The following is a 144,179-nucleotide window of genomic DNA, read 5'->3' as shown; positions in this document are numbered from 1 at the left end:
AAGCACTCAAGGTCTTTGTTCATTCCCCAGTCCAAGAGCAGCAAGGGCAGTTCTACTGCAGTGGTAGAGGCCTTTCTATTTGTCTCTGGGGGCTCCACCTCAGAGAAACACAGAGCTGCTGCCAATGGGAAGGTTCAGTCAGCAGTGGGGTGGCTGTGCTGTGGACAGAGCTGGGGTCATGCCTGGTGAAGGATAGTGGGTGGGGGCTCACAGGGAAGAGACACGAAGCTCCTCTCTGTATGGTAGCTGTGGCATATTGGAGGTGCCAGCAAAGTGGCCAGGCCCTTTGTTCCTTCCCCAGCCTGGGAGCAGTATGAATGGTACCTCTGCAGCTGCAATGGCAGAATGGCTGTGGGTAGACTCTGGGTTTTTCTCTCCAGAGAAGGCAGAGCTGCCATTGAAGTGTGCAGGCTGGGGTAGGGCAGTTGTGCTGGAGGCCCAGGTTGACAGGCCCTGCACAGTGAGGAGTCACAGGGGCAGGGACCCTTGTGGAAAACAGTCCGACTGCATTTTGTAAGGCATTTGTGCTGTCCTGGAGGCTGGTGAAAGTCCATAAATTCTTCACTCCCTCCCAAGCCTGAGGGCATTGGGGTGGTGTTGGGGGTTGGGAAGAGAGGGGCAAAAATGGTGGTCCTGTCTTTTACCTCTGGGAACTCTGTCCCTGGGAAATGCAAAGCTGATACTGCCCTCAGAGTTCAGCAAAGGATGTGATGTCTGTGCTGGGGTACAAGGTTGGGAGGTGCTACACAGTGAGGATTAGCAGGGGTAGGAATTCAGCAATCACTGATTTTCAACTACTGTGACTGAGCCTTCAAATATAACTATTAACATATTTAGATTTAGGTTTATCATTTTCTTATGTGTTTTCTGTTTCCTATTTATTTGGTTTCTCTCTACTCTCTTCCCTATGCTTCTTTCATATTATTTGAACATTTTAAAATATTCTACTTTATCTACTTTATTTTTAAACTATCTCATCCTATCATTTTGTCATTGTTTCCCTAGGGATTACAAATATAAATACTTAATTCTTTTATTTAGAATCAGTATTTTACCACTTCAAACATAATGTTCAAACCTTACACTTCGATTTAAGTTTCTTTTATGTTGTAGTTTCTTATATATTGCATATACATCCACTGGAACCGTATTAGACAATGTTACAATTTTTACTTTCAATAGTCAAATATATTTATTAAAACAGGTGATAGACTAGATTTGGCTCGTTGGCTATCATTTGTCAATCCCTTTTCTATAAACTGAATTGTTATAGAGGAAAAAAGGTACAGAATAACAAATTATAAAATATAAGAACATTAATGGCTACTATAGGAGTACCAAAGATGAATTATCTAACCTAGCACAATAGTGATACTTAAAAAAGTCTTCCTGGAAGAAGTTGTATCTCAGATATGTCGTGAAGTGAAAGTGAAATTGGATGAGGAATGATTAGAGAGAAAAGGGAGGCATTAAGAGGGGATTTTCTTAGGAGAAAATAACATACAGAGATATGTGTAGAGAATTACACATAGAGTTATGATGTTTTCTGAAGTTTAAAGGAGAAGGCCCAGAGTAAGTTTTCTGAAGCATGTGTGGTGCTCAAGGAATTGATGAGGTGAGAAAAGTAGATCAATACAGATCCAGTGAAAGTTCTTAGAGAATTAATGTGTTCAGATTTTCATTTTATGTAAGTAGCTCTGGTGGACAGAGGATTTAAAGAAATTCTGGAAGCCATGGCATTATTAGGAGGCTATCCAGAAGAGGAGCAATATCCAGAAATTGGACAGAAGTGAAAGGCAAAGAGGGTGGGGGAATAAAATACAAGAAACATTTAAAAGCCAAAATCAATGGGATATAATGATTGATTAGATGAACGTATTGTATTTGAAAATGAGGGAAAGATAAAAGTCAGAAAGCACTCCCTGATTCACAGCTTGATAGTACTACTAAATGATATCAAGAATATTGGTAGGAAAAAGCAATTTAAGGGAGAAGATATAAGTTTAAACAAGTTGCATTTCAGGCAGCTGTGGGAGATACGGATGAAGTTGTTCTGGCTACAGTTAAATATCTGTAACCAAAGGTAGGAAAAGGAACATGAATGTACACAAGAGGGAGCAGTTTCCAGAGGGAATACCATACCATGTTATTTTCAAAGACTGGAGGAATGAAGCTGAGGATTGATATAGGCATAGGTAATTTATAGTTGACAGAAGGGAAGCTAGTTGATGCAAATCACCCTTGGTGGCCTCAATGTTTTGATGAAATAAAAGACAGGATCATACTTTAAGAGAGATACAAGGGCTGAGTACTGGGCTTGAAGAGAGTGATAAAGGCCTGCAGAATTCTCACAAAAATGGGAAAGTGAACTGATCACAAAGAAACATGAGGCTTATAAGTAGTTTCAACTCATGAAATTATAAAGGCTCTGATTTTCACAGTGAAATGAATTTTTCCAATGCTGCTGGTCACTTAGAAGGGCAAGACAGAAGATTGCAGAATTGAGCCAAGGTTATGGGCTTTCTAAGCAGGTATGGCACTCAGATGAGGTGGAAGATGAGAAGAATGTCAGAAAGGAATGTACTACACTTCCAGAGCACTTTTATTTTTTTCTTCTACTGATGCTTAGATTTTTTCCTGCTTTGTTTACAATAACAAAGGGTTTTATGCTGTGACTTAGCACAATCCTCCAGATACTTCTGTCTTCCTTTGTGGTTCTGAGGCAAAGCACAGCCGTGCTATCGTCTGATTGATTGATAAATAAATAAATAAATATTCAGTTTAAACTTCTTTAAATCACTTTAATGTCATCTGCTTGAAAATTGCCATGATATCACAACAAATATATAGTGACAAGGAAGATGAGTAGTGCCCTCTAGAGTTGGGAAACAAAAAATTTGCACAACAGTAAGCAGCAGCCTTGGCTAAACAAATAACATGGTCTTACATTTGGTAAACAAAACAAAATATAAAGGAAGATTGAACTACTGATTCAACACACTGTCTTAATTTATTAACTATGGTTAATAATTTCCATGCCCATGCCTCCAATTCTTTATCTAGAAGATCAGCATCTCTGGAATAAACAGATGAAACGTTTTCTGTTCATTATACTTCACTTTGGGTTAAATCTTGCTTCCAGATGCTACAGGAACTCTTTCTACATACCTAGCATGTTTTATTCTGAATAAACTGTTCTTTTTTTTCCCCATTTATTTATTTTATTGCATTTTAGGTTTTGAGGTACATGAGAAGAACATGCAAGATTGTTGCAAAGGTACACACGTGGCAGTGTGATTTGCTGCCTTCCTCCCCATCACCTACATCTGGCATCTCTCCACTTGCTAACTCTCCTCTACTCCCCACCCCCCACCATCCCTCCCCTATTTCCCCCCAACTGAACCCAGTGCGTAGTGCTCCTCTCCCTGTGTCCATGTGTTCTCATTGTTCAACACCCGCCTGTGAGTGAGAACATGCGGTGTTTGATCTTCTGCTCTTCTGTCAGTTTGCTGAGAATGATGGTTTCCAGGTTCATCCATGTCCCTACAAAGGACACAAACTCATCATTTTTGACAGCTGCATAATATTCCATGGTGTATATGTGCCACATTTTCCCTATCCAGTCTAACGTCGATGGGCATTTGGGTTGGTTCCAGGTCTTTGCTATTGTAAACAGTGCGGCAATGAACATTCGTGTGCACGTGTCCTTATAGTAGAACTATTTGTAATCCTTTGGATATATACCCAGTAATGGGGTTGCTGGGTTAAATGAAATTTCTATTTCTAGGTCCTTGAGGAATCGTCACACTGTCTTCCACAATGGTTGAACTAATTTACACTCCCAACAACAGTGCAAAAGTGTTCCTATTTCTCCACATCCTCTCCAGCATCTGTTGTCTCCAGATTTTTTAATGATCACCATTCTAACTGGCGTGAGATGGTATCTCAATGTAGTTTTGATTTGCATTTCTCTGATGACCAGTGATGATGAGCATTTTTTCATATGTTTGTTGGCCTCATGTATGTCTTCTTTTGTAAAGTGTCTGTTCATATCCTTTGCCCACTTTTGAATGGGCTTGTTAGTGTTTTTCTTGTTAATCTGTTTTAGTTCTTTGTAAATTATGGATATCAGCCCTTTGTCAGATGGGTAAACTGCAAAAATCTTTTCCCATTCTGTTGGTTGCCGATTCACTCTAATGATTGTTTCTTTTGCTGTGCAGAAGCCGTGCAGTTTGATTAGGTCCCATTTGTGTATTTTGACTTTTGTTTCCAATGCTTTTGGTGTTTTGGTCATGAAGTCCTTGCCTACACCTATGTCCTGAATGGTTTTGCCTAGATTTTCTTCTAGCGTTTTTATGCTGTTAGGTCTTACGTTTAATTTTTAATCCCTCTGGAGTTAATTTTAGTGTAAGGTATCAGGGAGGGGTCCAGTTTCTGCTTTCTGCACATGGCTAGCCAGCTTTCCCAACACCATTTATTGAACAGGGAATCCTTTCCCCAGTGCTTGTTTTTGTCTGGTTTGTCAAAGATCAGATGGTTATAGATATGTTGTGTTGCCTCCAAGACCTCTGTTCTGTTCCATTGGTCTATATCTCTGTTTTGGTACCAGTACCATGCTGTTTTGATTACTGTAGCCTTGTAGTATAGTTTGAAGTCCGGTAGTGTGATGCCCCCCGCTTTGTTCTTTTACCTTAGAATTGACTTGGCTATGCGGGCTCTCTTTTGGTTCCATATGAAGTTTAAGGTGATTTTTTCCAGTTCTGCGAAGATGGTCATTGGTAGCTTGATGGGGATAGCATTGAATGTGTAAATTACTTTGGGCAGTATGGCCATTTTCACGATATTGATTCTTCCTAACCATGAACATGGAATGTTTCTCCATCTGTTTGTGTCCTCTCTTATTTTGTTGAGCAGTGGCTTGTAGTTCTCCTTGAAGAGGTCCTTTACGTTCCTTGTTAGTTGTATTCCTAGGTATTTTATTCTCTTTGGGGCAATTGTGAATGGAATTTTGTTCTTGATTTGGCTCTCTTTAAGTCTGTTATTGGTGTATAGGAATGCATGTGATTTTTGCACATTGATTTTGTATCCTGAGACTTTCCTGAACTTGCTTATCAGTTTCAGGAGATTTTGGGCTGAGACGATGGAGTCTTCTAGATATACAATCATGTCATCTGCAAATAGAGACAATTTGACTTCCTCCTTTCCTATTTGAATGCCCTTTGTTTCTTTTTCTTGCCTGATTGCTCTGGCTAGAACTTCTAATACTATATTGAATAGCAGTGGTGAGAGAGGGCATCCTTGTCTGGTGCCACATTTCAAGGGGAATGCTTCCAGTTTTTGCCCATTCAGTATGATATTGGCTGTTGGTTTGTCATAAATAGCTTTTATTATTTTGAGATACATTCCATCGATACCTAGCTTATTGAGGGTTTCTAGCATAAAGGGCTGTTGAATTTTGTCAAAGGCCTTCTCTGCATCAGTTGAGATAATCATGTGGTTTTTGTCTTTTGTTCTGTTTATGTGGTGAATTACATTTATAGACTTGCGTATGTTGAACCAGCCTTGCATCCCCGGGATGAAGCCTACTTTATCATGGTGGATAAGCTTTTTGATGTGCTGTTGCAATAGGCTTGTCAGTATTTTATTGAAGATTTTTGCATCTATGTTCATCATGGATATTGGCCTGAAGTTTTATTTTCTTGTTGAGTCTCTGTCGGGTTTTGGAATCAGGATGATGTTGATCTCGTAAAATGATTTGGGAAGAATTCCCTCTTTTTGTATTGTTTGGAATAGTTTCAGAAGGAATGGTACCAGCTCCTCTTTGTATGTCTGGTAGAATTCGGCTGTGAACCCGTCTGGACCTGGGCTTTTTTTGGGTGGTAAGCTCTTAATTGTTGCCTCAACTTCAGACTTTGTTATGGGTCTGTTCAGGGTTTTGGCTGCTTCCTGGTTTAGGCTTGGGAGGAGGCAAGAGTCCAGGAATTTATCCATTTCTTCCAGGTTTACTTTTTTATGTGCATAGAGTTGTTTGTAATAATCTCTGATGATGGTTTGAATTTCTGTGGAATCTGTGGTGATATCCCCTTTATCGTTTTTTATTGCATCAATTTGGTTATTCTCTCTTTTCTTTTTTATTAATCTGGCTAGTGGTCTGTCTATTTTGTTGATCTTTTCAAAAAAACCAGCTCCTGGATTTATTGATTTTTTTGAAGGGTTTTTTGCATCTCTATCTCCTTCAGTTCTGCTCTGATCTTAGCTATTTCTTGTCTTCTGCTAGACTTTGAGTTTTTTTTATCTTGTTCCTGTAGCTCTTTCAGTTTTGACGATAGGGTGTCAATTTTTGATCTCTCCTTGCTTCTCATGTGGGCACTTACTGCTATATATTTTCCTCTAGAGACTGCTTTAAATGTGTCCCAGAGATTCTGGTATGTTGTGTCTTCATTCTCGTTGGTTTCGAAGAACATCTTTATTTCTGCCTTCATTTCATTGTTTATCCAGTCAACATTCAAGAGCAAGTTGTTCAGTTTCCATGAAGCTGTGCAGTTCTGGGTTAGTTTTTGAATTCTGAGTTCTAACTTGATTGCACTGTGATCTGAGAGACTGTTTGTTATGATTTCCGTTCTTTTGCATTTGCTGAGGAGTGATTTACTCCCAATTATGTGGTCAATTTTAGAGTAAGTGTGATGTGGTGCTGAGAAGAATGTATATTCTGTGGATTTGGGGTGGAGAGTTCTGTAAATGTCTGTTTGGTTTGCTTGATCCAGGTCTGAGTTCAAGTCCTGGATATCCTTGTTAATTTTCTGTCTGGTTGATCTGTCTAATATTGACAATGGGGTCTTAAAGTCTCCCACTATAATTGTGTGGGAGTCTAAGTCTCTTTGTAAGTCATTAATAGCTTGCCTTATGTATCTGGGTGCTCCTGTGTTGGGTGCATATATATTTAGGATAGTTAGCTCTTCTTGTTGCGTTGATCCTTTTACCATTATGTAATGTCCTTCTTTGACTCTTTTGATCTTTGTTGCTTTAAGGTCTCATTTATCAGAGATGAGAATTGCAACTCCTGCTTTTTTTTGCTCTCCATTTGCTTGGTAAATCTTCCTCCATCCCTTTATTTTGAGCCTTTGTGTATCCTTGCATGTGAGAAGGGTTTCCTGGATACAGCACACTGATGGGTTTTGTCTTTTTATCCAATTTGCCAGTCTGTGTCTTTTCATTGTGGCATTTAGTCCATTTATATTTAGGGTTAGTATTGTTATGTGTGAATTCAATGCTGTCATTTTGATGCTAGCTGGCTGTTTTGCCCATTAGTTGATGCAGATTCTTCATTGTGTTGATTCCCTTTACCATTTGGCATGTTTTTGGAGTGGCTGGTACTGGTTGTTCCTTTATATGTGTAGAGCCTCTTTCAGGAGCTCTTGTAGAGCTGGCCCGGTGGTGACGAAATCTCTGAGTACTTTCATGTTCCCAAAGGATTTTATTTTTCCTTCACTTTTAAAGCTTAGTTTGGCTGGATAGGATATTCTGGGTTGAAAGTTCTTTTTTTTAAGGATGTTGAATATTGGCCCCGACTCTCTTCTGGTTTGTACGGTTTCTGCTGAGAGATCTGCTGTGAGTCTGATGGGCTTCCCTTTGTGGGTAACCCGACCTTTCTCTCTGGCTGCCCTTAGTATTTTCTCCTTCATTTCAGCCCTGGTGAATCTGACAATTATGTGCCTTGGGGTTGCTTTTCTTGACAAATATCTTCATGGTGTTCGCTGTATTTCCTGGACTTGAATGTTTGCCTGGCTTGCTAGGTTGGGGAAGTTTTCCTGGATAATATCCTGAAGAGTATTTTCCAGCTTGGATTCATTCTCTTCGTCGCATTCAGGTATTCCTATCAAACGTAGATTAGGTCTTTTCACATAGTCCCACATTTCTTGAAGACTTTGTTCATTCCTGTTTACCCTTTTTTCTCCATTCTTGCCTTCCCATTTTATTTCACTGAGGTGATCTTCGACCTCTGATATCCTCTCCTCTGCTTGGTCAATTCGGCTGTTGATACTTGTGCATGCTTCACGAAGTTCTCGTGTTGCATTTTTCAGCTCCATCAATTCATTTATATTCCTTTCTATTTTGTCCATTCTCATTAGCATTTCGTCAAATCTTTTTTCAAGGTTCTTAGTTTCTTTGCATTGGGTTAGAACATGTTCTTTTAGTTCACAGAAGTTTCTTACTACCCACCTTCTGAAGTCTGATTCTGTCATTTCGTCACACTCGTTCTCCATCCAACCTTGTTCCCTTGCTGGTGAGGAGTTGTGATCCCTTGTAGGAGGAGAGGTGTTCTGGTTTCAAGTGTTTTCATCCTTTTGGCACTGGTTTCTTCCCATCTGTATGAATTTATCCACCTGTCGACTTTGTAGTTGCTCGCTTTCTGTTTGGGTCTCTGAGTGGACGTTCTGTTTGTTGATGATGAGGTTATTTCTGTTTCTTGGTTTTCCTTCTAACAGTCTGGCCCCTCTGCTGCAGGTCTGATGAGGTCCACTCCAGGCCCTGCTTGCCTGGGGTTCACCTGCAGCAGCTGCTGAACATTAAGGGTTGTTGCCAGTTTTCTTCTGCTATCTTTGTCCCAGAAGGAAACCCGCCTAGTGTCAATCTGATCTCTCCTTTATGAGGTGGCTCTTTGGATATATAGGGGTCAGGGAGCTGCTTGAGGAGACAGTGTCTTCTTTATAGGAGCTCAAATGCTGAGCTGTGAGCTCCGTTGTTCATTCGGAGCTGCTGGGCAGGTACGTTTAGGTCTGCTGCAGCAGAATTCATAAACTGCTTTTTGTTCCCAGGTGCTCTGTCCCAGAGATTTAGGGCTTTATGAGTTTTGGTTATGCTGCTGCCTTCTCTTTTTTTTTTTTTTTTTTCTTTCAGAGCTGCCCTGCCCAGCCAGGAGGCAGCCTAGTCACTGTCTGCTTGTAGAGGTTTTGCTGAGCTGCTGTGGGCTCCGCCCAGCTGCCGAGTGAACTTCCCTGCAGTCCTGTTTATATGGGTGTAGTTAGAACTGCCTTGGCAATGGTGGCCCGCCTCTGTTAAGGCTGAGTCTCTCTGTAGTGGCGGGTTGCCTTGGCAATGGCGGGCTGCCTCAGCAATGGCAGGTTGCCTTGGCAACGCAGGCTGCCTCGGTAATGGCGAACACCCCTCCCCCACAGGGCTGGACCGTCCCAGGTTCAGCTGCGCTTGCTGTGAAACTCTCAATTCAGAGTTTCACAAAAGAATGCTGTTCTTTTGTGGGGGTGGGACCAGCAGAGCCTGATCTCTGGCTCCCTGCCTCAGAGCCTTTTTTTTTTTTTTTTTAAGTTGGTGTTCCAGTCGCCTGTTGAAGAGGTGCCACGGTGTGTTTTCTCCCGTGCAACAACTCACTGTGCTGGCTTAAACAGTGGCACTGAGATTCGTGGAAATTTTTTTTCCCTGGAATCTACTGTCCTGCCTCCCTGCTCAGTCCCTTTTTTAAACAGATGAATGGGCAACTTCCTGTGGCTCCAATCACCAGCCAACAGGGCACCCGGACTGGTGTATTTTGTACAGAGAACCGCTGCTCCGGGGCGCTGACAAAGCACCCGCGAGGGGCAAAGCAGCGGCGCCGGCCGGCACAGCTGCGCTGGCCGAAACAGCCATGCTGGCGGCCTGTGGAGCTCCTCCGCCTAGGAATTGCCTAGTCTGTGGGCAATAAAAATGTGGCGTCCACTCACCCTCTGCGCTTTCACTGGGAGCTGCAGTCCTGAGCTGTTCCTAAACAGCCATCTTGATTTGATCCCCCTGAGTAAACTGTTCTTAAACACAAACTATCAAACTGACAAATCAGATATGCCATCCCCCGCCACCCCCAATTTTTTTCTTCTCTTTATGCTTTAGAACATAAATTCATTTTGGCTTTCCGGGAAGGCACTGGATCTACAATTGTTTACCTGGAGTTATTGTAATAGATGTGTGGATTTTTAGAGTTGTTGGATCTGGATTCAAATTCTTGTTGTTGTTCTTGAGTACCTGCCTCTCAATTTAGATGTTTTAGCCCACCTTCCTTTTCTGTCTGTCTCTCTCTCTCTCTCTCTCTCTGTGTATGTGTGTGTGTGTGTGTGTAATCACACAAAATACAACTTAAAACTTGTCATTATCAAGATGAAAATTAAATGATGCAATTTTTTTGCTCCTTTTTACAAATGAGGAAATCAAGGTTTAAAGAAGTTAAATATGCAGTATAATCATGGTCTATAATAACAAGTGACATGTTTACATTAGGAAAATGTTAGTATCATGTTCTTTTGAAAGCAAAGACTTAGAGCTGATTCACAGATACTATTAAAAATATTAAAGAAAATAAGAAATCATGATGCCCTTAAAAAATAAAAGACATACTATTCAGCTCCAAATAATAGAACTAGAAAAAACACTGGTTGAAATTTAAATAATTTGAGATCAATATAAAGAAAAAGTTTCTAACATTTACATCAGACCAAATATAAAATGCAGAGTGAGAGCTAATAATTCTTTGGTCATTTTATTGGAAATTCTACAGAGTTCCTGATAAGAGATTAAGTTTAGTCAGTTTAATTTTGAGGACTGTGCCACTCTATTCTAACTTTTCTTAAGAGTCTATTCAGTATATCTCAAAAGTTAGTCAGCTTTAGAGTGAAAATAATAATGCTCTTCTGCAATTTATATTTTAATAATAAATTACATTTATTTCTTTCTGACTCTCTTAAAGGACTTAATTTTTATTGTGTTGTTACTGAAAACAAAGTAATTTAAGAAATATTGCCATTAGTTTTGGATTTTTTATAACCAAAAAGAGTGTAAATAGTATCTTTTGAAGAGGTTTATTTATTGAGTTGATTTCTCCTAAAGACAGATATTTTCACATAATTGATTGTCTCTCAATGTAATTTGATTTAAAGCTGTTTGTACAAAAAAATTGTAAAAACCCAAATTAATCTATTTAACCTCTTGAGTCAGGTCAATAGAATTGGAATGGGTAAGTTTGGCATATTACCTGCACTTTGGGAATTTCTGTTTCGGTATATACCCTGACCCTCTCTGATTAGGAAAGTTTATTCTTATGCTAATCTCTGTGTGTGTGTGTGTGTGTGTGTGTGTGTGTGTGTGTGCATACATCTACACTTAGAAGAGATAATGTGTGTGTGTGTGTGTCTGTGTGTGTGTGTGTGTGTGTACGCATGCATCTACACTTAGAAGAAATAATAGTCAAGCAAGAAGCCAGGGCCCGTGCCCAGACTTTAGTCAGTCCCGTTCCACATTTAGTTGCTCTGAGCTGACTTAAATCCATCTTCTTTTTCTTCTGGGCAGTGTCTCTGCAGAGGTACAGTAGCTATGAGTCCTTAGCCTCATCTGTTATAAAACTGCTCTATTATGAAAGGCCTAGAGCCAAACACCTTATTTCTTTTCCCCAGAGTCGTCACAGATGGAGGTTAGGATTTCTATTTCACAATGCAAAAGAGCTTGCTGTTGGACTTACAGTCTCTGCTTCTCCACTCAGTGAAGCAAATTCAAAATCTAACGTCCCCTGCTGCTGACCTTGTTTTAGGGGCTATGTTTTTCAACCTGGCTGTGTAATGTTTGTGGTTGTGCACTGTTTGTGGCTGTGCTTTAACTCACTGCAGGACAAGACCCTTACATGCATGGGACAGATGCTGCAGCTTGGCTGTGTTGAGTAGTAAAAGAGAAAGGAATCCTCAGAGATGTTGTAAGAGACTTGTAGCTGCCAATGTGAGGTTTTGCACAATACTGTTCACCATTCTAGACTTTTTTAATGTATTCTACAGGAATGGCCATTAGCAATCTATAATCTACCTTCTTCCTTTATAATGAGGACTGTGAGGTTCAGTATATTAGTAATTTGTCTAAATTTATACTGCAATTGAAAGAGGTAAACCCAAAACTTAGATATTATCCCAGAGCCCTTTTACATCCTCAGGTTGTATTTTCTTAAATTTACTTATCTCTAATTATCACTTGTTTTATTGTAAATTTGTGCTTCTTTCAAATCCAAGTGTTTTCAAGTATTATTCCTAAGAAATCTGCATCAGTCTTTTGGTATACCTGTTAAAAATGCAGATTCCTGGACTCTGCTCCAGGACTATCATTTCCATGTCTCTGGGATTGGAGAAATTTGTGTTTTCAACTCCAGGTGATTCCTACGAAAAATAGTGTGTGTGTGTTTTTGACATTTTGTTTTGAGACGATCTTAGACTTCCCACAAATTATAAAGACATTACAGAGAGTTCTTATGAGCATTTCATTTGGCTTCTCATATGTAATGTTAACATTTTACCTAACCGTATAACAAAGATCAAAACCAAGAAATTAACACTGGAACAAATGTATTGACTAACTCTAGACTGCATTTACATTTCATCATTTTTTTTTAGCTATTTTTGTCCCCTCTTCCAGGACCTAGCTTTGTGGTCCCACATTGTCTTTAGTTGTATGCATGCCAAGTTTTAACATAATAGTCCCATGCTTCATATGACAGAGGCAGTATCCTGGCTTTGAAAGGAGTTAGAGAGTTTATTCAGGTAATGATGTGCCTAAAACTCAAGTCACAGTTACAGGACTGTTAAATAATGCTGCAAACGCTGAATTGGCCAGTCTCAGAATTCGAGGAGAGATATAAAAATTATTCAATCTTGGGAGGCCGAGGCGGGTGGATCACGAGGTCAAGAGATCGAGGCCATCCTGGTCAACATGGTGAAACCCCATCTCTACTAAAAAAAACTACAAAAAATTAGCTGGGCATGGTGGCACGTGCCTGTAATCCCAGTTATTCAGGAGGCTGAGGCAGGAGAATTGCCTGAACCCAGGAGGCGGAGGTTGCGGTGAGCCGAGATCGCGCCATTGCACTCCAGCCTGGGTAACAAGAGCGAAACTCCGTCTCAAAAAAAAAAAAAAAATTATTCAATCTTGTGTTCTTATTTCATTGATGAGGACTTACAGCCCACAGAAGTAACATGAGCAAGTTGGTAGAAAGACTGGAACTGAGTACATATCACTAGGCTGCAAAGTTCCTTGTAGTTTATTTAAATATCTGCCTCTGATTATATTTCTTTTAACTCAAAGCAAGGATCATGAAAAGTTTAAAAACCTCATATCTATGGCCTTATAGATTCTTTCAGCTATCCAGTGAGGGGAACATGAAAAGTCTCATTTCCTCTACTTTGAGATTAAGAAAACAAGTTCAGAGCAGGAAACTGACTTACCCAAGGTCCCATGGCCAGGATACAGTTGAGCCATGTCCATATCTCCATGACCTGACTCCTGAGTTGGTGCTATTTTGCCATACATCACACTCCTCTGGCCCAGAATTCATGTACTCTGTACTGAAATAGATATTTTGTGTATTCAAATGGAACATTTGGAGGAATGAGTATTTATATACAAATTCAAATAGGGCACCCAAATGGGGAAACATTGTGAACCTGGCATATTTAGCAATAATAAATGGGAGATGTGATTGTAGGAGGAGAACTGACATGAATCAGTGTGAAATTTTGCACTTGACAGATAGAACTAGATAACCCCAAGGTGTTTCTTTTTTCTTTTTAAATTTAATTCAAGCATCGTAGTCCTTGTCTGTCCTGAGAATGAAATGGGTTGCTTTTATGAATTTTTCTACTGCTGGTAGTTTGGCATATTTCTGGAAAAATATTTGGTTTTGGGAGAATGAGTATAATTTAGGACTCTGACATAAACACACCTACCAACAAAATTGTAGACAGAAAAAAGAGAGTTTATGTTTTGCCACTAAAACTTGTTATGTGCCCATAAGCAAATAGCTATTTTTGGATGCTATTTCTAAAATGAAGTTAGAATTGGTGACTTCTTGGGCAGAGCCATAGCTGGGATAGATCATGGTGGATAACCCAGGGGAGGGTAAGGATGGGTTGAATAATGTCTGGATCATTAGTTGATGGGGGCAGTATTCACATAAAAAGTACCACCTTTTTCCTATATTGTTTGTGATTTCCAAGGTCTTGGTTTAACACTGTTTCCTGTGATATCTTTTTGTCATCCTTAACAAAAGCCATGGCTGTACCTGTCTTTATTTTTATTTATTGCTTTAAAGATATAACTAGTTGTAAAAAGTTTCTGTTGTTCTTATTCCAGACGTGTCTGTCTCCTGAATACCTATACTTTCTAAGTTTACAGGACTGAATTATCTCTCAGTAGGTAGAATAAAGAAATTTTGTGTTCTTCGAGGGCCTTGGATGACAAAGATTTGCAGAGTGGGCAGCCTCTTGGGCAGAGCCATATGAAATACTCCACTGTTGTATCTAGAGGCCTAGTGTGGGAGACAACCTTGGCAAATTGGGGATTAATGAAATATAGCTTTAGTGTCTGGCACCTAACTTAGTGTTTATGTACTCTACTACCACCTACTACTATCCCTATTTCCCCAGCCCCTAAATAACAAGCATGGCCTTAGTGGGTTGCCCTGCCAATAGGATTTGCTTTCTAATAGGGGACTTTTACAGATAGAATTTCTGAAAGTGTCTGGGATTGTGAAAGACATTGTTAGCTGACCAGGACATACCCTAAATCCAACCATAAGGGGATTTTTTTCTTTTAATTCTTTAAGGTTAGCCCCAGAAGTTATATTAGAAAGTTCACTTACATGTGAAATACATGACAAACCAAAGTGGCCCTTGCCCTACTGAATCACCCTCCATCTTTTAAAACCAGAACCATAGTTACAGATAGTGGTAGTTTCAGACTTTCTTAATTGGAGAGTCTTATATGAGCTAGAAACCTTTTCTTGAAGTTGACATATTGGTTTAATATATTGCTTATTTGGTATGGCTTGAATGTGGAGTTGCTTTGCCAAGGATGGAGACAACCCTAGACGTTACTTTCTCTGATTTTTCTTTAAATTAATGAGGACACCAAGTTCAAAAATGGGAAATTAATTGCCCAAGGTCACAGCATAAATCAGGAGAAGGGTTGTGTTTGAAAACCAAATCTAGGATCCTCAGGAAAGCAAACTCTTCCCTATAAAGCCATTAATGAAATGCAAAGCCTCAATTGGAGAGAATGTCTGCTCTCTTAGATGAGTACCCTTTTCCCAAGGCTAACTCAATACTGAGTGCATTTCAGCCATATTGATTTTACAGAACACCATTGTAATTCTCCAAGGCGTGAGAGAGGTTTTTATTTATTTGTTTTGAAGTTTCTAGCCAACAGTATTTTACAGGTATTTTGAAGAAAAGGATGTCTTTTATTTAGATTCACAAGTATTTTGTGAGTCAGAAGAAAAAGAAAGGCAATAGAGAAAAATTATTCTGTAAAATTACAGAATTTTAAGATGTTATATAAAAGGCAAGTTTAGTAGAACTAGTGCACCAATGAAGACTAACAAAGCAGTCAAGGCTTATATTTATAAACAGGCTCTCAAGCCAACATATGAGACAAACATCAACTTTAGTTACAACTATTCTCGAAAATATTCTAAGCAGGTGACATAATACGTCAGAAATTCAACAGGGCCAGTTTATCCTCCAGTGACAAAACAGATATCTATTTCTTTGAATGAATACAGTTAAAATATTTTCAGGGCTGTGTAATATAGAAAAAAGTACAGTGTATCACTAAACACAAATCACATACAGCCCTGTCAGATGTTCATTCCATGAAGCATAGATAAGAACTAGACCTGCTAAGTCTCCCACCTCACACTTGCTACTGGACATGAGTGTAATTGAGGGGAATAGTATATGGAACTGCTTATACTATTTAAATCATGCTCTCATGCTCTCTTAGTTTCTCTTCTTGTTAATGCTCTCCCTCAATCCCTAACCCCCAGAATGGTTCAAATAGAATTTGCCTATATGGATGTAAGATATCAAACTATAGACTCACCTGTGACTCAAGTCTTTGACTCTGGTTCCAGCCTAACATTTATTGACACTTCATTCCTTCTCTCTCTTCTCCTCTCTTTCCTCCACACACATTTAGTTTGTGCCTATCTGTGCCAAAGACTATAAAAATATTGGAATAAACGAGATAGAATCTTAACCATGTGGAGTTCATAGACTTAGGGAGAAAAATTCAAAGCAAATAATTTGCTGGTTTATTTATTAAATTGAAAAGGCAATAGAAGTTCAGTGTCCTATGAGATCATGTAACAGAATCACCCAATCATATCAAGCTCAAGTTCAGAGAAGCAGAACTCATGCTACTCATTAGCTATGGGGCCATCAGCATATCGCTTACCAACTCAACTTCCATTTTCTCAACAACTAAATTAGTAGGTTGTTAATGAGAATTCAACTAAATAGGGTTGGTGGGAGTACCTGGTAACCTATTGGTAACCTATTGATTGTAACACAAATTATTTGCGGTATTTTTGACCATTCAGTTTCCACATTTGCACTGGGCTGTACTGGAAATATCAGAGAAGTAGAAGATACAGACCTGTCTTTCTGTGCTTGGGAGGTCAGATTCATCCAGGGGAATAGTGAAGAGATGGTACTGTAATACAAGAAATACATGAAACACAAGTTCAAAGAAAAGAGGAACCTATTAATATGGATGGGAACGTAGGGTAGTCTTCAAATAGTTTGCGGAATTCTGTGGGTTTATCTACAGGGAAGGATGAATAACTTGTGTTCCAGGAGGGGACATGGAATGTGGTATGCATAAGTGTAAGGGTGCCATCATACTGGACTAACCTATCATGAACAAACCTCAACGGTAAGCCGCAGTGGAGCTAGAATGTCTGTGCTTCCGTGTTACTGATATTTTTTCCCATACCTTTCAAAGAACAAAATGTGCAGCTTTCAATTATAGACCATTAAACGTGTTGTATTACCATAATGTCTCTATTAATAAATGCACATGAGAATGTTGTCTTTTTTGAGCTCTCACTGTTTTGAAGCTACAAGAAATAAACATACAGCTGCTTTGTGGAATGGCCATGCCCATATTTGAAGACAGTTTCCAAGTGCCCTTTTCTGATGCCTCAAGTTTGTTTACTCTTATGAGTTACCTTACTTTTCTATAATTCTGCAATTCCAAAAGCAGGAGAATTATTTTTGAGATTTTTATGCGTTGTGTAGACCATGAAATTGTTGTTAATGTAAAAGTGTTCCTCCTTTTTGATCACTAGATTTCTCTACTCTAAGGCATATTTTTTTGGTTACTAAAATGGAGCATCTGTGCATCATAAGCATCTGTGAAGATGTCAAAGTTCATTTTTAGCTATTAATATTTCTCACAGTACACATTTTCTGGGCTACACAATAGAACAAGTAATTATATGCTGTCTTGCATTGTATTCTACAAGACTGTTGTCTGTTTCTTTAGGTCCAAAGATACTTTGGAGAAAAATCTTGTGTGGCCTTTGTATCTCCTACTTAAAATGTCTAGCCAAGCTAAGTATAACATTTCTTTTAGTTAATTTTTTGACATTTTGATGGACACTGTGCTATGTTTCTTAAGCTCAAAGTAAATATCTGAAAGAATCACTGAGGTTGTTGATGAATGGGGCTCAGACTACATAATCTTGGATATCTTCCTATTAGGCCAAAGAAAATGGTGTTTATTTTTCATAATGTACCTTGTAAAGCTGCTCTGGAATCAAATAGTCTGGGTTTGAAGATAGTTTTCTTGTTCCACCACTTAATAACTGTGATATTGCATCTTTCAAAATGTGGACAATAATGGTAACTACCTCATAAAGTTCTGAGGATTAAATGAAGCAATGCATATAAAGTAATTTGCAGTCTTTGAATATTCCTTATACTCATTAAATGTTAATTCTCTTTAACTTCAAAAATCTCATATGGAGTGGCTTTATTTTTTAATACTAAATTATTAGTTTTTTTTTTCCAACCCATTATTGTCAGAAGTAATCAATCCATAAAGGCCCATTTCAAGTATTTTCCCCCTGGAGATCTTTACAGTGGAGGATAAGACCTCAGTGGTCTTGATTATAACCTGACCAACTCATTCCAGAGCATTGCATGGAAATCACAGCTGGCCCTCAATGCTATGGCAGACACTAACAAGTGACAAGAACTGCCCAGGAATTTCATGCCTTTGAGCAGTTTTCGTCTTACCAATTGAAGATTACCTGCTTACTTGTTTATTGCTGGGTGAGTGAAAAGCTCGCTGACTAATTCTTTACTTGAATTCCAACTTCGAATCCATCTTTGTTATATCTGGACGTTAACCATCTATCACTTGGATCATGGGCCAAAATTATTTCCTTTACAGACTTGCCACATGAAAATCTTTTGACTAATCAGCTTAGAAAAATGTTATCTTTTATCTTTTTACAAAGAACCAGAAATATTTGATTGAAATAGCTCTTGAGTCAGCAACTGGGCAGGAAATGAGAAAATGGTTTCTATCCTTAAGAGGTTTCCTTTGATAGCAGCTGTATTTGCTTGGGAAGTTGGTGGTGGTTTGCTCACTAAGGGTTATTACAGGCATACAGCCACAAAGATGTTTTAACCAAGGGCACTGCTGTGTTTTCACAACATGGGTCCTCTACCTCAAAATTTATCCTGAATCTTGCCTCTCCTCTCCATCTTTAAAATCACCTCATCCAGGCTTCTGGGTCTCTTGCCTTTGTGTACTGCAGTAGGTTCTAACCTGCTTTCCCCCAAACAATTCATTCATCACACAGCAGCCAGATTGACTCATGAAAAAATAATAAAAATAGCAATAATGATGGCTATCCCTTGTATAGCATTAACACTGTAATGGGCTCTGCTTTTTTTGTTTTGTTTGAAACAGGTTTATTGAGAAATAATTCACATATTGTAACAGTCACTGTACTAAAGTGTATAATACAGTGGACTTTAGTGAGAGAGCTGTGGAACAGACACCATTAGCTAATTTTAGAATATGTTCATCAACCCATAAAGAAATCCCATACTCATTAGCAGTTCTTTTTCCTACCTCTCAGTCCCTGGTAATCACAATCTTCTCTCTTTACAGATTTGCCTAGATTTTGCTGGATATAGAATGATATTCTTTTTTTGTTTTCTTTTAGCACTTTGAAAATGTCACACCACTGCCTTCTGTTCTTCATGGTTTCTGATAAGTGTGCTCTTAATCTTTTTGAAGACCTCATTGTATGTAAAGCCTGCATTTTTTCTCTTGCAGTCTTCCAGATTCTCCCTCTCTCTTTTATAATTTTCAATTGCTTAAAATATGTGTTTGGATGTAGAAATCTTTGAGTTTATCCTACCTGGAGTTCACTGATATTCTTAGATGTGTTAGATTAGTGTTTCTTTTCAAATTTGGGAAATTTTTGTCTATTATTTCCTAAAATATTCTTTCTACTCCTTTCTCCCTGGGTATATACCAAAGTGAAATGAAAACATATATCCACACAAAAACTTTCACACAAATGTTCATAGCAGCATTATTTATAATAGTAAAAAAAAAAATGAAAACACAAATATCCAACAACTGGTGAATAAATGAAGTATGGTATATTTATATATGTGTAATTCTGCCATAAGAAAGAATGAAGTACTGATATCTGCAATAACATGGATAAACCTTGAAAACATTCTGCTAAGTGAATGAAATCAGACATAAGGACCACATTTAGAATTAATTTATATGGAATGAAGTCCAATGTATTCTTTAACTTTCATCAGCAAGTATTTCTTTTTGTCGTCATTGTTGACATGTTCTAATATGAAACATTGGCAAGTATTTCTATTCTAAAGATACTTATCAAAGAGAAAACATATTTATCATATACTAAGTATTTAGCATGTGACTGACAGCAGTCGCATGAAGAAATGTCAGTCACATGTATCCAAAACATGTAAAATGCACAGGTAGCAAGCCCATCAAGGAAATTAATGGTAATGAGCCTACTCCTGATAAAGGGCATATAAAATAATCCAGTGGAGTAAGGGATTGGTAGTTGAGCAAGGTTAAAATACTAATTCAATCCCTTGTAAAATCAGTGATCTTAGGTTTTAAACTTCTGTCTGATGTACTTTGTTCATTTTTTAAATGGATATAATTATTCAGTGTTGAAAAATAGGAAAATTGAGTGAGAGAACTCATATACTATTCCTAGCATGTACCAGGTTCTAAGTGCAAGTTCACATAGGAAATCGAATGCTGAGAGACACAACTTTAGAGCAGGTGCTCTCAGAAATGGCTTGCTGAAGGAGCCTAAAATCTAGATAAATAATTATTATTGCAAAAATATATGTAAAACTTCAAATGAATGACAAAGGGGATATGTAATATTGTAAAAGTGGTGGTGTTGATATAATTTAGAGTGAGACCAAGATTTGAATGCTGTAGGTATACCACTTAATAACTATGAAACCATAACCAATTTTTATTTATTTTTTATATCTGCGGAAAAGAAGATTAAGCTGCTTCTCTCTCGAACTAATGGGAGTGACAGACATGAGAACACTTGAAAAGGCCTGATCCCAGACAAATGTCAGTTCATTACAGGGATTTGTTGGGGGTAAAACTAGTATTTCAGATTCAAATAAACTGGAAAGAGTTATAGAGATGATAGGGCTTATGTAAATTTTGAACAAGAGTTGAACACTTGGGTTTTGGCAAGCACATGGCATTCAATTTCCAGCAGCTTGTTATAGCCCCCACAGTACCTACTTTTTACCTGACCATGGTAGTTGCACTCTCAGTGGTTGCTGTCTGGTTATAGGTTGATTCCAGGTAGAGGAAGAATGAGATAAGGCGTGGAGGCAGGAGTCTCTGATGTCATTGTTTGGATCAGAGGTCTCCAAAGAGTAAGACCCATACAACAAGAGGCAACACTAGGGGTGAGAGAGAGGGAATATTAAAATGAATATTTACATGTATCTTAATATTAATTTGCATTTTTAACTTTTTTCAAATTTATTTAAAAAATTGACAGATAAAATGGTATTTATTGTGCACAACATGTTATTTTTAAATATAAATACATAATGGAATGGTTAAATTTACCTAATATACGTATTACTTCACACTTATGATGAGAATACTGAATCCTCTCTTAACATCTTTCAAGAAGACAATATGTTATAATTAATGATAATCATCATGCTGTAAAATAGGTCTTTCCAACATATTTTTCCTATCTAACTTTAAATTTGTATCCCTTAAGCCAGCATCTCTTCAACCTACCCATCCCCAATTGTCCCAGCCTCTGGAAACTGCCATTTTACTCTCTATACCTATGAGATAAACTTTTTTAGATTCCACATATGAGTGAAATCATGTGGTATTTGTCTTTCTGTACCTGGGTTATTTCACTTAATGGATTTCCTCCGGGTTCATCCATTGCTGCACATAGCAGGATTTCCTTCTTTTCATGGATGAATGGATTCCATTGTACATATACCACATTTTCTATATCCATTCATCCATCAGTGGACACTTAGGCTGATTCCATATCTTGGCTATTGTGAATAGTGCTGCAATGAGTACAGGAATACAGAGAGGTCTTCAACTTACCGATTTTATTTCCTTTGCATATGTATCTAGAAGTGGAATTACTGGATTATATGGTGGTTATGTTTTTAATGTTTTAAGGAACCTCCATACTGTGTTCCATAATAGCTGTACTAATTTACATTCCCACCCCAAATGTATACAAGAGTTCTCTTTCTCCACATCCTCACCAACATTTGTTATGGTTGGTCTTTGTGATAATAACCATTCTAAAAGGAGTGATGTGGTATCTCACTGGGTATTCGATTTGTATTTCCCTGAGTAGCAAGGTTGAGCAAGTTTTATATAATTTAGTTATTTGTATGTCTTTTGTGAAATGTTTATTCAGGACTTTTGCCCATTTTTAATTGGGTTACTTAGATATTTTGTTTGTTTTTGCTATTAAGTTCTTTATGCGTTTTGAATAGTAACTCCTTATCAGATAGTAGTTGGCAAATATTTTGTCCTATTCTCTAAGTTGTTGCTTTACTTTCTTGGTTGTTTCCTTTATTGTGCAGAGGCCTTTTAGTTTGATGTAATCCCATTTGTGCATTTTTACTTTGATTGCCTGTGCTTTTGAGTCACATCTAAAAAATAATTGCCTAAATCAGTGTCATGCAGCTTTCCCTCCTGTGTTTTCTTCTAGGAGTTTTATAGTTTCAGGCCTCATGTTTAAGTACTTAATCCATTTTGAGTTGATTTTTGTATATATTGTGAGATCAGGGTCAAGTTTCATTTTTCTGTATGTAGCTATTCTGTTTTCCCAGCACCATGTATTGAAGAGATTCTTCTTTCCCCATTATGTGTTCTTGATACTTTTGTTGAAAATCAGTTGGCTGTAGATGCATGAAGTTTTTTTTTTTTTTTTTTTTTTTTTTTTCTTTTTTCTTTTCTGGTGACAGATTCTTGCTCTGTTGCCCAGGTTGGAGTGCAGTGATGTGATCTTGACTCACTGGAGCCTCAAGCAATTCTCCTGTCTCAGTATCCCAAGTAGCTGGGACTACAGGCACACACCACCATGCCCAGCTAAGTTTTGTATTTTTAGTAGAGATGGGGTTTCACCATGTTGGCCAGGCTTGTCTTGAACTTCTGGCCTCGGGCGATCCAACCACCTTGGCCTCCCAAAGTGCTGTGATTACAGTTTTGAGCCACCACACCCAGCCTAGATGCATGAATTTATATCTGGGTTCTGTATTCTGTTACATCGGCCTGTATGTCTGTTTTTATGCTATGTTTGTTTCTGTGATTTTTATGTGTGTCCATTTCCATGATATTTTTATGTGTGCCTGTTCCCATGATATTTAGGTTACTATAGCTTGGCAGTATATTTTGGTTGTATGATGCTTTTAGTTTTATTATTTTTCTTCAAGGTTTCTTTGGCTATTTGGAGTCTTTTCTGGTTCCATATGAATTTTAGGGTTGTTTTTTCTATTTCTATGTAGACTGTATGTGCTTTGGCGTGATCACAGGAATTGGAGAAATCATAACTTTTTTTGTGTTAACTAAATTATTTTTTATCAACTAAACGACCCTGGCATACCTCAATTATACCGCAATTCTCCAAACACCTGTTGGAGACGCCTGGTGCTAAGACAATTTATCACCTTATTCCCTGCCAGGGCTCTGTCATAACTCTTTCACTGTCCTTAAGTGATTCTGTTTCAAAAATGTAATTTCATTGGGTGACAAACGCTCTTTGTGGTGGAACACATTCCATTCATGTGGCCCTGGCTGCCCGAAGGGAATGGATTTTTCTCTGTGGAATTACCTTGGAAATCACTGAAGCATCTGTGAAGGCTTTCTTGCCAAGTAATGCTTCTTTATTTTCTTCTCCTACAAGGGAAGGGGAGAATGGAGATGTGGCTGGGCAATCTCTCCCCAGTGAGAATTCTTTGCATTTTAAATAAAAAGAATCCCACAAGTCATTCAATCTATTAACTCATGTGAAAATGGTTATATGGCCCACATCAGCCTTTCACTGAAGACATAGTCTTGATTTTATACTCAGAAGATAGATAGTAGCAGATTTGGACAGCAGGAATATATGTTATTGACTTTAAGGAAAGTGATTTTAAAAAGAAAAAGAAATGGTGTGCTTTACAAATTAGATTATTAGGATGAAACATTGCTCCTAGGCAAATGTTGTGTTTTTTTTTTTTTAAGTGTAAATGAACTTCCACTATTATTCACTCTGAATCCTCCCAGCCTCCATTATGTGAAATCAAATGGGCTTTTACACTGAGAAGCTGTTCAACTCACAGCAGGCTATTCCCTCCCAAAACACTGACAGTTGTCCTGCTTCAGAATTCTCTCAGGCTTCCTGTCAAAGAGGAGGCCTGTTCAGTGTGGTGCAATCAGGGTCAGCTCAGTAGGATGCTACATCCACACCTGTGAAAGAGCAACATAAGCATCTTGGTAGTTAGCAAGGGTATTGCAGGACCTCCATTTGAGTAAACTACTGAGCAGAGGGTGAAAAGGTCTGCAAGGAGAATGCTTTAATGAAAAAGAAATAGCTTAAAAGTGATTATTTCTGGGACCATGGCTTCAGAGAACTGGGAAGTGATGCAAATGATAAGCTGTGGGTGGACCTAACAGAGCGGTAGAAATGAAGAGAAAGGGCAGCATGGTGAAGAAGAAAGAACAGTGATTGCAAATCTGCGAGCTGAGTGCTAGCTTAGGTTCTGCTTTTGCCACCTGTGACACCTTGTGCAAATCATTCTACTTTTTACTCTTTGGGCTTATACCCACATATGGGCGTCTTGGATTACCTTACTTTCACTTCTTTTAGCTGTAATGCTCTGTTGATTAGCAAAGCCCATGCATTTCAATTTCAATCTGGCTGTTTTTAATGATGCCCAGGATCTTTGATTTTAGGTTTTCATAAGCTGCCTGGTATTTATATAAAGTTTTCTCTCTGTGAAAGAGCTTTAATACAACTCAGCACCTATGTGTATAATCTGTGGTCTATGAAACAGATACATGTAAGGTAGACAGGAGAGTTGTTATCTGAGACCTGGATGTTCATGAATGTGAACAGTGCTTCAAGGCAAGGGATTGAGAAAAAGGAACTGCCTTAGGAGAAGGAAGTGAATAATTAATGTTTGACATTGAGGAGTATCCTTTAACCCCTCTGAAATGCACATTGGTGGTGATGCTTCCCCTGTCTGAAAGCACAGGGCACAGCCAGGATATCATTTTAGGTTCTTGGAAATACTAAATTCTGCATGGTTGAATGCAGGTACTGCCAGTTGCTGTGGAGGATTTAAGTCTGGATGCCTCTTGCTTTCACTGAAGCCATCCCCACAATTTCCTTCTCAGCCTGCCCACAGAGGCAGCAGAATACAGTGATTGAGTCTAACACTTTGAGTTTGAATCTCAACTTGTGTCACCTGCCATCTTTTTCACTTTGACAGTTACTGCACTTCTCGGGGCCTCATTTTGCATACCTCTAGAATAGGAAGAACAATAATAGTTCATTTATAGGGTTTTGTGAGGCTAAACTGAAATAAAACATATACACTGTTTATCTCAGGACCTGGTTCATATTAAGAATGTAGTTAAAAAAAAACAGTTGTTATTCTCATATATTTCACAGCCAACCTAAGTCAACATTTTCAATTAGAGCACTTTTTTTTTTATTACTTTGACCCATAGAAATGTATTCAGTCTCAAATGATAGCAAGTAATATTTTTATAGCCTAATTTAGTTCTTGCCCACACACTGTCTTGAATAGTCCCTAATGGCAAAAATCTTTCCAATCATATAATAAGCTTCCTACCAAAATGGGAGGGGCCCGAGACAAATTTTCTTGGTCAAAGTGAATCAGGTAATAAATGGCTTATTTCTTATTTTCTATCTTCAAGGCCAATTCTGTTCCTTACTATTTCTCAGAACACACCTGGATTGCCTAAAACAAAGCCTTGCTGATTTTTCTCACAGGCGATACTAAGAAAAGAGCACTGCTCTAGGAGCTAGTAATCCAGCCTTGAGGGCTCTCACTACCAGACTGCTAGACTAACTTACTCTGGAAATATGGGCTCGGGACTTTCCCTCTCTGAGCCTCAGCTTCCCCAGCTTTAAAATAAATTGTAGTTACAATTGAAAAGAGCTTAGGTGCTGGGACCAGACAGAACTGGCCTCATTCTGGTGCTGTCACCAATTGCGTAGCACTGGGCAAGCTATTTAGCCTCTCTAAAGCTCAGTTTTTTTTTTTTTTTTTTTTTTTTTTTATATAATTTTAATTAATGGGGCTATGAGAAATTTTGTCACATCTATATAATGTCTAGTGATCATGTCAGGGTATTCAGAGTGTCCATCACTCAGTTACAATGCATTTCTGTTAAATATAGTTAACCTACTGTGCTATCAAACATTGAATTCCTTTCTTCTATCTTACTGTATGTTTGTACACTAGAACCCACTTCTTTTCATCCTCCCTGCTTGTCCCCTACTTACCCTTCCTTGCCTCTGGTATCTATTTTTTTCACTCTAACTCAGGGCGTTCGAAGTTTTCAGCTGTCACATACAAATGTGAACACATGATATTTGTCTTCCTGTTCCTGGCTTATTTCACTCAAGATAATGTCCTCCAGTTCCAATCTACTTTGCTGCAAATGACATGATTTTATTCCTTTTGTGGCTGAATAGCATTCCATTGTGTGTATATATCTATACTACTTATATAACACTTTTAAATCCATTTATCCATTGATGGACACAGGTTGATTCCTTATCTTTGCTATTGTGAATAGTGATGAAATATGCATGCAAGTGCAGGTATCCATTTGATATATTGATTTCCTTTGGGTAGATACCCATTGGTGGGATTACGAGATCAAATGGTAATTCTAAGCTTTTTGAGAAATCTCCTTACTGTTTTTCCAGTGGTTGTACTAGCTTAGACTCTCACCAACAGTGTATAAAAGTTGCCATTTCTCCACATCCTTGCCAACATCTGTTATTTTTTGTTATTTTAATAATAGCTATTTGGCCAGGGTAAGATGATATCTTAATTTTGATTTGTATTTCTCTAATGAGTAATGATGTTGAACATTTTTTCATATATCTGTTGGCTGTTTGTATGTCTTCTTTTGAGAACTATTTGCCCGCTTTTTAATGGGATTATTTATTATCCTTTTGAGTTGTTTAAGTTCCTTTTATGTTCTGGATACTAGTCCTGTCAGATTAGTAGTTTGCAAATATTTTCTCCCATTCAATAGTTGTGTCTTCACTTCATTATTTTCTTTGCTGTGCAGAAGATTTCTTAGTTTAATTAAGTCCCATTTGTCTTATTTTTATTGCTTGCTCTTTTGAGGCCTTAGTTATGAATTCTTTGCCTAGATCAATGTCTAGAAAAGTTTTCTCTAGATTTTATTCTTTTTTTTTTTAATAGTTTCAGGTTTTCTTTTTAAGTTTTAGTTCATTTTGAGTTGATTTTTTAATGTGGTAGGAGATAGACATCTAGTTTCATTCTGCATGTGCCTATCCAATTTTTCCAGCACTATTTGTAGAAGAGAATATACTTTCCCCAATGTAAATTCTTGTTGGCTTTGTCAAAGATTTATTGGCCATCAATATATGGCTTTACTTCTGGGTTCTTTATTCTGTTCTATTGGCCTATGGGTCTACTTTTATATCAATATCACGCTGTTCTGATACTGTAGCCTTGTTATATATTTTGAAGTCAGGTAATGTGATGCCTACAGCTTTGTTACTTTTTACTGAGGATTACTTTGGCTATTCAGGCTCTTTTTTAATTTTGCCTGAATTTTAGAATTTTTTTTTCTAATTCTGTGAAGAATTACATTGATATTTGAATAGGAATAGGAGTTGCATTGAGTCTATATATTGCTTTGGAGAGTATGGTCCTTTTAATAATATTCTTTCTATCCATGAGTATTAGATGTTTTTCCATTTCTTTGTGTCATCTTTAATTTCTTTCAGCAATGATTTATAGTTTTCTTTGTAGACCTATTGCCCCTCGTTGGTTAAATACATTCCTAGGTTTTATTGTTGTTGCTGTAGGTTTTATAAATGAGATTGCTTTCCTGATTTGGTTCTCAGCTTGATTGTTACTGGTGCATAGAAATGTTTCTGATTTTTGTATGTTGATTTTGTTTCTTCAAACTTTGCTGAATTCATTTATCAAACCTAAAAGCTTTTGGTGGAGTCTTTAGTTTTTTCTAGATATGAGATCATATTATCAGCAGAGACAGACAATTTAACTTCTGCTTTTCCAATTTGGATGCTTTTTATTTCTTTCTCTTGACTGACTGCTCTGGGTAGGACTTTCAGTACCATGCTGAATAGGAGTGGTGAAAGTGGGCATTCTTGTCTTGTTCCAGTTCTTAGAGGAAAGGCTTTCAACTTTTCCTCATTCAGTATGACATTTAGCTGTGGGTTTGTCATAGATGGCCTTTGTTATTCTGTTCCTTCTATCTAGTTTGTAGAGAGTTTTCATTATAAAAGGATGTTTAATTTGATCAAACTCTTTTTCTTTGTCTGTTGACGTGATCATATGGTCATATGACTTTTGCCCTTCATTCTGTTGATGTGATGCATTACGCTAGCTGATCTGCATTTGTGGAACCATTCTTGCATCTCTTGCATGTATCCTACTTGATTGTGATCTATTATCTTTTTCATGTGCTGTCAAATTTGGTTCGATAGTATTTTTTGAGGATTTTTGCATGCATGTTCATCTGGGAGCTCAGTTTCTTGAGGCAAGATAAAGATATTGATGTACCCCAAGAAGAATTGTAAGGGTTGAATGTTATAGTGTGTATAAATCAGCTGGCACAATGCAAGAACAATGTTTGTGTTTTGCTGCTGCTGTTGTTTTTACTAACAGTACTATCTATCACCACCACCACTACCACTATCATTATCACCTCTATTAGTTTTCATAGCATAGTGGGATTAAAAAATACAAGATATGGAGTCAGACTATTTGCATTTTTAAAATCAAGTCAATTTCTCACTAACTGTATCACACTAGGCAAGTTACTTGGCCCTTCTGAGGCTTAGCTTACATGTGTATGTGTAGAATAAGGGTTGCAGCAATGCCTACTTTACAAGGTTGATGTGAGGATTAAGTGAGGTATTACTGTTAAGTGTTTTGTACATTCCCTAGCATGCTGATAAAAATATTTAATAATAAATATTTCAAATATTAGCTGAGAAAAATATTTAATAATAATAATGATAGTAACGGCTCAGCTATAACTTCTGTAATTTTCTAGTTATAAGCTAAAGCTTTGGGAAAAATGGGAACTTCTGCTGTGGAACTTGGTAAAGCCATCTGTGAGTAGGTGTAAAGTAAATATCCTCTGATGTCTCCTGCCAGACAATTGTCTAGAGCCATTGCAATGGTCTTTGAGAGAAAACAAATGGAACATAGCAGGCTTTTGGCCTTCCTCCTCAGGACCTATGTCTTGGCTCTGACTTCTGCTGACCAGCTGGCCAAATAAAGTCCAGCTGACTTTCTCCCCACCCTATTCCTCACAATAGCAAATGGAGGGGAAAATACAAGAAGATGTTCTGGAAGAGGTATGATGAAGCCTGAGACCCTATTGTCAATAAGGAAATTGCAACACTGATGAAAACATTCTGGAGGGAATAAGAGAAACTGAGAAGTAATGACCAGTAGGAATAAGTATTCTTTGTAGAAGTACTTCCCATTAGTTAAAATAGACTTCAGGTTAAATGTGGCTCTCCTCACAGAATCTTATATTCAGGCAGGTGTATAGCTCAGTGGTAGAGCATTTGACTGCAGAATCCTATTAGCAACAGAAGGAGAACCCAGGGTTTCTCAGTGGGTCAAAGGACTTATACTGAGTGGTAAACCAAAAGCCACTGTCTTTACAAGCTATGTAACAAACTTTAAAGTCAGATGTACCTGGGTTCAAATCCTGTTTCTGCCATTAATGAGGTGTCTGATTTGGAACAACATATTTCCACCCTCCATGTGTTACTTTTCTCATTTATAAATGGATATGCTAATTGTTTCCACCTCGTTGTTGATAAAGAATGTAAGATAATGATGGGAAAGCCCTTAGCCTAATGTATGGTACGTGGTAATCATTCAGCAAATGTTAGCTGAATGAATAGTAAAAGGTAAGATTAATATTTATCTTAACTATTAATAAAGGTAAGATTATATTGAAATCTTGTCTCTGTAACTTCAGGGATAAAAAAGACCCCTTTATCTTTCTTGAATATCAGTATGCAACAAGAAACCCAGACACAAATCAGCAGTGTCTCCAAAGGCCTCTATATAAGGTTACTGTTTCAATCAGTAGCTGAGGAGATGGCGATGGAAGATCCCACCTGTTCTTTGTGTTTTCAAAGATTAGAGACATGCCAAAGACATTCTATTCTTCTTTGATGATATATTAGTTTTTCTAAATCAGTCTTTTAATTCTGCACAGTGCTTTGGGAATAACGAATTTACCAGACTTAGAAAAAGGACATTGAAATAGGAGGAGTCTTTGTGGTTCTGTGACACCAAGATGCCATGTGACCTGTGGCTGGTGATGCACAGTCTTAGGTGTTCATTTTCCCCACTGGCAAGACAAAGGCCCTTCATTAGATGAATCAGAAGGTCTCTGAGAGATTCAAGTGTGTGATTCTAAACTCCACTACTTTTCATTTATTTTGAATTTACATGACCAGAGCTTTACAATGAATGTGGAAAAAAGATCACTTTTGAAGTATTGGGTTTAATCATAAGCCAAAGTTGCTGAGCATTTACCAAATGCCAGATGCTGTTTCAGTCCCAGGGGGTATAATGCTAAACAAAATAGGCAAAACATCATGCTCTCAGTAAACTGACACCCTAGTTGATTTGATGTATGTGTTCACCTTTTCTTTGATATTCCTGATGTCATTCATGGGAAGTTGAATGGTGAATTTCCAGGGAGCCATAGGGATAAACAAAGCATTTTTTTTACACTTAAGTAAATAATAGAATGTCAATATTTAGGGGTGCTTGGTTGTTCTTCCTTTGGAGTGGCCTTTCTAATGCACATCTGGATTTCATGAACATTCATGAATATGGTACTAATATTTCAGGTGAGGATTGAATTTGATAGAAAATTTGGGTCAGTGACATAGCTTTGTTGTTTAATAGTGTATAACCTTGGTCAAATCACTTTAATTTTCCTTACTTGTGGTTTTAGATCATTGATATTTACCACAGGACTTGGATAAAGTAAATTCAGACATAAAAATGTTGTCCTGCTTTTTCATAAAGATCATATATGTTATTGGATGTGAAAGCATTTTTAAATAGTTTTATTCATCTTATCACTAAGCAAAGTGAAAATGTTGTGGGTAGCCACTCTTCCTACCTGTTCAAGTTATGTAATACTGACTAATAAAGTACTTGAAAAGTGAGTGTTATAAAACAACCATTTGTTAAGATCACAAATTCTGTGGGTGAAAAATTCCAATATCGCCCTTCAGGGATGGTTTGTCTTTAGCTTCTTGATGTCTGGGGACTTGAATGGAAGACTTGAAGACTGGGAGCTGAAGTTGTCTGTAGGTTTGTTCACTCACACATCTGTTGGTTGATGCTGGCTCTCAGCCTAAGTTTCTTTCCATGTGGGCTTCTTTGCATGGACTAGCGTGGGTTGCTTCCTGGATTGCTGCTCAATCCAGAGCAAACATTTCAAATAAAAAGAGCAGGTAGAAGTTGTATCCTTTTTTCTTTTTGGTTTGGATGCCTCTCTTATCTAAAAAATTTTTGATTTTTCTTCAGCTTTTAAGTTTGCAGGTTTTTTACATAGCGTGCTGTGGTGGTTTGCTGCATAGATCAACCCATCACCTAGGTATTGAGCCCAGGAATAGAGAAGCTGGATTTTTGTTTAAGACATAGCCTCAAAAGTCACAAAACATCACTGTCAATGTGCTTTGTTGGTCAGCGCAGCCATAAGAGAGAAAAGGTGCATGGGGAGGAGAAACGACTATCATTTGATGGGAACAAGCAAGACAATAGAAGAGCATGTGGGATTTGAAATATTGCTATAACTAGTTTTGAAAAATATAATCTGCCACAATCAGCCCTTTGGCCACAATAATTCACATTCTTCCTGCACACATGTAAAATATACTAAGCTCTCCATCTATACTTGTCTATCAAAGTCCCATCCCATTATAGTATCAGGCTCAAGTTTGGGGTCTAGAATCTCATAATCTAAAACAAGTACAGGGATGAAAAATGTTCCATAGATATAGCATCTCAATATAGCTTCTCATGTACAGTTTCTCTTAGCCTATAAACTATGGAAACAATTGTCTTCCTCACATCCACCCAACATACTATGGTAGAACTGGCATAGGATGACCACTAAAGACAGTCTCATTAAAAAAAATTAGTAGACATAAGGCACGCTGCAATCACCAGTGCGTAAGAATTTTGAAATCCAAATAGGCATTATTATTATTATTATTATTTTTGCTGGTTCTTTGACTGGTTCTCAGAACAACTGCTTGAGAATGATTCTCAGAGGCTCTTAGCTGTGTTTTCTGAGGCATTCTTCCATTTCCTGAAGAAATAGCTGGCAGTGTTTTCCTTTGTATATGAGACAATATAAAGGAATATAATATTTATCATGTAAATGTTATAGATTTTCTATTGATTTATTGAGGTTAACTCCACTAGATAAAAGCTACCAACCACAAATATTATTGAAATAAGTTCTTACCTACCTTAGGCTTATTGTAAGTCTGCATGGGAACAATGCCCTTAAGATTTTTAGAAATCCCACGTTTAAATAAAGAGGGTCTTTGAGACATATCCTCAAGACCTTTGAATGGGCTTTTGTATGTTTGAGACACCACCTTAAGTCTTTTTGAGATCTCAACAAAAGGTTTTAAAGTCATACGCTTGATTTTATCTGTAGCTCATGGTTTCCAGACAGTATCCAAGACTTGATCTCTACACCAAAGCCATTTATTAATTTTAGCATAATTTACCATCTGGAAAACCTGGGAATGAAAAAGTGTTATTTTCAAACCCAGAAAGTCCTGGCTCCTTTACATTCTTTTTATTAGCATTTTTCTATTTTCTTACATTTAACATAGAATGCTCTAACAGCCTACAGTACATGTGGCACCTTCAATAAATACTCTAACTGGAAATCTCTGTGGCTCAATTATCTAGACCAGTCAATACATTTTCTAGCTTCCATGTTATCACAGGTAATAGTGTTTCTAAACTTTCTGCCAGTATATCACAAGTGTATTCTTTCTTTTGGTTTCCAGTAACACTTTTATTTCTTTAGTTCCACCCTTAGAATCTTCTTAAAGCCCATCAAAATTTCATTGACAGACTTGTTGAGATTAGGTTTTCACCAACACTCTCCTCAATGTCTTTCTAGTCTCTATTAATCTTCAAATCCCAAAGTTGCTCCCTGTGGTTTTTAGGTAGTTTTGCTATGACAGCACCTTATTTCCAGGCATAAAATATGTTTCATTTATTTAATGCTATGTAACCAATTACCTTGAAATTTAGGATAATAAAACCTGTTTATTATGTTCATGGATTCTCTGAATCATGAATTTAAACAGGGAATAGAGGATGGCTTGTCTCTTCATGATGTGTGGGGCCCCAGCTAGAAGATTCATTCTGAGGAATGGAATCATCTGAAGGCTTGTTGACTCTCACAGATGCTGGTAGATAAAGGTTGTTGACTGGAAATTAAATTACACCGGACATGAGCTTCTCTGTGTGATCCTTTTGTGTAGGTGAATGTGGGCCTTTGCACAGCATAAGTGTTGTCTTCTCAGTAAGCAACCCAAAGAGAAGGAGCCAGGCGGAAGATGTATTCCTTTTGAAACCCAGTCCCAGAAGTCATACAGCATTATTTCATTCTACTCTACTGGCTGGAAAAGTCACAAACCTTTCCAGGTTCCAGGGGAGAGGAAATAGGTGACAACTCTTGATAGGGAGTTGCAGGGTTCTGGAGGGATGTGTGGAATTGAAAACATGCTGCAACCATCTTTGGAGGTTACAGTCTGCAACACTGCCTTTTACTAATGTCATTCAAACATTTTTAAGCATTAAACTGATATGTGCATATGGCAGAAATAAAAAGACCAAAAGATATTATGTAACATGAAAATAAAAGGCCCTCAGTTTTTTCCTAATCACAAGTATGCACTCTTAACTATTAGTGATTAAATCTAACCATTACTAACTTTATTGTATAGTCTGTCAAAAATGCTCTATGCATATACCAACATATACTTATTTCTATTATATTCTATTGAGTCTCTAAGTTCTAAAACCTTTTCTTATTTATCCATATTGCTAGGGTTATAAATCACAGGCTACTCTTGGAGTTTTTCTCTTGAAAGTTTTTATGAGTCTTTTTCTTCAAATCTGCCATGTGTATGGGTTGACTAAGTTAAAATATATCTGTATCTCCAACCACACACTGATGGCAGGAAGTAGAGAAGAGATTGACTGTTTCCTGGGATGGCAGAGTGGCCATTTAGGAAGAGTATATTGTCTCTTGATAAACATGAGTGAGTTTTGTTTTGTTCTCTCGTGTTTAATGTTTTTAAGAGTTTGGTAGGGCAGATAAAAACCTCACATGAGGATTTTTACTTAAGTATGATCATCTCAGGACACTTCAAGACTTAATGATTAGGGGATGGAGGGGAAATGTGTTTCAGGTTTCTGATAGATGCTATGTAGTGGAAAGAACTCTTAAGATTTTAGAGACTTTGTTTGGTCTTGGATCTTCCTTTTGAGAAGCTTTGTGACCTTGAACAAGTCTCCTTTCCTTTAAGCACTTAATTCTTTTGTGATATAAAGAGGTTGGACTTAAACTCTTCTACTAAAAGCATGGTCCATAAAACAGCAGCGTCCACATCACGTGGAAGCCTGTTGAAATCTAGAATTTCTCTGCAGAACTACTACATCTGATTCTACCTTTTAAAGTCTTCAGGTGGTTCACATTAAAGTTGGAAAAGCACTGAACTAAAGAATCTGTAAGGTCCCTTTCTATTCTAATTTTGTAGGACTGAAAGAACTTAAAGGAGAAGGGTAAGAAGGAAACACAGCAACAGTGATATTGGTAATTCATTCCTTCTGAAAAAGTCAAAGATTTTCTTTCTTTCTAATTGAAAACTAGGGTGGCAAAAATGCTGAATGATACAAGGTTGCCTGTTGTATTTCATGATCTTGTAGCCCTGTTGTAGTTTCTAGCCAGAGGCTTTTCTGCTTCACTTGCTGTTCTCATTAGTTAGCTTCTCAAGGTAGCTTTCAAGAATTCTGTTAGAAACAAGCTAGGGAAAGTAAAGTGACCTACCAACGATCATGCTTTAAGGTAGTGCGGAAAATACTAGTCATAATAGATGACAACAGTATTCCAGAGAAAGCCTCAAAAGATGTAAAAGATTTAGTTAAATAAAGCCTAGAACTGTAAGTGGTGTTTCAGGTGATTTAACACGTGGTAGAATAAATAAAAGAAAGGGAGATACTTTATTCCTCTTATAAAAACATTTTCTCCTTCCTCATTGCAGCCCAGTATGTGGACATACTAGGAGCCTATTATGGTGAATTTATTCATTCTTTGATCTTTTCAATAAATATTTATTGGGCACCTGTTAGGTGTCACACCTTGTACTGTAAAAAAAAAAAAAAAAAAAAAAACCAAAAAACAGAAACTTTATTCTTTTATTTTTAATAGTTAAGATATGATTCACATACTACTATATGATTCACATATGTAAAATATGTGAGCTTAATCATTTTCATTGTATTTGTCAACATGAGTAATCATCACCAGAGTCAATTTTAGGACACTTTCATCATCTGAAAAAGAAGTTCTATTCCATTTAGCCATCACTCTCCTGTCTCCCTTTGCCCCAGCCCTGAGCAATTACTGACTACTTTCCGTCTACAGAGATTTCTCTATTCTGGACATCATATATAAATGGAATTATGTGATATGTGGTCTTTTGTGACTGGCTTCTTTTCACTTGGCATAATATATTCAGGCTCATTCATGTTGCATGTATCATACTTCATTCCTTTCATAGACAAATAGTTTCTTTTAAATAGATGCACTGCATTTTTCTTATCCATTTATCAGTTCATGAACATTTGGGCTCTTTTCACCTTTGGTTATTATAAATAATGCTCTGATAAATATTCACATGCAAGTTTTTGTGTGGACATATATTTTCATTTCTCTTTGGTGTGTACCTAGGAGTGAAACTGCCAGGTCATACAATAATTCTATGTTTTATCACTAAACAAACAACTATCAGACTGTTTTCCAAAGCAGCAGCATGAAACTTCACTCCTAGCAAACTTAAAGAAATGGAGTTGAATTGGAGGTGGTAGTATGTGAGATATTTGACAACATGTAATCTGTCTCTCATCACCCCATCCATTTCATTTTTCCCACTTCCATCTGTATATATTTCTTAAAATATCCTTATATTTCCCTGCTGAAGGACCTACCATAGAAACTCACTGACTGGTAGCTTCATGCCCTCAAGGATGCCCTCAAGGATGTGATACTCAAGGTTCTCTATATTATGATGTAAGTAGAGCAGTTTAAACATTGTTAGCCTTATGTTCTTGAATATATAATTCATTTATTTCCACCTGAATTTCCTTTTCTCTTAAATAGATTGCCATAAAATATTGAAGTGCAGAATCTTTAATAGAGTTTCTGACATATTACAGGTAACCCATGGTAATGATTGATATCAATAAAAAATAAATGTTGTATTTCTATCTAGCTGCAAACATTTGGAAGATAAAATGTAAATATACCATTTACAATAGCATAAACAGACCATATATATTTAACAAATTTTAATTATGGATACATAATAGTTATACATATTTTTGGGTTACATGTGATATTTTGATACAAGCATACAATGTATAATGATTAAATTAGGGTAGCCATAACCTCAAGCATTTATCATTTCTTTGTGTTAGGAACATTTCAATTCCACCCTTTCAGTTATTTTGAAATATACCATAAATTGCTGTTAACTATAGTTGCCCTATTGTACCACTGAATACTAGATCTTATTCCTTCTAACTGTATTTTTGTACCCATTAACCATTCTATCTTTATGCCCCGCCCCCCGCACTGCCCAAAGAGATATAGAAACTCTCTACTAAACATTCTAACATATTCCTCAGAGATTTAAAGAAGACCTAAGTTTCTGAAGATAACATGTTAATGAAGTGGCAGATTTGATATTGTTTGATTAGACCTAATTATGCACTAAATGAAATTTGCATTTTTTGTTGAAATAGACTTTATTCTACAATTTATATGAAAATACAAGAAATATAGAATTTCCAAAGCCATCTTGAAAAAGAACAAATTCAATTGAGTTATATTACTTGATATGAAGACCTGCAGCAAGCCATAATAATCAAGAGGCAGTATTGTTTCAGCATAAGGATATACAAGCTGGCCAATGGGACAAAGCAGAGCTCAGAAATAAATCCATACATGTATAGTCAGTTAATTTCAACGAAAGCTCAAAGGCACTTCAATGGAAAGTCTTTGAACAAACAGTGCTGGGATAAATGGATAAACATGGAAATATAATGAATATTAGCCACAATTCACAATATTCACAAAATTAATGTAGATAAATTATAAACCCAATTATAAAAGCTAAAGTTGTAAAGATTTTGTGAAGAAAAAAACACAGAAGGCTATTATGATCTTAGGTTAGGCAAAATTTTATAGAGATGAAATAATAAACACTGCAAAAAAACAATAAATTGGATTTCACCAAAATAAAACAAATTCTCTGCTTATCAAAAGAAAATTAAAAGTTTAGCTACAATGTGGGAAAAATATTTGCATGTATATTCTATTATTAACTTGACCCAGAATAAGAACAAATGATTCATAAAAAGATACTGTTTTTATTTTGTTATTATTATTTTTTACAACTGAAAGAAAGTTTTGGACATTTCAAAAAAAAACGGTGAATTGCACATGAAAACTTGCCTCATATCATTAGTCATCAGAGAAATGTAAACTAAAATAAAAATAAAATATTGCACCACTTTGTTGCAGCAATAACAGATGTTGCTGAGGATGTGGAGTAAGTGGACCTCCCAGATTTTATTCAGGGGAAGTAGGTAATAGAACAGCCAGTTTGGAAAACGCCTTGATAATTTTCATGAAGTTAACCACATACCTCTGCCATGACTCAGAAATTCCATCCCTAAGTATTTACCTACGAGAAATGAAAATGTTCCTACAAGACTGGAGCATGTTTATAGCAGCTTTACTGATAGCCAAAGGCTTTACTAACAATATCCAATGTCAAGAGCACAATGGGTACGTAAATTGTGGTATATTCATATAATGGAATATTCCTCAGCTACATCAAAGTAACAAATTACTAATAACATGGAACCATATGAATGGATTTTTTTAAAAAAATGATACTGCACAAACTAGCAAGAAACGAATGAGAAAGCACTATATGATGTCCTAAGATGTGAAGGTCTAGTGCATGGTGATAGAAATCAGAACCATTGTTGTTGCCTGTGGTGAGTGAATTGACTAGAAGGGGACATGAGGTAATTTTCTAGGTGATAAAAACATTCCTCATTTTGATAGTAGTGTTGTTTACATAGATGTATATAGTTGCTAAACTCATTGTACACTGAAGATCTATGCATTTAACTTTTTGTAAATTTTGCTTGAAATAAAAAAATCTAAATTCATCCTGGGAAATTTATTAGCTTGTATACTTGACAATTGATTTACTTGCCTGCATATTGGGGTCTTTATTTCTTTAATGGATTTTACTGGATTTAAAGAGAAATATAAAGTGTTTAGTTATTTCTGGCACATTATAGGTATAGAAGGTATAGCATACTTCCAACTTGCCAAATATTTGCTGTAATCAAATAAGAATCTTGATGACTTTTGCACATTTTCATTTCATTACTTCCTCTTTGCATTTGTTTCTGGACATCTTGTAGCTTGAACCTATGAAGCTAACCATTAAAAATTAAGAGTTGCTTATGCTATCGCATGCTACTACAATCTTAAATTCTTTTATTTCTTTCAGCTTTTGTTCTTCATATTGCTTCTTATGCCTAGCTGTATGTTAGAATCAGCTGGTGACATTTTTAAAGTACACTGTTGTGTTCTCATGGCAGAGATATTCATCTAATTGATCTGGTGTGAGGAGCAGCCATTAGTATTTTTTAAAAGCTGTGCATGCATTTCAATCTGGAGTCAGAGTTAAAAACCACTGGACCAGGTGATGTTTAATGATCTTTTCAGCTCAAATGGCAAATCTGCAAGCTAAAAATATTCAACTGAAGTGTTTGGTTAAGCTACATTTTAAAACTGTTGTTGTATTGATGCTGTTGAATTACAAAGTGCTTAAGCAGAGCACAGAGGTTCCAACTAAACGCCAACACTATCCTTTCTATTGCTTCATATCCATCCCTTGTACTTATTTACTTTATTTTGAAGGCATTCAATTATCATGTCTGTGATTTTTGGTTCTAAATACATTCAATTCAGCAGCACCTATAAGGAAAGAGATCCCCCCTACCCCTTTTTAACCATTGTGATTTATTGTCATATTCTGTGAATGAAAGTTCGGATCTTAGTCATCTGGAAAGACATACAGAACTGTGAAACTAAATTTTGAATACAATCTCTCATCCTGCTTTGTTCAGTTGCAGTAAGTTGGCTACAAAATTGCCCTACACAGCTATTGTATCTACTGCTGTATCAGCAAAGTATAAGGGATCTGATATAAAACCTTCTGAAAATGCAGACAGTTTTCTTTTTTAAAGTCTGGGAGTTAAGAAACAGATGAAAGAACAACTTCACTCTTTTCTTTCCATATATAATAAGATACTCAACTGGAGTCAGGGTGGTGAGGTCACTAACTGCATTACAAATAGCCGGATCAGGTAGGCTAAATCTTATGAGAATAATAACTTTGTAGAATTCATAAAGATAGAAAAGAAGGGGATACAGGGATTGGTCCTGAAACCTCTTTCAGTTCAAAGGAGCTGGACTAATGCATTGTTTCCATGATAAATGATTTGCTATTGTCCAGTCTTCCAAATGGCTGGCAGTATAATCTATAGCCCAAAAGTCTGTATGTATTGGAAATTTTTTGTTCCTTTGTAGGGAAAAATTTAAAAAGTAAATCCCATGACAATTGAAGTAGATGATATCTCACCTTAGCCACCTTGATCCATCCAGACATGTGACATACTTCCCTCCTTAATTTTTATCAAAATTTCTATGGCATTTTATACAAAAACCTAACCCAAGTTACTTCTTAAGACTTAGCAAATAAGCACATGGAATCTTCCACAATAGTGCCTAATAAAGAAGAAAAGATAACTTAGACAGTATATGACTGAGTTGGTTAAATGCATGATTTTTGAAAGTTCCTTATGACCACCTAACATTAGGCATGTTGTGGGGAGATTTATATACTTGCCTCTTTTTGAATAGTTCTGATATTTATCACTGCTTCACAAGCATTGATTTTCATTTTTGGACAAGTTTTAGAACTTTCTACTATCAGTTGTATACTGTTCTCCAAACCCACACACACAAAAATGTCTTATTCTTCTTCAATGTGACAATTTTAAATGTTAGGTAAAACACAACTGTTTTTAATTTTCTTTTGTTGGAATAAATATTCTCAGGTTCTTCAGTCGTCTACCACATGCCATTTTTTTTTTTTTTTTTTGCCCCATCATCATGCTGGTCACCCTTCAAGTTCTAATTCCCCAAAAGACCTCCTGAAGTTCTTTTTTGGAATTTAGGACTGTCTTTCATTGTGTGATTTGACAGCCAAATGTGTGGAGAGAGATTTCTATCTACTTGTTTCTGGACAAAACTTTTATTACCCCCTTATACCCTGCTTGAAGCAGAGCAAGGAAAAAATAAATAAATGCCTGTTGTATTTAACACAGTCTTAAATTGTATTAGCATCCCCCCACCCCCACTTTGGCAGCCTCATTTTTCCTTTTCAGTTAACTCAATCTCCACAGCTGGTTAATTCTGTCACTTGAGTGTATAATTCAAATGAAGCCAGGCTGAGGGCCAAGCCCTTTCATGGACACAGTCCACAGCCCTTTTCCCTGCCAGTCACCTGCCCACAGACCCTTGGTCATGAGAGAGACTGACAAACACTTTGTTCTTCCCATTCCCTAAATGGCAAATTTTAAGCCAGAGAAAAAATAAGCTGGGTATTAGAGCTTGGGGTAATTGTTCCGGATCTTCTCAGAATGGCTCGGTGACTTTTCATAAGTTCTCTAGCAGGACTGCTAGAAGATGTTGTAAAAATTAAATTGATATAGAGCACTCTTCTTACCGCATCCATTGTTCAGTATGAAGCATCATATTCTTTTTGGAAGGTGCACACATTATTTTGTTAGTGGTCTGATAGCGCAGCTAAATATATTGAGCTTTGTTCAAGTGGTGAAATTTCAACTGTCCTTTTATTTTCTTCTCTATTGAATTCTGAGTATGGAAAATCACTTTCTTTACTGTCACAATTTCTGAACATTTATTTAAATCCCCACTGTATCATAAGCACATCAAGGAGCTTTATTGTATCCACAGTGGAGGTAAAAGAGAGTATGTCTGGAATATAAAAAATCCCTTAGGATGTCTCTTATTAATAGTATCACCCTACCCTATGGTTAAGGTCCATAGAAAATAACAGCCCAATAAAGGACTACAGATGCCACAGATCCCGTAAGAATAAAAGTTTGGGGCCTAGTGACGTGGCTCATGCCTGTAATCCCAGCACTTTGGGAGGCTGAGGTGGGCAGATCACCTGAGGTTGGGAGTTTGAGACCAGCCTTGCCAACATGATCAAACCCGGTCTCTACTAAAAATATAGAAGTTAGCTGGGTATGGTGGTCCACACCTGTAATCCTAGCTATTTTGGAGGCTGAGACAGGAGAATCACCTGAGCCCAGGAGGTGGCGTTTGCAGTGAGCCGACATCATGCCCTTGCATTCCAGCCTGGGCAACAGAGAGAGACTCCATCTCAAAAAACAAAAAGAATAAAAGTTTAGATCACTCTAGCAAATAAAAAAACAGTGAAGTACTTGCTAAAGACAAAGAAAATATAAAATAATAGAACAAGGTAATTTTTTTTTTTTTGAGACAGAGTCTCACTTTGTAACCTAGGCTGGAGTGCAGTGGCACAATCTCGGCTCACTGCAACCTTGCATCCTGGGTTCAAGCAGTTCTCCTGCCTTAGCTCCCAAGTAGCTGGGATTACAGGTGCCTGCTACCACACCTGGCTAATTTTTGTATTTTTAGTACAGACGGGGTTTCACTACGTTGGCCAGGCCGGTCTCAAACTCTTGAGCTCAGATGATCTGCCAGCCTCAGCCTCCCAAAGTGCTTGGGATTACAAGCAGAAAAAGGTAATTATTAATACCAACTATGATCATATGACCAGTTGCAGAAATGAAGACTATAATTGTTATATTTGCTCATTTTGTTAAAAATGTTTGTGTTTATATATACCTGTATTAAGCAAATATCTTTCTTATTCCCATGAAATGTAACATAAAATTTATTGACAATGTTAGCACTTAAGTGTTAGTCTTATGTAATAATATTTAAGTATTTGTGCATTTTTGCTTGTATAAAGAATAATTATGTTAGGCAGAATTATGACCTTATAATTAAGTATAATTTAAAAATATATACGGGTGCCAAGTTGACAAATAGTTGACTTTGTGATGGTTAATATGGGGTGTCAACTTGGCTGTATTGAGGGATGCCTAGATGACTAGTGAAGTCCTGTTTCTGGGTGTGGCTGTGAGTGTGTTGCCAGAGGAGGTTGACATTTGAGTCTGCAGACTTAAGAGAGGAAGACCCTCCCTCAATGCGGGTAGGCACCATCCAGTCATCTGCCAGCACGGCCAGAACAAAGCAGGGGGAAGAAGGGGCATAAGCAGCTTGCTGAGTCTTCGGGCTCTCTCTCTCTTTCCTTTGTAAAAGGAAAATAAATCTTGGAATCTCAAAATCATTAAGCCAAAGGGAAAAGTCAAGCTGGGGATTGCTGAGGGCAAATCTGCCTCCCGTTCTATTCCTAAAAAAAATAACTACTAAGATGAAAAGCTACGTACCTCCCTGACAAGGAATTTCCTTGTGGACAAGGGACAGACAGAACTCAAAGTCATCCGTCTGCTCACTGAGATAAATGCATATCTATCTGATCAGAAATGCAAAAGAATGCAACAGTTTGTCTCGTATCTACTCTATGACCTGGACGCCCCCTCCCTGCTTCAAGTTGTCCCACCTTTCTGGACTTAAAAATGTGCATCTTACACTTACTGACTGATGTCTTATGTCTCCCTAAAATGTGTAAAACCAAGCTGTGCCTGACCATCTTGGGCATATGTCATCAGGGCCTCCTGAGGCTGTGTCAGGGGTGCACAGTCCTTAAAAGAAACTTCCTAAATTGACTGAGACCTATCTCAGATATTTGAAGTTCATACCTTGCTGGATGCCTTGCTTCGTCTCCTACTGCCCTTGGACATTAGGATCCAGGCTCTTTGGCCTTAGGATTCCACAACTTGAACCAGTGGTCCCCTGGGGGACTCTCGGGCTTTCAGCCTTAGACTGAGGGCTGCACTGTCAGCTTTCCTGATTTTGAGGAGTTTTTGTCTTGAACTAAACCATATTACCAGCTTCTCTCTTTCCTCAGTTTGCAGAGGGCCTATTGTGAGACTTGTCTGTAATCATGGGAGTCAATTCTCCCTTTTAAATGTCTACACACACACACACACACACACACACACACACACACACACACATACACACACACACATGCCCCTTATTGATTCTGTCCCTCTGGAGATCTCAAGCAGAGTGGAGTTAGAAAAACAAAAACATTTCAGTTGTGAAATTCTAAACTAGAGGATAATGACCTAAAACCTGACGATGCTGAACCACTCAGGGTTATGGTAAGATGTTCTCAAACGTGAGTCCAAAATCCATTACAATGTTGCCAAGGTAATGAAGCTGTCTTTGATTCCTTCACTTCTCGCCTGTGGTATTTGGGCAAGCTCACATATATATTTAGTAGTTGCTCATCCTCTGGAACTCGGGTCAGTGTTGCAAATACTCTCAACGCATGTCTTCATTCACCTTCTTACCTGTGGCCCACTTCAGCCATCGACTATAGCAGTCCTTCTTGTGAAGCCCAAACATAGCCCAAAGTACTTTTCCATAGAGGACCACAGAAAGTCACTACTAGTCTGTGGCTAGCATAAGAATAAAATCTCATTTTAGCATAATATTTAGAGCTAGACCATCGGGGTTCAAAATCCACTTCCTCAAATAAGATTTAATTTCTCAGTGTCTCAGTTTCCTCATATGCAAGATGAAAATAATACCTACTTCATAGAGTTCTCAGGATTAAATGAGAGAATGCAAAAATCTTAGAACAGTGTCTATACATAATTAGTTCTTACTATATGGTAGTTTGCAAGTCAATCTAATTGCCCCTTTCTTTATGTAGTGCTACCTTCAGCTATGTAATTAAAAGCTTCTTTAATATGATAGCTGGATATAAGCCTTAGCAGTGATATACTTCATAGTAAGAGCTGTTCAAGTGTGTGTCTGTATGGCTGTGTCCAGGTTGATACCTATGTGCATTTAGGGAAATAAATCTAGAAGGACTGCAATATATGTTTTTATATCTTGCTCTTTCATTTAGCATTTGAATGGGGTCATTTGGTAAACATGAACACTGAAATATCCTTTCCAAAATGGGAACCAATCTGGATAATGATAATACTTAGCCATTAACCTGAAATTCTTCCATTTGTAATTCTATTTACAGAATTTCAGAAAAAAACTACCAATAGCTTTAGGAAGCAGGAGTCGGTCATGCTCTTTCTGTTGGCATTTGGTCAGGTCTTTCTGATTCACTATTTCTTGGTGACACAGCCTTTGTCTCTGTGTCTGTCTTTAAAGTATTTGTGGGCTCTTGTTTTAGACAGCTTTGCTGAGATGCCATTGTTACTCTTGTTGATATCAGAAAATATGCAGAGGTGAAAGAGTGTGAGTGTGTTGCATGATTTATGGGCACATATTTATGTGTAGGTGTGGATACATGAGTTGTATATATCGAGTTAAGGAAAGTGAGCTTATTGTGTGTATATGGGACGTATGGGTGAAGGAAATGTATAGCTATGTATCTCCGTGTATATAAGTTTGCATGTGTGCACCCGTGACAGCATAAAGAACCTCTCTTCAAGTTGATATATATTTTTTTAAACTTGGCCTGTTCAAGGTTATCCTGTGGTTTCTTTTTCCCTTTGCCACCTCCTTTTTCTACTCCTTCTCAGTCAGTTTTCTTTTCTCATCTCCACAAGTTCACTCCTTATATTGTGCTAAGACTCAACAGTTTACACCTTACCATCTTTCTCCTAGAGCTAAAGCACCATGTATTTACCCACCGAGGTTTCACAGAATGACTCCACCTAGTTTCTCAGTGGTTCCATGTAAGATTGCTCATGTTCACCCAAAACATGTATCACTTCTGGCTTTCTTGGGTCAAATATGCCTGAAACCTTGACTTTCAACTCTTCTCTGCTGCTCCTTTGCAGAGCATTTGTTGTCTCCCCGCTCCGGCTAAACAGGGCAGATATAATTATTCCCTTTTTAATGGTAAGGGTTTAGAGGGCTATGAAAGGGCGAGAATTAGACTGTGGGGTTCTTCTATAGAAGGTTGGTAGGGAAGAACTCTGCAGATCAGACATGTGGAAGGGGCTTATCAATAAAATACTCCCAGAATATCCTTTTACATTCTAGCCTTTTTCTAACCCCCAATATTGTTGAATTATTACCCAGTACAGGCCTTAGTAGTGATCTGTCATTTGATTGACTATTATTACAGGGCATGAGTGAGATGTGTATCTCTTTTTTAATTTTTAATTTTTTGTGGTACATGATAGGTGTATATATTTACGAGACATTTTGATACAGGCATGCAGTGTGTAATAATTGCATCAGAGTATTTGGGGTATCCACCCCCTCAAGCATTTATCCTTTGTGTTATAAACATTCCAATTATGCTCTTTTAGTTATTTTCAAATATACAATTATTATTAACTATAGTCATTCTGTTGTGCCATTAAATACTAGATCTTATCCATTCTATTTTTTGTACCCATTAACCATCTCCACTTCCTCTCCCTCACTCCCACTACCCTTCCTAGGATCATAACCATCATTCTACTCTCTATCGTCATGAGTTCACTTGTTTTAATTTTTAGTTCACACAAACAAATGAGAATATGTGAAGTTTCTCTTTTTGTGTCTGGCTTATTTCAATCAACACAATGACCTTCAGTTCCACCCATGTCATTATAAATGACATAATCTCATTCTTTCTTTCGGCTGAATAATACTCTGTTGTCTATATGTACCACATTTTCTTTATCCCCTTGTCTGTTGATGAATGCTTAGATTGTTTCCAAATCTTAGCTATTGTGCACAGTGCTGCATAGCATGGGAATGCAGATATCTTTTCAATATACTAATTTCCTTTCTTTTGAGTATATATACCCAGCAGAGGAATTACTGGACCACAGGGTGGCTGTATTTTTAGTTTTTTGAGGAACCTCCAAACTGTTCTTCATAGTGGTTGTACTAATTTACAATCCTACTAACAGTGTACTAGGTTCTCTCTTTTCCACATCCTCACCAGCATTTGTTATTGCCTGTCTTTTGGATAAAAGCCATTTTAACTGGGGCACGATGACATCTCACTGTACTTTTGATTCACATTTCTCTGATGACATCAATGGTATTCGGCACCTTTTCATATACCTGTTGGCCATTTGTATGTCTCTTCTTTTGAGAAATGTCTATTCAGTTTTTTTTTTTTGCACATTTTAAAATCAGATTATTAGATTTTTTTTCTATATAATTGTCCAAGCTCCTTATATATTCTGGTGATTAATCCTTTTTTAGATTAGATATCCTTTCCTTTTGGAGTGGCACTGGTAGTGAATTAAGTTACAGATAAAGGAGTCGTCTTTGCTTCATTTTTAGTACCCACGTTGCCAACCTACCCTGGTAAAATAAATCATATATTAATAATCATGGCAGGTCATGAACAAAATCTGTCAGTGTCACTAAATATTCATGCATCCTGCAGCCCTTATGTTCTGTTTACAGTTCTAGTAATTAAGTATCTCAGAGCTTAGAGAAATAACTGAGTTTAATAATGATAATAATTATAAATATGAAATTTAAAAGGTAGCATTTACATAATGCAAATAAGGTAATTAACTACAAACCTAGAGAGGGGTAGAGACCTTGCCTGTTGGTGAACTCTAAGCCCACCACATTCACATTAGGTAAGCTTTGCCTTTTTTCTTGCAATCATGTTGACCTTCCAGGTATCCATGGAAAGAAGACTACACCTTGGGGATTTAGAGAGTGTGAGCCTAAATATGGTAACTGTACATCTGACTCACAGGGTGACTTAAGTATACGGCTAGTGCCTGGTATATGCAAAGCCCTTTGAATTTCACAATTTTTTTTCTTATACATGATCTTCTGTAAGACTTATAACCACACAAGGGAAGGGAGGTCAGATTTTACTTTTGAGGAAATAAAGTTACACAAGCAAATGAATATCTTTGGAAACATCTCAGCTCACAAACAGTCCCCTTGCAATGAGAACTAATCCACCATCTATTGGGCCACAGAAGTGGACCTCAGGCATGATATCTAAAATTCGTATATACTCGGTTCATATTTTTTGGTGGGGGGCCATTAGCTAGGCCCATCATACCTTCAGCTAGGAATTAGACATGGAAATGAGAATCAGGAATCAATCATTCCTTGTGGCTGGACCTATACCATGAAAACTTGGGTTATCTTTTCTTCCACCAAGCAGACTGGGAGGTAAGGAAAAAAAGCTGATTGGCAGAGAGAGAGAAGAAAGGGAAGCAGCTTTCTTTCCCTTGTAGTAGCTTTCTACATCCCCTATCTAGTCCCTTTGGGACCCTGTTGGTAACTCTAGAGTGTTTTAATGTTATTAGAGTCTTGATTAAGGCAAACATTTTGCCTAAGTCAAAAAAATGATTAGCACAGAGTGAGAGGGAACTCAGGTTTTCTAACCACTAGTCTATAGTTCTTTCTTTAACACTGCAGCTGCCTCTTATATGCCCCAGGCCTTATTCCTCTATTCAGGACTTATCCTCCCTGTCATGAAGTTGGAGCCACTGTAGGGTTCTCAGATCTTAGAGTTTGGCTTCTAGCATGTACAGATGTACTCTATCAGGATGCTCCTTGATTCATTAAAATGCTATAAGAAGGAAACACAGCCAGCTGCCATTCTCTTTGCTTATCATCTTTTCTGGTGTCAGTCGCACCTCATTGCATTTGGCAACACTCCTGACGTGAGTGACATTAGCCAGAGCACAAATCAGGTAGCATCTGCTGAGGAGCAGAAAAAAAAATCACAAACACATTTATAAAAGGGAAAACAAAATCAGGGTGACATTCAAGTTGTCTTTTTGATAGTCTCTGTTTCTACATTCGTATTTAGAATACACAGCTCCATTTTGTGGTGTTCGAATTTACCTGTTTTTGAAGCCTGTTCCTAACCTTTGTCTCAGAGGAGACTCTATCAGGATGACATTGAATAAATATAGTAGAACAGAAGTCATAACTAGGGCAATCATGTGAGCCAATTTGCCCAAGATGATTCCAGTTTATGGTATTGTCCTAACATAATTTTTAGCAGGCCCTTTCCCCCTTTCAAATATGTCCTGATGTGGATGATAAATAATTTGATCACCTTGGTAACAGGCTCTATTTGATAAACCATCCACAAGTGATACTTAGCATCTACTGTGCATGACCAAAGGTGGGGTGTGTGTGTGTATGTGTGTGTGTGTAAGTAATCATGTCACCAACATCTCTTCCTTTAATGAGCTTCCAATTTAGGGTTACAACAATAGCAAAATAGAAGTGTAACTCTAGGAGTCACCTCAACAGTGGGACCCAGAGAATATAAGCTAATTGGTTATCAGTTTCCTATTCTTGAAATGTATGCATGCCAAGGCAGGGTATTCATGGGTCTAGAACAGACAAGTTGGGTTCATAACACTTCCATTTCCTAGTGCTGTGACTATGAGAAGGTTAACTGGTTTTCTCAAGCTGCTAATTTCACAAGTATACATACATATGGATGATAACAGTGTATCTTCCTTCTTGTTGGAGTGCTATGAGTATTAAGTACTATGATGTTTGATTGGTAATTAACATAGTGCCTTGTGGAAACTAAGAGTTCAATAAATGAGACCTACAGTAGGATCCATAGCAACAAGTCTTTCTTGGATTAAAACTCCTTAGAATCAGCCTTTCTATCTTTCAAACTCTGTGACATATTAGGTAAGGCTAATCATAGAAATCCCATGGTTGGAAGGGCCTGTGCTATTTTTCATCTCAAACTCCCTACCACTCAGTGGTGGATGGTTAGTAGGTAAACAACATTCCTCAGAATCATTCATCACATTTCTTCTCGACATTTTCAAATAGAGTTGTGACAGCAAGGCAAACTGTGTGCTGTGGGCTAAAAAGAACAGATGGTGTCAGAAGAATCTAGCATGTGATAGAAAAACATGGTATGTTTCCATCTAGCATAGGGAGGGGCAGGAACAGTGTGTACTGAATAACTCCTCCTTCCAGGTGGTGGGGTGGGAAAAGAACAAGACTTGGTGGGGTACCAACAGCAAACTCCTTTGTGGACAAGGTCTAGCTAGACTGTAACTTCTCTGGGATTTCTTCCCGGGGTCTAGAAAGATGATAAATTTTGTTAAATGCCGTTTGAATACATTTCTTGCAAGTATACAAGGAACACTTTCCATGACTTGATTGAACTAAGGCGAAAACACATAGACTCATTTAAAAAAATCATAAAGCCAAATATTTATTCAAATTACTATTACCTATTATAATCATAGAAATTAATGGCTAACATTTATTGAGCTACATGCCAGATCTGAGCTAAAAGCTTTGTAAATGTTATCTTACTTCATGTCTACAACTGCACTGTGACATGAGTGATGGGATTATCCCAATTTTGCCTTTATGGAAACTGGTGGGTGAAAGAGGCCTAGGGGTAGCCTAGCCATTAGGAAGGGAGGCCTTTAACCTAGGTTAGTTGGACTCATATATACAATGATTTGTGCACTTGACCATTATACTGTGGTTAACTTGTCAGAAAAATAATCTATTGCAGAACTTGGTAAGCAAAATGTCTTTGGTTATCACTGTGTTTCAGAATGAAGTAATATTAAATAAGAGGAAGGAAAATTAAAATATCGAGGGCTAGAGGACATTTCTGGTTTGGCTGAAACTGCTTCCTGTTCCCCATATGAATTACAGGGCATCTGGCCTTCCAGTTGGGTGCTTAGTCTTATTTCACAAGGAAGATCAATTTATTTTTCTTCAGGAAAACATTATGAGATTTTAGTGGTATTAAATGCCAGAAAGGTCTTCCTGCTTTTGAATCTAAGATGATCTAAGTAGAACACAGGAAGTAGGAATTGGAACACAGATCTTTTTGCTATATTTGGTAACTTACCAGTTTCGTATTTGCTTTCTCTTTAGTTTTATTTTTTAATTACATAAATATTTATGATACAACTCTTATATTCCAGGCTCTGCACAAACCTATAAATGATACAAAAGTGAGAAAAATAGACACATTGCCTATCCTTACTAAACATATTATCTTGCTTTTTTTCTAATAAAACAAAAAAGATTATGAAATTTTGCCACATTCAATAGTTGAATGTTTAATTGTATTTTATTAATCATGTCTATTTAAAATTTAATTGCTTGAATATCCCTCTAAATACATTCATATGCTATTTTAGAATAAAGCAGAGAAATCAGTAATGCAGTATTTAGTAACTGATTGCCTTGATTCAGAAAGATAAGAGGGTCACAGCTTTACTGAGTGACCTAGAATAAGGTGTTACATTTTTCCAAGTTTATTTACTAATTTAGAAAATGACCCTCTGGCCTCCCTTCTCTACAGGAAAACTACAAATATATAGTCATTTCCCATGTGAAAATGCATCTGTTCCAGAGTTGAAAAGCACCTGGAGTCAGACGTCTGTGAAAATCTGGATTTAGAGGAATAAGCTGTGTCTCATTTTCCCTGTCTACCTTTAGGTGATTCACCTCATTTTCTATTAAGTAAGAATGTCATTCCATTTTCTACTGACCTTGATGATGGCCCAATGTTAAGATCTAGGGAGATGGGTGTGAAGATTTTCTATGAATTTGAGGGTTTCTAGCTGAACAAAGCTTAAATCTGAGCTTCCTATGTGAGAGATATGAAATTATTTCAGACTGTGTGGTTGTACGCCTGGCAATATTACAGGATTTCTTTGTGGGTTGTAGGGGCCAACAAGATGATGATGCAAGTTATTTTCTAAATTTTGATTCCACAGTAACAAAAATACTTACTCTAATGTAATTTCTCATGACTGGGCAAGTGGAAATGCATATACAGATATCTATCAATGCAGCTAATAGTTCATGCAATAAAATGAGTTTGGCCTCAAACTTCTGTCCCTCCTATTTCAGGAGAGGTGTCCATGGCTTCTGGTACCAAGTCCCCAAACCTGCTTCCAGATTACCATATATGCTCAGCAGGGAGTTGCTCCCTTGTCAACAATGAGCATTAGTACAGCAGTTGGACAGGAAGGAAAAGCCTTGGTCTATTAGGAAGCCTGCAGAGCTTGGTTGCTAGGCAACCCAGTCTGGAGGCAGCAACCAGTGTGCACCAGGAGGAAATCTAGGGAGGTGGGTCTAGAAAACAGAGAAAAGCAATTCTTTTCTCAGAATCAGCTGAGGAAGAAAAAAGAAAAGTCAATTGTACTGCCTGCCATGCATGTAAAGAAGTGGTCTATATGTTTATTTATGCAGTGCATTTTAGTATCAAAGTGTTAGGTGCCAACATTCTCACAGATAATGATATATTATCATCTGGAAAACTATGTGACCTTGAGTAGGTGACTTGCTCCAGCCTTGGTTTCTCTGACGGTAGTAAAAAGCCAAAGATGCCTACTTCTGCCTACTACTTCTCCTCATGCCTACCACTGCCACCATTGCCCCTGTGCATAACCCTTAAATCAGAGAAACACTGAACCTGATCTTTTATATACTGTATGTGCATGAAAGGATGGAAAGAAAAGAATATATTACTAAAAACACTATAGCAAGTGGTCTTTGATGTTCCTTAAGCCCAATGTTCTAAATAAAGACTATTTACCTCTTCTAAACACAACTAAATAGTTATGCAGGGAAGAATATGCCAAAATACAGATATGAAGGAAGTTATTGTTTCTATGGCCTAGCTTCTGCTAGCTCCTCTATCCCAAAATATGTTTTCAGTAGATTTGAAAGACACAGATTAGATACTTTTGGAGTAGAGAGATAAGGCAAGGACTACTCCTGAGCTAATAAGGTGGGTTAACATATCAAATATCCAGGCATTAACAGCTTAAGCCTGACTGAATTTGAGTGGAAAGGAATGAGGCACATCCCAATGAAGTTAGCTATAAAAGGACATTCAGACTTGAATACTGAGCTCAGTACATGCAGGCCGGTGAGGACTAAAACATCATAGGGAGAAAGCAATAGATTGTAAGCTTGACATACAGATTTAAAGCAGGGCTTCTTTGCTAGGTCACAACAATTTTAGTTGTTAACCTTGGACGTGTTTCTTTGCATAGTTGACTATCAGTGCATGGGAACCAATTAGCTTAGGGCCTGACATATTTGTAAACAATGAATAGAGGATAGTGAGCTAGTCAGTGTAGGGACTTGGGTCAGTATCCCAGCCTGAAACTGACTGGCTTGGTTTAAAAAAAAAAGAAAAAAGAAGTGCAGGGAAAGGAAGTGAACATAGAAAAGTCCAGTAATAGATGTTGGGAGTCCAGATTTCTGTGGGAGTCTATGTCATCACCAAGCAATCAGTCCAAATGGGATCTGGATCAATAGTTAGAGTCAGTGATCCCAGCTCAGGGGATGCACAAAAAGAGCAAGCGTCTATGAAATGCCACGTTCCCAAGTACCATAGACTACTCTAGATCTCTGCTGAGGCAGGAAGACGCTTGAGCCAAGTAGCTTGAGGCACCATTGCACTCCAGCTTCAGAAACGGAGCAAGACCCTATCTTCCCCCAAAAAAATAAATAAAAAGAGAACCAAAATAATTTATTTTTGTTAACTCTTCAATATTTTGGCGTACTGAATATACAACAATTTAAAAGATCTTTACAATAACATTAAGTCAAAATAACTAATAGAATCAAGGTAAAGGAATCTTTGTTATTGCAGATTCTTCCAGTTGCTGGTATGTTTTCAGTCAGTAAGTTGAAAAATCATTTTTACTGTATTGTATTAAGTTGTATATTTGGAAAAGGAGAATGTTACTTGGGATTTTTCTTTGTTATGATAAAAGATGGCATCTGTATTTCCAAACATGAAACAGTATTTTAACATCTTCTCTGATGTAAGATTTCTTATAGTAGAATAATCACTTTTTTAGATGCATCTTTGAAATAAAGGGGAAAAAGGCAGGCAAAAAATCAGCTCCAAATTCAGAACACTTCCTGTCTGAAATTTATAATTTTCAAGTATCACCTTTCTTTGAGTTCTTTCAGTGACTTTTGTATTCTTGGATCTGAGATTTTAACTCTGGGTATTTTGCTTTCCAGTAGACCACATTTGCAGATTGTTTTCTATTGAATACGCCTTGCTCTAAACAAGGTGTGTCATTTTCCTTTCTGAGCTCCCATTTCCTCATCAATAACAATAAAAATTGGGCTAGGTGATCTTTGAATCTGCTTCAGCTCCAGTATTTTATATATTTTTCTAATACTTAAGAGTCTTGGAACTTTCCACTCATTTACCAGATACATTTTATTGAGTGCCTACTAGGTGCCAGACACTCTCATAGGCACTGAAGATACACACAAAGTTAAAAAAGCTGGCAAAACTTTTGTTTCCATGGATCTTATGATAGCAGGAGATGGGTTGATAGCCAGGTAACAGGACTGCCTGATTATTTCAGATGGTAATAAACACTATGAAGGACTTCAGAAAAAGAAATTTCTTAGTTATCAATTTCAAAGTAAAACTATTAAAAATTACTTTTTAAAAGCAAAAATGATTTATTTTCATGATTTTGTGGAATGACTGAACTCAACTGAGTGGTTCTCCTCTTCCATATGCTGTAACTAGAGTTCTTCATGCATCTGCATTCACCTGCGAACTCAGCTGGGGCTGGAACGATAAAGATGGTGTCTCATCCTCAAGGTCTCTTCACCCTGTTGTCATGCTGTGTTCCTTCTCAAGCTGCTTTCTAGCATGGCAGTGGGACACCAAAAGCACAAGCCCCAATGCACCTCAAGCATACGTGGTCATGACGGTTTTATTTACTGAGACAGAATTTTGCTCTTTGTCGCCCAGGCTATAGTGCAATGCAGCAATCTCTGCTCACTGCAATCTCCCTCTCCTGGGTTCGAGTGATTATTCTTCCTCAGCCTCCTGAGTAGCTGGAATATTTTGGCATACTGAATATACAACAATTTAAAAGATCTTTACAATAACATTAAGTCAAAATAACTAATAGAATCAAGGTAAAGGAATCTTGGTTATTGCAGATTCTTCCAGTTGCTGGTATGTTTTCAGTCAGTAAGTTGAAAAATCATTTTTACTGTATTGTATTAAGTTGCATATTTGGAAAAGGAGAATGTTACTTGGGATTTACCAGGTGCACATCACCACATGGGTTTAATTTTTGTCATTTTTAGTAGAGATGGGGTTTCCCCATGTTGGCCAGGCTGGTCTCAAACTCCCGACTGCAGGGGATCTGCCCACCTCACCAACAACAAGGTACAATGTGTGAGTCTGGAATGGGGGAAAATAGCTGAAAAGATATTTGAGGAAAATTGAAGAAATTAAAAAACTATTAAATGGAGAAAGATTATCCACTAGAAACAATTCACAAAACAGTAGGAACACCATGCTTTCATGTTGGTTAAAAAAACACACGTGTACATACATGGATAGAAAGAGATTGCCATGTATGTACCTATGCAACAATTCTTCATGATCTGCACATGTACTCCAGAATCTAAAGTACAATAATATATATATAACAGAATAAAAATAATAAAAGATACACAATAAAAAAAGATCTACAAAGATGTATATGAAAGTGTCCTTTTAGTAGTGATTCCTAAGTATAAAATTATGATGTTTATATTTGCTTTAAAAATAATCAATGTTAAGGAGGCAGAAGTGAAAGCTTGAACAGATAGGAAGCTGTTGCGGGTGAGACAATCATTTTCACAGATTAATTGCACTGAAATTGGTGAGAAGTAGATATATTGGGGATATATTTTGGAGGCAGGGGGTTAAGACTTACTGATGAATTAGGGATTCTAGAAGAGGTAAAAATTAGAATGACTCCTAGGTTTGTGGCTTGAGAAACAGATGGAAGTGGTGACATTTTCTGAAATGAGGAAGACCAAGCAAGTCTGGCATGGATACCTTTCTTAGAGAAAGGTTCAGAGTTGCACGGACCCTCTGTGGTTGGATGACTTGTGAGGAGATGTCCCGTTTGAAGTTCTAAATCATCTCAGATGAGGTCCAGAGTTCTATTCAGACCAAACCTTGTCAATCGGTTTCTTAAAAATATGGCTAAGCGAGGCTGAATGAATGAAGACATGTCTTGAACAGTTCTCCTGGGATGCTAGGTAGAATGTACATAAGATAGCATGGGATACCCCTTCACTTATGTCTCTGCATTTTAGGGAGTCAGTACTCATACTTGAGATAGGTCAGAGCAAAGGAATCCAACTATTTACCACAGATGAAAATAGAACCACTGAAGAACAGAAAGAACAGTAAAGGTTACTATGCCTAGAGAGTGAAGTCACACATTTTGGAGAGAGATTTATCAACATAAATCATCACATTTTTTTTTAGCCAACTCTCAGTTACATGAAATCTCAAATGAACACAAACTCATATGTGGTAATGGTTTTATTATGATAATTTCCCAACTTTGTAGAACTACCTGGAAGACTTCCTCTCTCTGCTAAAATTAAGCAATAAAAGTTTTATTGCAGGTGAGAAGAATTTTCTGAATTCTAAGTCAGGACTAGAATAGAGGACTTTACCCACAGAAGTAAAGGTTTCCGCCCTTTGAGACTATTTCCTAATTTATGACTTCATGTCCAAGTCTGTTAGGCAAAAATAACCAGACTCTTGAAAGGCAACTCTATCTAGTGTATTTTTTAAAACCTGGCCCATAACCAATATACCCAGATGCTTCCCAGCTGAATCAATCCAGATGGTTCTTTGAAACAGCCAAACTGAGCATTTCAGATGTGCCACAAATTTGGATATTGGAGATCTCAGACTTGTCACTAAATAGGAAATCTGAGATGCCAATTACAGAAGCTGTAGGGCCACAGGAATTAAGAGGGTAGGGGTAAAATGTCAAGTGGTGAGCAGGTGTAGTTTTTAATGGAGAAACAATTCCCCAGCCTTCAATTGAGTTCAGGTATTCAACATAGTTTCTTCATTAATATTGTTCCAATTTTTATAAAAATATTGAAATTTTATACTGTCTGAAGAAAAATCTCAGAATACCTGCTTTCACTGTTCTTATTTAAGAAGTAACTTCTCAGTGGAAAGACGATAATGTATAGCACACTTGGTTGTCTTAACAGCCTGTACAAAATAGTTGGGCGTATAGTCAAAAAATTGCTTTCTTTAGCATAGCTAGACCAGTAAGGCTAAATGATAACTGTTCTAAACATTTGTTCTCAAAAAAGTCCCACATAAAGTAATTTTCTCAACTATACAATGTAGAAAATACTTATCCCCATCAGACCATATTTCATTACATAGTTATGTAATGCAGGCTTGCAGACAGCTGTCTAACTAGAACTCTTAAGACAGGCATGTCCTTCCCTTTCAGATCATCAATACATATAGCCTATTGATAATGAAGTCTTAGTGTCTTTGAAAAATCCTCCAATAAGTGAGTTTAAACATTGGAAGTCTAAGAAATGGGGCCAATAAAATATATGAGCAGAAGCCTGATAAATTTAGTAGAAATCAGATTAAGCACTGGACTCAAGTTCTAGCTGGTTTTTTCATGGTGTGAGGACCAAACAGGTTGTAAATAATCCACAGGTGCCTTCAGGTGCCAAGTGAAGATGCCCAATGATGGGCCATAGGCACTCTGCTTGATCTCTTCTCTTGGTAGAAGTTCTATTTCCATAGAGGGAAGAACAATGCTAGAGACAAAACCACTCAGGTCACAAAAACTCCCCCGAGAAAATTATACAGAACTGAGTTCATATACTGACTCTATCAATTATTAGCTCAGGACTATGGGTAGGGCTTTTCACTTCTCTACGTTTCCATTTTCTCATCTGTAAAAGGGTTGATTATGGAGATTAAATAAGATGCTTAGAAAGTATACAGTGTTTCATATCAAATAAGTCTCATTAATGTTAGCTGTTTTTTTTTTATTATAGTCGAAATAAAGAGCATAGATAAACCAAAAAATAAATCACATGGTGGCTCACACCTGTAATCTCAGCACTTTGGGAGTCCAAGGCAAGTAGATTGAGCCCAGGAGTTTGAGACCAGCTTGGGCAGCACGGCAAAACCTGTCTCTAAAAAATTAGCTTGGCATGGTGGTGCACACCTGTAGTCCCAGCTACTCATGAGGCTAGAGTGGGAGGATTGCTTGAGCCCAGGAGGTGGAGGTTACAGTGAGCCAAGATCATGCCACTGCACTTCAGCCTGGGCAACAGAGTGAGACCCTGTCTCAAAAAAAAATTAAGAAAAAGAATCCAAACAAATATTGCCGATTTTTCAATTGCATAACAACAGTATTTCTGAGAATACTATAGTTCCTTCAGGTACTGTAGGGAATAGAATCGCATGGAAAAGCCACTTAGTACTGGAAAGCATATAGCTGTTTAAATGCTTACAGTCTGTAATTCTTTTAGTAGCTATTAATATTATTTTATCACTGGCCCAAATTTGTTGACAAACAATTGTCTTAAAGTTTCAGGGAGCCTACAGAGATAAGATGATTAAATTCCACTGTGGATTCACTCTTAACTCTGATTTGCAAATTTAAAACTTTTGGTTGAAGACCACCAGCTTCAGGTTGGTAGTGCGAAGATGGCACAACTATAAAGAGCTTCTGCCATGGAACACAGTTCAATCCTGTCAACCAGAGCTGCTTTTGTCTAACCCGTAACTACCTCAATTCTAAATTCTGTATTTTCTTTTGCATATCTGGAATCTCTCTTACATGGAATTGAACACATGTAACAAGTTTTCTCTATTTCTTAACTCTATTGCTTGGAATGGTCTTTCATTCATAGGTCAACTAAGTTTTTAATAAACCACACATACAAAAAACAATAGGAAAACTCTTACAGGGCAATGTTTGTAGCATGCTATGGTTCTAATAGCACATACACTTATATAATGCCCCATTTACTAATGGGGGATCTGAGATCCAGAAAAGACCACGTTACATAGGTGCAGGAGAAGAAAGTTATTATTCAGGCCCTTGTGTTCTGACTCTGTTTGGTGCTTTTTCTATTTCACCATTTTGCCCAATAGAGACAATGATATGATTTGATGGGGAGAATCTGGGAAAACTACTGAGCAGAAACAAGTCTCAAAGGCAGTGATAAACAAGGAATGGGCCAGGAGTGGTAATGAGAGCATTTTCAGCTAGGTCAAGCCACACATATCCTAGTTAATGGATAAAAACTCAGGCCTTGTATCTTGGGGAGGAAAAGCCTAAGTCTGTCACTTGACCTTCATCCTTACGTCGGTAATGTTATTTTCTAGCACAGAATGCTTTTCTGCATGGTGGGTAGCCTGGCCACAGTGCCTAATTTAATCTTCCACTGAATGTATTTCCTCAAATATAGTATTTTTGTTGACAGTTACTAAATTCCTGATTGACTACAGACACCAAAACAATTGAGGAGCACACATTACATGCCACAGATTCATTTAGCAATCAAAGATAACTGCTGGATAAATAACGACCAGAGTAGATTTATTTTCGGGATGATCGGCAAGTTGCTATGTGAATTGCAATTCCTGCATTTGTCCTCTTCATCAGCTTGCCAGAGCACTCCAGAGGCACTCATTTGAAGCCTTTCAGAGATTGGCTTTTAAATTCTTATTGCTGCTTAACCAACAGTTCTTTCAGATGCCAACATGAATTTTCCTCTCTCACATAATTCCTCTACTATACATTTAGGTTTATTCTTAATCTTAGCTGGCATGGCATCTATTTCTTGAGAATTCCTAAAAAGGGGGATTTCTGAATCCTCTCCCCTCTTCTTTCCCAATCTCTAGGGCAACGAGACAAGCTCGCATGCAACCACACTCTTTTCTCTGCTGCTCTTGGTCTTCTAAGCTGAAGTGTGGCTGGGAGTTTCACATTCCCAAGCCTCCACCTCCTTACTCCTTGTGTAGGCCTTCTGCTGGTCAGTATTTTATGGAAGATTGAGTCATACTGGTGACCCGAGTGAATTTCATCTTATACCATCTTAATCCTAAAGGATGTTCCATATCTAGTAGAGGAGAATCAAATGCCTGCAATGGCATGAAATGTAGAAAAAATATATGGAGAGTCTGGGACTGGTGAAGCCAGTGTTGAACAGGGAGGACATGCCCTGCCAAATGGCATTCTCATTGTTCATCGTTTATCAAGACTTTTCTTTTTGGAAGTACCACTCTTTCAAGCCAAATACAAAACATCTGTGGGCCAGATTGGATCTGGGTCTCCCATTTGTTACTTCTTATTTACTTCTTTGCAATTTTCAAAGCGGTCACATAGTTTGTTCATTTGATCTCCAGGGCACCTTAAAGAGAGATGGTAATAATTAGTTCATATGCAAATGAGACAGCTCAGTTCAGAGACTTAAAGGAGACCAGAGAAGAGTTAGGGCTCAAACCCAAGCCTTTTCTCTGCAACTCCAGAGCTCACTTCATTACACTATGCTATTTTTTTCCCTCTCTACTTCAGCTTTTCTATCTAGGTAATCAAGGGCCCATTTATCTCCTATTCTTTCAGGGATCCTACAGTGATTCCAGGTCTGGGGTTCCAACAATTTCCCTTTTTCCCTCAAGATGTTGTATTCCTGCTATGACATTTTAGAATGCCTGTTAATGTGTTTGCCTATCGGGGAGTAACTCTAGGTGAGTAATCAGATATGCCAAGAGTTTTAGGCACTATAATAATGGATTGTGTCAACTGTGTCCACCAGAGAAATAACAGGAGTTGGTGTTTTTTTTCAGTGAACAAAAATTACTAGCATACTTAACGTCATTTGATAATTATCTAAAAAGGAACTTTAATTTCCCTTTCACTGAGAAACTGGAAATGATAATAAGTGCAGAAGACAAACTTTGTGGGCTAGATTCTGGTTCAAACTATAGGACCACCACTATCAAGCAATGTGACTTTGGCAGCAAGTGCTTTCAACTGCTTACACCACAGCTTTCTCATCCATAAAATGGATAGTAATAGTAGCTAACTTAATGTTCTAAGAACAAAATGAGATAATGCATGTAAAGCATTTGATGCAAGTACAGTAAAGTCTTTGGTAGATTTAATAACATAACCCAGGCAGAATGTGAAAGAGATATTTCAAGACCAGGTTCATTAGATCACAACGAATGCCATCTTTCCTTTTTCCATTGTATTCTCTCAAGCCAAGCTATGAGTCAATTAGAGACAGAAGCACTCTCCTGCTCACCATTGTCTACAAGTAGCCCCCATGCAACTCATTGTTTGCTCTCAGACCCTGATGATATAAATTTGGCCTCAGAAGGTATGAATACGCAATTGTGTAAAAAGAAGCAGATTACATTTGTCACATGACATTTATCTCTGAACTGTGGAGTCTCAAAAGCTAGAAAACTACAGTCAAATTTCTAATTGATATATTTTTTTTAAAGTAAATCATAGTCTCTCTTTACTTAATCCTTAAGCATGTTCAAACTTGTGAAAAACAAAATATTCCTTCTAGTATGGAATGAGAAAGCAGCCTGTGCATACAGATCTTCCAGCATTCGAAAGGAATGGAAGGGTGTGACTGAATTGCAAAATTATAAGGAACATTAAAGAAAATGTAAGGCAGTACTGTGAGGAGAACAGCTGAGAAGGGAAAGGTGGGAGGAGGATTGATAGAAGTGAAGTCAATTTTCAACAGAATAATAATAACAAATAAGATGGTGTAATAAGAGTAAGAAATCATCCAGATAATGGCATGTTGGTATGTGACCTCCTCTGGTAAAGGAATATATTAAATCAATCAGCTAACGAACAAATAAATACAAACACATGACTCCAGGAGTAGGTAATGTTTTTACTGGATAGCTGTGGACAAGATCCTTACTCCTACTGTGAGTAAAGTCAATAAAATCACTGCTGAATGGCTGCTTGGCTGCAATGTAATAGGCCCACTCAGGGCAGATTCTGAAGGATCTGTTTTACAGCATCTCGTTCCAACTCAACCACCATCCAAAAATCCCCTCTTAGGTTTCAGAGAGCCAGGTACAGACATTGGTAGAAATGTGCTTCAGAATCTTCCCTGAAGGGAGTGTCCATTATGCAATACTTCCCTTCAAGCCATTGCTTGAATAAGATCATCCTTCCATATATGGTTATTGTCCAAGGCACCCAGCAGTACTGTTTTTGTTTTTTTCCCTCATTGCTGAGTTTTTGCCAGGACAATCAAATGCAGTTATATGTCCCCTGCCATGGTGTGGTAGTTGCCACCTGGCAGGCCAGATAGGCTTCCAGTTTGGTTGACCTATTATTTCTATCCCTAGTTAGGAAGTCCTAGTCACTCAGATCTCAGATTGAGACATAACTGTCACTTTACTATTTGGCAAAATATTTTGCTTCTCCTAGTCTATTTCATGACCTATATAATGAGGGCAAGGTTGTTCAAGTCCCAAAGGTTAGGAAAGTTAACATTTGTAAAGTTCTTGGCGTTGGTTAGCATACTTTAAATGCTGAACCTGTTGTCAGGTTACTTCAAACCTAGTCATGAAAAATCTTGAAGTTAGATGTGACCCTTAAAAGTATATTATTTCATTTGAGAAGAAAACATTTAAATTTATTTTGAGTTATTATTTAGAATGGATGCATTCTGAGAGTAATATAGTGATTAAGAAAAATAAAGAAGCCGTTGACCTTAACATAAGTATACCCATGGACTGATAGACTAATGACTAATTCTTTTAACTTTTATAATTAGAAAACTAGAAAGTTTTTTTTTTTTTTTTGAGACCAAGTCTTACTCTGTCACCCAGGCTGAAGTGCAGTGGCACAATATCAGCTCACTGCAAACTCCACCTCCCGAGTTCAAGTGATTCTCCTGCCTCAACCTCCTGAGTAGCTGGGATTACAGGCATGTGCCATCATGCATATAATTTGTTGTATTTTTAGTAGAGAAAGAGTTTCACCATGTTAGCCAGAGTGATCTCAATTTCCTGACCTCGTGATGCACCTGCCTCAGCCTCCCAAAGTGCTGAGATTACAGGTGTGAACCACTGCGCCTGGCAGTTAGATAATTTTTAAAGGCTGTGTCACCACAAATTTATCTCTAAATCACAGAATAAGAAGAAACTGTCTCAAAGATTCTTAATATGCTCAGCGAAGACATCTTTAAGAGTACTCTAGTCTAATTCAATTCCAGTGCTCAACTTTTTTTCCACAGTAACTTTCTGCTTTTATATCTTAGATGGTAGGGGACTTGCTATCTCTCAAGGCTTTTTATTCTCATCTGAACTTGAATGCCTTGAACTGCTCTATTTAAACACACTATATGAAAGACATTTCTGACTCCCTGCCACTTCCAGAAATTTAATTTTTGTTGTCACAATGTCCATAACAAGTCTTTCCTTAACAAGACAGTCCCTTCATTTGAGTCAAAGATGGTACCACAGACTTGTGAATTCTTTCTTTCCAGTTAAATAATGTGAGGTTGTTCAATTATACTCCATGGTTGATAGTTTTAAAATCTGTTTTTCCTCCTGGTAATTTTCCTCTCAAAACACTGACTTGGTGGCATGGTGTCTTCTTTAATGAATAGCACCCAGAAACATTCCATGTGTTTACAATCTGAATTCTACATCCCATGTTCTCATAATCACAATTGCATGTCAAATTGTTTCAACCTTTATTCCGTGTAAGCTCCTGCCAGGCCACATTGCCTAGGTCCACTATTTCCTGGGTGTACATTTGTTTAAATCTTATATTTAAGACACACACACATACACACAAACTAATATGTCAGTTACTTTGTCTAGACACAATTTTCATGTTTTTTCCACAAGAAAAATACTTGCTCGTCTTGAGAGATAATATTTTTTCACAGGGAAAAGAGGTTAGGTTGCGTTTCATTAGGCAAAGTACTTAAATCACCTTAAACTCTCAGCTATTATGTAAAATGGGCATAATACTAAGATCTGAAGATTTAAAGAGTTGTACAATAATGATGGTACATGGTGACTTCCAGAGAATTAGAATTTGCAACCCCTCAAATAAATCATACTTTCGTTTTCTCATAATCTAAGCATCTCAGAAGCACTTTGTGTCTACTTACATTACATCCTAGAAGGAAACTGGTTACCAACCTCTGCAAAGTCACCTTATCTTATACTTCAAGGCTTCATCACCCTGCAGAGGTTAAGTTAACAGTTGCTTTGACACTCATTCTTTGACCTCACAGTTTTCACGGCACATGAACTTCCAAGAGAAAGGAAACAGGTAGGAGTCATCGGAAATCTTATCTTTGGTCTTTTAGTCAATATAATTCTTTTTATTTTTCTTAAAATTTAGAGAAGATTTTAAAAAGTTATCAGAAAGAAATACAGCCATCTCTTTAATTGTAGAAAATTGTAGTTCATCTATATTTAAACTATTTTAAGTAAAGAGATTGCTTTCTGGAAATAAATAGTCCTGATGTGGGTTGAGATTTAGGAGTTTGAGTTTTAGCTTTGCTATGCAATTGGGCAGCTTAATTGTCTACTGCAGTTAAAATTCTATATTTTATATTGTTTTGCTTCAGATTGCTGGACCAGTTCATGATTCCTTGTGAAAAATGGGGTTTAACACATGTTATAATGACAAATTATGATTTTTGTATGTTTATAACACTATTTTATAAATTATTTTTTATTGACAAATTAAAATTTTATTTATGGTATACAACATGATGTTTTGATATATGTATATACTGTGGAAAGGCCAGCTCAATCTAATTAACATATGCATCACCTCACATATTTATCATTTATTTTTGTATTAAGGATGCTTAAAATCTACTCTTAGCAATTTCCAATTATGTAATATGTTGTCAGTAATTGTAGTCACCCTGATGCACGACAGAGCTCTTAAACTTATTCATCTAACTGAAATTTTGTATCATTGACTAATATTTTCCCAATCTCCAAACCCCAATACCATGTATTTTAATACTGTTTACCTTACCCTTTGAAAGTGAAGATACATTTTTCTATTTTATAATTGAGCAAACTGAAGCTACTTTAATTTTATAAGCCAGGATGGAAGTTATTATTTCTTCTTCCAAGGGAGAAACACAGTAACAATAATGACTATTAAATAAATGAAACTAATTAAAACAGTATGACCTTATTATAATGCAAGGATGACAGAAGTATTTACATGCTAACAGGACATTTGCCTTGGAGAGTAAGGACTGGTTGCTCTGAACCACTCTTTCTGTTACCATCCATAATAAATATAGCAGTTATTTAAAAGGGGTTTTAAAAAGTTATTCATGGTATGAAACTGAGCAAACAGATATTTGGATTTGCACTGTACCATGATCAAACTTTGTTCTCTTCTCCTCTTTACTAAGTTAGGATCTCTTTAATCTCTTGCTTCATGAATGGTCTTCAGACAAATTAAAAGCCCTGGAGAACTGGCATGTGGATATTTCTAACATAGCATGGTGAGTTTCATAGGAGAGCTAGCCTGAAGGCCATCAACATGAGTTGCCCAGGAAAAGATTTCAAACCTTCTGAAAGCAAAAAGAAACAATGACACAGGTAGCATCCCAACCTTTTAAGAGTTGTGGTTATTGCCTAGGTTTTCCTCTAGGGTTTTTATGGTGTTAGGTCTTATGTTTAAATCTTTAATCCATCTGGAGTTAATTGTAGTGTAAGGTGTAAGGAAGGGGTCCAGTTTCTGCTTTCTGCACATGGCTAGCCAGTTTTCCCAACACCATTTATTAAACAGGGAATCTTTTTCCTCATTGCTTGTTTTTGTCAAGTTTGTCAAAGATCAGATGGTTGTAGATGTGTGGTGTTGCCTCGGAGGCCTCTGTTCTGTTCCATTGGTCTATATCTCTGTTTTGGTACCAGTACCATACTGTATTGGTTACTGTAGTCTTGTAGTATAGTTTGAAGTCAGGTAGCGTGATGCCTCCAGCTTTGTTCTTTTTGCTTAGGATTATCTTGGCTATGCAGGCTCTCTTTTGGTTCCATATAAAGTTTAGAGTGTTTTTTTTTTTTCCAGTTCTGTGGGACTTAGGCATAGGCAAAGACTTCATTACTAAAACACCAAAAGCAATGGCAACAAAAGCCAAAATAGACAAATGGGATCTAATTAAACTTTAGAGTTTCTGCACAGCAAAAGAAACAATCATTAGAGTGAACTGGCAACCATTAGAATGGGAAAAATTTCTGCAATCTACCCATTTGACAAAGGGCTAACATCCAGAATCTACAAAGAACTAAAACAGGTTTACAAGAAAAAAGCAAACCCATTCAAAAGTGGGTGAAGGATATGAACAGACACTTTTCTAAATAAAACATATATGAGGCCAACAAACATGGAAAAATGCTCATCATCGCTGGTCATTAGAGAAATGCAAATCAAAACCACATTGAGTTACCATCTCATAACAGTTAGAATGGCGATCATTAAAAAATCTGGAGACAACATGCTGGAGAGGATGTGGAGAAACAGGAACACTTTTACACTGTTGGTGGGAGTGTAAATTAGTTCAACCATTGTTGAAGATAGTGTGGCGATTTCTCAAGAATCTAGAAATAGAAATTCCATTTGATTCAGCAATCCCATTACTGGGTAGATATCCAAAGGATTATAAATCATTCTGTTATAAAGACATATGCACATGAATGTTCATTGTGACACTGTTTACAATAGCAAAGACCTGGAACCAACCCAAATGCCCATCAATGATAGGCTGGATAAAGAAAATGTGGCACATATACACCATGAAATACTATGCAGTCGTAAAAAAGAACAAGTTCATGTCCTTTGCAGGGATATGAATGAAACTGGAAACCATCATTCTCAGCAAACTGACACAAGAACAGAAAATCAAACACTATATGTATGTTCTCATGGTGTTGCACAATGAGAACACATGGACACAGGGAGGGGAACATCACATACTGGGATCTGTTTGGGGATGGGGGGCTAGGGGAAGGACAGCAGGGGGTGGGGGAGGTTGGGGAGGGATAACATTGGGAGAAATACCTGATGTAGGTGACAGGGGGGATGGAGGCAGCAAACCACCAATGGCATGTGTGTACCTATGCAACAATCCTGCAAAATCTGCACAGGTACCCTAGAACTTAAAGCACAATTAAAAAAAAAAAAGTGTTGTGGTTATTTAAATTGGGAAAGGGTTCTGGGCAAGGGTACCACATTTTATAGTCATCAACAATATAGGTGGTATTTATATACTACAAATAGATGAAATTAGCAGGGGAATGGATATTGATAGAGAAACAAAGAGGACCAAAGATTGGGGCTTTGTTTATTTCCATGTTTAGAATCTGGGGAGAAGGGGAGGAAGCAGCACAGGGAATTAAGTTGGAAAAGGTAGAAGCTGAACCAGAACAGTGCGGTATCCTGGAAGCCAAGCAAAAAAAAATATTTCAGGCTGGGTGCAGGTGGCTCATGCCTATAATCCTAGGACTTTGAGAGGCTGAGGTAGGTGAATCACTTGAGGCCAGAAGTTCAAGATCAGCCTGACCAAAATGGTGAAATCCTGTCTCTACTAAAAATACAAAAAATAACCAGGTGGAGGTTGCAGCGAGGCCAGATCATGCCTGTACTCTAGCCTGGGGGACAGAGTGAGACTCTGTCTCAAAAATAAAAAAAAGTTTCAAGGAGGATCTGATTGTTTCAAATGCTACTGATAAGATGAGAAAGGAGAATGAAATATTGGGGTTAACAATGTGTGTAAAGCAATAGTGACATGTAGAAAAAAAATTGTTACAGAGGATAGGTGAAAGTCTAATTGGAGTGAGTTAAAGAAAATTGGAGGAAAGGCCTCGGAAAGAATATTATAAAAAGTCTTTTTAGGAATTATAGTGTTAAGGGGAACAGAAATGGGGCTGCGGCCAGAGAGAAAAGTAGGTTACGGTGAGTTTTGTTATTTTCATTTTGTGTATTAAAATGAAAAAAAAGTCATATTTATGATCTCAATGGAAAGGTCCAGTAGACAGGTAAGAAATTGATGACATGAGAGAATGCATAAAACTGAACTGATGACCTTGAGAAGGTGAGAAGTGATGGCATGTGGTGCACCAGTATAAGAACTGACCAGACGGGAATTTAGAGTGTGCAAGGGAAGTCTTATATTGCTTCACTCTGGAGGGCAGTGATCTGAGTTTATCTGCTGCCTCTGCCCCTCTTAATGTCAACTTCATTAGGTTTTACGGAGATTAAATAAATCTATGTATACAAAATATGTAGAAGAGTGCTTGGCCCATAGAAAATGCTTAATAATTAGTAGTTGCTTTTATTCTTCCATCATTTGATGAAAAGTCCCATCTTCCAGGAAAAAAAAATAGGATATATTATCAGATATAGTTTATTCCAGGCTAACAGTATCTCTCTCTGCTTCTTTTGAACTCTATCTAGCAGGAGAATGAGGAGATTCCTAGTAAGTCTCCTGGGAGAAGCTAAATGTAGCAAAAGGATGATGTATATAGCTTACTTGTTCCTACTAGTTTTTTAAATGAACTTATTCTAATAACATTTAATTTTCAATTTCTCTTTAAGATAGATAAAATTATTGCCCTCGTTTGTTAGATAAGTGATCTGGAAGTTAGGTTAAGCACCTTGCCTGAGGTGATGGTGTTAAAGTTGGCTGTTAACTCATGAGGTCTGACTTTACTGCCTTTCAAATTAGTCTACAGGCAAGTATTCATAATTTGTATTATACTTTATTGGTCCAAAGCATTATTACCTAAATATTATAGTTAGCTAAGGATACTGAGAAATAAATTAACTATGATATATATTAAGCACCAAGTGAAACAGAAGCTTAAGTAGGCTATTAGAAAGGAAATAAAATAGTGAATCATGAAACTTTCTCCAAAAGGATTCTATGTCAAAAAGAATTGTAGAATTATCAGGCTACAGTTCAGTGTGGGCAACTAGATTCTCTTCCAGAAAGGTCTGAGGATTAATCAGTTAATCATTTCGTGACATTTAGTCAAGAGTCAGGTATCCAATCAATGGCCAGCCTATTTCAGCACTGGGGGTACTGGTCTGGCTTCTTGCCTGGACTCTCCAATATTAATTAGCAATTATCTCAGCTGGGTAACACTTTGCCCCTGGGAAATTTCAACAAGAAATAACTATTTCTAAGTGGAAATTTCACCTTTTGCCTTCAGTTGTTATTAGTATGTTTATTCAGTTTCCAATGTCACATGGACTCATTGGATAAAAAGATCTGGAATTAGGCCAACAATTACTTTAAGGAGAAGAAAAAATGGAGCTGTCCTGGAGGCAGGTGAAAGATTCTCTTACTTTCATATCCTTTTATAACTTTCTTCCTTTCTGTTACTCCAAAATGTGGCCTTATTTAATTATATTAATTTCAGTTCCTTCTGGACTCAATTGATAAAGAAACCTAACAGAGTCAAGAAGAATTTTTACTGGAACTCAAAACTCAGTTTTGAATTTAATTTTTTTTTTTTAAGAATAAAGCCCTACTTGGATTCCTTCAATGATATTTTTTTTTTGACCTCCACTTCAGAAGGTCTTAGATTCAAATCATGACTTTCCCTCTATGTGTCTATAGGCAAATGACTAAATCCTTTGTCTGTTTCAGAGAGGATGGTCAGGAAAAGCATTTCTGTATAGGTGTCATGTCAGCTAGGAGCAAAATGAGCACACATAATGATTATCAGGATTGAGGACATTCCTGAAAAAATGCTTTGTATCTTGTGGCTGGAACAAAATGAACCACACAAAGAGCGGTATATGCTGAGGTCAGAGACAGACACAGGCTGACCACACAGGGCCTTGTAGGTAGGGTGAGGTGTAAGACGATTTTACCCAAAATGCAAGTGGAATCTATGGGAGGGTTTTAAGCACTGGAATGGAGTTATCTGATTTACCTTAAAAAGTATCTCTTTAGTTTCTCTGTGGAAGACCAATAGGAGAAAATGCAAATAGAGTGTTTAGTACAATGTTTGCCTTATAGTATTTGAGAAATGTTAGTTATTGTCATTATTATTATTGTACTCAGTGAGGGACACACTTTCTAGGATGGCATGTCAGAATCTTCCATGAGAGGGGTCTGCATCTCAGACTACAAATCTCTTAACCCCTAAAGCATCCAGTCAAATTCTATAGGAAGAGGTGCTATTACCAGGGTCCCCTCCACTGTCCCCATTTTCCTGCAGAGCATCATCAATGGCATGGTGTGTGCTGTCCATCTCAAATGTGATGACGGTGAACATAATGTTGAGAACCTCCATGTTTGCATCTAATCTCCCTCTGCAGAAATATGCTGCCACTAGGATTATATCAAATTTAAACTGATGTGCAGTTTATTAAAGAACCCATTCCTATACCAAACAGAGGAACATAATTGCAGATAAGTGCATTTCAAGGAACTCATTATAACTCCAATTTTAAAAGCTGCAGCACTGAAAGCAAGTCAATTTTTATAACATGTATTTATTTGCTGCTGTTAATAATACCAACAAGTGGCCTTGGATGACACTGAATGCATGGAATGACTCCTTGCAAAACTTCACCTCATTTGATCTTTGCAATCATCTGGTAAATCAGGTAAAGTTGGATGGTGACTTCTGCAGGGACAGGGATTGTGTGACATGCCCAATTCCATCAGCAGCTCCAACTGTGACCCCTAGTTGTGAATCACTGTAATACTCTTTTCATCATCCCAAATGACTGCTGCCACCACTTGCTCTAGTGTTATGGAGAACAGGAGCATTTTAAAGTGCCATATAGAATTGGGATTTCCAAAATGTCATTGTAAAAAGTATGCCAGTGTTAGTTTAGTATTCTAAAAAGAAAGAGAGGAATTCTGAATGGGCATCCTTAAGAAACAGAAAATGTATGTCTTCAAACATTTTGTAGGAGAAGCCTAGATTTCACTTGGAAACCTAACCTCTTTGGAATCAACTATATCTCTCTGGCACATGAAAAAAACCTACTAGATTTTGGAGAATAAACTGCCTAGGCTTAGTTTTGTTTTTAACCTGTGATTTTTATGAACCTTTTCAATGAAGATTCTAAAATAAAAGCAGAACTAACAGTTTGAGGAAATTCCAGGATTTGCAATGGGATTCCCACTTTTAAAATGAGCCAATTTTTGGTTTTCATTTTGTGAAGTGTTTATTAAATGATAACATCCATAGAGGACAGTCCACACATTTTAAGTCAACTGTTTAACTAATTTTTACCAAGTGAATATGCCCATGTAATCACCTAGACTGAGAAACGTGTTACCAGCATAGCAGAAAGTTTCCTACTTTCCCTCCCAGATAATATCCCCTTGTCCAGGAAACCACTATTTTGGTTCTCTTATACTAATTTTCATTCTCTTAAATTAGTGGATATGATTTGATGCCACATTTGGTGGGGCTTTCTTTAATGCTTTCCTTGAGGCATAATTTACATCTTAATCATTTATACAAAACTTATAGAGTTGTGCAACTATCACCATAATCAAGTTTCCGATCACTTAAAAAGTTCCCTCTGCTTGTTTACAGCTAATGTCTACTCCTGTTCCCCCTCCAGACAGCCACTAATCTGTTCTGTTTATATATATTTGCCTTCTGTGGAAATTTTACAAATTGCAAGCACACAATATGTGCTCTCTTGTGTCTAGCTTCCCCCACTTAGCATAATGTTTTTGAGGTTTATCCAAGTTTAATTAATAGTCACCACCTGCATTTTCTGGAAATACCACTGAATCCTTAATAGTCTGTCATAAAATTAAGTCCTGCAAAGGGGAAGAAACATTATAAATATTGAAAGAGACTTTTGAATGGCAGAGGTTTATGAATCATAGTTTGTTTCTTCTTATGGATAAATAACATGCCAATTCATGACTTTTGTTCATCAGTTTTCACACATTTAGGTTGCTTCTACTTTTTGGTTATTATGAATAGGGCCACAATGAACATACAAGTCTTTGTGGAGATATATCTTCACTTACCTTTGTAAGATACCTAGGAGTGCAATTGCTGGGTCATATGGTAAATATATCTTTAACATTTTAAATAATTTCTGATCTGTTTATAACAGTGGTTGTACATTTACATTCCCACATTGGCAATGTATGGTTTCTTCACATTCTTACCAATATTTGTTATTAGTCTCTTTGATTATAGCCATACTGATATGCATGTAGTGCTATCTCATTGTAGTTTCATTTGTGTATTTCCATTAATAAAATTTCTTCTTTAAACTTTTGCCCATTTTAAAAATCTTGAGTTACAAGAGTTCTTTATATATTCTGACCACAAGTTATTTATCAGATACATTGTGATACAATCTGATTTATCATTTTCTTTCATGGCTGTGCTTTTGGTGTCATATTTAAGAAATCTTTACCTAATCCAAAGTCACAAAGATTTTCTCCTGTTTTTTTTTTTCCAGAAGTTTTGTATTTGTAACTCTTAAATTTAGACATATAATGCCATTTGAATTTAAGTCTTATATATAATATAAATTAAAGGTCTCTGTTCCATACATGTATATAGATATCCAATTGTCCCATTTGCTAAAAAGACTAATTTGAATTGTATCAACATGAACATATTTATCAGGATTTATTTCTTGGCTATTTTTCCTATTCTTTGACCTATATGTTTATCTTTATTTCAATACTGTACTATCTTGACTACTGTAGTCTTGTGGTAAGTTTTGAAATCAGGTAGTGTTAAACCTTCAATTTACTCTTTTTTTTTCCTACAAGAATTGTTTTGACTATTCTAGGTCTTTTGCCTTTCTAGATATCTATTAGAGTTAACTTATTAAACAATAGCCTACTAGGAATTTCATTGAACTTATAGATAAATTTGGGTAGAACTGCCATCTTAAAAATATTCCTTCTTCTAATATATGAACATGGTGTGTCTCTCCACTTATTTAGATTCTGAATTTTGGTTGGCAACATTTTATAGTTTTCAGGGTATAGATTTTGTTAAACTCATTGTTTAGTTCTAGTTTTGTTTGTAGATTCTTTCAGATTTTTAAAATGTAGGATATCAGTTAGAGTGGTGGGAGAAACTGTAGGGAAAGGAGCAGGCCTTCTGAAAGCTCTTCTCTAACCTGAGGCAGAGGGTGAGGAGTAGGAAGAGGGGAGTATAGGGAAATTTATCTTAAACAGACTTGTTTACTTATATTGACCAGGAACTGACCTTTGGTGAAGTTCCCTGAAAGAGGAACAATAAATGTTAATTACCCACAGATTGTGTGTGCTCTAGGCTTTCAGCATTCTGCCTGCACTGAATAAAAGCAAGCAGCTCCAGCTTCTCGGAGCTGCACTTTGGCCACTAGAGGTGGGTAGTCCCTTAGCTGCTCTTACACTGTGTACCTGTGTCTGAATACTCATTTCATCTGTCAGTCAGCCAGGGTCTGCAGGACAGACCTGACATTAAAATATTATGTTTCTCTGTAAAGAAAGACATTTTCATGTTTTGCTTTTCAAACTGTATGCTCTCTATTTTTTCCTCTGCCTGTGGGCCTTATGACATAATTTATTTTTCTGATTCATTTGTAGGATTTATTTATATATTATTTTAGATAAGGGTTCTTCAGTGACTATTTGTGTTATAAAATCTTCTTTCATTCTGTCTTGCATTTTAATTCACTTAATCGCATCTTTTGATAAACAGTTATTTTTCTGTTTTATAGTGAGTTCTTCCACACAGCTAAAGAGCAAAACAAAGCACCTATGTTATGCACATTTTTCCATGACAAACTCCCCAATTTGCTTTCTGAAGTGAGCATAATAGAACTTGACATTATAAGAAACTAGAATTGCAGATCAGTTTTTCTAATGAACATGGATACAATATTCCTAAACAAAATATTAAAATCCTAGTGATGATAGGAGGGATCCAAGATGGCCAAATAGGAACAGCTCTGGATTACAGCTCCCAGCGAAAATGCAGAGGGTGAGTGGTCACAGCATATCCAAACAAACTTTTATTGCCCACAGACCAGGAGATTCCTGGGCGGAAAAGCACCGTGAGTCTCAAGTGTGGCTGTTTCAGCAGGAGCAGTGGGTCTCCACACAAAAACTCACACAAACCCAGGTGACAGGAATGCCTCGGAGATAGAGTCACCTGTTCAACAACTGATAAAACGGGGACTGAAACGGGGAGCCAGGCCAGGAGATTCCTGGGTGGAAAAGTGCCACAAGTCTCCAGCACAGCTCTTTTTTATCCAGAGCAGTGGGTCTCTGCACAAATCCGGGCGCCTTTTCAACTGGCAACTGGAATGCCTGGGAGACAGAGCCACCCATTCAACTGAAAAGGGGACTGAAACAGGGAGCCAGGTGACCTGGCTCTGCCAGTCCCAACCCCACAAAGACCAGCAATCTGAAACCCTCTGAACTGAGAGTTTCACAGCAAGCATAGCTGAACCTGAGATGTCCAGCTCTGTGGGGGAAGGGTGTCTGCCATTACTGAGACAGACTGCCATTACTGAGGCAGTTCTAACTATACCCCTATAAACAAAACTGCAAGGAAGTTCACACAGCAGCTGGGCAGAGCCCACAGCAGCTCAGGAATGCCTCTGCTGGCAGACAGTGGCTAGGCTACCTCCTCACTGGGCAGGGCACCCCTGAAAAAAGGCAGCAGCATGACAGAAACTTATAAATAAAGCCCTATCTTCTGGGACAGAGCACCTGGGGAAAAAAAAAAGGCAGATATGAGTTCTGCTGCAGCAGACTTAAACATACCTCCCCAGGAGCTCTGAAGTTAACAGCAGAGCTCACAGCTCAGCACTTTAGCTCCTGTAAAGGACAGATTGTCTCCTCAAGCACCTCCCCAACCCCCATATATCCAGAGTCACCTCATAAAGGAGAGCTCAGCGTGACCTCTGGCAGGTATTCTTCTGGGACAAAGATAGCAGCCGAAGAAACTGGCAGCAACTTTTACTGTTCTGCAGCCACTTCAGGTGATCTCCAGGCAAGCAGGGTCTGGAGTGGACCTCCAGCAGTCCTACAGCAGAGGGGCCTGTTAGAAGGAAAACTAAGAAACAAATAATAACTTCATCAGCAACAAAGAGGACATCCACTCAGAGACCCCATCTGAAAGTCACCAACTACAAAGACCAAAGGTAAATAAATCCACAAAGATGGGAAGAAACCAGCACAACAAGGATGAAAACACCCAAAACCAGAACTCCTCTCCTCCTCCAAGGGATCACAACAACTCACCAGTAAGGGAACAAGTCTGGATGGATAATGAGTCTGATGAACTGACAGAAACAGGCTTCAAAAGACAGTTAATAAGAAATTTCTCTGAGCTAAAAGAACATGTTCTAAATCAATGAAAAGAAACTAAGAATCTTGAAAAAAGGTCTGACAAAATGCTAACAAGAATAAACAGCTTAGAGAGGAACATAAATGAATTGATGGAGCTGAAAAACAACACAAGAACTTCGCGAAGCATATACAAGTTTCAATAGCCAAACTGACCGAGCAGAAGAAAGGATATCACAGACTGAAGATCAATTCAATGAAATAAAATGAGAAGGCAAGATTAGAGAAAAAAGAGTGAAAAGAACAAAGCCTCCAAGAAATATTGGATTATGTGAAAAGACCTAATCTACGTTTGATAGGTGTATCTGAGTGTGATGGAGAGAATGAATCCAAGCTGGAAAACACTCTTCAGAATATTATCCAGGAAAACTTCCCCAATCTAGCAAGGCAGTCCAATATTCAAGTCCAGTAAATACAGAGAACACCATAAAGATATTCCTCAAGAAGAGCAACCCCAAGGCACATAATCATCATAGATTCATCAGAGTTTAAATGAAGGAGAAAATGCTAAGGGCATCCAGGGAGAAAGGTCAGGTCACCCACAGAGAGAAGCCAATCAGACTGACAGCAGATATCTCTGCAGAAACCCTACAAGCCAGAAGAGAGTGGGGACCAATATTCAACATCCTTAAGGAAAAGAACTTTCAACCCAGAATTTTATATCCAGCCAAACTAAGTTTCATAAGCAAAGGAGAAATAAAATCCTTTAGGAACAAGCAATTACTGAGAGATTTAATCACCACCAGGCCTGCTTTACAAGATCTCCTGAAAGAAGCACTAAGCATAGAAAGGAGAAACTACTACCAGCCACTCCAAAAACATACCAAATGGTAAAGAGCATCAACACAAGTAAGAAACTGCATCAACTAATGGGCAAAACAGCCAGCTAGCATCAAAATGGCAGAATCAAACTCACACATAACAATATTAACCCTAAATGTAAAGGGGCTAAATGCCCCAATCAAAAGACACTGACTGGAAAATTGGATAAAAAGTCAAAACCCATCAGTGTGCTGTATCCAGGTAACCCATCACACATGCAAGGATACATACAGGCTCAAAATAGAGGGATGGAGGAAGATTTACCAAGCAAATGGAGAGCAAAAAAAGCAGGTGTTGCAATCCTAGTCTCTGATAAATAGACTTTAAACCAACAAAGATCAACATTACATAATGGTAAAAGGTCAGTGCAACAGGAAGAGCTAACAATTCTAAATATATATGCACCCAATACAGGAGCATGAAATCCATAAAGCAAGTTCTTAATAACTTACACAGAGACTTAGACTCCCACACAATGATGGTGGGAGACTTTAACACTCCACTGTCAATATTAGACAGATCAACCAGACAGAAAATTAACAAGGATATCCAGGACTTGAACTCAGACCTGGACCAAGCAAACCTAATAGACATTTACAGAACTCTCCACCCCAAATCCACAGAATATACATTCTTCTCAGCACCACATCACACTTACTCTAAATTTGACCACATAATTGGAAGTAAATCACTCCTCAGCAAATGCAAAAGAATGGAAATCATAACAAACAGTCTCGCATACCACAGTGCAATCAAATTAGTACTCAGAATTCAGAAACTAACTCAGAACTGCACAACTTCATGGAAACTGAATAACTGGCTCTTGAGTGTTGACTGGATAAACAATGAAATGAAGGCAGAAATAAAGATGTTCTTCTAAACCAATGAGAACAAAGACACAACATACCAGAATCTCTGGGACACATTTAAAGCAGTGTCTAGAGGGAAATTCATAGCAATAAATGCCCACATAAGAAGTAAGGAAAGATCTAAAATCAACACCTTATCATCAAAATTGAAAGAGCTAGAGCAGCAAAACTTAAAACCTAGCAGAAGACAAGAAATAACTAAGATTAGAGCAGAACTGAAGGAGACAGAGACACTTTCAAAAAATCAGTAAGTCCAAGAGCTGTTTTTTTTTTTTTTACAAAGATTAACATATAGACCTCCTAGATAGACTAATAAAAAAGAATAATCAAATAGATGCAATAAAAAATGATAAAGGGGATATCACCACAGATTCCACAGTAATACAAATGACTATCAGAGATTACTACAAACAATTCTATGCCCATAAACCAGTAAACCTGGAAGAAACAGATAAATTCCTGGACTCTTGCACCACCCCAAGCCTAAACCAGGAAGAAGTCGAAACCCTGAATAGACCAATAACAAGGCCTGAAGTTTAGGCAGCAATTAATAGCCTACGAACCAAAAAAAAATTCCCAGGTCCAGATGGGTTGACAGCCGAATTCTACCAGAAATACAAAGAGGAGCTGGTACCACTCCTTCTGAAACTATTCCAAATAATCCACAAAGAGGGAATCCTTCCCAAATAATTTTGTGAGACCAACATCATCCTGATACCAAAACAAGGCACATACTCAACTAAAAAAGAAAACTTCAGGCCAATATCCATGATGAACATAGATGCAAAAATCTTCAATAAAATACGGCAAACTGATTGCAACAGCACATCAAAGAGCTTATCCATCACGATCAAATAGGCTTCATCCCAGGGATGCAAGGCTGGTTCAACATACACAAGTCTATAAATGTAATTCACCACATAAACAGAACAAAAGACAAAAACCACATGATTATCTCAATTGATGCAGAGAAGGCCTTTGACAAAATTCAACAGCCCTTTATGCTAAAACACTCAATAAACTAGGTATTGATGAAATGTATCTCAAAATAATAAAAGCTATTTATGACAAACCAATAGCCAATATCAAACTGAATGGGCAAAAAGAGGAAGCATTCCTTTTGAAATCTGGCAGTAGACAAGGATGCCCTCTCTCACCACTCCTATTCAATATAGTATTGAGAGTTCTAGCCAGAGTAATCAAGAAGGAAAAAGAAATAAAGGGTATTCAGTTAGGAAAGGAGAAAGTCAAATTGTCTCTATTTGCAGATGACATGGCTGTATGTTTAGAAGACCCCATTGTCTCAGCCCCCAAGCTCCTGAAACTGATAAGCAACTTCAGCAAAGTCTCAGGATATAAAATTAATGTGCAAAAATCACAAGAATTCCTAAACACAATTACAGACTTAAAGAGAGCAAAATCAAGAATGAACTGCCATTCAAAATTGCTACAAAGAGAATAAAACACCTAGGAATACAATTAACAAAGAATGTAAAGGATCTCTTCAAGGAGAACTACAAACCAGTGCTCAATGAAATAAGAGAGGACAAACAGATGGAGAAACACTCCATGCTCATGGTTAGGAAGAATCAATATTGTGAAAATGGCTATACTGCCCAAAGTAATTTATAAATTCAATGCTATCCCCATCAAGCTACCAAAGACCTTCACAGAACTGGAAAAAAACACCTTAAACTTCATATGGAACCAAAAGAGAGCCCACATAGCCAAGTCAATTCTAAGCAAAAAGAACAAAGCTGGAGGCATCTAACTACCTGACTTCAAACTATATACTACAATTACATTTATAGACTTAAGTATGCTGAACCAGCCTTGCATCCCTGGGATGAAGCCTACTTGATCGTGATGGATAAGCTCTTTGATGTGCTGTTGTAATCAGTTTGCCAGTATTTTATTGAAGATTTTTGCATCTATGTTCATCATGGATATTGACCTGAAGTTTTCTTTTTTAGTTGAGTATGTGCCTGGTTTTGGTATCAGGGTGATGTTGGTCTCACAAAATGATTTGTGAAGGATTCCCTCTTTTCAATCAATACAGCATGGTACTGGTACCAAAACAGACATATAGACCAATGGAACAGAACAGAGTAATCAATACAGCATGGTACTGGTAGCAAAACAGACATATAGACCAATGGAACAGAACAGAGGCCTCAGAGGCAATGCCACACATCTACAACCATCTGATATTTGATAAACCTCACAAAAACAAGCAACGGGGAAAGGATTCCCTGTTTAATAAATGGTGTTGGGAAAGCTGGCTAGCCATGTGCAGAAAGCAGAAACTGGGCCCCTTCCTTACACCTTACACTACAATTAATTCCAGATGGATTAAAGACATAAACAGACCTAACACCATAAAAACCCTAGAAGAAAATCTAGGCAAAACCATTCAGGGTATAGGCATAGGCAAGGACTTCATGACTAAAACACCGAAAGCATTGGCATCAAAAGCCAAAATAGATGAATGGGACCTAATTAAACTCCAGAGCTTCTGCATAGCAAAAGAAACAATCATTAGAGTGAACTGGCAACCAACAGAATGAGAAAAAATTTTTGCAATCTACCCATCTGACAAAGTGCTAGTATCCAGAATCTACAAAGAACGTAAACAAATTTACAAGAAACAAACCCACTCAAAAGTCAGCAAAGGACAGACACTTTTCAAAATGTACAGACACTTTTCAAAAGAAGACATATATGAGGCCAAGAAACATGAAAAAATGCTCATCATCACTGGTCATTAGAGAAATGCAAATCAAAACCACATTGAGATACCATCTCACACTAGTTAGAATGGCAATCATTAAAAAATCTGGAGACAAAAGATGCTGAATAGGATGTGGAGAAATAGGAGCACTTTTACACTGTTGGTTGGAGTGTAAATTAGTTCAACCCTTGTGGAAGACAGTGTAGAAATTCCTCAAGGAGCTAGAAATAGAAATTCCATTTGACCCAGCAATCCCATTGCTGGGTATATATCCAAAGGATTATAAATCATTCTATTATAAGGACGCATGCACATGAATGTTCATTGCAGCACTGTTTACAATAGCAAAGACTTGGAACCAACCCAAATACCCATCGATGATAGACTGGACAGGGAAAATGTGGCACATATGCATCATGGAATATTATGCAGCCATAAAATACAATGAGTTCATGTCCTTTGTAGGGACATAGATGAACTAGGAAACCATCATTCTCAGCAAACTGACACAAGAACAGGAAATCAAACACTGCATGTTCTCACTCATAGGCAGGTGTTGAACAATGAGAACACATGGACACAGGGAGGGGAGCATCACACACGGAGGTCTGTGGGGAGGGAACTAGGTGTGGGACAGTGGGGTGTGGGGAGTTCAGGAGGTATAACACGGGAGAAATGCCAGATACAGGTGATGGGATGGAAGGCAGCAAACCACATTGCCATGTATGTACCTATGTAACAATCCTGCATGTTCTCCACATGTACCCCAAAACCTAAAGCACCATAAAATATATATATATCTAAAATCTAGTGATGTGTAAAATAGATAATATAACCATGATAGGTTTATTCCAGGAATGCAAGATTTATTTTACATATAAAAGTCATTGTATTTCCTTACATTAATGGAAGAAAGCAAAAAAATTACAAAATCATCTCAATAGATGGATGAAATCAACACCCATTCACATGAAACATTTTCCAGTTATAAAATTAAGTGAACCTCAATATGGTAAAAAATAAAACAAACCTACATTGGCCAATATATTTGACAATCTTATACTGAAAGCCTTTCTTTACGCCCAAGTTTAGGAACTACATGAAGATGTCTGATATTATCACTTCTGTATAGCATGTGCTGAAGTTTCTAGCCAATGCAATAGGAAAGCAGAAGAAATAACTGGCATAAGAATCGGGGGTGGGGGGGGGAGTAGAACTGGTAGTATTTGCAGATAACGTGCTTATGTACATAGATTATCTATGAGAATCTTCATGTACATACATTTAAAAGTAAATTTTAGAGAAAAGCTAAGGCAAGATATTGAAATAGGACTTTCTAGCATTGATTACCCCACAGAATCATCTCTTTGAACAACTATCCATGAGCCAAAATACCTTCACAAAAGCTAAGGCAAACAGATGAGAGATTACAGCACCTGGTGTAGCACAGAAATATGAGATACATTGAAGATGGTAGAAAGGACAGTTTTATATTACCCATGTCACCTGTCCCCATAAGGCCAGGCAGCACAGCATAGAGATAAATACCATTTACTGAAGGGAAAAACAGGAAAGTAAGCACTAGAAATTTCCTTGGACCCAAGTAAAACCTTGGACTAGCACTAGGCAGCCCCCATGGCCATAGACTTCAGGCTTATACCTGTGTATGGAGCATCCTGACTTGCTTCAGCATAGGCCTGACCCTGCAGCTACAGGCCTTCCTGACAGACTGAGTTACAAGGCCTTCCCTACCCTGAGGCCTGCAACAGCAAGCTGTAGCCATCAGGCTGGCACTTGAGGACCCAGACTTCAGGCCCATTCCAAGATCCAGATAAGTTTGGTGAATCCACCCAGTACCAGAGTTTCCCTGTGGATCTATACTTTAGAAGATCTAGGATTTAAGTTCATTCCAGTAGGCCGCAGTGCTGGCACAGCCCCAAAATATCCAGGCACCAGAACTGCCCCAGTGGATCCCATTTCCTAGCTTTCAGGTCAGCAGCTACAAATCCAACCTTAAGGCCAGTTTCTGTGGACTCAGACTTCATGACTTCCCTGGTACCAGGCCCCAGGGTCCAGGTCTTCTCCAATAAACCCTGGTGCCAGGTTGGCCCCTGCAGATATAGGCTCAAGGCCTACCCCAGCTTCTGTAGATCCAGGCTTCAGGCCAACCCCCATGAGTATGGCCTTAGATCAAATGACATAGATTCAGGTGCCAGAGCTGCCTGCCTGCTGATGGTCCACATAAGATGATAGTCTGCTCAGAATATCAGGAGAGGGGGATCAGTGAAGGACTCTTCCAGACAAAGCCAGTCTGCAAAGACTATAATAATTTCCTACTTCTTCAAACACACAGACATGAACATAAGCAAATAGAAAACACCACCATGGAACATTATGCAGCCATAAAAAAGGATGAGTCCATGTCCTTTCCAGGGACATGAATGAATCTGGGAACCATCATTCTCAGCAAACTGACACAAGAACAGAAAACCAAACACTGCATGTTCTCACTCATAAGTTGGTGTTGAACAATGAGAACACTTGGACACAGGGAGGAGCACATCACACACTGGGGTCTGTTGGGGGTTGGGGGGCGTGGGGAGGGATAACATTGGGAGAAATACCTAATGTAGATGAAGGGGGGATGTAGGCAGCAAACCACCATGGCACGTGGATACCTATGTAACAATCCTGCAAGATCTGCACATATACCCCAGAACTTAAAGTATAATTTAAAAATGGGGAGAATGAGAAAAAAATGGAGTATAAATATATAAAAAGAGATGATCTATATATTTTGGGGAATTTCAAACAATGCCATTATCATTATGTATGGTACTGAGAGCCTGTCAAGTTTTCCCTTTTTTGAATTAAAAACATTAGTAAAGATTTTAAAAAAACACACAAGAAGATATTTTTTAAATGGTATGCTATTTTAAAAACCTAGAAGGCATTTGCCGTGAATGTGGACTGTAGGTTGGGAAGTGGCTCTGGGTGAGTCAGTGATTAGTGAAGGCCTAGGACATTATTGTAAACTATGGTAGACTTAATAAACATTGTACACTTAGGCTACACTAAATTTATTTTTAAATTTTTCTTCAGCTTACTATAACTTTATACTTCATAAACTAAATTATTTTTAACCCACACCTAAGTTTATCACAAACACATTGAATAGTTAGACAAAAATATTTTGTATATCATTATTCTATTTGTGTTTACTTTTTACATGTTTTTGCTAAAAACAGACATACACATTAGCCTAAGCTTACATAAGGTCAGTATCATCACCGTCTTCTACCTCCATATTTTGTCCTACTGGATAGCCTTCGGGGACAGCAACATGCATAGAAATTTCAGTTCCTAGGATAATACCTTCTTCTGGAATACCTCTACCAATAATGTATTTATTATAATTGTCAAATATTTTGTACTATACCTATGTGCAATGCTTTTATACGATTGACAAGACAGTGGGTTTATGTACACTAGCATCACCTCAAACATGTAATGCATTGTGTTCCAAAGTTATGATGGTTACAGTATCAGTAGGCAATAGAAATTTTTCAGCTCCATTATAATTTAAGGGACCACTATCATACATGTGCTTTATCATTGACCAAATATGATCTTTTATATCATATTTCTAATGTACCTTGTCTTTGTTTAGATACACAAATACATAGCATTGTGTTACAGCTACCTACAGTATAGTAACATGCTATAAAGGTTTTCAGCCTAGGAGCAATAGGCTATACCCTCTAGGTTTGTGTAAGTACACTCTATGATGTTCACACAATGACAAAATTGCATAATACCACATTTCTCAGAATGTAACTTGGTTGTTTTAAGGAAGTTCAGTAAACATCAAATACTGGGAAAAAAACTCAAGGAATAAGTGACCAAAATGATAAACTTAACAGAGATCAAGTCATTTTAAAAAATGAAACAAATTCTGGAACCAAAAAGCATGAAATTTAAAAAGCAATAGAGCATGGCAACATGCAATAGAGAATTGAGGAAACCAAAGAATCAGAAAACTCAAAGTTATTTGAAAATACACAATTAGAAAAGAAAAAAAGAGAAGAGAATGAAAAGAAATTAAGAAGGCTTCCTTAATTCCAAAAAATTAAGGATTTGTGGGGTGGAATAAAAAGCAAATATTCAAGCTACTGGTGTTTGTGTAGGAGGAGAGAAAGACAGGAGGGTAGAAAACTTTTCAAATATTGGGACAGATACACCTATCCAGGTGTAGGAACATCACAGGTATCCAAGAAGATTTAATCCAAACAAGACAACTCCCAGGCATATTTTATAATCAAACTGTCAAAAATCAAAGATAAGTAGGGGGTCCCAAAAGCAGCAAAACAGAAAAAGTGTGTCAGACATAATGAAGTTCCAGTAAGGCAAGCAATAGATTTATCATCAGAAACCTCGCAATCCAGGAAACGATATGTTAAAAAGTTGTAAAAAAAAACAGAGTAAAACAGCACAACTTGTGATCAAGAATATTTTTTTTTTTCTGGCAAAGATGTCCTTCAAAAATGAAGAGATAAAGACTCTCCCAGCCAAACAAAAGCTGAGAGAGTTCATTACCACCAGATCTGCCTTACAAGAAATGCTAAAGTAAGTTCTTTAAGCTGAATGCAAAGTATGCGAGTCAATAAGAAAACGTACAAAAGCATATAACTCGCTGGTAAAGTAAGTACACTTTTTTTTCAGAATACTCAAATGGTGGTGTGTCAATCACATATATTTTTAGTATAAGAAAAAAATAATAGTATCTACAATAATTTTAAAAGGAATGCAGACTATAAAACATAATTTGTGACATTGAAAACATAAAATTTTGGGAGCAGGTGAAAGAAAATTATAGAATTGTGTATGCAATCAAAATTATCATTAGCTAAAAATCACCAGTTATAATTATATTTTAGGTAAGCTTCAAGCTAAACACAAAGTAAAAACTCATAATAGGCCAGGCATGGTGGCTTACGCCTGTAATCCTGGCACTATGAGAGGCTGAGGCAGGCAGATCACCTGAGGTCAGGAGTTTGAGACCATGCTGGCCAATATAGTAAAACCCCATCTGTACTAAAAATACAAAAAAACAACCTGGGTGTGGTTAATGTAAATAAATCTTACCATCAAAAGAACAAGTGGCTGAATTAGGGGAGAAAACAATACATAACTATACGTTACCTACAGAAGACACATTTCACTATTAAGGTTACAAGTTGACAATGAAGGGATGAAAAAGATATGCCACACAAGAAGAAAAAATGAGAGCAGAGATAGCTGTATTTAGATAAAGTAGATTTTAAGTCAAAAACTAAAATGAGACAAAGAAGGTAATTATATAAAGAGACTTCTTCATCAAACGGGTATAACATCTGTAAATATATATGCACCTAACATTGGAACATCTAAATAGATAAAGCAAATATTAATAGACCAGAAGGGAGAAATAGAGTACACTGAAATTATGTAGAGGACTTCAATACCCCAATTTCAGCAATGAACAGATCATTCAAACAGACTTGAATTACACTTTAGACTAAACGGACCTCAAAGACATATATAGGACTGTGCATCCCAAGACGGCTGAATAAGAGGCAGCTCCAGAAAGCAGCTCCCAGTGAGAGAGATGCAGAAGCTAAATGGTCTCCACAATTCCAAACGAGGTACCAGGTTCATTTTTGGGGTCTGGCTGGACAGTGGGTATAAATAAAATAGGGCAAGTTAGACAAGGTAGGGCACTGTCTCACCTAGGAGGTGCATGCAACTGACCGGAGGATGAGGGATCTCCCCTTCTGGGACTTCAGTTTGGATACAGTGCTCCACCCAAGCCCTCTACAACCCACAGAAGAGGAGGTCCTTGCTGGGCTGAAAAGCCTCAGCGAGCTGCCTGAACAGTGCAGAACAGCAACTTTGGCTGGTGCCGGGGCTGTCAGCATAGATCTATCTAGGTGGAAGCACTGGCTGATGTGAAAGCCAGAAAGCCAGCTGGACAGGGCTACCCACCCCCCAGAAAGAAGGGGAACTGAAAGCAGGGAAACAGCCCATATGGCAGGACGGGTTCCCCCCCCCACCTCCCACAAAGCCCAGCAGGCTAAAAAAAACTCTCACTCCAGAGGTTAGCACCCAGAACATCAGTTAGAGAGCTACCAGGAACAATTGATCTTGGCAGGGGGAAGGGCAGCCGCCATTGCAGAAGCCAGCCTAAATTTCCTGTGTAAATAAAAGACACAGCAGCTCCACTGAATTTGTGGCAGCCCAGCAGTGCCTCTGCAGGCAGATAAAGGAAAGGCCGCCTCCCGAAGCAGCTACCTGAGACCAAAACTACATAAATCTGACAAGATGGGAAGAAACCAGTGCAAAAAGAATGAAACCACCAAAAACCAGAATGCCTCTCCCCCATTATGAAATCACAACTCCTAACCAGCAAGGGTACAAAGCTGGATGGAGAATGAATTTGATGAACTGACAGAAGCAGGCTTCAGAAGGTGGGTAATAACAAACTTCTCTGAGTTAAAGGAACATGTTCTAACCCAGTGCAAAGAAACAAAAAACTTTGAAAAAAGGTTAGACAAAATGCTAACTAGAATAACCAGCTTAGAGAAGAACATAAACAACTTGATGGAGCTGAAAAACACAGCACAAGAACTTCATGAAGCACACACAAGTTTCAATAGTCAAATAGATAAAGCAGAAGAAAGGATATCAGAGACTGAAGATCAACTCAATGAAATAAAAAGGCAAGAAAATAGAACAAAGAGTTGAAAGAAATGAACAAAGCCTCTAAGAAATAAGGGATTATGCGAAAAGATCTAATCTATGCTTGATTAGTATACTGGAAGATGACAGAGAGAATGAATCCAAGCTGGAAATCACTCTTCAGGATATCATTCAGGAGAGCTTCCCCAACCTAGCAAGGCAGGTCAATATTCAAATGCAGGAAATACAGAGAACACCACAATACTCCTCTAGAAGGGCAACCCCAAGCCACACAATCATCAGATTCACCAGGGTTGAAACGAAGGAAAAAATGCTAAGGGCAGCCAGAGAGAAAGGTTGGGTCACCCACAAAAGTCAACACATCAGACTCACAGCAGATCTCTAGGCAGAAACCCTACAAGCCAGAAGAGAGTAGGGGTGAATATTCAACATCCTTAAAGAAAAGAACTTTCAACCCAGAATTTCATATCTAGCCAAACTAAGCTTCCTAAGTGATGGAGAAAATAAAATCCTTTACAGACAAGCAATTGCTGAGAGATTTTGTCACTACCAGACCTGCCCTACAAGAGCTCCTGAAGGAAGCACTAAACACAGAAAGGAAAAACCAGTACCAGCCACTGCAAAAAAGAATCAAATGGTAAAGACCAATGATGCAATGAAGAAATGACACCAAACAAAGGGCAAAACAACCAACCAGTAATAAAATGACAGTATTAGATTCCTATGTAACAATATTAACATTAAATGTAAATGGACTAAATGCCCCACTCAAAAGATACAGACTGGCAAAATGGATAAAAAGCCAAGAACCATTGGTGTGCTGTATTCAGGAAAGTGATCTCAAGTGTAAAGACACCCATAGACTCAAAATAAAGGGATGGAAGAAGATTTACCAAGCAAATGGACAGCAAAAAAAAAGCAGGAGTAGCAATCCTAGTCTCTGATAAAACAGATTTTAAAGCAACAAAATCAAAAAGACAAAGTAGGACATTACATAATGGTAAAAGGCTCAATACAATGAAAAGAGCTAACTATTCTAAATATATATGCAACCAATACAGGAGCACCCAGATACATAAGGCAAATCCTTAATGACTTACAAAGAGACTTAGACTCCTGCACAATAATAGTGGGAGACTTTAACACTTCACTGTCAATATTAGACAGATCAATGAGACAGAAAATCAACAACGTAATCCAGGACTTGAATGCAGACCTGGACCAAGTGAACTTAATAGACATTTATAGAACTCTCCACCCTAAATCCACAGAATATACATTCCTCTCAGCACCACATCACACCTACTCTAAAATTGACCACATAATTGGAAGTAAATCACTCCTCAGCAAATGCAAAAGAAAGCATATCATAACAAACAGTCTCGCATACCATAGTGCAATCAAATTAGAAATCAGAATTAAGAAATGAACTGAAAACTGCACAGCTTCATGGCAAATGAACAACTGGCTCCTGAATGTCAACTGGATATACAATGAAATGAAGGCAGAAATAAAGATGCTCTTTGAAACCAACAAGAACAAAGACACAACATACCAGAATCTCTGGGACACATTTAAAGCAGTGTCTAGAGGGGAATTCATAGCAATAAATGCCCACATGAGGAGCAAGGAGATGTCTAAAATTGACACCCTATCATCAAAATTGAAAGAGCTAGAGGAGCAAGACCAAAACAACTCAAAAGCTAGCAGAAGACAGGAAATAACTAAGATTACAGCAGAACTGAAGGAGATAGAGACATAATTTTAAGATTAACAAAATAGATAGCCAGACTAATAAAAATGAAAGGAAAGAAGAATCAAATAGATGAAATAAAAAACAACAAAAGCGACATCACCACTGATTCCACAGAAATACAAACTACCATCAGAGATTACTACAAACAACTCTATGCACATAAACTAGTAAACCTGGAAGAAATGGATAAATTCCTAGATACTTGCCCTCTCCCACGACTAAACCAGGAAGAAATTGAAACCCTGAATAGACCAATAACAAGGGCTGAAGTTGAGATAGCAATTAATAGCCTGCCAACCAAAAAAAAGCCCAGGTCCAGACAGATTTACAGCCAATTTCTACCAGATATACAATGAGGAGCTGGTACCATTCCTTCTGAAAGTATTCTAAACAATCCAAAAAGTGGGAATCCTCCCCAACACATTTTATGAGACCAACATCACCCTAATACCAAAACCGGGCAGAGATGCAACAAAAAAGAAAACTTCAGGCCAAAATTCTTGAATGGACATCAATGTAAAAATCTTCAATAAAATATTGGCAAACAGAATGCATCAGCACATCAAAAAGCTTATTCATCATGATTAAGTAGGCTTCATCCCAGAGTTGCAAGGCTGGTTCAACATATGCAAGCCTATAAACATAATCCATCCCATAAACAGAACCAAAGACAAAAACCACATGATTATCTCAACAGATGCAGAGAAGGCCTTCAACAAAATTCAAAGAGCCTTTATGCTACAAAACCCTCAAACTAGGTATCAATGGAACATATCTCAAAATAATAAAAGCTTTTACAACAAACCCACAGCCAATATCATACTGAATAGGCAAAAACTGGAAGCATTTCCTTTGAAATCTGGCATTAGACAAGGATGTCCTCTCTCATCACTCCTGTTCAATATAGTATTGGAAGTTCAGGCCAGATCAATCAGGCAAGAAAAAGAAATAAAGGGTATTAAATTAGGAAAAGAAGAAGCCAAATTGTCTCTATTTGCAGATGACATGATTGTAGTATATTTAGAAGGCCCCATCGCCTCAGCTCAATATCTCCCAAAACTGATAAGCAGCTTCGGCAAAGTCTCAGGATAAAAAAACCAATGTGCAGAAATCACAAGCATTTCTATACACCAATAACAGAGAGCCAAATCAAACATGAACTCCCATTCACAGTTACTACAAAGAAAATAAAATACCTAGGAATACAACTAACAAAGGGTGTAAAGGAACTCCTCAAGGAGAACTACAAACCACTGCTCAGTGAAATCAGAACACAAACAGATGGAAAAACATTCCATGCTCATGGCTGGGAAAAATCAACATTGTGAAAATGGCCATACTGCCCAAAGTAATTCATAGATTTAATGCTATCCCCATTAAGCTACCCATGACCTTCTTCACAGAACTGGCAAAAACCACTTCAAACTTCATATGGAACCATAAGAGAACCTGCATAGCCAAGACAATCCTAAGCAAAAAGAACAAAGCTGGAGGCATAATGCTGCCTGACCTCAAACTGTACTACATGGCCACAGTAATCAAAGCAGCATGGTACTGGTATCAAAACGGAGACATAGACCAATGGAACAGAACAGAGGCCTCAGAAGCAACACCACACATTTACAATCATCTGATCTTTGACAAACCTGAGAAAAACAAGCAATGGAGAAAGGATTTCCTGTTTAATAAATGGTGTTGAGAAAACTGGCTAGCAATGTGCAGAAAGAAGAAACTGAACCTCTTCCTGACACCGTACACTAAAAGTAACTCCAGATGGTTTAAAGATCTAAACGTAAAACCTAACACCATAAAAACCCTAGAAGAAAACCTAGGCAAAACCATTCAGGACATAGGCATAGGCAAGGACTTCATGGTTAAAACACCAAAAGCAATGACAACAAAAGCCAAAATAGACAAATGGGATCTAATTAAACTTCAGAGCTTCTGTACAGCAAAAGAAACAATCATTAGAGTAAACTGGCAACCAACAGAATGGGAAAAATTTTTGCAATCTACCTATTTGACAAAGGGCTGATATCCAGAATATACAAAGAACTAAAAAAGATTTACAAGAAAAAATCCATTCAAAAGTGGGCGAAGGATATGAACAGACACTTTACTAAAGAAGACATCTATGAGGACAACAAGCATGAAAAAATCCTCATCATCCCTGGTCATTAGAGAAATGCAAATCAAAACCACATTGAGATACCATCTCACACCAGTTAAAATGGCAATCATTAAAAAATCTGGAGACAATAGATGCTGGAGAGGATGTGGAGAAATAGGAACACTTTTACACTGTTGGTGGGAGTGCAAGTTAGTGCAACTATTGTGGAAGACAATGTGGTGATTCCTCAAGGACCTAGAAATAGAAATATCATTCCTCAAGGATCTAGAAATAGAAATACCCACAATCCCATTGCTGGATATATACCCCAAATTATAAATTGTTATATTATAAAGACACATGCACACATATGTTCATTGTAGTACTGTTTACAATAGCAAAGACCTGGAACCAACCCAAATACCCATCAATGATAGACTGGACAGGGAAAATGTGGCACATATACACCATGAGCTACTATGCAACCATAAAAAAATGATGAGTTCCTGTTCTTCATAGGGACATGGATAAATCTGGAAACCATCATTCTCAGCAAACTGACACAAGAACAGAAAACCAAACACCGCATGTTCTCACTCATAGGTGGGTTGAACAATGAGAACACATGGACTCAGGGAGGGGAGCATCACACACTGCGGTTAGTTGCGGGGGACGGCTAGGGAAGGGACAGCAGTGGGTGGGAAGGTTGGGGAGGGATAACGTGGGGAGAAATACCAGATATAGGTGATGGGGGGGGGATGAAGGCAGAAAACCACCTTGCCATGTATGTACCTATGCAACAATCATGCATGATCTGCACATGTACCCCAGAACCTAAAGCACAATAAAAAATGTACTATGATAAAAATAAAAAGTGTAATAACCTTTTTAAAAAAGACATATATAGAATATTCCATCTAACAGCAGCAGAATGTACATTTCTGTCATGCACACATAGGACATTTTCTAGTGTAGATCACAAAACAAGCCTTAACAAATTGAAGAAGATTGAAATTATATCAACAATCTTTTCTGATCACATATTATGAAACTAGAAATCAATAACAGTAGAAAATTTACAAAAACATGGAAATGAAACAACTTGCTACTGTTAAACCATTAAGTGAAAGAATAAATTAAAAGGAATATCATAAAATGCCTTGAAATAAATGAAAATGGGCATGCAACATACCAAAAGATGGGGTAGAGCAAAGGCAGTTTAAAATGACAGCTTACAGTGATAAATGGCTACACCAAAAAAGTCCATAGATAAATGATTCAATATTACACATCGGGAATTATAAAAAGGGCAAATTAAGTTCAAAAGTTAGCTTAAGGAAGAAAATAATAAAGATTAGAGATGAGAAAAATAATTGAAAAATCAATAAAACTAGGGATCACTTTTTAGGAAAAAAAAATCTACAATCCTTAAGGTAGACTAATTAAAAAAATAAAAAATAAAAAAAAAGACCTGAATGGAATCAGAAATGAAAGGAGAAATTAAAATTGATACCACAGAAACAAAGAGGATCATAAGAGACTTTAAGCAACAAGAAATTTGATAACTTAAAAGTAATGGATAAATCTAGATATAACTTACTGAGACTGAATCATCAAGAAACAGAAAACTCAAAGAGGTCAATAATGAAGAAAAACATTGAATCAGTGACAAAAAGTATCACATCTAAGAAAAGACCAGCATCTGATGTCTTTACTGATAAATTCTACCAAATATTTAAAGAAGAGCTGGGCATAGTGGCATGCATCTGTAGTCCCAGCTAGTTGGGAGGCTGAGCCAAGAGGATCACTTGAGGCTAAGAGTTCAAAGCTGTATAATGCTATGATTATGCCTGTCAATAGTCATGGCACTCTAGCCTAGGTGACATAGTGAGATTCTGTTTCTACAAAAGTAAAAATAAAAGAATAAAGAAATAATACTAATCTTTCTCAAACTCTTCCAAAAAACTGAAGAGGAGTCAGTATTTTCCAACCCATTTTATGAGGCCAGCTTTACCCTGATACGATATCCAGACAAGGACACTACAAGAAAAGAAACTTATAGGCCAATATCCCTAATACAGATACAGAATTTCACAACAAAAATAATAGAAAACCGAATTCAAAAGCACATTAAAATGATCATTCACCATGATCAACTGGGGTTTATCGCAGGGATGCAAGGGTGATTCAACATATACAAATCAATAAATGTGATTATACCACATTAACAGAATAAAGGACAAAACCCTTGCGATTATCTTTATGGGTGCATAAAAGGCACTTGATGATATTCAAAACATTTTCATGATAAAATATCTCAACAGGTTATATTCCAAAGGAATATACCTCAACACAATAAAGGCCATGTGTAACAATCCCATAGCTGATATCATCGTCAATGGTGAAAAGTTGAAAGCTTTTCCACTGAGACCAGGAGCAAGTTAAGGAGGCTCACTCTCACCATTTCTATTCAACATATTACTGGACCATCCTAACCAAAAAAATGAGGCAAAAGAAAGAAAAACAAGGCATTCAAATAGGAAAGAAAGAAGTGCAATTGTCACTATTTACTGATAATGTGATTTTATAGATAGAAAACGTTGAAGATCTACAAAAAAATCCTGCTAGAACTAATAAAGAATACAGCAAGGCCTCAATGTTGTCAAAAGGTTCTTGGAAACTGTAACTTTAAGTGAAACGACATATAATGAAACCATTTTTTCTCAATATTATAATTAAACAACGTTGAAGGAATCTATTCAAGGACCTGGTATATGTCATTTCATTTAAAAAGTCATTGTTTTCAAAAACCCACTGATGGTGTTAAATGAGGACTTACTGAACAGCAAAGTTACAGGACACGAAATCAACATGCAAAAACCAGAGCATTTCTATACAGTTAAACAATTAACCATCTGAAAATAAAATCAAGAAAATGATCCCCTTTATAATAGCAACAGAAAGACTAAAAAAAAACAAATTTAACCAATGAGGTAAAATAATTATATACATGGAAAACTAAAAACATTGATTTAAAAAATTGAAGGCACAACTAAATAAAAAGATATTTTCATAAATTAGAATAAATATGTTTAAAATTTTATATTACCCAAGGTAATGTACATATTCAATGCAACCTCTATCAATTTCCAGTGGTATTTTTTGCAGAAACAGAAAAATCCTAAAATTTGTGTGAAAACACAAAAGACCTCAAATAGCCAAAACGATCTTTAGTAATAGAACAAAGCTGGTGATATTAGACTGACCATTTTCAAAATATCCTACAAAGCAAATGTAATCAAAGGAATATATTGTTGATGCATAAGCAGACAATAAACTAATGAAACAGAACATAGAGTTCAGAAATAAAGACGTGCATTTGCAGTCTATTTTCAACAAATATGCCGAGAATATACAATGGGGAATGAATAGTCTCCTAAATAAATAGTGTTGGAGAAACTGCATATCCACATGCAGAAGAATGGAATTAAACCCCTATCTGAACAATGTATACAGAAAAAACTAGTTCAAAGTAGAATACATTTATAAATAAAAGACCTGAACCTGTAAAGCAACTAGAAGAACAAATAGTGGGAAAATTCTATGACATTGATCTAGGCAATGATTTTTTTTTTAGTATGACCTCAAAAGCATGGATAAGAAAAGCGAAAATAGACAAATGAGATTACAACAAACTAAAAGTCCTCTGCACAGCCAAGAAAACAATCAACTGGAGGAAGAGATAACTCATGGATTAGGAAAAAATACTGGCAAACCATGTATCTAGTGAGGAATTAATATCCAAAATACATAGGAATTTAATAGCAAGAAAATAAACATTGCAGTTAAAGGTGGGCAAAGAACCTGAATAGACATTTAGTAAAAGAGGTTACACAAATGGCCAGATATATGAAAAAATGTTCAACATCACTAATCATCAGAGAAATGCAAGTGAAATCTGTAACAAGATATCACCCCACTCCTGGTACAATGACTACTTAAAGGGCAAAGGAAACAAGGGTTTATTGGAATGTGAATTAGTACAGCCAACATAAAAAATAGTATAGAATTTTTTCTTTAGAAATAGAACTATCATACAATCTAGAATTCCACTTTAGGCATACATCCAAAGGAAATGAAGTCAATGTCTGAAAGGGAACTCTGCATTCTCATATTCTTTGCATCATTATTTGCAATAGCCAAAATATATAATCAACCTATGTGGCCAGCAAGGAATGAATAAAGAAAAATGGTATACATACATAACGGAATACTATTAACCTTTAAAAAGGAAGAAATTCTATCATTTGAGATAACATGGATGAACTTAGAAGTCATTATATCAAATAAGCCAGTCACAGAAAGGCAAATACTGCATGATGTGGCTTATATGTAGAATAACAACAACAACAACACACAAATTGAGCTCAAAGAAGCATGGAAGAAAATAGTGGTTACCCGGGCCTGGGATGCGGATGGGGATGGGGATTGGGGAGATGTTGGTTGGTCAAAGGATAAAAAATTTCAGTTAGCTAGAGGTAACAAGTTTAAGAGTTCTAATGCATAACACATTGTCTATTGTTAGTAACAATGTCTTATATTCTTGCAAATCACTAAGAGTAGATTTTAAGTGTTCTCACCACAAACAAAAAGGCATTTGAAAAAAATGCATATGTTAACTAGCTTGATGTAGCCATTCCACCATGCATACATATTTTAAAATACGCTGTATGGAATGAATACATACAATATTAATTCATCAATTAAAAGAGTAAGAAAAGGTTTAAAAATTAAAAAAAATAATCTCAATTTTAGGAATAAAAGGGGAATATTAAGGTGTGAAATACAAAAATTGCATTTTCATATACTAGCAAATATTAGAAAATAAAATTTTGAAGCCACTGAAATTAGAATTCAAACAACATTAGATATCTAGGAATAAGTCTAACAAGAGATGCATAAAATTCCCCAGAAAACTAGAAAATATTACTGAGATAAACTAAAGAACACCAAAATACATGAAAAGTTATTTAATATTCATGAATTAGATGCATTACTATTTTACAGGTGTCATTTCTCTTCCATGTTGATATGTAGGCTCAGTATAATATCAGTAAATATAATAGCAGGGATTTTTTTTTTCCAGTAGAAACTGACAAGCTGATTTTAAAGAATACAGTCAGAGAGACTATTCTGCCAAAAATCAAGACAAATTATATAGCTACAGAAATTAAAACAGAATGATATAGGTAGGGAGTAGACAAATTGATCAGTGGAACGGCCTCTAGAACCTTAAAACAAATGGATACATATTCAGTCACTTCACTTGCAAAAATGAAGTTTTGTCAATAAATAGTTCCAGCACAATTGCCCTAATTGTGAAGCTCATCTGCTACCTTAATTCGCGAACCTTCAATTTCTAATTGATCATAGATGTAAATGTAAACAATAAAAGAACAAGTTTCTAGAAAATAATATGCAGAAGAATATCTTCTCAGATAGACAGACACATCTGATCTTGGGGTAGGTAGGCAAATAATTCTCAAACAAAGCACAAAAAGCACTAACCATATGAAAACAGAATGGTAAATTAGACTTCATTAATATTCATCTATTGATTTTTAAAATTATCTGCTTGTAAAGAGTAAATAACTTGGAATTTGCAATCAGTTACTGGAAATAAGGCAATATTGCTTTTTCTATCACAACACATGCATGCACACATATTCTTCTCTCTCCCTCACTCCTTTTCTCTCGCTGCTTCCCAACTGCCAAGAAAACAAATCAAACCCCAAACAATCATATACACCAAATATAATGGTCCTTGATTACATGTGACTTGACAATATTTTGTAAGCAAAATCATGTTTATATTTAAAAAGATAACTGGATTACAATTTGCTTAAATTCATGATGTGTCCTATCTCAGGCTTATCCAGGTGATCAATTTGATTTGACCATCATTAAGATTCATACCATCCTTAATCCACAGGACTCCAAACAGAATCTCGAGGCTATCTGAGAACAGTCTTGTGGTAGCTAAGTAACACTCAAGTTCACATGGGCCTGGAATCAAACTCAAGACAGTAACCAAACCACAGAGTGCAGCTTAAGACTACAAATTAGAATAGGTAAGATAACTGGGAATAGAGGCAACAGGAAGAAGCTAAAAAAAAAAAAAAAAAAAAAAAAAAAACTGGCAGAAAATCACATTATCTCATAGTGTCAGGAGAAAATAAGCAGCACACAGCCTATAACTAGAGAAAGACATTTATTGCAGGTATGGCATGTTGTTGTAGCATGAAGGACAATGGAACAGTGGAGGAGAGTGGTCTCTTGCATAGAGAGAAGGAACGCAGCATAGGTGAAGATTTGAAGGGGAGCAGTGATTACTGGCAGAAGTTATTAGATTGAGATGCTGCATTAGGAAGGGCTTTGTATAAACCTAATACATTTGGACTTTATTAGGGAAAGATTTCACATGGGTAATTAATATTTCCAAATCTCACCATCTGATAACTCTGAAACAAAAACAACAAAATAAATGGATGCCAAGAAATCCCTTTGGAGACCTTTCCTTACTTTGTCAAAAAATAAAAACAAAAAACGAAAACAAAACAATAACAAAAGCTACTTTAGAAAAGTCAAACAGGGCATTAATGTGTAAAGTGGGTAATGTTTACCATCATGCTCAAGCTGTACCTCTTAGATGATCAACATTTTTAGTATCTTTATCTACAATCAAACATCTACAATGTACGATCAAAACATCACAATATGCACAGACAGAGAATTTACTTTTAAAAACTTGGATCATACATTGCCCAAAGACCGGTTTTATAATTTAAAAATAGTCATTACAAATACTGATAATGGCACCTGACACTTTTGACCTTTTACTATATTTTTGGAACTATTCTAAGGACTTTATTTGCATTATTTCATTTAATCCTCATTGCAATCTTACACAGTATGTACTATTATTATCTCCATTTTATAGATAAGGAACTTGGGCTTACAGAGGTTAGTTTTATTAAGATCAGGTCACCCCAACTGGTAAGTGGTGGATCCCAACTCTGGGTCTATGTAATTTGATTCATGAGTCATTCTCTGAACTACTATACCAGAGGAACAGATTCAGCCAGATGGGAGGGCATGAGAGCTGGAAGTGATTTTGCAACAGTGAAGTAACAACAGAAGAAGGATATCAACAAGATTTTAGAGACAAATATCTCTAAGGCCCAGTAATTCATTGGATGTGGGGCTGAGGGAGAGGGGAGAGTTGAAGTTGCACTTTCAGCTTTCTAGTCCTCATGTCTGAGTGAAGCGTGATGATATCAGCTAAGAAGAGAAATATGTGAATTCAGATCAGTTTGGAGCAGATATGGGTGTTCTGTTTGGGGCTGTAAAATAGGACTATTTTTTTCCATTTCCCTGCACTGCTGCTGGCTTATAAAATAGGAACTTAGCGATGTGTGTGGGACGATGTTCCTACCCTTACCCCCTCAGTATTTTCTCCCTTCAAAAATAATCATCTTATCACTTACTGAGATAGACAAAAGAAACATGGAAAATACTTAGCTCATTTCTTTTCTGGATTTGTTCTGTTGACATCAGCCTACACCAAACACAAACACACACGCACGCATGCACACATGCCTATTCTCAATGTGAAACTCCTCCTGTGGCAGGCTTGGGTACGACTTTAACCCCAGCACATTACAGTTGTTGAAGCAGCCTGCAATGTTTGTGCCACCTGGCATGTGACTTAGTAGTTAAATATAAATTGGGACATCTGAGGGGGTTAGAAATTGCAATTTGGAATCAGCCCCAGGACTCCTCCTACCCCATTTTACCAGGAATATGCTAATATTCTTCCTCCTGTGTTTTTCTTCCCAATTTATGAACTTAATGGGGAAAGGAGATGGTCAATTATTGTACTAAAACCAAATAGTGGCCCACTGAATTTGATGCTTTTATGGGACATTCACATGGAAGGGATATTCAATTAACCATCTTTCAATACAAGTGCCAGGTGTTGGCTCATGAAGAGTCAGAGATATAGGTCTGGAGTCCAAAAGAGATACGTGAATAGACAGTGAATGTGAAGAGAAATGATGGAGGGTCTACAATTCCTAAATAATTTGTTTGAATATGTTCTTTGAGAAGGCAGGGAGGCTCTAAGTCAAGGCATATTTTGAAATGCATATACAGTAATTGATTGATTGTGCTGTTGAGCTGACATCTACTGAAACTCGTAGGTAATATAGCAACAGTTCATAATCTTATTCTTCTTCTCCTGTACCATGAGACTTTTCATGGCTCATATAAACATATCTCATTGTGGCATTTAGGGAAGCGGAAAAAGAAGGCATTGGTGTAGGTTTCTGAAAATAAATTGCTCTAATACTGCAGCTGTATTAAACTGTCATAAGCAATATTCCCATTGGGCTCTTGGATAAAATACTGGCTTTAAACAGTGTCTCATGACTAGGTTCAAGACTCTAAATTATATCTGGGTTTAGCCACTTGTTACGGAGGTAAGATGAATGTCTGAGAATTAACCATGCCAACTGAACACCTCTGGAATGTTGACAGAGATGAAGCATGTTGATGGAGTGCTACACTTCAGACTGATTTGTTAAAAATGGATTACCTGTAGAGGAAGCAATTCTTGGTAGCACTCGGCTTAAGTTGATTCCCCTGCTGCCCTTGAAAACAAGGGAAAATCCCCAAGCTTTCTCAGTGGTACACAGACATGATGGTGTTGGACTAAGCTAGAGGTGAAAAACATTTCTGGGCCCAGCTCTGTCAATCAATAGCTTGTGACATATATATGTCTTCCTACTAAGAATGATCGTTTTAAATTTACATGATTTATGTGGAATCTTATAGCTTTAATATGCTTAGGTTAAAGTGTTCCTTATCAAATAAGAACAAATTAAAAAAGTAATCTTTGTTATATCTGGGAAGGTCTCTTCTGTGAGGCTCAGGCTTTCATTTATTTCCATGAAATTTTATTATAAAATTTTGCAAAAATTCAATAATTTTTATTTTGTTAAATGTGATCACGATGTTGTGGCTACTTAGGAGAGTATCTTGTTGTGAAAGAGATATGTGCTAGAGAAACTAGGAGTGAAGAGTCACAATGATTGACTTTCAGTGTTCCAGGCTGAACAGGTTTCTTTTATCTTTAATGAAAAATACATCATATCTGCTATTGCTTTACAGCTTGCAAAATAAAACTATCACTTTCACCAAGATTATCTTGCTGACCTTTGGTTTTCTTATGCACTTAGGATTAAATCTAAACTTTTAAAAATACTTCAAAGGACTTACATGATGTGGCCGCAGCCTGATTTTTCAGTTTCCTTTAGAGCCACTCCCTCCTTGGATCCAGAAACTCCAACCTTTTGGGCTATCCAACATGTCATATCCTTTCCTTCCCCAGGGTCTTTGTAAACGTTCATTTTTAGCCACTCCACCCTTTCCATTCTCACAGACTTTCTGTTTCTAACTCTTACTTATAGCACTTGTCCCCTTTTGCATGGTTATGACACAGTAATAAACAATCCCCAAATCTCAATGGCTGACAACAATAATAGTTTCTCAATCCGGTTTTGACTCTCATAATAGCCTGTGTGTGTGTGTGTGTATGTGTCAGAGTTTCATCCTTATTGCCCAAGCTGGAGTGCAATGGTGCGATCTCGGCTCACTGCAACCTCCACCTCCTGGGTTCAAGTGCTTCTCCTGCCTCAGCCTCCTAAGTAGCTGGGATTACAGGCATGCACTACCATGCTCGGCTAATTTTTGTATTTTTAGTAGAGATGGGTTTTCTCCATGTTGGCCAGGCTGGTCTCGAACTCCTGACCTCAAGTGATCCACCCACCTCAGCCTCTCAAAATGCTGGAACTACAGGCATAAGCCACTGTTCCTGGCCCATAATAGCCTTCTAAAGACTCTGGGAATTGAATTATCTTCACCAGATTTTCTCCTCCATCTGTAAAATGAGCTAATGATATCCATCCTTAGTGTGTCATAGACTTCCCCGCTGCACTTCGAGTATAATTCAAAGTACTTAAGCACAGCCTGAGCGACCTTACACTAGCCCAGAGATTTTGCTTTGTTGTGAATCACTTTCTTTCTTTCTTCAATTTGTTCCTACTGTAGTTATCTCCATTTGGTTCTTTGAAAGAACCCTACTCTCAGTGTTGTCTAACAATCCCTGCTCCTGGGAGGCTTTTACCCCAACTCCTTAAGTAACTTTCTAGGTCCCAATTAAAACATCCATTTTCAAGGGAGCCTTTTGAATTTTTCAGTTTAAAATTAAGAGCTTCACCCCTCCTAGAAGCTAATCATTTTCTCTCATAAGAGGAAGCAGTGCATTTGGTGGTTAACAATTTAGGTTCTGGAATCAGAGTGCCTGGGGTTGAATCCCAGCTCTGATACTTAGAGTAGTCCCCACTTACCCATGGGACATGCATTCAAAGACCCCTAGTGAATGCTTGAAACTGCAGACAGTACCAAACCTAATTATCATCAATCAGAACATCTGTGTATTTTTTTTTTCTACATACAAATTTGGTGCTTTTTCCATCTTAACTAAATACCAATCATGCACTGTAGCCACAACTCTTGCCATTTTCAAGGTGCAACAGCAAAACTATCGCAGATTTATTTTTTCTTCTTCACAGTGTCACAGGAAATTCATTCTTACTGCAGATCTTAGCAACCTCAGAACATGATTTTGTTTCCTTCCTTAAGTTGAGAACTTTCACCTTTTCACTTAAATAAAACACTTGACAGTTTCTCTTTGGCATATCTGAATTGCCAGCATCACTACTCTTGGGCTGTGAGGCAATTATTAAGTGGAATAAAGGTTACCGGAACAGAAGCACTGTGATACCAGACAGGTGATCTGATAACTGAATCACAATGGGTAAGTGAGGCCTAAAGTTTGGATCCAGTGAAGAAAGGGATGATTCATGTCCTTCTTGGGACAGAGCAGAGCAGCAGGAGATGGCTCAAGATTTCGTCACACTACTTAGAACAGTGCACAATTTAAAACTCATGAATTGCTTATTTCTGAAATTTTCTATTTAATCTTTTCCAACTGCATTTGAGCATAGGTAATTGAAACCATAGAAAGTAACTATGGGGACAACTGTTCTTAGTAGGTAACCTTGGGGAAGTTACCTTAACCTATTTATCTTACCTCTAAAGTGGGTATAAGAACATTACCTACTTCATAAATCTGTTATAGGAATGATGTTAATTAAAGGGCTTCACATAGTGCCAGGCAGATATTAAGTACTTAATAGCCATCATCATAATACTTCTATTCATCATAGATTTACATGTTTCTTGGATACTTGCCTTCTCAAGTTAAAAGAGATCTTAAATATCTTCTTAACTGATCACTTCCCTGACTCAGAAATGCATTCTCTGATATTCTCAACAGTCACCTAGACCTTGTTTGAATACTTTCTTGGAAGATATTGCTATATTACAAAGTAGTCCTCAATTTTTGTAGGTTTGTGATGTTAAATTGAGATATGTATTCCTATAAATTCCACCTCTTGATTCTTCCTTCTAGGAAACACACACACACACACACACACACACACACACAAGTTCCGTTTTCTAAATGACAAGTGTTCCTACACTGGAGGCAGCTTTCCTGGCAGCCCAAGGGACACTGATTCCAGTGCCAAGATGTCAGGGCTCACATCATCACTCCTCCAGTCAGCTTTTGGATCTAAAGTGATCCTGGATGCCTTCTCCTTCATTCATGCCATGTGAGTTTGCCATTTGTTTTATGGAGCTCAAAGATGGCTATGTGGAAGTCTGAAATGTGTGGTTCAGAGCTAATGTAGATGCAAGGACGAGGAGGTACTCCACAAATGTAAAGCTAGTGCTGGTAGCGTGCTTGGGATACAAGCACATTGACAACGTCTGAGGACATACTCTCATCTAGTGAGACTCTTCCAGATTCCTTCTCATTTGTATATCCTCATCTTTCCAGAACACATCTAGAAGTTAGCCAGGCAATCAGTACTCACTTGGTGCCTGATATGCAAGGCTCTTTTCTGAGTATGAGGGATGTAGACACGCTATACTCATGGAGACTGAAGTCATAGAACTTTTTAGACAGCAGAGAATTGATAGGTGGATTCTAAGCTGAAGTTACAGTTATTGACATTGATAACAAAACTACTGAGTTGGTGTCAAGACATTAGCTATTCAGTTAGCATTTGAGTACCCACTATCTGTCAGTCACTATAGCCACTGAGATGAAATAGGAGACAAGAAGGCAAGGCCATACAAGAAACTCAAGTCAACAGAAAGTGTAAACATACAGTCTTGAGGACTAGCCTTCAGGTGCTCTGAACGCTTATGGTGGGATGGGAGTGGTGAATGAGTGGCCAAGGTGGGCTACAGGCTTGTTGAAGCTGTCACTGTTGTAGAATATAGACTCTCTTGGAACATGGTTGGAGCTGGAGGCCATTATCCTTAGCAAACTAATGTAGGAACAGAAAACCAAATACCAGATGTTTTCACATATAAGGAGGAGCTAAATGATGAGAACTCATGGACACAAAGAAGGGAACAACAGACACTAGGGCCTGTCTTAGCTGGAGGAGGAAGAGGATAAAAAAACACAAAGTATGGGTACAAGGCATAGTAACTTGGTGGTGAAAATGTGTACAACATATCCCTGTGACATGAGTTTAGTATCTATCAAACCTGTGCATGTACTCCTAAACATAAAAGTTTAAAAAAATATAGAATCTATCTGGGCATGGTGGCTTATGCCTGTAATCCCAGCACTTTGGGAGGCAGAGGTGGATAGATCACGAGGTCAGGAGTTCAAGACCAGCCTGACCAACATGGTGAAACCCCATTTCTACTAAAAATTAAAAAAAAAAAAGAAATTAGCCTGGGGTAGTGGCGTACGCTTGTAATCCCAGCTACTCAGGAGGCTGAAGCAGGAGAATTGCTTGAATCCGTCAGGCAGAGGTTGCAGTGAGCTGAGATCGTGCCACTGCACTCCAGCCTACGTGACAGACTAAGACCATCTTGAAAAAAAAGAAAAAGAAAAAGAAATATATATATATATATAAAATTTTAGAAGTGAGGAATGTATTATATCTGAATAAAGATCTCTGGGGACATACTTTACTGCTTGTACCTGACTTAACAATTATGTCCATACTTCCTCCTTTCTAACTGCAGTCTCTCTTAAGCCTGTTCTCTATTTTTTCTGACCATCAAATAGACAGTCAACAAATTACTCCCCAAATGATTCTCTAATGCCTGTGGCAAAACTGCAGGGCCTGCATAGAGGCTGTGACATTACAGTGGCAGCTAAGCTAGAAAGGCCGCTCCGATGGCAAATGGCACTAAGCTACTTGCCTTTTTTATTAACACTAGTACATAAAGGTTGCCAGCAGAAAGCCCTTGTAATAACAGCCAACTGCTTCTAAGCATCTGAGCCCTTAATGAAACCCCATTCTCCTCCCCAGGGGGAGGGAAGAATTGTTGATTTTCTCTCTCAATTATTTCACCAGTCTATTAAATTGTCACAACCCCTGTGTCTCTGTGAAAGGCGGGTGTCATCATAGCTCATCTCCTGGAGACAGGGAACAGTGCTGCCAGAGGAGATGTTTTCTGAGTCTGTTTCACCACCACCAGAGAGAAGGTGATGATGGAAAAACTCAAAAGCAGCAGCAGCAGACATCCTGGAGAGATTTAGGAGACACATGACAAGTGGAACGAGAATGTTTGTGCCATTGGGTTATACAAAATATGCAATTTTAATCCACTAAGCAGTTTATCTTTTCATGCAGCTTAGTTTGCTGGGATAATTACCTTCCTGAGCAGTCCATGACATGGACGAGGCAAAGTGTGTGCAAAACACACAAATCTGTGTGTGCCATTGGAAAATACGTCAGAGGAAGGAGGATTAACTCAAATTTTAGAAAACATGCTATAGACAATGCAGAAAGTATGCTGAAAGTTTTTCTTCTGCCGTTAGCAAAATTATTAAGGTTTATTTTCTCTTAGAGCAGCAATAGCTATTTGACCCCTTACTATACATTAGAAACTCTGCTGCATATTTTTCAAGCACCACAGAGGTTCAGAGAGATTAAATAGTTTACCCCAAAATATGCAGTAAAGGCATGTCTGGGCTTAGATGTGACCCCAGGCAGTCTGCCCCTGAGCCTGGATCTCCTTTCCTGACATGAGCCATCTGCGCTTATTGTTAAGACCCACACCTTCACCAGTCATTACAGCCTATCCCTCCAGTCTGAGGACACACAGCAGCCATTCTCCCCACTCTCTCCTGACATTTATTTCCCTTTATCTAGTAGATCTTTCCCATCAGTAGGCACAAATACAGCAGTTTTTCCCATCTTAAAGAACATCTGCTGACCTCATTTCCTCCCCCAGTGAGTTACCACCCCATTTCTCTGCCCCCTTTATAGCAAAGCTACTAGAAAACTTCATTTATGTTTATTGTCTCCAATTCCTCTCCTTTAATTCCCTCTTCAACACACCCTTATTAGGTTTTCATCCCACCATTCTGGACACTGTTTCTCTAACAGTCACCTGTGCATTGCAGCATGTGGCATTGATCACTCACTCTTTCTTGAAATATTTTCTTTTCTTTTTTTTTTTTTTTTTTTTTCTTGAGATGGATTCTCACTCTGTAGCCCAGGCTGGACTGTGATGGCGTGATCTCAGTTCACTGCAACCTTCCCGTCACAGATTCAAGCAATTCTTGTGTCTCAGCTTCCCGAACAGCTGGAATTACAGGCTCCTGGCACCATGCTTGGCTAATTTTTGTATTTTTTTAGTAGAAACAGGGTTTCACCATGTTGGTTAGGCTGGTTTTAAACTCCTGACCTGAGATAATTCACCCACCTTGGCCTCCCAGAGTGCTGGGATTACAGGTGTGAGCCACCATGCCCAGCTAACATTTTCTACCTTTCGCTGCCAAACAGACAGAGTCCTGGTTTTCTTCCTTCTTCACTGTCCAATTCCTTCACACTAACCCTTGCTGGCTTCTCTTCATCTTTCTGACATCTTCATAGTGAAGGAATACAGAGCTCATTCCTAGAACTTCCCTTTTCCATCTACACTCACTCCCTTGTGCCAGTAAATCTTCCTGATATCCATCTTCTTATTTAATATCTTCATCTGGATGCTGATAGCCATCTCAAACTCAACATATCTCAGACTGCTCTAGTAACCTCCCTGCTTCGCAAACAAATCCACTCCATCCATAATTATCTACATCTCAGTTGATGACAGTTCTATCCTTTCAGTTGCTGAAGCCAAAATCGTAAAGTCACCTTTGACTCATCTGTTTCTCTAATACTCTACATCTAATCTTTCTGGAAATGTTATTGCTCCACATTCAATGTAGGTCTAGACTTTTACTGCTATTCACCCTCCACTGATACCACTACGATCCCTATCAACATCATATTTTACCTGGATTATTGCAAATGCCTCCTAGATGCCTGTCTGTTTTCTCCACCTTTATTCACTATATCCTAGTCTCAATATATAAGACAGGCCGGCTGAGGTGGCTCATGCCTGGAATCCCGGCATTTTGGGAGGACAAAGTGGGTGGATCACAAGGTCAAGAGGTCGAGACCATCCTGGCCAACATGGTGAAACCCCATCTCTCCTAAAAATACAAAAATTAGCTGGGCATGGTAGCACATGCCTGTAGTCTCAGCTACTCGGGAGGCTGAGGCAGAATATCTTGAACTCAGGAGGCAGAGGTTGCAGTGAGCCAAGATAGCATCACTGCACTCCAGCCTGGTGACAGAGGGAGACTCCATCTCAAAAACATATATATGCCACAATGATACTTTAAATGTGTCAGTCAGATCATGTCGTTTACCTGTTTAAAACACTGTAGTGGCTCTCCAACTAACTCAGAAAACACGAAGTCTTTGCAAAAGTCTATATGGACCCATGTGATATGTCCCATCCCCTCTTCAAATCTCCAAACTTATCTCTGAATCACTCCAATTGATGGACAAAGGGAGGCTAGGTGCCTCTATCATCACAGAGCAAGAATTATTCACTCATTAAGAGTTATCTCAGCTGGACCTCTGTCTTTAGGGAGAGTGAAATCTAAGCCCTAGATCTCTTTGTGATCTTGAGAAACCCCCATTACTTACCCTTCTCCCTACCCCTACAGGCATTACCTGTGACTACTGTCAACACGAGAAACCCAGGACTCCTCTGGAATCCATCATGTTGTGAACACCAATACCCCAAATGTTATATGTATCTGTATATCAGTATTGCTGCTTCTTCCCCATATCCTACAATCATCTCACTGTGTCCCATGGGCTTCTTCCACAGATTTCCCATGCCTCCAATGCCTTTAAGAAATGTTCATCACCTTCTTCCTCTAATATAAACCTGAATCTTTCCTGAGGACATGGCCACCCCTGAAACTCCCTTGCTATAGGTTCTTTCTACTCCCCATCTCTTCTATAAGTACCCTGAGGTGGGTAAATATCCTCCTTGCTCTTCATTGGTACTTCCAGATGCTTCTTTTTTTTTTTTAACCTAAAAACCCCCATTGGAATCTTATATTGAACTCACATACATGTTGCTGCCTCTTAGTGTCATTGTCAACAATATCTTCCTCATTATCCCTCATTCCTTAAAGATTTTAGTTCACTGGTTTTCCCTGTTTAACCTTTCTTCTGCAGTAATTTTTAGTGGAGTCGAAATTCCCATAGTGGACTGTTCAACACCCTGGCCTTTGTTTCTAAACCTTTCCATCTCCAGTCTTTTTCCCTTACTGATTCCCTATACCTTATCATTAACAATAACCACAATGCCTCCATAACTTCATTTTTAAACGTTTCATTCACAAACCACCATCTCCCATCTCTCTAGTTCATTCCATTTACTATCCTAACTATAAAATTCTGTTGAGCCCACAGTCATCTAAATTCCTTGCTTTTAGTTATATATATTTACTATTTTGTGCCTACCTGGTTTCACAGGTGCCATAGAAGAAGTACATGAAGATGAAAGACTAAGGACATTAGCAAAAATGTCAGTCTGAAAATTTTCTTCTCCATAAAAGCAATAAGAGCACCAGCATAAATTGTCAGAATTAACTTTTTCAAAATTCTAGAAATTAATTAAAGGCTTATGGAAACCCTGAAAACATTTAAGATAACTAGTTGAATCTAGGCATGAGCAGTGAGCTTCATGATATTTTAATTTTTCCTATTTGCATACCCTCCCCTCCCCAGCATCATGGTAATCTTGAAATCCAATAGCCTGCAATCATGGTAAAATCCAGTAGCCTAAGAACCACCGAAGGGAGTAGAATGGGGCTAAAGGCCCTTCAAAGTTCCATTATCAGAGAATAGTCATTTTTTGACCTGTTCGATGGTTTTCTAGAAGAACCACTAGCAAAGCTTTCTTTATTTAACCTAACATGAAGCTCAAATCCTGAAGAAGTGGAAAACAATTGAGAAAAAGAATAGGCTAACCAAAAAGCCTAAGAAAATCTTGGGAATAAGACATCCAAAGGGGGCTTTGAAAAGCTCTGATATATTTTGGGGACTCTAGAAGGTCATAGACATGCACATAGGGCTGTGCACATGTCTGTGGCTATGGAAATGCCCTGAAAACACCTGAGAAAATGCTTAGCTCTTACTTCTCGCTAACTTTGAGGTTCTGTAGAAGGAAGAGGTAAAGGCTAAATCATGGTTGTTAACTGCCTGTCAGAGTGTTGAAGAAATGCAGTCCATCAAGCACACTAATATACAGACAATGGAAAGGATAGAGAGAGAATATTTGAAGAAACAGTGGCTGAAAATGTGTCCAAGAACTCCAAATAAGATGAATTCAGAGATCCATGCTTAGATCCATAATAATTGATTGAGCTATTGAAAACCTAAGGCAGAAAAAAATCTTAAAAACATCAGAGGAGAGGAAACATCATTTAAAGGGTGCTTAATGAGAATAAAACTGATTTGTCATCAGATATCATGGAGAACAGAAGACAGAGGAATAGCATATTCAAAATGCTAAAAGAGAAAGACTGTCAACCAAGAATCTGTATCTAACCAAAGTATTCTTCGAAAATAAAAACAAAGAAATTTAGACAATACCAGATGAACAAAAGCTAAGCATTAACTAACTTGGCTATTCCTATAAGAAATGCTGAATGAATCTTTCAGCTAATATGAAGAAACACTAGAAAGTAACTTTAATTCACATAAATAAATGAAGACAGCTGGTAAAAATAACCGCATAGGTAAATATAAAATACAGGTTAAACATATTCTTATTTGTAAGGGTTTCTTTTCTATTTGATTAGAAAACTGCATACATCAATTATAATTGTGCGTTGATGTGTATTTGATGTGTAAAGAAGTTATGTGACAATAGCACAAAGAAAGGTGATGAAATGATCTATATAGGAATAATTTTTTGTATACTGGTTGAAATTGATTGAAATAAACTAGATTATTTCAAATTAAGGTCATTGCTATAATCTCGGGGGTAAACACTAAAAAAAAAATTAGAAGTATAGTAAAGAAAATAAGGTGTTTAAAATGGTACACTTGAAAATATATATTTAACACAAGGCAATAATGAAAGAGATAGGAAACACAAAATTAGGGAAATAAATGCAAAATAGCAGATGTAAATCCTACCTTATCAGTAATCCCATTTGTACTAAATTCGCAAATTAAGAAGCAGAAATTAGCAAAATGGATAAAAGAAACCATGATGCTACTACATGTTGTCTACAAGACATATACTTTACATCAAACACAAAAATAGGCTAAAAGTCAAGGTAAAAAAGAAATACCATATAAACAGTAACCAAAAGAGAGCTGGAGTGGGACTAGACTAATATCAGACAGAATAGACTTTAAGATATACATGTTACTAGAAATGAGCAATATTTTATAATGATGAGACAGTTCATTCAAAAATATACAATAATTATATAAGCACCTAACAAGCCCCAAAATACATGAGGTAGAAAATTTTGAATTGAAGGGAGTAATAGAAAATTTGACAATAATAATTTCAGACTTCAGTATCTCAATTTAAGCAATAGATAGAACCAGACAGATGATCAACAAGAACACAGAAGACTTGAACAACAATATAAACAAAGTAAATACAAAGTATCTATAGAATACTCCACCCAGCCACAGTAAAATAAATGCTCTTCTCAGGTGCTCCTGAATACTTTTCAAGATAGAGTCTATATTAGGCCACAAAATAAGTTTCAATAAGTTTACAATGATTGAAAACACAAAAAGTATGTTATCCAAGTACAATAAAATCAGTAACAAGGAAACTTGGAAAATTCAATAGCATGTGGAAGTTAAACCACATACTCCTAAACAACCAATAAGTCAAAGAAAAAAAATCACAAGGGGCATTCAAACACTTCAAGATGAATGTAAACAAAATAGCATGCCAAAATTATGGGATGCAACTAAAGTAGTACTTAGAGGGAAATTCACAGCTGTAAATAACTCAATTAAAGAAGACAGACATTTCTCTGAAGAATATATATAAATGGCCAATAAGCCATGAAAAGATAGTCATGATTTATCATTAGGGAAATACAAATAAAAACCAAATGATTTTATCACCTCATACCCACTAAGATAAAGTTTTAAAAGGCAATAATAGGTGTTAGAGAGAATGTGGAGACACTAGAAAGCTCATACACTTTGGGTAAGAACAAAAAATGATACAGCCAGTTTGGTGAACAGTTTGGCAGTTCCTCAATGAGCTAAATGTTGAGCTACTATATGATCCACAGTATTTTACTCCTATCTGGAAGTTTACTCAAGAGAAATGGAAATAAATGCCCATACAAAAACTCATCTATACATGTTCATCTCAGTATTATTAATAATACTCAAAGTGGAAATGACTCAATGACTATCAATTAAGAAATAAATGAGACCTGATATATTGATGCAAGGAAAAGTCAGCCATATAAAGGGATAGAGCACCGGTTCATGCTCTACATGGATAAATCTTGAAAACATCCTAAGTAAATAAGATCAGACACAGAAAGCTACTCATTTTATTTGTATTAAATGTACTGAATATGCAAATCAATAGGGGCAAAAAGGTAGATTAGTGGCTGCTAAGGGCTGGGGAGTAGGTACAATGGAGACTGACTACTAATGATTATGAGGTTTTATTTTTGGAGTGACGAATATATTCTAAAATTATTGGTGTTGAAAGCACAACTTTGAGAATATTCTAAAAGCCACTGACTTTAAAAGGGTACACTTTAAAAACATAAATTTTGGGATAAGCTAACAATATCTCAAAAATGAGACGTTAATTCTGGTTGGGAAAAATATAAAAGACTTCATTGTTAGGGCACATTCACAGCAGAGCTAGATCATGAACACTGCAAACAAGGAGACATTGTTATGGCATGGAAGAAAGGAACAGAGGCAGGAAAGCATTAAGCACAAGTAAGAAGTTAATGCTTCTATTTTGGGCTGCAAGGTGATATTGGGGAATGAGGTCAGAATTGTTACTTGTGGCTAGTTGGAGAGAAACAACACTGAGCCTCCACGCATGTTACAGGCCAACTATCTATTGCCCCAGCTTTAAAATGAAATTGTGGAGTACATAAAATATTCTCTCAGTGGTGGCCTCAAATTTGCTTTCATTATTCTTTAATCTGTACATCTAGGATTGTCCTGTTGTGAGTTTTCCAGGCCAAAGAGTAAGACTCCTAATCCAAATTTCTCTCAAATCATAAAATATAGACAGCCTCCTGGTTCTATATAATTGTGAAGTTAGGTTCATATTTCAGTTTCCAAAATAGCTTTCCAAAGCTGAACTTTGGTAACACCAGTGATAATGTTTGAGCCACACTCCCAAATGCTGGCAGAAAGCCCACAGAAAGCTAAGCCACAGAAAAGTACATTTCCCTAAAGCAGATCCAAATCAAATTAACAATAACGCTTGGTTTACAGTAGTTCAGAGAACTCAAGTATTTGGCTGACTAAAAGCATAGGATTTGTGTATTCCCACTGTAAGAGAGAAATAATAGTAAGGGAAGCCAAGAACACAAGGTATACATTTGGAGAGTTTGTTTGTTTTAACTTTTGTTTGTCCATATGCAAATGAAGACCTGGATTTGAAATATCTTAATGTTCAACTTTCAAGCTGTCAAACATACCTGTAAAATAGCTATTACACAAAAAAAAAAAAAAAAAAACAACTCTGATGTCATTTAGTCCATTCTGCTTTTAGACAAAATGACACTTATGCATACTTGTCAGTCTAAATTTAAGCATCTGTTTTAACCCACTCTTTATCTCTCCTTCCACCACCTCATCTTCTAGAAGTGGCTTCACACCCTGTCACCAACTTATTCTGTAATCTTTTAATGTGGCCTCTGGAAGATTGTTTTAATTTATGGTGCTTATCGCTAAAAGGTGTAAGATGGGGCCCACTTAAGTCTTCTTTCTCTCTTATTTCTTTATCGGGACTGATAAAAAGAACTAGAAGACACTCCTTCCTCCATTCCTCATATTTTGTCCCAATCCCAACTCTTCATACGTGGGGCTCTAAGAATATACAGTGGATTTGTCCTCTTGTTATTTTTATCTATGCTTGGGTTACATGCGGCAATCTAAGCCAATGTGTCTATGTGCCATTCAACTTAACCTCACTTATGGTGAGGGTATAGTTTTAAAAATTCTTTCTTTACCTTTAAAATTTTACTTTCGTCTCTCTTCCAGGATGCCTCACTTTCCAGATTCCAAGATGCCTCATTCTCCAGAGGCATTCTTATTTATTCACTTCTTTCTCCTGCTCCCTCTCATTCTGTCCGTCTCAGACTACCATCTGGAAAGAAATAACATATGACAGATTTTCAGAAATAACTCAGTGGTCTGAAGGCTGTGCTGATGGTGTGTGAGGATAACCCTGTGCAACTAAAAACCTGTGCATCATGGTGATGGTTTTCCTGGCATTTGCGTCTGCTCTGGCTTCATACATTAAGGTTCTAATGAGCCATTTCTCAGGTCTATGATCTGTACTTTGCTTGCCCCTTAATTGCCACCTTGGAAGAGGGAGTAAGGGATGATTGATTCATACAGCAATTCATATTATTTTTGCTTATTTGTCAGCTTTCCACTAATGACTTAATACCTTAGCCACATTGAAAATGCAACTCTCTCCCAGAAGTCATCTCTGATATTGTACCTTTGAAATATATATATACACACACACACACACACACACATATATACACATATATATATTTAAATATTATCCTCTGAGTATTAACTGAGCATCATCTTAACTTCTCTTATAAATACTCTTAACAGGTATTTATAGCTCTAATAAAGTGATGAACGTAATTTATGAGTATCTATTATCATCTATAAGTTCCCTGAGGCCAAAATTAATGTTTAAATGAGGCTTCTACCCACATGGTGGCTAATATGACATTTTCTACATCACACTTAATAAGGATATTTGTTGATGAATAGGTATATAAGTTAAAGGAAAGGAGGGCATAAAGGAATCAGTATACTAACAATTGATTCCACAATAGAGGACTAAGGGATATAGGTACTGAGAATAGAGTCTGGGGAAAGAGAGGTCCTTAGCACCAAAGTCAAAATTTATGTCCAGAGGCCTTGGGGTAGAGACCTGTGATAATTATGACTTAACTGAAAACAGGAAGAAGCTAACTTTAGCCAACAACCTGGAGAATCCAGGAGCTTGGCTGGCCAGCCTTAGTTTTGAATTAGCATGTTACAGCTAATAAGGTACAGACAAAAAGAGAAATAATTATCAGATATTTATCACATGCTAGATACTATGATTAATGCCTGACCTCTTCCTCTGCCTTTCATTCGCTCATTCTCATCCTCATTCTCTCATTTGTTTTTAGCAGAAAGGAAGCCTCATTCCTATTCTAATTAATCAATACTGTGCTATTCAGTATTGTTCTGCTCATCTGAAAGCTTTATAAAGAGTGATGTAAAAGGTTACCTGAGGTTATAATGTTAATACTTGTGAGGGATAAAAAGTGGAGGAAATAGAATTGGGCAAATCTAACAAGTCTTGGACCACCCAATGGGAAGACACAGAGCAAAGAGGTAACCCATATTGGGCAAAAATGGCCAAATTCTGATAACCCCATTATACTCAGTCATTGGCTGGAGACGCAGATGAGGAATGTGGCATCAGCTGGAAAGATGGTGCAGGTCCTAATGTTTGGATGGTATCAGCTCACTGTATTTCTTGGAGTTGAATAGCAAGTTCCTTAATAGTGTTCCAAATGGCATGTGTCCCTGGCTGCCATAACCCGTAAATGAGATCTTAATTGATGTATGTAGACCTTCTAATGACATCATGCTTTCCTGATTCTAGTGTACTGCCTCATAGATTCATAAATCATTATAACTAGAAGTGACCATGAAAAACATCTAGTCCAATAATTTACAAAACACATTCCAGGTAGTTCCTGATTTTCCTCAAAGATGCCTCATGAATCACTGTAGGAATCATAAAAGAAGAGAGAGCAGCAATTCCTGTAACCTTCCTCCCTAATATAGTGTCTTCACTTTCTTGTGCTAGAGATATGGTCTTCCATGCAAGATTCCATTTAAAAAGTAGTCTCCGCTACTGATAGATTCAAAAGTGTAAAAAAATCACTGATATTTGGCAGTGAACATAAGGGGTTTATAACTTTTCAGAGATTAATAGTTTCATAGTATGTACCAGGAACTACACATAACCCAAAGTCAGTCTTGTCTATACCATAGTCGCATACCTGGGAATAGCCATAGAAGAAGAATACCTAGAGACCAATGAAGAGAGTCAGGTTGAGAAAGGGGATGGGGTTTCCTAAAGGTTATAGGGTAACTAGAGGCAGGAATAGGACACCAGTGGCCTGGTGCCCTGAATCCCCGTGCAGTATTCTTTTCACTCTGCCATTATGCACGTATGATTGAGCAAACCAGACAAAAGTCTCAAAGTACTATAGATGCCACTGGAGAGAACTGTCAAAGATCATTAGTGTCCACATTAAAAAATTAAAATCAGTATGTTGAAGGGATATCTGTACTCCCATGTTTATTTCAGCATTGTTTATAATAGGCAAGATGTGAAAGCAATCTAAGGGTCCATCAATAGAAGAATTGATAAATGTCTTCTTTTGAAAAGTGTCTGTTCATATCCTTTGCCCACTTTTTGATGGGGTTATTTCTTGTAAATTTGTTTAAGTTCTCTGTAGATTCTGGATATTGGCCCTTTGTCAGATAGGTAGATCGAAAAAGTTTTTTCTCATTCTTTTGGTTGCCAGTTCACTCTATTGATAGCTTCTTTTGCTGTGAAGAAGCGCTTAAGTTTAATTAGATCCTATTTGTCTCTTTTGGCTTTTGTTGCCATTGCATTTTGTGTTTTAGTCATGAAGTCCTTGCCCATGGCTATGTCCTGAATGGTATTGCCTAGGTTTTCTTCTGGGGTTTTTATGGCGTTAGGCCTCATGTTTAAATCTTTAATCCATCTAGAGTTAATTTTCGTATAAGGTGTAAGGAAGGGCTCAAGTTTCAATTTTCTGCACATGGCTAGCCAGTTTTCCCAATACCATTTATTAAATAGGGAATCCTTTCCTGATTGCTTGTTTTTGTCAGGTTTGGCAAAGATCAGATTGTTGTAGATGTGTGGCGTTCTTTCTGAGGCCTCTGTTCTGTTCCATTGGTCTATATCTCTGTTTTGGTACTAGTATCATGCTGTTTTGATTACAGTAGCCTTGTAATATAGTTTGAAGTCAGGTAGCGTGATGCCTCCAGCTTTGTTTGTTTGGCTTAGGATTGCCTTGGCTATGCAGGCTCTTTTTTGGTTCCATATGAAGTTTAAGGTGGTTTTTTCAAATTCTGTGCAGAAAGTCATTGTTAGCTTGATGGTGATAGCACTGAATATGTAAATTACTTTGGGCAGTATAGCCATTTTCACAATATTGATTCTTCCTAACCATGAACATGGAATATTTTTCCATCTGTTTGTTTCCTCTCTTATTACCTATATATCCCACAAATATATGAAAAAAGGCTCATTATCACTGCCCATTAGAGAAATGCAAATCAAAACCACATTGAGATACCACCTCATGCCAGTTAGAATGGTGATCAATAAAAAATCAGGAGACAGATGCTGGAGAGAATGTGTAGAAAAAGGAACACTTTTACACTGTTGGTGGGAGTGTAAATTAATTCAAGCATTGTGGAAGACAGTGTGGTTCCTCAAGGATCTAGAAACAGAAATACTATTTGACCCAGCAATCCCATTACTGAGTACATATCCAAAGGTTTATAAATCATTTTATTATAAAGACACATGCACATGTATGTTTATTATGGCACTTTTCACAATAGCAAAGACTTGGAACCAATGCAAATGCCCATCGATGATAGACTGGATAAAGAAAATATGGCACATATACACCATGGAATACTATGCAGCCATAAAAAAAGGATGAGTTCATGTCCTTTGCAGGGATATGGATGAAACTGGAAACCATCATTCTCAGCAAACTGACACAAGAATAGAAAAGCCAACACCACATGTTCTTACTCATAAGTGGGTATTGAACAATGAGAACACATGGGAACATCACACACTGGGGTCTGGGAGATGAGGAGCTAGGGGAGGAATAGCAGGGGATGGGAGGATGGGGGAGGGATAGCATTTGGAGAAATACCTAATGTAGATGATGGGGCAATGGATGCAGCAAACCACCACCATAGCACGTGTATACCTATGTAACAAACCTGCAAGATCTGCACATGTACCCCAGAACTTAAAGTATAATTAATAATAATAATAAAAAAGCCCAGAAATAATTAAAAACAAAAAACCAACATGCTACTAGTACAAGAACAGACACAGAGGCCAATGGAACAAAATAGAGAACTGAGAAATAAGACTTCACATCTACAACCATCTGATCTTCAACAACCTGACAAAAACAAGCAATGGGGAAAGGATTCTCTATTTAATAAATGGTGCTGAGAGAACTGGCTAGCCATATGCAGAAAATTGAAACTAGACTTCTTCCTTGCATGCTGTGCAAAAAGGAATTCAAGATGGTTTAAAGACTTAAATGTAAAACCCCAAACTATAAAAATCCTAGAAGACAATCTAGGCAATACCATTCAGGACACAGGCACAGGTAAAGATTTCATAATGAAAATGCCAAAACAATTGCAACAAAGCAAAAATTAACAAATAAGATCAAATTAAAGAACTTCTGCATAGCAAAACAAACAAACAAAAAAAACTATCATCAGAGTTAACAGGCAACCTAAAGAATGGAAAAAAATTTGCAATCTGTCCATCTAACAAGGGTCTAATATGCAGAGACTGCAAGGAACTTAAAAGAAAATGTACAAGAGAAAACAGACAACCTCATTAAAATGTGGGCAAAGGACATGAACACATATTTCTCAAAAGAAGACATTCATGTGGCCAAGAAACATGAAAAAAAGCTCAACATCATTGATCATTAGAGAAATGTAAATCACAACTACAATGAGATATCATCTCATGCCAGTCAGAATGGCAATTATTAAAAAATCTAGAAACAACAGATGCTGGCAAGACTGTGGAGAAAAAGGAACACTTTTATACTGTTGGGAGTGTTCAGTTAGGTCAACCATTGTGAAAGACAATATGCAGATTCCTCAAAGATCTAGGGGCAGAAATATCATCTGACCCAGCAATCCTATTACTGGGTATATGCCCAAAGGAATATAAATCATTCTATTATAAAGACGTATGCATGGATATGTTCATTGCAGAACTATTCACAATAGAAAAGACATGGAATCAACTCACATGCCCATCAGTGATAGACTGGATAAAGAATATGTGGTACATATACACCATGGAATACTATGCAGCCATAAAAAGGAAAGAGATCATGTCCTTATGGGGCTGGAAGCTGTTATTCTCAGCAAACAAATGCAGAAACGGGAGCTGGATGATAACATATGGACACATTGGGGGGAACAATGCACACTGGGGCCTGTTAGGGGTTGGGGGAGGGAGAGCATCAAGAAGAATAACTGATGGATGATGGGCTTATTACCTAGGTGATGGATTGATCTGTGCAGCAAACCACCATGGCACACATTTACCTATGTAACAAACCTGCACATCCTGCACATGTACCCTATAACTTAAAATAAAAGTTGAAGAAAATAAAAGAATTAGTAAAGAAAATGTTTATATATATATGCTGTGCGTATATATGTGGTATATATACACATACCATTATGTATGTGTGTGTATATATGTATATACATAATGGGATATTATACATCCTTTAAAAAGAAGATTCTGTCATTCATGACAATATGAATGAAACTGGAGGACATTATGCCAAGTGAAATAAGCCAGGCACAGAAAGACAAATACTATATCATCTCACTTACATGTGGAACCTAAAAATGTCAATCTCATAGAAACAGAGTAGAAAAGCTACCAGAGGCTGAGGGGAAAGGAGAGAGATGGGAAAAAGGGAGATGTTGATCCAAAGGTACCATGTTGCAGTTGGACTAGAGTTTTAGTGATCTATCGGACTCCATGGTGACCACAGTTAATAATAATGCATTGTACATTTTGAAACTGTTAAAAAATTGGCTTTTAAAATGTGGTTTGTATATATCATGGAATACTACTCAGCCATAAAAAGGAACAAAATAATGGCATTTGCAGTAACCTAGATGGAATTAGAGACCATTATTGTAAATGAAGTAACTCAGAAATGGAAAACCAAACATGGTATGTTCTCACTGATAAGTGGGAGCTAAGGTATGAGGACACAAAGGCATAAGGATGATACAATGGACTTTGGGAACTCTGGGGAAACATGGGAAGTGGGGTGAGGGATGGAAGACTACACATTGGGTACAGTGCACACTGCCCGGGTCATGGGTGTACCAAAATCTTAGAATTCACCACTAAAGAACTTATTCATATAATTAAATACCACCTGTTCCCAAAACTTATGGAAATAAAAAAAAAGTTTACCATGAAAAAAATATAGGCTTTTAATGTTCTCAATCACAAAACAATAACTTGTTGGGGTGATAAATGTTAATTAGCTTGAATATTTCTATAATGTATACACAGATCAAAATATGTCATTATACTGTATAAGTATACAGTTGCTTGTCAATTAAAAATTAGTTTAAAAATTCTCGTCACATCACAGTCCCTGGACTGGAATTCTTTTTACAGAAAACTTTGTGAGATGCCACAACACAATGAACAAATGAAAGCTGAGCAGCTCTGATTACAATTGGGGTTGGGGGTTAGTCCATGTCAGAGGCTTCCCACCCTATTTGGCCTTTCCTCCTCTTCTCCTCCCACATTATGGTCACCCCTGAACACCTCAGTAGAGCTCTTGGCCTCTAAGTGACATGATTTAATAAAGAGGAATGTGCTGAGACTCAGAACAGCACAGTCACTTGCAGTGTTATAAGTGGATTAGTCATAAAATGAGCTGACTCATCATCCCAGCCCACAATAAGACACTACCTTTGAAAGCCAACTTCTATCCTTTAAAACCAGACATCTTAGAAAGTTTTGGGCTGAGAAATTATTCTCTCCTGTGCTATTAAGTTTGAACCTGAACGCAACCAGTGATTTGAAAGTATTCATGGGGTTCAGGTCAAGGTTAGGAAATTCATTTCCAAATATACACTAATATGGAGGGAGGACTGCTATCACTCTGGAGCAGCTGATGCTGCAAATCAGTCACCTGACAAAGCAATTTACATCTGTCAAATGCCTGCCTTCTTCCAGGAGCAGGTAGTGAATGGGCTCTTGGCTCACTAAGGTGGCAAGAAGTACCACATTGTGGAATGAATTCAATTACCTGCTGAAATGTCTATTTTGACTCCCCCAACTCTGTTGTAGAGAATGAATTTAAATTCCTCTATCTCATTAGCAAGGTGGGCTATTGACCATTCCTTCAGAATGGGTCTCCATTTAGAGAGTTGTAACACACAACCCTGGAAACTAGAAAAACAGTCCCCAAGCCACAGTGAGGACTTGCCCCTGGGCTTCCGATTGGCCGCACTCCGCTTGATGACTGCTACCTGCTCTGAGCCCTAGGCTGTCTCAGTCCCACCAGTCACATCACTTCCATCAGCTGGTGCCGGGAGACACACTCAGGAAAATTTTATTGGGAGCTTCTCAGTCCCTTGAGGCAGAAAATACAATTAGATTTCCATGCCTTCCAAATGCAATACTGCATGCAGTCAGTCAAGTGAATCACTGGGCACTTTTAATCAGTCATTTCACGGGAATGGCCCCAGGAATGGGGCCTTCGGTAGTGTCAGATTTTCAGGAAGGAGGCATAGGAAACACTCTTGGGAAGGCAGCCAAGGCTCTGTGGGCCCAGGCTCTGCTAGATGTGCAGTCCAGGATAAAGTAAGCACAATTTGAAAGGACTTCACAGTTTACAAAGCACAGGTGCACTCATTATCTGAGGTTCTAAACAAATCTATGAGGTAAAGCTAGAAGGGGGTATTCTTCATTTTTTAGGTTGTATTTTAAAAAATTGAGTTCATATAAACAGTTGCTAACCCAATTCCATACAGCTATTGGCAAAGCTGAAACTCAAAGCAGTGCTTTGTGATTCCAAGTCCCATGTTGTTGGCATTTTCTTGCAAGATGCTTAACACGCACAATTATCAGTAACAGCAGCAGCTAACATTTCATGAAGTACTATATGGCAGGGCCCTGCACAATGCTTTTGCTGTGCTGTCTTCACAGACATCCTGTAAGATGGGTACTGACACATCCCTGTGAAGCACAGTGAAGCTGAGAGTGACTGTAATCTGCCGAAGGTTACCTGTCTCCAGGCTGCAGCACTCTATGGGGCAAATTTGTCTTCACCTATGCTGCTAAACTTTCTTAACTTCAGGGAAATTGCGATGATCCACCCGTATAGTTTCTCCCTTCTATCTCTAAACCTTACATAACTTTGCGAAAGTCTCTCAGTGGCCCTAAAGAGGTACCTAGAAGGCTGAGGAGATGATAAAAGGTAAGCCTGGAAATATGGTTATAATTATGCTTCAGTTAAAAAGTTAATAAGTGTTAGTAGTAATGACAAGGATCCTTTTCATCTTGTTTCTTCCTCTGTTCTACCCCGCCCCCAATCCTGCACAATATCTACCTGGGTGATAATATCACAAAGTTGGAGGGACACAAGTATTACTGTGTTGTGTGTGTCCCTTTGATTTGTGTGATGCATAGCTGAACCCTACTGTTGCTTGAGAGGGCCCTTTGGTCCTAGCATCTTGGAGTGAGGCAAGAGAAGTCTAGGTAGAAAAAAAGACACAATTTCAGAAGAGAGTGAGATGAAAGCCAAACGTTCAGTGTTCCTGCAGCTGCCTCTCTTTGGCATTTTGAGTGAGGTGGTAATTGAAGGGACCTTGCAATTGTGATGACTTGAACTGAGCAAGTCAGGTGAACTGTATATCAGTCTAATCCTGTTTCTTTATATTCTGGAAAACAGACTAGGAAGTAAATTGGGGAAATGATTCAGACTTTTCATAAGTTTTCTGTAATGAGACATTTCTTTCAAAAGGTGTGAGAATAATGGTGAGAAGAAAGCCTTCCTGCCCTTGGGTGTCCTTCCTTTGCTTTGCTTGTTACTTGTCCAAGTCTCATGCCTCCTTCAATATCTTCCAATGCCAAGAAAGCCTTCCTTAACTCTTCCACCCACTCAGAAAACACCATAGCATTTATTGCCAGAACTCAAAACAAGTATTGATTATATACTTACACTGTTTGCTAATTACTTACTCTTGTAGTCTCAACTAAGCCTCAGGATGCTTGAGGGCAATGATATTGTTGTCCTCTTCCCAATGTATCTAATGCCCTTTGCAATTTAGTGGGTCTGTATATGTAGCCAGTGATGAATAAACCCGAGTAAGTGCCTGTGAATAGTGATATACATGTAAAACTTTATCCCTCAGTAATACAACTCATATAGGCTCTAAGTACAGAGCACATGTGTTTGTATTTGGGCCAATAACTCTTGGTGAGGGAAAAGAATTTGCAAGTTCACTATTAATAAAATAATGTTAATCTATCCTCAAATCTAATGTTCTCACAAATAAATAATGAGACTTCTAAATATTTGTAGCATTCAATATTTGTGGCTCACATTTTATTTTCTATACAGTCACACCTCAGACATATGGTAGGTTTGGTTCCAGACCACTGAAACAGAGTGAATATTGTAATAATGTGTGTCATACAATTTATTTTTCCCCAGTGCATATAAAAGTTATGCTTACACTATATTTACTCTCCTTGAACATCCCCTTCAGAGGTCTTGGATAACTAGGTGCATTGTTAATGATCAGTAATATTTTGAAAGAATTTTTTCCTGAACAGTTCTCAACAATGAGCTTAAAATATTCATTAAACCGTGCTGTAAATGAATATACTGTCATGTAGGCTATGTTTTATTTCTAGAACACAAAGAGTAGATTCAGTATAATTCTTCTCTCCTACCCCTACCTGCAACAGGGAGTCTTACTCTGTTGCCCAGGCTGGAGTGCAGTGGTGCTCAATACAACCTCCAACTCCCAGGTTCAAATAATTCTCCTGCCTCAGCCACCCAAGTAGCTGAGATTACAGGCATGTGCCACCACATCCATTTAATTTTTGTGTTTTTCATAGAGACAAGTTTTCACCATATTGGCCAGGCTGGTCTTAAACGCCTGACATTGTGATTCACCTGCCTGAGCCTCCTTAAGTGCTGGGATTACAGGCATGAGCCACCATGTCCAGCCAATTTAGTATAATTCATAAGGACCTTAGGATTTTTGGAATGTTAAAGGACCATTGGCCTCAACTTCAAGTCACCAGCTGCAGTTGCCCTTTACAAGAGACTAAGCCTGACTTTTGAAGCTTTGAAGCCAGGCATTGACTTCCCCTCTGTATCCATGAAAGTCCTAAATGGCATCTTCTTCCAATACAAGGATGTTTCCTCACCATTTAAAATCTGTTGTTACATGTAACCACTTTCATCTATTATTTTATCTAGATCTTCTAGGTAACCTGCTTCAGCTTCTACATAGCACTTGCTGTCACAGTGTACTTTTCAGTTATTGAGATGGCTTCTTCTGTAAAATATCATAAACTCATCCCTGCTAGGTTCTAATTCTCCTGCAGCTTCTTCAACTCTCAGTCTTTACAGAATTGGAGGTGCTTTCTCTGGATTAGGCTTTGGCTTAATGAAATGTTGAGGTTGGTTTGATCTTCTATACAGACCACTCAGACTTTCTCCATATTAGCAATAAGGCTGTTCACTTTGTTATCATTTGTGTGTTCACTGGAGTAGCACTTTTAGTTTTCTTCAAGAACTTTTCCTTTATATTCACAACTTGGCTGTTTGGCAAAAGAGGCCAAGCTTGTGAATATAAAGGGAAAAAGCTGTCAGTTTTGACATGCCCTATTCACTAAGCTTCATCATTTTTACTTTTGATTTAAAGTGAGTGGCATGAGACTTTTCCTTTCACTTAAACACTTAGAGGCCATTGTAGAGTCGTTAACTGGCCTGACTTCGATATTGTTGTCCTAGGGAATATGTAGGCCCAAGGAGTGGGGAGAGTGAGGTAGGGGAAAGGCCAATCTATAGAGCAGTAAGAACACAAATAACTTTTAGTAAGTTTTTTGTCCCCTATAGTTACAGTGGGTAGTGTCTCAAAACAATTATTAACATTAAAGATCACTGATTGTAGGTCACCATAACAGATATATTTTAAAAGTTTAAAATGTTGTGAGAATTACCAAAATATGACACAGAGACACAAAGTGAGCTCATGCTGGTGGAGAAACTGGCACCAACAAACTTGTTCAAAGCAAGATTGTCACAAAACTTTAATTTGTAAAAAATGTCATATCCACGAAGCCCAATGAAACAAAGTGCAATAATGCAAGGTAGGCCCGCACTTAGGGAGCTTGCCTGAGTAAATGCTATATCCTAGTCCAACTAGCTCCAATTAAAAAAGAAGTACCTAATCAAATAAACTGAAAAAATAGCTTATAATATATATTTTTGAACATTAAATCAACCAAAGCAATATATTGTGGGTTAATATGTGCCTACAACTGGAGGAGAAAAGTCCACGCTAGACTTAACAAGTATTTTAAATTTCTCAAGGCAGAAGCCATTAAGAAAACTCTCAATAAACTAGGTATCAATGGAATGTATCATAAAATGATAAAAGCTATATATGACAAACCTACAGCCAATATCATACTGAATGGGCAAAAGCTGGAAGAATTCCCTTTGAAATCAGGCACTAGACAAGGATGCCCTCTCTCACCACTCCTATTCAATATATTATTGGAAGTTCTAGCCAGAGCAATCAGCCAAGAAAAAGAAATAAAGGGTATTCAATTAGGAAAGGAGGAAGTCAAACTGTCTCTATTTGCAGATGACATGATTGTATATCTAGAAGACCCCATTGTCTCAGCCCCAAATCTTCTCAAACTGATAAGCAACTGCAGCAAAGTCTCAAGATACAAAATCAGTATGCAAAAATCACAAGCATTCCTATACACCAGTAACAGGCAAACAGAGAGCCAAATCAAGAGTGAACTCCCATTCACAATTGCTACAAAGAGAATAAAAGACCTAGGAATACAACTAACAAAGAATGTAAAGGACTTCTTTAAGGAGAACTACAAACCACTGCTCAATGAAATAAGAGAGGACACAAACAGATGGAAAAACATTCCATTCTCATGGTTAGGAAGAATTAATATCATGAAAATTGCCATATTGCCCAAAGCAATATGCAGATTCAACACCATCTCTATCAATCTACCAATGACCTTCTTGACAGAACTGGAAAAAAACACTTTAAACTTTATATGGAATCACAAGAGAGCCCACATAGCCAAGACAACCAACAGAATAGGAAAAAATTTTTGCAGTCTACCCATCTGACAAAGGGCTAATATCCAGAATCTACAAAGAACTAAAACAGATGTACAAGAAAAAAAAAAAATCAAAAGTGGGTGAAGGGTAGGAACAGACACTTTTCAAAAGAAGACATATATGAGGCTAACAAACATATGAAAAAATGCTCATCATCACTGGTTATTAGAGAAATGCAAATCAAAACCACATTGAGATACCATTTTATGCCAGTTAGAATGGTGATCATTAAAAAATCTGGAGACAACGGATGCTGGAGAGGATGTGAAGAAATAGGAACACTCTTACACAGTTGGTGGGAGTGTAAATTAGTTCAACCATTGTGGAAGACAGTGTGGCGATTTCTCAAGGATCTAGAAATAGAAATTCCATTTGACCCAGCAATCCCATTACTGGGTATGTACCCAAAGAACTATAAATCATTCTACTATAAAGACACATGCACATGTATGTTCATTGCAGCCCTGTGTACAATAGCAAAGACCTGGAACCAACCCAAATGCCCATCAATGATAGACTGGACAAAGAAAATGTGGCACACATACACCGTGGAATACTACACAGCTACTACACAGCCATAAAAAATGATGAGTTCATGTCCTTTGTAGGGACTTAGATGAATCTGGAAACTATCATTCTCAGCAAACTGACACAAGAACAGAAAGCCAAACACTGCATGTTCTCACTCATAGGTGGGTGTTGAACAATGAGAACATGTGGACTCAGGCAGAAGAACATCACACACTGGGGACAGTTGAGGGGGGTAGAGGAGAGACAGTGGGGGGTGGGGAAGGATAACATGGGGAGAAATGCCAGATATAGTATCTATCTAAAGTAACATTAAAAATTAATAAAATAATTTAAAAAAGGAAAAATAGGACAATACATAGGATTCACAAAATGGCACAAGAGAGAAACCAAGAAGCCTACACTTTGATATGTTTCTGTCATTCAGAATAAAGTCTTAGTGGCATAGCATAGAAGATCCATTAGAGACCTTGAAAGTGAGTTAGCCCAGTCCCCTCATGTGACAGGTGAGAAAACTGAACCTTAGAAGTGTTAAATTAGGCATTTTGAGTTCCACAGTTCAGTGATCAGGAGACTTGGTTCTAGTTTCAATTCTACCTCCAATATTATATAGGCACATTAAGAATATAAAGATGACAGGTAGCTGGCAAGATGGCTGAATAGGGAAGAGCTCTGGTCTGCAACTCTAAGTGAGATCAACACAGAAGGCAGGTGATTTCTGCATTTCTAACTGAGGTACCTGGCTTATCTCACTGGGACTAGTTAGTCAGTGGGTGCAGCCCATGGAGGGCATGCTGAAGCAGGATGGGGCATTGCCTCAGCTGGGAAGCATGCAGGGGGCCAGGGAATTCCATCTCCTAGCCAAGGGAAGCCATGAGTGACTTTGCCATGAGGAACAGTGCACTCCAGCCCAGATACTATGCTTTTCCCATGGTTTTGTCAAGCCACAGACCAGGAGATTCCCTTCTCATACCTTTGCAACCAGGGCCCTAGGTTTTAAGCACAAAACTGGGTGGCTGTTTGGGCAGACACCAAGCTAGCTGCAGGAGTTTTTTTTCATACACCAGTGGTACCTGGAACGCCAGTGAGACAAAACTGTTCACCCCCCTAGAAAGGGGGCTGAAGTCAGGAAGCCAAGTTTTCTAGCTCAGTGGATACCACCCCCACGGAGCCCAGCAAGCTAACATCAACTGGCTTGAAATTCTCGCTGTCAGCACAGCAGTCTGAAGTTGACCTGGAACACTTGAGCTTGTTGGGGGGAGGAGCGTCCACCACTGCTGAGGCTTGAGTAGGCAGTTTTCCCCTCACAGTATAAACAAAGCTACTGAGAAGTTTGAACTGGGCAAAGCCCACTGCAGCTCAGCAAAGCCAGTGTACTCAGACTGCCTCTCTAGATTTCTCCTCTGTAGGCAGGGCATCTCTAAAAGAAAGGCAGCAGTCCCAGTCAGAGGCTTATAGATGAAACTCCCACCTTCCTGAGACAGAGTACCTGGAGTAAGGAGTGGTTGTGGGCACAGCTTTGGCAGATTTAAACGTCCCTGCCTGCCAGCACTGAAGAGAGAAGCAGATCTCTCCCAGCACAGAGCTCAAACTCTGCTAAGGGACACAATTGCCTCCACAAGTGGGTCCCTGACCCCCGTAACTTCTGGCCAGCAGATACCTCCCAGCAGGGGTTGACAGATACCTCATACAAAAGAGCTCCAGTTGGCATCTGGCAGGTGCCCCTCTGGGATGAAGTTTCCAGAGAAAGAAACAGGCAGCAATCCTTGCTGTTCTGCAGCCTCTGCTGGTGATACAGGCAGATGAGATCTGGAGTGGATCTCCAGCAAACTCCAGCAGATCTGCAGCAGAAGGGTCTGACTGTTAGAAGGAAAATTAACAAACAGAAACAGATAGTACCAACATCAACCAAAATGACATCCATACAGAAACTCCATCTGAAGCTCATCAAAATCAAAGAGCAAAGGTAAATAAATCCATGAAGCTGAGGAAAACCCAGTGCAAAAAGCCTGAAAATTCCAAAAACTAGAACTCCTCTTCTCCTCCAAAGGAGCACAACCCCTCGCCAGCAAGGGAACAAAACTGGATGGAGAATGAGTTTGAAGATTGACAGAAGTAGGCTTCAGAAGGTGGGTAATAATAAACTCCTCTGAGCTAAAGGGACATGTTCTACCCAAATGCAAGGAAACTAAGAACCCTGAGAAAAGGTTAGAAAAATGGGTAAGTAAAATAACCAGTTTAGAAAAGAACATAAATGACCTGATGGAGCTGAAAAACTAGCATGAGAGCTTCCTGAAGCATACACAAGTATCAATAGCCAACTTAATCAAGTGGAAGAATGGATATCAGAGACTGAAGAGCAACTAAATGAAATAAAGTATGAAGATAAGATTAGAGAAAAAAGAATAAAAAGAAACAAACAAAGCATCCAAGAAATATGGGTCTATGTGAAGAGACCAAACCTATATTTGATTGGTGTACCTAAAAGTGATGGGGAGAATGGAACCAAGTTGGAAAACACACTTCAGGATATTATCCAGGAGAACTTCCCGAATATAGCAAGGCAGGACGACATTCAAATTCAGAAAATACAGAGAACACCACAAAGATACTCTTCAAGAAGAGCAACTGCAAGACATATAATCATCAGATTCATCAAGGTTGAAATGAAAGAAAAAATGTTAAGGGCAGTCAGAGAGAAAAGCTACCCACAAAGGGAAGCCCATCAGAATAACAACGGATCTCTCTGCAGAAACCGTACAAGACAGAAGAAAGTGGGGGCAGATATTCAATATTCTTAAAAGAATTTTCAACACAGAATTTCATATTCATCCAAACTAAGCTTCATAAGTGAAAAAGAAATAAAATCCTTAACAGACAAGCAAATGCCAAGAGATTGCCACCACCAGGCCTTCCCTACAAGAGCTCCTGAAGGAAGCACTAACCATGGAAAAGAAAAACCAGTACCAGCCACTGCAAAAACATACCAAATTGTAAAGACTGTCAACACTATGAATAAGCTGCATCAAAGAACAGGCAAAATAACTAGCATCATAATGGCAGGGTCAAATTCACATATAACAATATTAACCTTAAAGGTAAATGGGCTAAATTCCCCAATAAAAGAACAGGCAGGCAAATAGGATAAAAAGTCAAGACTCATTGGTGTGCTGTATTCAGGAGACCCATCTCACATGCAAAGACACATGCAGGCTCAAAATAAAGGGATGGAGGAATATTTACCAAGCAAATAAAAAAATAAGAAGCAGGAGTTGTAATCCTAGTCTCTGGTAAAACAGACTTTAAACCAACAAAGATCAAATAAGACAAAGAAGGGCATTACATATTATTAAAGGGATCAATGCAACAAGAAGAGCTAACTATTCTAAATATACATGCACCCAATACTGGAGCACCTAAATTCATAAAGCAAGTTCTTAGAGATCTACAAAGAGATTTAGACTACCACACAATAAGTGTGGGAGACTTTAACACCCCACTGTCAATATTAAACAAGTCAACAAGACAGAAAATTAACAAGGATATTCAGGATTTGAACTCAGTTCCAGACCAAGCTGACCTAATAGACATCTACAGAACTCTTCACCCCTAATCGATAGAATATATATTCTTCTCAGCACCACATCACACTTACTCTAAATATGACCACATAATTAGAAGTAAAACACTCCTCAGCAAATGCAAAAGAAAGGAAATCTTAACAGTCTCTCAGACCACAGTGCAATCAAATTAGAAATCAGGATTAAGAAATTCACTCAAAACCCCACAACTACATGGAAACTGAACAACCTGATCCTGAATGATCACTGGGTAAATAACAGAATTAAGGCAGAAATAAATAAGTTCTTTGAAACCAATGAAAACAAAGACACAACATAACAGAATCTCTGGGACACAGCCAAAGCAGTGTGTAGAGGGAAATTTGTAGCAGTAAATGACCACAGGAGAAAGCAGGAAAGATCTGAAATTGACACTGTAACATCACAATTAAGAGAACTAGAGAAGCAAGAGCAAACAAATTCAAAAGCTAGCAGAAGACAATAAATAACTAAGATCAGAGCAGAACTGAAGGAGATAGAGATATGAAAAAACCCTTCAAAAAATAAATGAATGCAGGGGCTGGTTTTTTTGAAAAGATCAACAAAATAGACCACTATTCAGACTAATAAAGAAGAAAAGAGAGAAGAATCAAATGGACACAATAAAAAATGATAAAGGGAATATCACCCCTTATTCCACAGAAGTATGAACTACCGTCGGAGTATACTATAAACAACTCTATGCAAATAAAATAGAAAATCTAGAAGAAATGGATAAATTCCTGGACACATAAACCATCTTAAGGCTAAACCAAGAAGAAGTCAAATCCCTGAATAGACCAATATCAAGTTCTTAAATTGAGGCAGTAATTAATAGTCTATAAACCAAGAAAAGTCCAGGATCAGATGGATTCATAGCCAAATTCTATCAGAGGTACAAAGAGGAGTTGTTATCATTCATTCTGAAACTATTCCAAACAATAGAAAAAGAGGGACTCTTCCCTAATTCATTTTATGAGGTCAGCATCTTCCTGAAACCAAAACCTGGCAGAGATGCAACAAAAAAAGAAAATTTCAGGCCAATATCCCGGATGAACATTGATGTAAAAATCCTCAATAAAATGTTGGCAAACCAAATCCAGCAGTACATCAAAAAACTTATCCACCATGATCAAGTCGGCTTCATCTCTGGGATGCAAGGCTGTTTAAACATATGCAAATCACTAAACATAATGCATCACATAAACAGAACCAATGACAAAAATCACACAATTATCTCAATGCATGCAGAAAAGGCCTTCAACAAAATTCAACACCCCTTCCCAATAAAAACTCTCAATATACTAGGTATTGACGTAATGGATCTTAAAATTATAAGAGCTATTTATGACAAACCCACAGCCAATATCATATTGAATGGCCAAAAGCTGAAAGCTCTTTTGAAAACCAGCACAAGACAATGATGCCCTCTCTCACCACTCCTATTCAGCATAGTATTGGAAGTTCTGGACAGGGCAATCAGGCAAGAGAAATAAATAAGGAGTGTTCAAATAGGAAGAAAGGAAGTCAAATTGTCTCTCTTTGCAGATGACATGATTGTATATTTAGAAAATGCCATCGTCTCAGCCCAAAAACTCCTTAAGCTGATCAGCAACTTCAGCAAAGCCTCAGGATACAAAATCAATGTGCAAAAATCAGAACCATTCCTATACACAATAGACAGAGAGATAAATAATCAGTGAACTCCAATTCACAATTGCTACAAAGATAATAAAATACCCTAGGAATACAACTTACAAGAAATGTGAAGGACCTCTTCAAGGAGAACTACAAATCACTGCTCAAGAAAAGAGATGGGACACAAAAAATGGAAAAATATTTAATGCTGATGGATAGGAAGAATCAATATCATGAAAATGGCCATACTGCCCAAAGTAATTTATAGATTCAGTGCTATCCTTATCAAGCTACCATTGGCTTTCTTCACAGAATCAGAAAAAAAAAAAAAAAAAAAAAAAACTACTTTAAATTTCGTATGGAACCGAAAAAGACTCTGTATAGTCAAGACAATCCTAAGCAAAAAGAACAAAGTTGGAGGTATCATGCTATCTGACTTCAAACTATACTACAAGGCTACAGCAACCAAAACAAGTACCAAAACAGGTACCAAAAACAGATATATAAACCAATGGAACAGATCAAAGGCCTCAGAAATAACACCACACATCTACAACTATCTGATCTTTGACAAACCTGACAAAAACAAGCAATGGGGAAAGTATTCCATATGTAATAAATAGTATTGAGAAAACTGGTTAGCCATATGCAGAAAATTGAAACTTGAGCCCTTCCTTACACCTTATACAAAAATTAACTCACGATGGATTAAATACTTAAATGTAAGACCTAAAACTATAAAAACCCTAGAAGAAAATCTGGGCAATACCATTCAGGACATAAGCATGGGTTAAAGACTTCATGACTAAAACACCAAAAGCAATATCAACAAAAACAAAAATCGACAAATGGGACCTTATTAAACTAAAGAGCTTCTTCACAGCAAAAGAACCTATCATTAGAGTAAACACACAATCTACAGAATGGGAGAAAAATTTTGCAATCTATCCATGTAACAAAGAGCTAATATCCAGAATCTGCATAGAACTTAAATTTACAAGAATAAAACCACCACATCAAAACATGGGCAAAGGATATGAACGGACACTTCTCAAAAGAAGACATTTATGTAGCCAACAAATAAGAAAAAAAGCTCATCATCACTGGCCATTAGAGAAAGGAAAATCAAAATCATAATGAGATACCATCTAATGACAGAATGGCGATTTAAAAAGTCAGGAAACAACAAATGCTGGAGAGGATGTGGAGAATTAGGAACACTTTTACACTACTGGTGGGAGGGTAAATTAGTTCAACCATTTTGGAAGACAGTGTGGCAATTCCTCAAGGATCTAGAACCAGAAATGCCATTCGACCCAGCAATCCCATGACTACATATATACTCAAAGGATTATAAATCATTCTGTGCATATAAACACAGATGCACATGTATGTTTTTTGCAGCACTGTACACAATAGCAAAGACTTGGAATCAACCCAAATGCCCATCAATGATAGACTGGATAAAGAAAATGTGGCATATATATGCCATGAAATACTATGCAGCCATAAGGATAAGTTGATATTCTTTGCAGGGACATGGATGAAGCTGGAAACCATCATTCTCAGCTGACTAAGAACAGAAAACCAAACCAAGCACTGCATGTTCTCACTCATAATTGGGAGTTGTACAATGAGAACACATGGGCACAGGGAGGGGAACATCACACACACAGGTCTGTCAGGGGTGGGGGACTAGGGGAGGGATACCATCAGGAGAAACACCTAATGTAGGTGACAAGTTGATGGGTGCAACTAACCACCTTGGCACATGTATACCTATGTAACAAACCTGCACATTCTGCACATATATCTCCAAACTTAAAGTATAATATTAAAAATAAAAAGAATATAAAGATGACAAATATGAAGATAAAGTGGAGTAGTCTAGGAAAACTTATATAATTATTTACTTATTTTATTCACTGTATCTCTTCAAGATATGTGGGAGGATTTGTCTTTTTAACTTTGGAAATTCTACTGCCTAGAATATTAAAATACTAAATTGTCTGCGAGCTGAAAACCAAAGGAGGCCTCATCTCTATTCATCAGATGTAAATGTAATGATTTGACTACCACTGTCATTAACTGGCTAATAACTATTTATGACCCCAGGATGTAGTTTCTACCTAGTTAATGGGCTTAATAGTGAAGCTATGATTTTATCTTAGCTGCTATGGCTCTTGGTTTCAGTTACTTACATTAAGGGATGGGCAGGTCTGTTGATTATCCACATAATAAGTGACCATGTCCAATGGCCTTCAAAAAAAAAAAACAAACAAACAAACAAACAAACAAAAAAAACTCTCATCAAACAAAATTGGAGTTGTGCCTGAGTAGGAAGCCTTTCAAAATAACATGTTGATGGCCCCAAATAACTCTCACAAATCACACTTAAGGGAAATTGATCATACATTTTCTCAGCCACATTTTAAAGCAATTGTGAATCACTAAGTGCTGTGGGATTGTATCTGCTGACACTTCTCAACTAAGATTTTTCCCAAGCTGTTTTCACTTAGCCTTGCAGCTGGTACCCACCCCTTGCAGGCACAGCTTTGCGAAGAATACAGAGTCAAGCATGGCTGAGCTGGGCTCAGAGTGCAGGGGCTATTTCTGAATGCTTGGCCAGATGGGCTCCAAAGGAAGAATAGGTCCTGACAACTCCTACATCTGGTATCTTGACCATTCTCCAAGCCAAGCTCCACTTCTTCTCCCTAGTTTTCTTTCCCCCTTAAAAATTTATTTCCTGTAGACATTGTATTCCTTTATTCAGTATGTATTTAATGAGCATACATAATGTTCCAGGACTAAGGAAGATGTAAAAAAATGCTTAAGATATGTTCCTTGTTCATTCTGACCTTGTACTTTAGTTTACAGGATAAAATATATACAAAAGAAATTTTTCTAGATTTTACCTGACATCTACTATTTCTACTATGTCACTCCTCTTGAAATTACCATTACCACTTTTGACTGAATGACTGCAATGGCATTAACCCTAACTGAAATCTCCTTATCCATTTTTGTTAAAAGGACAGTCAGATCATTTTAGTTCTGTTTCAAAAAGCCTCTAGTGAAAAGGGGAGTCAAGATGGCTGAATAGACACAACTCTGGTGTACAACACCCAGCAAGAGAGATGCAGAAATCGAGAGATCTCCAGCTCCAACTGAGATACCAGGTGCATTTCAATGGATCTGGACAGATAGTGAGCAAAACCCAGGCAGGGCAAACCAAGGTAGAGAAGGGTGCTGCTTCACCCAGAAAGTGCATCTGACTGGTGAGTCAGAGGCTCCCTCTCTGGCACTCCGGTCCAGATACAGTGCTTCCCCTAAAGCCTCAACAATACACAGAACAGGGGATCTTAGCCAGTCAAGTGCCAGGAATTACAAATGCAGCATTGAATAATAATTCAGGATGGTGTCCCAGATTGGTGCACAGATCTAAGCAAACACATAAGCCCATAAGCCGGCTGAGAGAGCCTGTGGATGGAGCTATCACCCCCTCCTGCTGCTGGGAGAGAGAGGGAGCTGAAAGCCAGGAGACAGATTGTGTGGCTGGGTGGGTCCTTACCCTCCCCCACAAAACCCAGAGGGCTGAAGCACCAACTTTAGAGGGTTACACAGCCAGTGCCTGAGTCTGAGCTGAACCCTGAATGATCCAGCCCTGTGGAGGAAGGACACAATCTACCATTAAAGAAGTGGGACTAGGCTTCATGTTTTAATGAAAACACAGGAAGCCTATGGAGCAATGGGATGGTGTTCTTGACCACCCAGCAGCGACTCCAGGTCAGCGGAAGAGGTGGGCTTGACCTCCCAGTATAAACAAAAAAGACACATGAAGCCTATCTAGTAACCTGACGGAGTCCCTAGAAACCCAGTAGCGCCTCAACAGGCAGACAAGCAACCTTATCAAGCAGCTCCCTAAAATCACAGCCAGGTAAATCCATGAAGATGGGGGTGGGAAGCACAAAAAAGATGAAATCATCAAAGACTAGAACACCTCTCCTCCTTCAAGGGATCACAACTCCTCAACAACACGGGACCACAACATGACTGAGAAAGAGTGACAAATTGGCAGAAACAGGCTACAGAACGTGGATGATAACAAACTTTTCTGAGCTAAAGGAACATGTTCTAACTGAATGCAAAGAAACTAAAAATCTTGAAAAAAGATTAGACGAAATGCTAACTAGAATAACCAGCTTAGAGAAGAACATAAATGACTTGATGGAGTTGAAAAACACAGCACAAGAACTACGTGAAGCAAACACAGGTTTTAATAGCCAAATCAATCAAGCAGAAGAAAGGATATTAGAGACTGAAGATAAATTCAATGAAATAAAAAGAGAAGGCAAGACAAGAGAAAAAAGAGTGAAAAGAAATGAACGAAGCCTCCAAGCACTATGGGATTATGTGAAAAGACCTAATCTACACTTGATCAGTGTACCTGAATATGATGGGGAGAATGAATCCAAGCTGGAAAACATGCTCCAGGATATTATCCAGGAGAACTTCCCAAGCCTAGCAAGGCAGTCCAACATTCAAATCTAAGAAATACAGAGAACTCCACAAAGATATTCCTCAAGAAAGCAACCTGAAGGCACATAATTGTCAAATTCACCAGAGTTGAAATGAAGTAAAAAATGCTAAAGGCATCCAGAGAGAAAGGTCAGGTCACCCACAGAGGGAAGCCAATTAGACTCATGGCAGATCTCTCTGCAGAAACCCTACAAGCCAGAAGAGATTGGGGGCCAATATTCAACATCCTTAAAGAAAAGAACTTTCAACCTAGAGTCTCATATGCAGCCAAATTAAGCTTCATAAGTGAAGGAGAAACAAAATCCTTTATGGACAAGCAATTACTGATTTTGTCACCACCAGACATGCCCTACAAGAGCTGCTGAAAGAAACACTAAGCACAGAAAGGAACAAATACCAGCCACTGCAAAAACACACCAAATGGCAAAGACCAAAAATGCAATGAAGAAAATGAGTCAATTAACAGGCAAGAAAACCAGCCAGTAACAAAATGGCAGGATCAAATTTACACATAACAATATTAACATTGAATGTAAATGGCCTAAACACCCCAATCAAAAGACACAGACTGGCAAACGGGATAAAAAGTCAAGACCCATTGGTGTGCTATAGTCAGAAAACCCATCTCACATACAAATACACACATAGATTCAAAATAAAGGGATGGGAGAAGATTTACCAAGCAAATGGAGAACAAAAAAAAAGCAGGGGTTGTAATCCTAGTCTCTGATAAAATAGACTTCAAACCCACAAAGATCAAAAGAGACAAAGAAGGGCATTATGTAATGGTAAAAGGATCAATCCAACAAGAAGAGCTAACTATCCTAAATACATACCGCACCCAATAGAGGAGCACCCAGGTACATAAAGCAAGTCCTTAATGACCTAAAACGAGATTTAGACTGCCAAACAATAATAGTGGGAGACTTCAACACTCCACTGTCAATATTAGAGATCAACGAGACAGATAATTAACAAGGACATTCAGGACTTGAATGCAGAGCTGGACCAAGCAGACATAATAGGCATATACAGTATGCTCCACCACAAATTTACAGAATATACATTTCTCTCAGCACCACATCACACTTACTCTAAAATTGATGACATAATTGGAAGCAAATCACTCCTAAGCAAATGCAAAAGAATGGCAATCATAACAAACAATCTATCAGACCACAGTGCAATCAGATTAGAACTCAGGATTAAGAAACACACTCAAGCCCACACAACCACTTGGAAACAGAACAACTTGCCTCTGAGTGTTGACTGGATAAACAATGAAATGAAGGCAGAAATAAAGATGTTCTTTGAAACCAATCAGAATGAAAACACAACTGACCATAATCTCTGGGACACCTTTAAAGCAGTGGTGAGAGGGAAATTTATAGCAATAGGGAAATTTATAGCAATAAATGCCCACATGAGAAACAAGGAAAGATCTAAAATTGACACATTATCATCAAAATTGCAAGAGCTAGAGGAGGAAGATTAAAAAAAAAAAAAAAAACTCAAAAGCTAGCAGAAGACAAGAAATAACTAAAATCAGAGCAGAACTGAAGGAGATACAGACACAAAAACCCTTCAAAAAATCAATAAATCCAGGAGCTGTTTTTTTGAAAAGGTCGACAAAATAGACAGACTGCTAGCCAGACTAATAAAAAAGAAAAGAGAGAAGAATCAAATAGATGCCATAAAAAAAGATAAAGGGGATATCACCACTGATCCCACAGAAATAAAAACTACCATCAGAGATTACTACAAACAGCTCTATGGACATAAAGCAGTAAACCAGGAAGAAATGGATAAATTCCTGGACACTTGTACTCTACCAAGACTAAACCAGGAGGAAGCTGAAACCCTGAATAGACCAATAACAAGAGCCAAAGTTGAGGCAGGAATCAATACCAACCAAAAAAAGTCCAGGTCCAGACGGGTCAACAGCCAAATTCTACCAGACGTACAAAGAGGAGCTGAAACTATATCAAACAATACAAAAAGAGGGAATCCTCCCTAACTCATTTTATGAGACCAACAACATCCTGAGACCAAAACCAGGCAGACACTCAACTAAAAAAGAAAACTTCAGGCCAATATCCATGATGAATATTGACCCAAAAGTCTTCAGTAAATACTGGCAAACTGAATGCAACACCACATCAAAAAGATTATCCATCACAATCAAGTAGGCTTCATCCTGGGGATGCAAAGATGGATCAATATATGCAAGTCCATAAACATAATCTATCACATAAATGGAACCAAAGACAAAAACCACATTTTTATCTCAATAGATGCAGAGAAGGCCTTTGACAAAATTCAACGGCCCTTCATGCCAAAAGCTCTCAATAAACTAGGTATCGATGGGATGTATCATAAAATGATAAAAGCTATATATGACAAACCTATAGCCAATATCAAACTGAAAGGGAAAAATCTGGAAGAATTCCCTTTGAAATCAGGCACTAGACAAGGATGCCCTCTCTCACCACTCCCATTCAATATATTATTGGAAGTTCTAGCCAGAGCAATCAGGCAAGAAAAAGAAATAAAGGGTATTCAATTAGGAAAGGAGGAAGTCAAACTGACTCTATTTGCAGACGACATGATTTTATATTTAGAAGACCCCATTGTCTCAGCCCAAAATCTTCTCAAACTGATAAGCAACTTCAGCAAAGCCTCAGGATACAAAATCAATGTGTAGAAATCACAAGCATTCCTATACACCAATAACAGACAAACGGAGAGCTCACGCCTGTAATCCCAGCACTTTGGGAGGCCGAGGCGGGTGGATCACGAGGTCAAGAAATCGAGACCATCCTGGTCAACATTGTGAAACCCCGTCTCTACTAAAAATACAAAAAATTAGCTGGGCATGGTGGTGCGTGCCTGTAATCCCAGCTACTCAGGAGGCTGAGGCAGGAGAATTGCCTGAACCCAGGAGGCGGAGGTTGCGGTGAGCCGAGATCGCGCCACTGCACTCCAGCCTGGGTAACATGAGTGAAACTCCGTCTCAAAAAAAAAAAAAAAAAAAGAGTGAACTCCTATTCACAGTAGCTACAAGGAGAATAAAATACATAGGAATACAACTAACAAAGGATGTGAAGGACCTCTTCAAGGAGAACTACAAATCACTGCTCAATGAAATAAGAGAGGACAAAAATGGATGGAGAAACATTCCATGCTTATGGTTAGGAAGAATCAATATCGTGAAGATGGCCATACTGCCCAAAGTACTTTATAGAATTGACACTATCCCCATCAAGCTACCAATGACCTTCTTCACAGAACTGGCAAAAACCACTTTAAACTTCATATGGAATCACAAGAGAGCCCACATAGCCAAGACAATCCTAAGCAAAATGAACAAAGCCAGAGGCATCACACTGCCGGGCTTCAAACTATACTATAAGGCTACAGTAATCAAAACAGCATGGTACTGGTACCAAAACAGAGGCATAAATCAGTGGAACAGAACAGAGGCCTCAGAAGCAACATCACATATCTACAACCATCTTATCTTTGATAAACCTGACAAAAACAAGCAATGGAGAAAGGACTCCATGTTTAATAAATGATGTTGGGAAAACTGGCTAGCAATGTGCAGAAAGCAGAAACTGGACCCCTTCCTGTCACCTGACACTAAAATTAACACCATATGGATTAAAGATTTAAACATAAAACCTAACACCATAAAAACACTAGAAGAAAACATAGGCAACACCATCCAGGACTTAGGCATAGGCAAGGACTCATGAATAAAATACCAAAAGCAATGGCAACAAAAGCCAAGATTGACAAATGGGATCTAATTAAAATTCAGAGCTTCTGTACAGCAAAAGAAGCCATCATTAAACTGGCAACCAACAGAATGAAAAAAAAATTTTGCAGTCTATCCAGTTGACAAAGGGCTAGTATCCAGAATCTACAAAGAACTAAAATAGATATACAATAAATAAATAAATAAATAAATAAATAAAACCCTGTTCAAAAGTGGGTGAAGGACATGAACAGACACTTTTTCAAAAGTAGACATATATGAAGCCAACAAACATATGAAAAAATTTCATCTTCACTGGTTATTAGAGAAATGCAAATCAAAACCACATTGAGATACCATCTCATGCCAGTTAGAATGGTGATCATTAAAAAATCTGGAGACAACAGATGCTGGAGAGGATGTGGAGAAATAGGAACACTCTTACACAGTTGGTGGGAGTGTAAATTAGTTCAACCATTGTGGAAGACAGTGTGGCGATTTCTCAAGGACCTAGAAATAGAAATTCCATTTGACCCAGCAATCCCATTACTGGGTATATATCCAAAGAACTATAAATCATTCTACTATAAAGACAGATGCACACACATGTTCATTACAGCCCTGTGTACAATAGCAAAGACCTGGAACCAACCCAAATGCCCATCAATGATAAACTGAACAAAAAAAAAATGTGGCACATATACACCATGGAATACTACACAGCTATAAAAAACAACGAGTTTGTGCCCTTCATAGAGACTTGAATGAATCTGGAAACCATCATTCTCAGCAAACTGATACAAGAACAGAAAAACAAACACTGCATGTTCTCACTCATAGGTTGGTATTGAACAATGAGAACATGGGGTCTCAGGGAGAGAAGCATCACACACTGGGGGCAGTTGGAGGGTGACTAGGGGAGAGACAGCAGGGGGTGGGGAGGGATAATGTGGGGAGAAATGCCAGATATAGTCAAAGGGGGAATAGAGGCAGCAAACCACCTGGTTATGTATGCACCTATGCAACAATCCTGCATGACCTGCACATGTACCCCAGAACCTAAATAAAATAAAATAAAATAAAAAGACTCTAGTGGGTTTGTATCTCATTCAGAGAACAAACAAAAGCCCTCCTATGACCCACAGGCCATCTGTGACCTGGCTCTATTTTTTTGTTTGATATGATTTTCTGCCACCTGTCATCTTAACCTCACTTTGATCTGGCCCTATTATCCTTTTGCTGTTCTTCAAACAAAATAAAATAGCTCAAGCATGTTAAGGCTATTGCCCTTGCTGTTCCCCACGTGGAGACATTTTTCCCTAGCATACACATGGTGTTCTTCCTCATTTTATTTTCTTATTTTTAATTTGTTTTTTGAGATGGAATTTCACTCTTGTTGCTCAGGTTGGAGTCCAATGGCGTGAACTCAGCTCATCACAACCTCCTCCTCCCAGGTTCAAGCGATTCTCCTGCCTCAACCTCCTGAGTAGCTGAGATTACAGGCATGTGCCACCATGCCTGACTAATTTTGTATTTTTAGTGGAGATGGAATTTCTCCATGTTTGTCAGGCTGGCCTCGAACTCCTAATCTCAGGTGATCTGCCTGCCTCAGCCTCCCAAAATGCTGTGACTACAGGTGTAAACCACCATGCCTGGGCTATTCTCGTTTTATTTAGGCTTCTTGTCAAATGTGAATTTGTTCTAAACCACATTCAACACTCTTTTCTCACCCAACTTTATTTTTCTTCCTAGCATTTAAAAGCACTTAATGGGCTAATGTATCTGTCTCTCCAAACAATGAAAGCTTGATGAAAACAGAGACATTGCTTAGTTCCCCAGTATATCCCTAAAACTTAGAACTCTGACTGGCACATAGTAGACTGAATACATTGGTCAAACTGGAAAACTTAAATGCTTCAATGACAAGAGACAAATGAGGAGTGAATAAATGGAGTGTCCAGATGAGCTTCCCACTGTCTAGTAAATGAAATCCTATCTCTTTACCCTGGCCTTCAAAAATTAATCCAATAGGGATACTTTCAGATTCAACTAACAAAATGCTTTATGAGCAGAAGTTTAAGCAATAAAGATGCTCAATTAGGTTATACACAACAAGATGCTGAGGGGGAAGCTGTCTTGACCCAGCAGGTGTGAAGATGTATCAAAGACAAAACCTCTCTCTATGTTTACTCTCACTGTCCTAAGCATGTTCCCTTATAGCTTTATGGTAATAAGGTGGTGGCTGTACAACCAAGCAGCGTGTAGATATTCAAGACATAGAAAGTGGAAGTGGTAACAATAGTGACATTTAACCTACTTTTCAGGAAAACAAGAACTTTCCCAGGTGGCTTTCCTAAGAGATTTTCTGTTAGAACTGTGCAATTTATTCATCCCTCAAGGGGAGAAGTTTTTTTATTTTTCCAGCCCCTAAGGAAAAGGTGGTCAAATAAATGGGTTGTAAATGTGGTTATGTGTAGTCAGCCTCCACTGTCTGTCACCTGATGCCTTCCATGATATAATCTCCCACCTCATTTCCCACTGCTCTGCTATACGCAGTCTTTGTTCCAGCCCAGCTCTTTACGGTTCCCAAGACACTTTTCTTCTTTTTAAAAGGTTTTAAAACTATTTTAACAGAAAAGTTGAAAAGATATCCCACCCTACACAGTTTCCCTATTATTAACATCTTATATGAATATGGTACTTTATTTTACACCTAATGAACTAATACTGATATATTATTATTAAAGTCTATACTTTAATCCAGATTTCTTTAGTTTTTACTTAATGCCCTTTTTCTTTGTTAAAAATATTTAATTGATTTGTAATAATTGTACCTATTTTGAGGTACATGTGATATTGGTACATGTATACAAGTTGTAATGATCAAATCAGGATAATTGAGATATCCATTACCACAAATATTTATCCTTCTATTGTGTTAGAAACATTACATTTCTTCTTTTCTAGCTATTTTGAAGTACATGACAAATTACTGTTAACTATAATTTCCTTACTGTACTACCCAATACTAGAATGTGGTTCTATCTAATTGTATTTTTGTTCCCCTTTAGCTAGCTTCTCCTGTATCCTCTTCCCTTTCCAGTCTCTGGTAACCACCATTCTACTCTCCACCTCTATGAGATACACATCTTTAACTTCCATTTAAAAATGTGAACATGCAATATTTGCCTTTCTGTGCCTGGCTTATTTCACTGAATATAATGTCCTCCAGTATCATCCATGTTGCCACAAATAACAGGATTTTATTCTTTTTATGGCTGAATAGTATTTCATTGTGTGTGTGTGTGTGTGTATGTGTGTGTGTGTGCACACGTGTATGTGTCATTGTGTGTGTATATATGTGTGTATGTATATACATATTATATATATCACATTGTCTTTATTGATTCAACTGTTGATAGACACTTAGGTTAATTGTATGTCTTGGCCATTGTGAAAGGTGCTGCAATACATGGGAGTGCAGGTATCTCTAAGCTGGTATCCTTTCTCTTAGCTATCTACCCAGCAGTGGGATTGCTGAATCATATGGTAGTTCTGTTTTTCGGATCCAATCCAGAATACCACATTTAGGTGTTACGCCTCCTTAGGCTCCTCTTCACTGTGACAGTTTCTCAGATTTTCTTTTTTAATTTTTATTTTTATTTAATTTTATTTTTTGAGATCAAGTTTTGCTCTTGTTGCTGAGGCTGGAGTCCAATGGTGCTATCTTGGCTCACTACAACCTCTGCCTCCCAGGTTCAAGCAATTCTCCTGTCTCAGTGTCCCAAGTAGCTGGGATTACAGGTGCCTGCCACCATGCCTGGCTAATTTTTGTGGTTTTAGTAGAGATGTGTTTTCACCATGTTGGCCAGGCTGGTCTCGAACTCCTGACCTCAAATGATCTGCCTACCTTGGTCTTCCAAAGTGCTGGGATTATAGGCGTGAGCCACCGCACCTGGCCCACACTTTGTTTGTGATGACTTTGACAGTTTTGAAGAATATCAGTAAGGTTTTATAGAAAGCTCCCTACTGAAATTTGGTTGGTATTTCTCTCATAGTTATGCTGGGGTGATGGGATTTTCTGGGAAGAGGACAACAGAGATAAAGTGCTATTTGCATCATATCATATTTGCACATACTATCAACATGAGGTGTTGGTCAGATTTCTGTTCTATACAGTTATGCTTTTTTATACTTCCCCTACTGTGTTCTTTGGAAGGAAGTCACTATGTTACAGCTCACACTTAAGGAGTAGGAAGTTATGTTTCCACTCCTTGAAGATGGAATATTCACATAGACTATTTGGAATTTCTGCATGGGGGAAATTTGTTTCTTCTATCTCAATTATTTATTCAGTCGTTTATATAAGTATGAACTCATTAACCATTCACCTATTGAAGGACGTCTTGGTTGCTTCCATTTATTGATAATTATGAATAAAGCTATCCTAAACATCCATGTGCAGGTATTCGTGTGGACATAAGTTTTCAAGTAATTTGGAAAAACCCCAGCATTGTAACTATATTTGGCTTTGGGAGAAAATGACAAACTGTCTTCTCAAGTGACTATACCATCCTGCATTCCCACTAGCAAGGAATAAGAGTTCTTGTTATCCAAAATTCTTACCAGCATTTGGTATTGTTATTTTATTTTTTAAAAATAATCCATTCTAATAGATATATAGTGGTATATCATTGCCATTTTAATATCTTCAAATTTTTATGTTCTTCCTCAGGATATGAAAATTTTGCCTGTTACATGTTTATACCCTTAAAAGCCAATTTCAATGTCATTTACTCCATAAAGTATCTCTCAAACATTTCCCTTCCTAACAAGATGAACTTCTACCTTCATTAAATTTAACATTCTCCATTACCTTAATATTTGAAAGGGACTATTAAGAATCATGTTATCATTTTCCACATAAAACTCAACATTCTAAAATTAAAATATTTGTCAACACTTTAGATGCTTACTGTTAACTACTATGTAGATGACAGTGAATAAGTAGTAATAAGACCACCTTTAGGCAGAGGTATTGGGAAGGGAGCTTAGTTCATTTACCAATATTGCAATTCATTCCACATACTAGTCTTACCCTATAGGGGATTCAATCATCTTCTCAAGTTCTATACTGCCATAGGCCACTGTAGTAACTTTTGAATTGTTGAAATTATGAATATTAAATCCAGGAATGCAAAGAGTCTGTGGAACATTACCCAGGGCATATTTTTTTGTTCATCATAGTGATATTTGCTCATGTCTTATTTCCTTTGTAGACTCTAAAGACTTGAGGATAGAATATTTATCTAATTTTATATTCAGTAAATATTTACAAATAAATATAACTAGTACTGTAGAGTTTTAAAAGGAAAGAAATATTCTTTCTTACAACAGAATTAGCTGAAGTTTAATTGATTCCTTGGGATTTTAAAAAAGCCTCTGAAAGATAATAACATAACTCTAAAATAGACCATAAATTTAGTCATCTTGCAGAGAAAGCAGCCCCTGTATTAATATCAAAGCCCTTGGGAGAGACATGTGTTCCCTTTGTCCCCCATAGAGGCTGTGGCTAGGGAGTGAGTGATGGTGCTAAAGTGATCAGCTTGCTCATTGCCATGGCAATGTAGCTGCTCCTGCTGCAGTCAGCAGGTTCCCTGCTCTGCCTCTGCAGACTCAAGACACCCACCTGATTTTTCTCTGTGTTTCCTACCTGACTTGGGGCCTTTTACTTAACACAAGTCAGGGTTGGGGAATTTTGTCTCTGCCAGTGGGCTCATCGGGTGCCAGAGTACAGGTAAGCATAAAAAGATGGCTGGGGAAGAGAGGCTGATAACCTCGGAGAATTGCAGGAAGTTATCTCTGACACTCAGCTAGGGATACGCTGTCTCCTTTTAAAAAGAGCAAAAGTAGTTGCAAGGAGACACTTCTCAAGAAAATCGTCCTTGGCCCCAAATATGTGGTTCTATATTCTGAGTGTTTCCAGAAGACAAAGCCAGAACACAGGTGATTCCACAGACCTGGGACAGTAAAGAGGGGTCTTAAGTCAACAAAGTCAGTGTTGCTGCAGGTCCCTAAAGTTTTTTCACATTTAAGGCTGATCCTGGCAAAGGAGGTGGAATAAACACCTGGAGGCATTTGAGGGGGTGTTAAGTCATCCCATAGCTAACAAAGAGAAAGCATTTCTTTTCCTATTCAATAGTATTTTTGAGCATCTACTCTATGGCAGGCACTGGAGATACAACATAAATTAAGACAGATGTGTCTTGTCCTCATAAATTAAGTAGATCTTCAAATTCTAATTGCTAACTATTCCCTCGGCTTACATAATTTATAAGCCATCATAATTCATATATTTCCTGAAATTATTAATAATATTATCAATAGTCATAACAAATTTTCTATATGCCTAGAGTACTTTATGACTGTCATAAAATTTAGGATTTCCTAAAACAATCCTGTGAAATAGGTCAAGCTGCAGTTTTCATCTCCATTTTGTAGTTGAGAAGACTGAGGCTCAGGGAGGGTGCCTGGCCTAAGTCCAAACACTAGGTGGTCTGAAAACTACTAACATTAAAATTTCTTGG

At 37.7% G+C, this 144,179-nt stretch overlaps 1 long non-coding RNA gene across 1 annotated transcript; it reads right to left on the bottom strand.

Annotated features, from left to right (window-relative positions):
* Positions 1-37,405: 37,405 nt before the first annotated feature.
* LOC116537582 lies at positions 37,406-118,790 on the bottom strand. Its single transcript, XR_004263205.1, has 4 exons — positions 118,661-118,790; positions 111,261-111,383; positions 41,399-41,520; positions 37,406-38,469 (listed from the first exon to the last, which is right to left on the bottom strand). It is a non-coding gene; the product is annotated as an uncharacterized LOC116537582 (long non-coding RNA).
* Between the last annotated feature and the right edge of the window lie 25,389 nt (positions 118,791-144,179).

Source organism: Sapajus apella, unplaced genomic scaffold, assembly GCF_009761245.1.
Source record: "Sapajus apella isolate SASKATOON/1434 unplaced genomic scaffold, GSC_monkey_1.0 scaffold112, whole genome shotgun sequence".
NCBI classification, from domain to species: domain Eukaryota; kingdom Metazoa; phylum Chordata; class Mammalia; order Primates; family Cebidae; genus Sapajus; species Sapajus apella.
Note: the sequence above shows the minus strand (reverse complement) of the source record. Positions and strands in the feature narration are given on the sequence as shown.